General features: G+C 41.6%; 1 protein-coding gene across 1 annotated transcript; it reads left to right on the top strand.

Annotated features, from left to right (window-relative positions):
- Positions 1 to 31,834: 31,834 nt before the first annotated feature.
- LOC310996697 (polypeptide N-acetylgalactosaminyltransferase 10-like) lies at positions 31,835 to 133,235 on the top strand. Its single transcript, XM_083986149.1, has 12 exons — positions 31,835 to 32,064; positions 66,437 to 66,539; positions 67,761 to 67,899; positions 79,068 to 79,234; positions 107,584 to 107,769; positions 107,865 to 108,048; positions 114,289 to 114,406; positions 119,064 to 119,171; positions 125,253 to 125,474; positions 126,018 to 126,134; positions 130,155 to 130,304; positions 131,780 to 133,235. The coding sequence occupies exons 1-12, from the start codon at positions 31,894 to 31,896 to the stop codon at positions 131,942 to 131,944; spliced, it is 1,830 nt and encodes a 609-aa protein (XP_083842275.1). The 5' UTR covers positions 31,835 to 31,893; the 3' UTR covers positions 131,945 to 133,235.
- The last annotated feature ends 10,944 nt before the right edge of the window (positions 133,236 to 144,179 follow it).

The following is a 144,179-nucleotide window of genomic DNA, read 5'->3' as shown; positions in this document are numbered from 1 at the left end:
CACGTCACCTGTTCTCATCCCGACACCTGAGTCGGAGTCACAGAGCCATGGTTATGAAACACTGAGGGGTCTCACGTTTAAAATGCTGCACTTCAATTTAGGTGGAAAGAGGCTGCTCAAGACTCAACAGCTCAGCTCAACAGAGGATTGCATCTTTGAAAATGTTACTACTTTGTGACTAAAGCATCCTACTTTGAAAATCACTTCAATACCCCTGCCTCAGCGAGTTCCATTTTCATGCCAACAATCATTTTGTTGGAACAGGCGTCCCATTTTCAAACGGTGAATATCTCGCTGTGAAATGACGCTTTTCAGAGGGAAGAATTTGCTATTTGCTGTGATTACACTTGAATGTCAAACAGTTGCAGCCGCTACTGTATGATTACTGCCTCCCGAAGCACAGGCTGGAGACGCAGCCTCCCCCTCAGTTCCTCACACCTGGGTACCAAAAGAAAGAAGAAAAAAGAAAAAAGAAAAAACGCCCCCTTCGTGAACTCATCTTATGTATGTGGAACTCTCTCTGATAGCGTGTTTGTCTGTTTAGTGCATATTTCTATGCAAATAAGAGTCATAAGTGAAGATGTGAAAGTGTAAACACAGAACAACTTGGTTAGTATTCAAGAAAGTTAGAAATACAACTTTAAGTCATCTGTTTCCTGCTTTAGAGGAAACAGCAGAGAGACTTTTATCAGGCATCACTTCCACCACTGTGGAAGTACCAAAATTACTTTTTTCTATCTTTCTTATCTTATCTTATTTCTCTCACTTCTTGGGTAGGTAATGAGTAATGGGTAAAAGCCGTTTATTCACATAAGAGAGAAAATCACATAACTTGAAGAAACAGAACATGAAAGAGAAAAGTCAGACAGAAATCCACGTGAGCACATTCTCAGGATTTCTTTGATTTATGTGGACGGAGCTACAGCCACAATCTCACATCACTGCAACACTCTGCTCTCTCTCCATCTCTGTCTACTACCTTGCTCCTTGTACAGAAACATGAGTCATGAGTCAGTGTAGAGAGTGATTTAGGCTACTCAGTCATCTGCAGTCAAACTGTAAAAGTGAGAGGAACAACATGTCAACAGCATGTCTATTTACACAGATATTCACAGATGTACAGCTTTCCTGGAAGTTTCGCTGCTGCTGCACATGGATTATTAGGGTCAGAGCAGCTAAACTGCCAGGACACTATTGTATTCATATTCGTCTTTCTTTCTACTTCTTCAGAGGAAATTATACTTCCCACAGGTGAAAACTCACCAAACTTTGCACAAAAGTCCAGTCCCATGCCAGATTACCTCAGCTATCAACTCAAGCCAATAGTCCGGATGGTGGCGCTACAGCAAGCATCTAAAGTTCAAAACTTTGAAAATTCATAACAAATCAACCATACGTGCTACAGCTTCACAACTTTCATCAAAATTTTGCCTCAATATTGAAGAAACATTTGTACATTTAAACCTTCAAAGACTGTAAAACGTCTTAAACGGACATTGTGTAACTTCTCCTGTTATCTATTCACAAAAATCGGCTACAATTTGTGAAGCCACTGTTAAGTTTCCACTTGACAATTAGCTCAGCGTGATAGACGATTGTCTTTGGTTCCCAACGTTGCGCGTTCGAACCTAAGCTGGTGCAGTGATGTGAACATCTTAATCATCTTTCTCTCCTTCAGCTTATTGCTTAAAATTGCCTGAGCGTGATTGTCAGTGCAGCATCTACAAGTCTTCTTTCTGCAAGAAAATCTGCCTTCATGAAAATAAACCTAACTTTGCACAAATGTCCAGTGTCAATACTTCAGTGTGAAACAATCTGTGGGTTCTCACTTTGCACAAAGCTCAACTACCGTAGTTCAGAAGACTTAGTTGATGTAGAGTGGCCATGCTAATAGGTTATAGTGTGTTGTTATTGAACTTTTTTGTTTGAATAACATGGAATTTGCAGCTTCCAACTGCCGCTGATTATTATTGCTCCATGCAGCTCTGCTTTATATTCATGTTCCCCATCACTGAATTTGTGTTTCCTGCAAAGTTTTTTATTCCCACATGGATGCCTCAATGTTGTCTTAAAAAGACTGAGACGCAGGAATAAAATTCTGCTGGTAAAATGAACCTTTTCATTTTTAGTTTGTTTGTGATATTTAGTCCAAAGAAACTTCATCAATCTGAAAATGTGCACCAAAGTAAAATAATCAAAAATTCAGTTCCCAGTTAAGTCCTGTGAGCCCTGAGGATGTTTTTCAAGCTTTTTAAAAAGTCAGTGAAGCCAGATATACCAAATTATACTGTAGAGTAAATATGAGTCAATATTCAATTAAGCAATAAATACCCCTTTTGTTATACCCACGCCTGTCTTGGAGTCATGCATTTGAGTCCACCAGTTTTGAAGGTCATTACAGTAATGGAAACTATGCAGGTTATGTTTACAGTACCATTTACAGGCACACAATTTGATGCAAATGGGTGCTACAAATGTCTATCAAATGCATCTGTACGTAGCTCAGCCAATCGTATCAATCATACCCGTTGATGTATGCAGAGCGACAGATATCCGATGAGGAAAACAACGCTAAACTTTGCTCTTTCTTCAAAATAAACTTGTGGTCTAAACTACTTAAAACACTTTCTTCTGCTGCATCAAAAGTTAAAGCGTCTGCCGCCATGTTGGATCAACAAGCTACAGTATCAACAAAGTCACTTTGGTGTGTCGTCATCTTCTTGCTGCCCCCTCCCCCGTTCTGTGATTGGCTCCTTCGTTGAGGGTAAAAATTGGGTCCATGGTTTCCAGGCTGACTTGCAGAGTGTATAAATTTGCGCGCAAGGCAGCATGGGTATACCCAGGCTAAGGAAATCCTATGCACGAAAAATCACGAAACTTTGCACAAAGGTCCAGTCCCATGCCATATTTCATCAGCTGCAAACACAAGCCAATAGTCATCATGGTGGAGGTCTCTACAGTATATGTTCATTTTGGTAGGGGCAATGCAATTTAGGGTTGCATGGTGGTGTGGTAGTTAATACTCTTGCCTATCTGGGTTTAATTATTTGATATAGAACATTGTTTCATAACTAATGTGTTGCATAAAGAAGTATTGCTCATGGTTAACTCCAGTCACTAGTCGGGCTTTTAGAAAATAAAACTATGAAAAAAAATGTAAAGATGACAAATTGATAGCACTCACTCGATTAAATAAAAATACAAGAAAAGACAATCCACAGAGCAAACACAGACATACAGGCTACAACAATGATCAGTAGATGCAAAAGCCTAAAATGGTTACAGGTCTGGTTCTGCTTTTAGCCAGCCGGTGTGGTTTTATTTGTTTATTTGAATTTATGACTTCAAAATTTTTATTCTAAAGTCAGAAATTTACCCACCTCTCCTCCAACTTGTTTGTTTCAGCCTACAATGGCCCTAATTCAGTCAAACCATGATACGCACAGAGTAGATGTAATATTTTTTATCATGTGTTCTGAAATAAATTAATCTGATTTGCTCTAAAATATAATTTTACACAAAGAAATAAATAAAATAAAAAATCACCGGACAGATTTATCATGCAAATTTGCAGTAAGAGTGAACAGCTGTTTAGACTTTGCCACTCTTTGTACCCTGCAAACACACAGACAGATGAGTAGATGATGAATAATCGTTCAAAACCAAGTATGTACTACTGTGAGTCACAGCTATTTAGTGAAAATGCATCAAAACCACTCATCCAGCTGCACTTTGACATTACCATAATTACTGAGGGCGTCTTCAGCTCTTCATTTACTAATAAGCCTGCTTCCTGTGTGGACAATTTACACCAGGACTCTTAAATTCTGTTAAATTTAGCATCTTAACTTGTTCTACCTTCCTTTGATGAATAAAAGATGGAGCCGCACTATTTAACTTTGAAATATTTCCAGCAGTTTTCAGAGGAGTAGGTGCAGCAGCTGAGAGGATGAGGACGTGTTCAAGTCTTACTCTTCATCTGCTCTCAAACACTTTTCTCCGTGTCGCAGTAAACTCTCCACACTCTCCATCTCTCTGTTCCGCTTATTTTCTCATCACGTCTTTCAGTCTGTGTCTCTGCAGCAGGCATAATTAATCGCCCACAGACTGCTGTTTACACAGTCTGATGGTTTGAACAGAAGGAAGTGTCTCTGAGGCAAAAATCGAACTCCCTGTCTCAGCAGAAACAGAAAAGACTGATAAGAGGAGATGAGAGGGAAGAGTTGGGCTCCTGGTGAGGCCTGAGGGGAAACTTTAGTCACACGACATTTGATGCACATTATTTTTCATGAAATCCATCTGATTCATTAGTCTAGGGTTCATGATGTTGTTGTTTTGTTTTTGTTTTTTTTTATTTTTGAGTTCATTCCAAAATATGCATTTGAGTGAAGGCCTTTTGAATATTTATGGAAGGACATATGCTTAACTTCTCTGGTTTTACCACATTTTTATTTCACTAAAGCGCTGACAGTGTAGAGGAGAGAAGGAAAAGAAGAAGGGCAATAACATGGAATTTAGCTTCCAACTGTCGCTGATTATTATTGCTCCATGCAGCTCTTCTTTATATTCATGTTCCCCATCACTGGATTTGTGTTTCCTGCAAAGTTTTCTATTCCCACATGGATGCCTCAATGTTGTTTTAAAAAGCCTGAGACGCAGGAAAAAAAATCTGCTGGTAAAATGAACCTTTTCATTTTTATTTTGTTTGTGATATTTAGTCCAAAGAAACTGCATCAATCTGAAAATGTGCACCAAAGTAAAATAATCAAATATTCAGTTCCCAGTAAAGTCCTGAGAGCCCTGAGGATGTTTTTCAAGCTTTTTAAAAAGTCAGTGAAGCCAGATACACCAAATTATACTGTAGAGTAAATATGAGTCAATATTCAATTACAGTAAGCATTTGAAATCTAAAAAAAGATATTTTCATCATTACAAATATAAATGCATATTAAATTATATGAAGACATTAAAACAACAATTGAAACCTTTAATCTGCAGTGCAGTGCTGAGAAGATTCATACTGCTACTTTCTTTAATGCATTTTCTCTTTTATTCAATGCCGACCATGTCATTAATATGCTAAGTATTTATATGTTTGTGCACTTTCGCTGGCTTCGCCTTGAAATCTCGCTGCATGAGAGGGAATTATTAATCAGACGCCGGTTTCTCCGACTGCTTCCCACTGTTACACATTAAGTGTTGCATTAGCCCATGAGAAGAGTTTGCAACGAGAAGAGGATGCCGTCTCCTCTGTGTAGCTACTGCTCTGAAAAAACATCTTCAAAAAAATCACTGTCCACACCCTCCAAAGGTCATGACCTGTATTCAGACTTATATATATATTTGTAATTTCCTTTTTGCAACACTTTTCTAATTGTTTACTAGCTATGAACAGCTTGTATAGTAGTTTATAGTAGTAGTAGTAGTTTATAAACACAAATGAATAACTTTTAAAAAATGACTAAAGGTATGTGTCGATCGCCAGTGAAGCCACAAGAGGAAGAAATATAACAATGAAATATGACCACAATGGCTCAGACGTATCTGAGACTCAGTTTAAATTGTCAATTTATTGACAGGGTGATGATAATGACCATGAGGCAGACTCTGAGGGCTTTAATGGTTTGATTATTGCATATGCAGTCTGCTATCAGGCCTTTTCTCCCTGCCTCAGCAGCTTTGTGGCATCTGACAAAGCCCTGGCTTTAAAGTCTGGAGTTGGACATTGTTTCCATCGACATAAAACTCATCGATTCCACATCGGAGCGGCCTTGCTCCCGTGGATCTGCTCGTCTTATTCTCCGGTGGGTTGCTGTTGCAGTTCACATCTTCCTGCCCATCCTGCACTGACTTCAGTAGTGAAGTCAGATCCTCTCATGGACAGCACGCACACAGAGACAATCACACGCACACCTGTTATAAACCCTGCAGTGAGCACAGCAAATCTTTCATAAGCCTCCCTTTGTGACCAAATCAGGCAGAAATTTGCTCATTAAATAAAGAGATTAGAATAGTACAAGATCAAATATGGCTCTTTCATAACACTTTATTTTAGCACATACACTCCAAACTATAATGACTCAATATCTTCACAATCTAATTTCTTCAAAGAAATTACACTTTTTTTTTTTTGTAAAAATATTATAAATAGCAAGTTAGCTGAAAAAGTTGAAATTACTGTATACCAGACAATGTGTGTTACTGTACAGTGAGTGGTTAACGACCTAAAGCTACTAGGCTACTGTAGAGCTGTTTAATCAGCATTCTTTGCATGCTTCAGTCAAGACAAACCATCCAAATGCAGAAAGCTAGCTGGTCGTTTACTTCAGTAGCCTTAATAAAACACATCATGGAGATCTTGGCTTTACTTTCCACCTTCAACCTGATGTTGAACTTACAATATTTCTTCAAGACTTGTGAGTAAACGTCAGACCTACAGTAACACTGGCTATGTAGCAATAGCAAAACATATATATATATATATATAATCTAGCTCTTCTGAATGTCGTTCTAAAAGTTGTAAGCACGCTCTGTCATTGAGGACAGAGCATTTCTAGTGGAAGTAAAACCCTCAAAATCATTATTATCAGGCAACTTTTGTTTACATAGCACATTTCCGAAAAACATTAGTTGGAGACACAGAAAAAGGAAGACTGGTTGACTCCAACATAAAGAGCATCAAGCCTGGATCTTATGAAGTGTGAATTGCACTTTCAAACTTGTTAGGAAGGGCTCAACCTTTAAGCCAAAAGACAGAGCTGAAAAAAGCTTTGACAACAGCACAGTCTGTTTGTTGCTGTCTTCATGCGCACAATGTCCCAAACATGTCTGACCACCCTTCATGGTGAACACACTCTGTCCATCCAGACACAGACACTCACTACGTCTGCACTCCCACCTCGTCCTGCAGTCCTGCCCTGTCTTTACAAATAACCAGCGAAATGATGAATGTTGTTGTCACGTCTCCACAGCGCTGCAGTTCTGGCAGGTGGGGAATCAATCTGAAGCCCCCAGAGACCCATCCAGCGCTTTATATCGCTGCCACAGCACACACACACAATGACCAGTGCATGAGAATGCCAGCGACACCTCATTCATCATTTGGTCTTTCTATGTAAAGACTTTAAAAGACGCTGAGAGGAAAGTTTTTTGTTTTCTTTTTTTCACATTGATTTACATGGAGTGAGTCAGAGTTGAGCTGCCTTCAACCAAATACAGTAGGCTATATCTGGGACATATTTGTCTGCCCATACAAATGTGTATGCATCTATGGTAATAGTGTAGACATGCAAATATGTATTCCATATTATTTTTAATTTAATTAAAATATATATATACACACAGATTTACTACTTGGGCACAGCATGTTATATTAAAAATACTTATTGTTATTTTCATTTATGCATATAGAAATTTTACTTATCTCAAACTTATGATAAATGTTTATATTCACATACCCAGATGATTTATGTGATAATAATAGTTGAATGAGTGACATCCGTGGCTCTTGATTTAAAGACATACGTATATACGTATGTATTACATTTCTATGTGAGCTGTTCCTGTGTTTTGTGTGTCTGGGTGCTTGGGAGATTGAAATACCATCTTAATGGTTATCACATTCATAATTCAATTCATATGCTGATGAATCAAAGTTCTTCTGCCCAGACCGTTCCTAAGACCTGCAGCAAAGCTTCACATTCCCCACACAGATCTCATCTAACTTAATGATTGTTCCACAAGAACATTTCCCAAAATGTCAATTTCTCTCTTTACAGGCTCTGCTACACTACTGGTTAATTATACTTGTGCTCTCTCTGATTAAAGCTGGACACAGCCATGCTTGGAATTATTCAAGGTCACTCAGTGAACTATATTCTCTCTTTGTGCAACAAGGCAAGGAGTGTGAGGGAGGTGTCAATCAAACATTGGGTGTGCGTACGCACACACTCACAAACACAGTTCTGAGCAGAGGTCTGAGAGTTTTACTTAAAACAATGTGGATGGACGGTGCCTTTGGGCTTTACAGATCCTACTATGAGTTTAATGTTATTGTTATGTTATTGAATCTTTTCAATATCTTTTTTTTTTTGCATCATGTCCATAAGAGGGAAACTCAATACAATGAGAGACACACGTTTTAAGATGTGATTAAAAAACAAGGAGTCAAAGCTGGGGCTAGATCATACAAGGCTGTAAAATTAAATTTACACCCGACAGACCCCTTGTGCTACATTTCTAAGTTCTAAAGAGTTGTCTGAATGTGTCCTATAGTCTGGACACAGCTTTGAAGTGTTTGACTAAATCCTTACGGCCTGTGACTGTGGATGGGGTGGACATTGAGAGGGTTCAGTCATACAAGTACCTTGGAGTACACCTTGATGACAGGCTGGACTGGTCCGTACACACAAATTATGTGTACAAAAGGACACAAAGCAGGCTCTTCTTTTTAAGAAGACTCAGGTCTTTTGATGTATGTAATGTAATGCTGCGTATGTTTTATCAGTCTGTCATTGCAAGTGTTACATTCTTTGCTATTGTCTGCTGGGGTAACAACATCAAGGTCAGGGACAGGAACAGATTAGACAGGCTCATCAAAAAATGTAGCTCTGTGATGGGGGAGGGAGCGGAGCTGGTAGAGGCTGTGGTTAAGTGGAGGATGGGGTGTAAGTTGAAGACCATCCTGGGTGACCCCCAACACCCTCTACACAAAACCCTCTCAGGTCAGAGGAGCAGCCGAAGCAAAAGGCTCATCTCCCTGACCTGCAGAACAGAAAGATTTAAGAGATCATTTGTTCCTGCTGCAATCGTTTTATATAACACTTGTTAAAATGTATTTTTGTGTTCATCTTTTTTGTCATTGTTGTATGAGCTACTGGACTAACGTGAATTTCCCTGCTAGGGATGAATAAAGTATTCTCTATCTCTATCTCTATCTATCTATCTAAATGCAGAACTTTGCTCTTTGTCTAATTTGAAGCACTCTTGTTGTTCATATCTTCATACTTCTCCTATATTCCTCCCCTCATGTCGTTTCATAACAGAGCGGAGATGGTAAAGGGAGCAGACCACTGACTTCTCTGATGAATAGAGAAAAATAATGGTCCAAGGCTGACAGCACCCTGAGCTTATACTGTAGTGGCAGACAGGAATCAGTGAACATAAGGGAACAGATTTATGTCATATCTGAACTGTTATAGTATGTCCTATAATGTGAAATCTGCAGTTTTTATTACCCACCTCTGTTCTCATTAAAATATACTTGTGCTTTGATGGTGCTGTTTTCATTTTCCCACACTGAAAGCAAGGTGTGGTCTGGAATTTATTGACATCTGGCTCTTCAGCCTATTTGTTTTATAATCAGGGTGAGTAGGCGGTCTGTTCTGTCTCTGACTCAACTTGTATCATCCCTCACTGACCAAAGACTGAGAAAACAAGACTCAGAATGGCAGCCGAGTCACCTGGCCACTACCCACCCCACCCCTCAACCCCCACACACACACACACACAAATACAAAACACACTCCAGCAAAGGGCTCCTTGTTAAACTGACTCCACATATTTGCCCATCCAAAAGGCACGGAGGAGATTTTCCTGGAAGATCTGAAACCTCAATGCCCACAAATCCTGCAGTGTCTCATCAGTAAACTGCACAGAACACACTCATGTTTACCTACCCTGCACCGGTGCCTTTTTGCTGAAGAGACGAGGAAGAGAAAAAGATCTAGGCTACTAAAAAAAAAAAAAAAAAAGATCTGAGCTGTTGTGATGAAAGATGTTTTGTGCAGTGGGGGAGCTCGCTGGCTGCTGATTGTCAGGCAGTTTAGATTTTGCTGCTGTCATTGGGCAGAAAAGTGTTGGAAACAAACTCCACAGTCACTACAGATTTTAAATGTTGTGTTTGGGAGGTTGAATACATGGTGCTGAAGTTGTTAGCAGTCAGGGAAGTACACACCTGGCAGAGTCACAGTTTGGGCTCAGAAAAGTTCTAATGATTATTATCAATTGTTTAGTGTTCAGTGTTTTTATTAATTAATTGACAAATTATATAATTGCAAACTAATTGTGAAAGTGTTCATTAATTGGCAGATAAACTATTGCGCTACCAGACAAAAAATGTCTCTCAGATTTCCAGGAAAACTACCAACACAATCTGTGACAATATTGAAACAAAAGGAATCGTTTGCACGGCTCAGCAAAGCGCACGGTTCATTGACAAGACCATCTGGAAGTCTAGGCAGTAGCTTCAATATCAGGACCAAGATTACACTTTATAACAGCAATGTCAAATCTGTCTAGGGAGACATATGGATAAGATCAATGCTTTCTACAACGCGTGCCTCAGGAAAATCTGCCACATCTTCTGGCAGAACAAAGTATCCAATGAGGAGCTCTACCAAAAAAATAGCTGCAACAGTGTGATCCATGAAATTAAAGCAGCGGCGGCTAAAGGCCCCCACACTCCACCCCGACGCAAGTCAATGGCCGACGACCTTTATTCGACGACTACGTCAGGAGAAAGGAAGCAGTGAAACACACTACCTCTGTACTGTTATGCAAAAGATTTTCTGTCACTCTGCGATCATCTTTAGGTCCACTTTATTGACTCACCGTAAAACACAACACAGGGATGACTGACTGCTGTTTTCGTGGGCTGGTGTTACTGGTGTTACCACCTAAAAGGTCCGGCTCTGGACTACCACTATCTGGTTCCTACGCCCTGCGTTACACGATATAACACCATTACAACACAGCCTCCACTACTGCCGACTACACAGCAGCCTGTACGTTCTGCGCTTGCGCGAGATGCAAAGTCTCCCTAACAGCGGGCGGCGCTAGTCTCGGGCCAGTAATCCCAAACATGAAAACAGGAAATGCCGTAATGGAGAAACCATAGAAGAAACCATGGAGATTAAAAACAAAGTGCACACAACATTAGCCTGTTATTAGTTTTGAGAAGCCGTTTTGGACATTTTGGAAAACAAAGCTTGGCAGCAAAATGATCGCTCCGGCTGAGCTGATGGTCGCGTTGTCTGCTTCCGGGCTCATAATTAACCGAAGACATGGCAGGAGCCAATCAGAATACCCAACGAGTCTAATCCCCTGACTGCCGACACTCCCCGACTGTGCATGTCGGATCGGGCCCACCGGGACCCGACAGCTTCCGCGCATTCCCGACGGAGCTGAACACGCCAAACAGACGCATACCCGACATCGTGAAAACCTGGACAGCCAAAGAACCCCTGGCACAGAGGAGCTGAAAGAAAGGAAACTTTCAGAAGATAACAAAAGACAGAGATGAATGTTGCCGGATTGTCGAAGCCTTATTTCCCAAAAGGGAAGAAGAGGACTAAGTAACATATAGTAGCCATCTAACCTAATATAATGTTCATGGCTAACTGGACCAGGAATGTTCCACAGTTAAAGGTCTAGACACGTTTATTGTTCCTAGTAACCAAAGTTCCGGTTCCAGTTCTGTTCCGTCTGGTGCTGGTTCACGTTATTGAGGACTTGTTGCCAAAATTACAAACATAACGTATATGGACGAGTGGTTTAAAGAGTGTGAAGCTCTTATTAGATAGATTAGTATTTCACTTGGAAATCAGACCTGGATGCAACAGGAAATGAATTGTATTAATGAGATTACTATTTCAATGTGATTCCCTTGAATACATAAGATTTCAAGAATAAGCCCTTAGTTCTTTTATTGCCAGGTTTAGGAGTTTAGAAGAGAAATATCTTTGCAGTTTATATCCTGGAGGACACATGCTCCAGAATGATCTTGAATATGACAGTCCCTTAATATATACATGGTCTTTCTCCCGCTTTCAGATGTGGTGTGACAAGTTGAGCATTACATGACATCCCATGAGTCCCAGGGAAATGGGCCACGCTGCAAAAGCAATATCACTCCGAGCACATGCACACCACCGAGGGAAATGATGATGGTATTAACATTTAGGGAAAGTGTGTTTTAGTGACATCAGTGTGGGAGACGATTAAAGTAATACAAAATCTACAACAAGGAGTGGCAAGGGAGGGAAATTAGGAAGCTGTGGGCAGCAAACAGTCCCAGAGAACTTATTTAAAGACAACAACCGTGTGGACAGCAGGGGGAGAGGAGAAGACTGCAGTAAAGGAAGACAAGCTAAAATTTCACATTAGCCATGTTGTTGGAGATCTGGAGAAATGTCATTTATGATAATGTGATAACAATAAGACCAAACAGCGTCTTTTCACGAAAGTCTCAGAAATACCGATTTACAGATTTACTGGAGGTTTAGCAAGGGAAACAACCAAGAAATCAACATAATAAACAAACGAAAAATCTGAAACGAAAGAAGTGAAAAAATCAAGTCCAAAAGCTGATTCACCTTCTGTAAGCTGCACGGGCATCGTTTCCTTTTGCGCAGACATTGAACTCGTCAAACTAAATGTCACAGCTCATGCATTACTGTAACACACCGGACTCATATTGTATAGCTTTCTCACTCATGTGTGAAACATCATGCTGCTGCATCGTGTGATTGGACTTTACAGGCAAAACCACTCACTGAACTTATTGTGAAAATATTAAACAATAACGTACACTAATATATAAATAAATGGACAGGTTATACAGTAAATGTAGTCAGATAAAGCGGAAGTGCTCAATTATGGTTAATGCAATCACTACTGTGGTTCGAATTATGTAAGAAATTAATAATTTATTTAGAAGTGTGTTGTTCAGGTTGGACATTAGCTCTATTATCTGACCCTAACCCTCCAGATGGCTCTGGTGTTAAATAATTAATCACTGTCAATCATTATGTGCGATCACCATTAAAGTAAATATCACATTTGTCAAGTGAAGTCACTCATTTCATGACAGATGTTGTCTCATAATCACATGTGACTCTGCCCTGGGATCATTGACCTGCAGAGGGAAAATTATCCCAGAGCATTTGAGAAGAACATTTAATTTTTTTCAATGAAATCTGGCAACCATATTTATTTTTCTAATTTATCAGCGGGACTAAAATCCATAATTCATAATCCACCAAAGCAGAAGTGGCATAATAAATGCAATAAGTTCCAAACGTGTACTATTAGTTTTCTACAGGAGGAAACTCCCACAGGTTTGTAAGATGAAGATTCCAACCTGACAGCCAGAGTGGCAGCCATATTGTTTTCAGGTTGTTTGTCCGTTTCATTCCTGTGGACACGATGGGCTCTATTTTCGTGAACTACAGTAGGTGCAGGCGGAGCGGATCAGGCCTGCGCCTCGCCTTCGCTTCGCCAACGGGGAGTGGCCAGGAGCAGATTGCGATTTTGCTTCGAGACGCAGCGGAGCGCATCCCGCCTACTTCCCTCCCACCGGCGCAAATGGCATAGAGGGAGGAGAGAAGGCGTGGAGTGGGTTTGACACAGCCGAGTCAGATCTTCACCAATCAAATGAGCTCCTCTCCTCGCCTTTAAATCCGCCGCGCGCGCAAGGCGGACGTTTGATTTCACCGTGGAAGAGAAGATTTGAATCAGCAGATTACAGCATAGACATTCAGCACATCTACAGTATATCGATTGTCCCGTCACACTGATGACAGATCAAAGGCTGCACAGATGAAAGATGAGGATGGATTACTGCTGTGTTGACACTACACGATTATCTGCTATATTTATGTATTTACTTATTGATTTATTGAGCCGCATCGTCACGCGACCATAACAAATAAAACTGAAAACAAATAAAGTATCATATCTCACAGCAAACCACAATCAGCCTGGCATAGTGCTCATAGTGAGCAGATATTAACATCTCCCCTCTCAGGTAAATTCTAAAGAAAAAAGAAAAAGAGAGACGCTCCGCGATGCATCCATTACGCACAGCTGTTTGTGCACACGTGTTTAAATATAGGTTACTAAATATGTCTTTATTAATGGAAAAGGGGTGTGAGTCCAAGCTGGCAGTGTCCGGTCACGCGAACAGACCTCACGGGCTGATGGTGCAAAAGTAGTCTGGGAGGGAGGAGGTTATGATGTTTGCTCTGACAGATTGAGAGCTGTTGCCCAGTAAAAAAAAACAAAAAACAAAACACACACACCCCTTTTCCATTAATAAAGACACTCATATTTAGTAACCTATATTTAAACACGTGTGCACAGATCACAACATAACAAACAGCTGTGCGTAACGAGGCATCGCGGAGCGTCTCTCTTTTTCTTTTTTCTTTAGAATTTACCTGAGATGGGAGATGTTAATATCTGCTCACTATGGTGCCGAGGCTGATTGTGGTTTGCTGTGAGAGATGATAGTTTATTTGTTTTCAGTTGTATTTGTTATGGTCGCGTGACGATGCGGCGCTGGCCCCTAATAAATCAATAAGTAAATAAATAAATAAATAGCTGATCATCTGCAACGGCACAGTGTGTAGTGTCAACACCTGCTCTTGGGACATCCACGGCTGTCTCAGTCCCTCCCTGGTTTCATCTGTGTTAATTCAGTCAGGCTGAGTTTCCATTACGCAAGCCTTTGATGGTCATCAGTGTGACGGGACAATCTATATAGATATAGGTGTATGTGCTGATTCAGATACAATAAATAGGGGTTATTGTGATGATGATGATTATTATTATTATTATTATTAATTGCATTTAAATGTGCCTGGAAGTGTGGAAATCTGCCTGTGAGGTCTTGGTGACGTGTCTGCACTGCGCGCTGGGCAGTCAAATTGCCACTGCGCTGGCTGCGCTTCGCCTTGCGCTGACATTAGACCAGGTTGGAGCTGGCGAGCTTTCGGCGCACTCTCCGCGCGGTCTATCGGCAACAAATTGTCACTGCGCCACGGCGAATCTGTCGACACCTCCCCCTGCTGCGCCACCACTCCCATCTCAGCGCACAGCAGTCTGCCAATTTACCGAATCCGCTGCGCACCTTGTTGCACTGGAGGAAAATGCCACTGCGCCAGCTGCGTCAGGGCTCGCTTCGCTGCGCCCCCGTGAGTTGCGCCAAGAAATTAGGGCCCGATATCTCAGTGATGGAGCTTCTTCAAGTTTGACACATCAGTTTAATTTGCCCCAGTGATGATTAGAATTCAGGGCTGCAGGATAAAGGTCACATGTGTGGCCATCTCAACAAAAAAAATGCAGTTTTAGCCCTATGATCTCTCTTTTTGTCTGCCGAGGAGAAACTGGTCAGAGGTCAAAGTTTAAGGGTCAAGATCATGGTGGCCTCATAAAGAATAATTTTGGCCTTGTGATGCTGTAATCTCCTCATCTGTTATCACGCACACACGCTTATGTTATTTTCTATTATAACTGCCTCGCTCTCTCTCGCACGCTCTCTTTTTCGAGGTTTCAGACAGTACTAAGATAAAAACACACCAGGCTACCTGTGAATCTGAAGTCTGATCTTCAGTAAGAAAGAAAAAGGAAAGAGCACGCCGCTAATTGACTCTCAGAGGTCGTGACCCCGGCAGGATTCTATCGATCACCATGACAACTTCACTGACGAGAAGATAAGGAGCTGCCACTCCAGCGCCTCAGCCTCGCAGCTTCACTCTCCCCGCCAACACACCCGCCGTGCGTCCTTGATGTGTTTGTACCATCAAACACACACACACACACACACACTGCAGTTCAACTCCAGAGTCTGTCCAGCTGTAAACATCAAATATGAATCAAGGTTGGACCGCAGCACACTGCACGACTGAATTTCATTATATTCCTGAAAATAATTCCAGTCATACCTGAAGCTGAAAAAGGTTACAAAACCGAATAAAACTGAAATAAAAAGATAACGCTGAAAAAACATGATTCATCTCAATACAGGTTGTGTCTTCATGATACAAGGGGAGTTTATAAGGAAGATCCAGAGTAGGTAAGGTAGGTTACAAGTTGTTCACAATAAAAGAAAAGCAGACAACAAAATATGAATTAAACAGTAAAAATATGTATAGGATAATTAAATATAATGATTAATACAGAAAAGCTTTCATATATAATAAAGTTTAAATAATTGAAATCTGAAAAACTCAAATTTAGGGATCTTTTTTTGTTAGAGATAGCACTGTAGTCATCATTACAACTGCAAAGAAAACACAGGTTGGAGGTACCAAACCCCCACGTTAGCTAAAATGAAGATCTGTGCCCTCACTGCCAGCTCCACATGGTCACTCAAGCAGAGACACTGGCTCTGCATTGATTCATGCTCATGCTGCTCAAAGTGATGTGCATTAAAATCTCAACTCGGGGAGCCAAAGTGCAGCCATCGCACGTGGGTGTTAAATCAGAGGGAAACAGCAAATGACTGTGTTTGCATTTCACGTAAGATCAATTTGTATATCAGTGTTTGTTTAAGTGTTTGCTCATCCTACTTCCACATAGTCTCTGATGATCTAATGTTTCTCGGTCTGGCTCCAGGGCAATCATTTTCTGTTTTGAATCATCACCACTTGGTTTCTCTTTCCATTAGAAAAGACAGCTGGGGAGACTGAAAACCAATGTTGTTGATAATGTGTGTTGATAATGACAGGCAATGTAGCACAACCCCTTCCCTTCCTGTGGAGACCCATTTAGATTCAGCTTCTATTCAGAGCGGCTGTTTTTAACTGATTACTTAAAGTTCCACCAATTGAAGATTTTTATATATAAATATTTATGTGAAAAGGGTCACTTCCCAACATCCACCAGATGAAAGCTGCCCGATGTAAAAATAATAATAATAATAATAATTAATTGGCATTAGGTCCAATTTCTGAGCCACTGCCTTTTCCTGCACAGTCTGCATTTCTGAGTACTGTGTAGGGTTCAATGGCTATTGGCACAACTCTTATAACCAAGCCCCTGTTAAAACCTTTTAACGGGACAACTGTTATAAATAAGCACATCAAACAGTGTTTCTGCAAACAAAGTTATGTGTTGTCAAAGTTGTGAGGTGACAGTACGCAACCTTAAACACCTTAACAGATGGTAACAGGAAGCCATTTGGTTCAGCCACACATTTGCGGATAGAAGTAGTGCCTAAATGGGGCACAACTAAGTTGACTAACAGTGTTCGTTTGATGTGAAATTAAGCAAATGTTTGCAATAGCTACTCTTAAGGTAGTATTACCTTCAGAGCTGTGTTTCTGCCAAGTTATTCTACCATCTAGTGGTCTAAAGTCAACTTCAAATATTCCTGTTATAAACATATTAAAATATACAGTTGGTTGAAATTCCACAGCAAATACATGGATATGGTCATGGTCATAATACATGGTCTTGATGATTATTTCAAAGTCAATTTTGTTACTTTTCCCATTCTTATTTTTCATCTTATTGATCCTTTTTAAATTTAGTGGTGAGGAAAAATAGAATGTAAACAAAATATGAAGCTCCCAATAACATGTAAACTTTCACTTCAGCACACATTTGTTTTTGTTTTTTGTCATTTATTATTATAATTTATGCTTCCCAGCAACAGATGATTAAATCATTATCACTTAATCTGCACCTACATTTGATGTGCAAAGTTTTATATTATACTTTGTCATCATCTGCCAGATTGCTTTAAAATGAGAAATTCCTGACTGATGAAAATTCTGCCTCCTGTTTCAATAAATCATCAAAACATAGCATGATGAAATATGGATGGATTCATTTTTATAGATTAGCCAAACCCTTAGTTGGCTATCTGCAAACCCCTACACTGATTCCAATGAATCAAGCCATCAAATAACAGGTAGCCCAGATGCCACCAGTAAATCTGAATTGCCACCTTGAGTGGTGACTGCTGTGTAACACGCCAAGTCGGCAATATGGAGCAGATGTTCCAATCTAATCAGGCGCTTCTACAGTGACCTTTTTATTGCATCAATATCTAGCAGATTATATGGGCTTAATTGACAGGTGGCCAAACGGGAGAGCATGTGGGAGGTCTAAATCGCCCAAGTGAAGGCTGCAGGCATCATTTGCAACAGTGATGGAGCAACTTATGTTAACAACTTTTCTATGTTGAATTTATTCTGTTTCACTGATGGTTTCACAATTTCTGACATGTCCATATCCACAAATCATGAAGGATACACTTCCTGTCGGTGTCATCAGATTTACTTTTTTTCTGGGCTGTTCATTGAACATGGCTCATCTCAGTTCATCGTGGAATCCAAGGTGCAGGAAAAGGAGTCGTGTAATTATTCTAACATGCTCTGGGACAATTTACGGCAAAACTTTTGTAGCAGTTGACTTTTTCAATGTTCATTTTCCCACAGTTTTGTAAAAAAAAAAAAACCTTAGGAATTACTTCAACATCATGATCCAAATCTGTGTACTTCATCAAGTATTTTAGCTGCCTAAATTTAACCCTTCCTCCACTATGATTTATTTGTCAAAACCCTGATCTTTTCCCGAGTATAGCTCCAAAGGCATGAATCCCCACCACATACTCTACCTCTTGTTTGGATTTAGGGGTGGAGTCAAGCACTGCCAAGATGGCAATGGTGGAGAAGCTCACACTGAACTTCAGAAACATATGGGTGCCATTATGGAGTCTACATCCATCTTCATTTACAGTCTAGCTAGCCTATGCCCTGAATTGCACCTTAGTTCCGATGCCATGAATGAAATCCATGAGATCCACCATTTAGTAATCCTTCACTGTTAGCCTTTGCTGTAAAACCTACAGTTAATTACTTTAAAATGTCCAGTAAAATAACTTAAAAACATTGAACAGTATAAAACTGTAACATGCATTGCACCATGGGAGTTTTATTATAAACTAGAGTAGGCTATATTACCTATAATTTCATAAATGCAGTAGTATACTGTTGTAGCATGGGTCCACAAAACAAAAACAATTATTTACTAGATTACTTACAGTAAACAACACTTTTGTATTTTCTAGTAAGGTAGTTTGGATTAGGCGGGAATGCATCTAAAAGCCATTTACCAGTTGCCATTTACGTTAAACAAAAGAAGAGGACGAAGAAGACGGTGGACAAGTAAAGTTAATTCATCAACCTTGGTGGAGAGAGGCTACTCCGTTGCGGTAAGTTTAAATGTAGAAATTAAACGTCTTGATTAAACCTGACCTGATTTAACCTTTGCTTAGCATAATGCTAACATTACTCTGAATGATGTTATTAGCCTGAGATGTTGAGACAGTCACAAACACATACTACCCCGCCCTTACCGACCAAGGTTAGCTAACATTATGTAACTGTTAAAGTCATGTAGAAGATTAATATCTAGCATGTGTGAGTGCATGCGTGCGTGCCTGTGTTTCATGGCAGGAGGAAACGTTAAGTAGCCTAGTAAGTTAGGCTATTTGCTCTCTGGTGATAAATGCTGTATGCTAACACATAAGCCCTCCTGTGTGAGTCCTGCAGACTTGAGTCCGTTAAAATATTTTTTTTATTTCTGTCCTAGCTTTAGTAGCATGCTAGGATAGCCTTAGCCTGCTTGCTATTGTCGTCCCTCGCGCTCAGTCTGTTCAGAGAGGAGCCAAGGCAGCCAGCCCAGTCACGTTTCTTGTCGAGAATATTATGATTTATAATCTTGTGTGTGCGTCTGTAATATTAATTTGATTCAATACCATTGTGAAAGCCTTGACTAAGTTATATGTCAACTAAAATGTCCAGTAAAAATCTTAGAAACATTGAAAATAGTACAAAACTGTATAATTTAAAAAATACGGTATGATACTGGTCTCTTATACAATGCACCATGGGCCCACAAAGCAAAAATGGTTACTTAGGCCTACTGGATTATTTACAGTTAACTACACTAATACATTTTTCATGTAAGGTACCGTTGTTGATAACAGTTGTTATAGATAATTTACAGTAAACAACAGTTTGTGTATTTTCTGTATACCGTAGTTTGGATTAGGTGGGACAAAGCACCTAAAAGCTAAAAGATCACTACAATCCCAGGGTTCCCTTAGGTCTTTGAAATTCTTGAAAGTTTGACAGAATTTGTGGCAAAAGTTAGCCTAGAAATCTAGACGCACCATAGCGGCAGCAAATATATTTGCTCCAAAGTATTGAACTTTTTTTTGTTTGTTTGTTTTTTGAAAAAATATAAAGATATGGGAAAGTGATCAAATTTTTGTATGGTAGTTTGTGAATATAAATTAAGTGGTGCAGCTGAATCTATACGTTGCATCTGTTTAATTGGTTGTTTGTAGCAATAGGAAGCGACATTCCAAGGAAGGGGGTGTGTACCAGGCTCCAAGAGAGTCCAGGCAAGAGAGAGGAACCTTGAGGCTGGCCATGCAACTCCAGTGCTGGGCTGTCTAACCAGAGATTTGTAAGTTTTTATGTAAGGAAAAATATAAATTGGAAATGCTATTGATCATTTTAGTGGCACAGCCAATTGTAGCCTATATGTGCTTAACTCTTTCACTGCCAAAGACGAGTTATCTCGTCTTAGCGAATCCAAGCGTAGTCTGCCAAAGACGAGATAACTCGTCTTAGCGTTTTTTTAATGGCAACGCCATGTTGAATGTCTTGCCCTACTCCTCTGTGAAGATCAGACTTGTATCATCAAAATAAAGTGCATAAAAACACATTTGGATTGACATATAAAAAATATATATGTATTTCTCCCCCCTCGCGGAGCGGAGCGGGTGTCTGACTGCAGCGGCGCCGCTCCGTGACACTCTGGCCGCCGGTGAGAGCTTCGGGGGCGGCGGCGGGGCTCATGGCGGCTCGGCAGCTCGTTGAAGCTCCGTGCAGCTCCGTGATACAAAGCACAAACGTTAGTAACAACAACCCCGTTGATCGCTCGTCGTTAGTCGTCAAGAGCGTTTGGAAAGTCGCCAGATTTTGCGAGAAATCACTCGGATAGCAGCTTGAAAATCCCACGATCTAGTGTGGATGAGGAGCGGACGGCGACGTGACGACGAGAGGTAAAGATGGTGGGAGTGTCTTGTGAGCGTCAGCGTACTGTCTGTGGCTGAGTTCAGGGGGCGTCAGCCAGAGCTGTAGGCTGTGTGTAGATGTGTGTGTGTAGATCATAGATGTGTGTGTGAGACAGAGAGAGTGAGTGAGACCGCTGCCTGCTGACCAGAGGAAGCTGGATCTGATCTAAAGTGCCGTGTTTCGGCTACAAAAACCTATCGAACTGATCCGCGCACGCACACACACAGTCACACGCGCGCACACACACACACACACACACACACACACACACACACACACACACACACACACACACACGCACACGTACATGCACACGCACACGTCACGTACGCACACACACTAAAAAAAGGAAAGAAAAAGTTGTAATTCAAAGAAAAGAAAGAAAAGAGGCTGGACTAGTGTGTGTCAGTAGCTAAATGTTTTGTCTTTTGTCATCAAAAGTCATTTGTCAGTGTTGATTTAGTTGTTGTTTACAAGAGAACAACTGTACAGATAATATAAAGGAGCCAATTGTACTGGTTCACCTAAAAATGACACCCGACACAAAAACCTCTTTTTCTCAAGATTTTGGTGCCAAAATGGCATTTTGGGCTAAAGTAACCTATATTCAACCGCCAATTTCACAAGACTGGAACAAGATAGAAACAAACAGGTTTTTTAGCTGGAAAGTAGAGACCCTCATCTTTCCTTTGATGGGTTGAATGTGTATGTAGTAACAGTACATAATATATGGTGGGTCTACAGAAATCTGTCAAAAAGCTGGAAAATGCCTGGCAAGCTGGAGGAAGCTGCTGTGAGAATGGCTGGCAGTCAAAGAGTTAATGTGTGTGTCTGTTTGTTTGTGTTGGTTGTAGCATCAGGAGGCAGGAAGTGACCTTCCAGAGAAGCAGGTGAATACCAGGCTCCAGAAAAATCCATACAGGATAGAGGAACCTTTCGACTGGCCAGGGGCCTCTGGCACTGGGCTGTCTAACCAGAGCGTCAGATTCTGGTAAGTTGTATTGTACAAATTAAACATCTTGATTAAATTTGACCTGAATTAACATTTGCTTAGCATGACGTTACTCTGAATGATGTTTCTGTAGTTAGCCTGAGATGTTCAGACAGTCACACACATGCACACACACTTGAATTCCAGCTATAGATTTCGCAGGTAGGAAAGCTTTCAACCATCTCACACATTCTGAAATTTGTGGTTGTAAAGAACAAATTTCATCTATACAGTGATGTGGCCTTGTTAACAGAGGAAAGATGTCTGTCTAAATCAAACCAGATAAAGTCTTACACAAATTAAGGTCTGGATATGTGGCATTTGTGTGTTTAGTGTAGTGTTGTTTACCAGCCCTTGACAGGTGATCTTTAAACACATCTTCTCCATCTAACTATCTCCTTCATTTACTTCAGAAAGATACTCTCCACTGAAGTCCTTCCAACATCCCGCTGATCGACACCCCCATCACCAAATGAAGCTCTGTGGTCTGTGGCCTCCCCTGCCCCCTTGCCCCATCGTTAGAGATACAGTATTGTTCAACCTTTCCTGGAAATTATTATTATTATTTTTTTTTAAAGGGACAACGAGGAGTTTGTATTTGGTTACAAAAAAGTCTTATATTAATGTGGATGAATCTACGTTACCACTTGTTAATGGGTCCATTTTCAATAAATATGTTGTATTGTCTTTATAGTAATTTTGATATTATTTAGTGGTCGGCTTGCCCAGCATTTCCTAGTTTCGGTTTCGCAAACACTGCCCGGCGGGTCATGGGAATAACGCTGGCGAATCGCCGTTTATGGTCGAAACTACGACGGTATCTGATCGTCTTTGAACCTCCGACTTTTATTCTTGATCAATGAAAACATTCTTAGCAAATGTTTTTGCTTTTTTCCATCTTGCGCCGGTCCAAGAATTTCACAGTGCGCGCGGAAGCTCATGGGAAATGTAGTCTGAAAACACTTTGCTTTCCAAAACTTTATGGTTGTAAATTTAGTACATGGCATAAAATTTGATTCAGTCTTTAACTCTTTGAAAAGTGTTTATATTTCAAACATTTGTAAGCACTTTGTACTTTCATATTGTATGAATTTTATTGTTGTACTGAATTAATTGTACTGAAATACTACAACTGTTGTTAGTGAAACTATGAATTTCATACTTGAATTTGATACTGTTTTGATTTTTTTTTTAAGTTTATGTATTGCAAAATGTGTACTGTTTTTGTGTGTATATTTTTAAATAAAGAATTTGAATTTACTGCATATCACTGTAAATATTTTTTTATTTTACAGTAATCTACAGGCCACTGCAGTTCAATAATATACATCAATATTTTCAGTAATACATTTCTTACTGTAAAACGGTACAACAGTAAGGATAAGGATAATTTACTGGCAGCACCGTTGCCTGCTTAATATTGTATTAGCCATTTACAGTAACTACTGTAACAGTCGTTTAAAATATTAAGCAGGCAACGGTGCTGCCAGTATGTTATTGTAGACAGCAGGAAAAAGGCTAACAGTGTTGGGTTGAAGGTGCTGATCATATTTAACTAAGTTATTTCACAAAATAATGTGAAGTCACATTCAATTTGATTTTGAAATTTAACATCAGCAAAAAACATAAGTAGAAGTCTATGTGTTTTACCAATATTGACTTTATGTTTCAAGGAGCTGATGGTTGATATGTTGTATTTTGCCATTTTTCACCAGTCGGTGTTTGTAAAGTTGTTCAAACATTTCCATTACAGTTTAAACATTCAGCCGTGGTGGTTGTGGCCGTACACCTGCAAACATACTTGACATGCTCCGTCCGTAACACACTTTACATTTTACAGCAGTGCAGCTGTCGATCATGGAGCTATCATTGATTGGTTTTGTGGTAGGAGAAACCAGGAGTCATTGCCTCCTCACTGGAGATAAAAATGAAACATGTAGCACATGTTCAGTCAGCTCACACCAAGCAGAGTATCTATTAGTGAGACTGACGTTTCACCTGCACCAGTGTTTATAGGCTCATATGGTCTTGATAGGAAGGTGAACACTGGGAGTGCCTCTGGGAATTTGGGTAATGAGGGTTCTCACACCACATACACACACACACACACACACACACACAAACTGTACCCAGTAGCAGAGGTAACAGGCAAATATAACATTTATATTTTGTGTTGATTTGTGCTTTCACCGAGGACCATTGTGCCAGTATAAACAAACTTTTTGTCTCTGGTCACTCAACAACCTCTGTAACTCAAAATGAACTAATACAATACATTTCAAATTTAATACCAATGCATGTTTGTTCACTGAATACTGCAAAGGTGTTTTGTCAGCATGTATTACCTTCTTTTCTTGGGCCAAAAAAGTCTAAGATAGAGAGACAATATTTAACTCAGCCTTAGGTTTCTGAAAAAGGCTATTAATGTAAAGTGGGCCTTCAGCAGAAAGGGCTGAAGGGTGATCAAGCATAACATTATGGCCACTGACAGGTGAAGTGAATGACACTGAGTAACGTTTTATCATGGCACCTGTTAGTGGGTGGGATATATTAGGCAGCAAGTGAACATTTTGTGTTCAAAGTTGATGTGTTAGAAGGAGGAAAAATGGGCAAGCGTAAGGATTTGAGCGAGTTTGACAAGGGCTGAGTTGTGGTTCCTAGATGACTGGGTCAGACAGACCATCTCAGAGACTGCAGTTCTTGTGGGGTGTTCCTGGTCTGCATTGGTCAGTATATATCAAAAGTGTTCTAAAGAAGGATTAGTGGTGAACCAGCGACAGGGTCATTATATGGCGGCCAAGGCTCACTAATACATGTGAATTTGTGAAGGCTGGCCCGTATGGTCAAATCCAACAGATGAACTACTTATGCTCAAACGGCTGAAGAAGTTAATGCTGGTTCTGATAGAAAGGTGTCAGAATATGTATACAGCATGTATTCTACAAAAACATATAGGCCTACTCATTCATGTTAAATTCTGCATAGTCGTTTCATTCAGATTGATTTGATGTCCATAGTAGGCTTTAGTTTTGACTTTGTAAAATTATAAAAATTAGATTTTGACATCCTTGGTTGTTTTTGTGGGGCATGCTTGAGAATGTAGTTGCCGACTTCAAAGAAATGTACATATCAAGAGCTTGGGACATTTGGAGAAAGCTGAACTGCTTTTGCAGAATGTCACCTGTGATAGCGCTGATTCAGTGTTGCTCCGACGCACAACAGAAACACACTGCTGTATATTCTACAACAGTAGATATGTTATTTTGATTCTTACACAGATTTTGCCCGCATTACATTTGTTCGTAAAAAAGCAAGAGGAAACATTATTGTATTGTTTTAGACCGATAACCTACGCTCGTGTCCTTTTTTGTTTGTTTGTTTGTTTTTTAGCTGCACTGTCCTTACATACAGATGTCCGTTTGTCATTTTACCTTCCTTTACAGGGAAAAACACCTTTCCTCAGTGTGTACGGATCATGTTCAGCGTATTTAGTATTTTAGATAATACCTGCTGTTGTGCACGTCATCGGAATCTCATGACTGCAAACCAAGACCAAGATGTAACGTCTCAAGTTTACTCAGTTGACTCCAGACCGTCATATGTACCGTAAATTCTCAAATAAAAGCTGAGTCTTAAACAGTTGCCCCAGCCAGGTCTGTTTCTATTTTCTTTTCTTCTTTTTTTAAAGTATATTTTATTGGCTTTTCATGCCTTTTTTTATTGATAGGACAGGAAATGGGGAGGAAGAGAGAGGGGGAATGTACCAAAACCTATGAAAGCTCACGATCGCCTGTTTGAGCAGTTTCTAGGCTGCTTCAGTCCTGCTACAGTTCTCAAAGACCCGACCTGGTAAGATCCACAGGTGTTGAAGCCTAGACACGATGCGACCTCGGACTCACGAGCATTAATTATTGGCCGGACCTCGGGAAAAAAAAAGAAAGGAAAAAGAAGCCTGTGGTCCTTCGTGAAACGAGCTATTAATGTTTTCAAACTGAACCCGGTACGTCCGGTCGTGTTTTTTGGTCCACTATACAGTCTGTGGGCCAATTTTAAGACTGGACAAGTACCTCATGGAAGGCTACATGATGTTGGCAGGAAGAATTTTCAGAAAAAGATGGAAAGACAAGTACATGGAGGGCCATCCAAAGGGCACCTAGCATAAGAGTCCTGTTTGTGGGCATGTATGGAAGGTTAAGATATTCTAGAAGGATGTGTGAAAGATTTTGATTCAAGAAGCTGCTCAATACTGTATGTAACATCCTGTACTTAGTCCGAAATATATGTGATGAGAGTGTTTCCAATTAGTAGTTTGAGCAGCATAAGAGTTTCAGCCATGGGGGTTGGTGGCGGGTTGACTGGCTCTTCTAGATATGCTAGCAGGGAAGATTTTCTTATCAGGGTGAGACCAGTGCATGGAGAGCCTTCCATGAGGCACTTGGCCAGCAGAAGAGTCTTGATCACGGGTTGACTGGCTCTTCTGATCATGCTGGCATGATTTGTGAGGGGAAAATAATTGAAATCATTTTATAGGATAGTCTTCGTTGGATATACCTGTCTGCGAATTTGTAATTTAGTTGGGGTTACATGAAGAACATAGCAATGATGAGAGGATTTTGGACTTAACAGGAAACATACATGATGGAAGGATTTTCCATCAGGCCTAGATCTCAGGCAGGGTGGAGTACCGTCCATGAGACACTTGGCCAGCAGAAGTGTCCTGGTCACAGGCAAGGTTGGAGGGTTTCTAGATATGCCAACAGGAGGAGGCACTAATAACATAAAGATAACATACTGAATGAAAGTAACACAATGATAAAACAGTTGCGTGGTAGTGTAACACTTTAGAGTAGTTACAACTCAGCATGAACTGAATGTCATTCAGACCTGTACACATAAATTCAATTCCTGTTTCCAATTAAAGGGAGACCTTCCATTATTTTTCCTTGGGTGAAAGTGCTAACCATTGCACCACATTCCATTGATAAATGTATTTTTTCTTTATTCATTATATTTTAATCGACTCACTTCCCAATCTATGTATCATAAACCAGATGGTTGCAGCTCATGGCCTACCATAATACCGTCCACATGCAGACACATAACAGGTTGATGTGGGCAAAGATTGGTCACATTAACAGAGTGGACTGTGTTGGAATTTCTCTTGGTGCTAATCCTGATCTTTCTATTCCTGCTGAGGATGCTTGGATAAAGAGAGAGAAAGAGAGAGAGAGAGCAGCTCATTCCTCCCTCGTTCTCCTCGTCTGTTGTGACAATTCAATCTGTTCGGCTTCGTCTTCCAACATGAATTATGGATGAACCCCGCAACCTCTGAATGTGGTGGGGATTTATGTTGATCGAGCAGCCCTTCGCTTTATAACTTGTCCTGCTCATGTCGCCGGCTCAGTGTGGATTTTAAAGAGGTCGGTTCAAAAAAAAAGAAAAAAAAAAGAATTAAGGTAATTTGCAGAACATCAAAGCAAAGCATCCAGTTAGCATGCCTTTATTCCCCTGGTGGCAGACCCAATGATTGACTGCTGCATGCTGAAACCCATTAGTTGCATTTATCCTTTCTGATTAACAATTACTAAGCATCAGTCCACTCCAGCAGACAATGCACTGAAGGTGCAGCCAGGGTCATGTAAATAAAGCAATAAAGCCATCGATTTGTGGAAAGATGTTTTTATCTACAGTGTATAATCTAGTTGAGTGCAACACCAACACATTTCCAGGCGGACACAGCAGTTACAGCATCACTAAATGGGATAAAAACAGGACAAAATATAATGTTGTATCCCTCAGGTTGTTGTCATTGCCAGATCTGAGCTTTTTTTTTTTAACCATATGTAATCACGCTCAGCTGCACCACTGTGAGGGAATTTTATTTTATTTTCTATGGTGGCCCTCACAGCTCAGCACACTGCAACTTAAGAAAACACATGCAAAGACATAAATACTCAAATTCAGAAAACCGCTTCATTAAATTGAAGTCTTTCCGGGGACGCTAAAAAACTGAAGGACCTGGCTGGGACATTCTTTTATTCAAGACTTCTTGACTTCAGAAGTTCTGAATATGGCTACTTTGTTGTTGTTTTCACATGATTCACATATTATGGCAAATATGTACTATTTGCTTACCCTTAGTCATTTGGAGGGTCAGGCACGTTTTTGTGTCCCCAGAAAAACTTCCATAGTGTTGTGAGTTTTTGCAGTGCACTTGTTGTCAAATTTGTTATCAGGCATTTTCTGAATTTCTAGCACATTAGTGTTTTTGCATGCATTTTGTTATGTTGCAGCGCACTGATCTCTCACCATAAATTATCTTCACAGGATCGTCATATACTGGTCAGACATCATCAATCGTGGCTTGTTAGCAAAGAGGCTAACTCAAAAAGTGCTGTATTATAAATGTTTCAGCATGGTGAAGCGCTGCATTGCCCAGTTTGCACTACGTGAATCTGATTCAGATTTTGTGATAAGATTTGTTTTCCTCCACCGTCTCTGGCTTTGTCGTGTTCTAAAAATGTCTGAGATTTTTTTTCCTTCCATATTTTCATTTCTGCTCAGTGCATTTGAAGCCTGCTGTTGTGTCAGCCACACTCCTCCTGTGTCTCGACTCGCATTGATTTTTGTCAAGCACTCTTTAAATCCATAACTCTGCAGGCTGCATGCAGGGACATTCTATAGAGGCAGCGGTGGCGTGGCGCTCACAGGCAGCAGGTATAATACTGATACAACAGAGGCGGGAAAAAAGAAAGTCATCAGGCCTATGCTGGGGCATCAAAATACAAAAAAAACAAAAAAAACTGAAAGACCTTAACCTTCTTCTCATTGTGTGCTGTTTTTCTACTGTAAAACAACAATATTTCCTACATATCAACAAAAGGATTTAAAAGGTTCTATAGTTGAGATATTGTTATGGTTTTCAGAACCGATACCATCTCATAGTAGTTTTACATTGCTTTGTCTGGAGCTCTGGTAACAACAGTTTGGTGTCAGCCAATCAGAGCAGAGGAAGCTCTGAACCTCTCCCCTGACTGGCTGACTGTGTGATCATCATCAAATAGGAATGGAACAGATTTCAGGTACTCCAAATCCTGTGAATTTAGGATGGTGGGACCAGGTGGGCTCGGCTTGGTGACTGTTTTGTTGTGACATCATAAAGTCACAGAAGTCCTGATGGCTGTTTTAAAGGATCAGTTTCTGAATAGGCCGTGTGCATTCCTCTGTAAACAGATGATCTAATACGTTCTTGGTATTAATATAGAACCAGACCTACTTTATAATCACACCACATATCCACTTTATTACTGTATGGAACTTTAATATAAACATCTACTTTATACTGTTTGTAACCTTTAAGAATACTGTATGGAGCTTTATTTCTTTGGATTTCTTTTTAGTGTTTTTTCAGTGTCATTATTACTGTATGCTAATTATGCACCCGGGCATCCACTTGTTCCTCTATCCTTTCACTCCAGTGAGAAGAATAAAATAGTTTTTTCCACACAGTACATCACACACAACAAATAGGATGGAGGAATTTAGATTAATCTAAATCAAGGGCCACAGAACAGGGTGTAAAATCTCACAAATTTAGCATCAAGAGAGTTTATGAACCAGACAACATAAGTTTCATTTTTATTGTATGGCCAACTAATCAATGTTAATTAGCTGCAGCTTAGTAAATTTTCAGTAAATGGTTGTCATCCAAGAGTTTCGCCTTGCTCAGTTTCTGTTCCCTTTGTAAATTATAATTACACTGTTACAAATTGTGCACCAATACATCCATACAGCCAGTCTACAGAACACACTGGTTTTGTTGTGTGCTTACAAGGTAGGCGTGGTGGTTGCTTGGATTTTCAGGATTTCCATCTGAGAAATCTTCATTTCCTCCACCGCCGGCTCTGCCTCAGCTGTGCTGAAAGAGCAGCAGCAGAAACCTGATGAAACAAATCACTGTTTTGTTGGAGAACACTTCCTCTGTGTGTCAGACATAAACTTTCTTTTGCACTGAGATTTTATTTTGAAAGCGAAATATCTCAGTAGTTATCTGTCACTACAAAGTTCAGTCCATTAAAATGTTTATTTAACAAGGTAACTTTCAATCAACTATACAATGTCTTGCACAGCATAAAGCAGAACATATACATCTCTTTTTAACGACCTTATAATAAAAAAATTGAATACTATAAATAAATACAATAACACAATACATAGTATTTATGATGTTGCATATAGGCTATACAATCTTTTTACACCAGTTATTCATGCCAACATGTGCAACCTGTAACATTTGTAAATGTACTTTTATTGGAATATTTATGAACTGTGTAATTAAGAATTTATTTTTTATTAACTTATCTAATGTGAACATTTTGTCATGCCTTCATTATAAACTTTTGGGATTGGTTGCACTCCTTTTGAGTTGGCTCCTCATTGTTGAAAACTTGATTTGCCTGATGAAGGTCTGTCTGGTCCAAATGAATTGCTTATTGCAGGTCAGACTGTGGGTGACAAAAGCATTAATTTCAGCTCCACAGCCCCAGCGCTGCTCTGTTTAATAGATTCTGAATGGTACATCCAAATGGAGAGTTTTCCACGTGACATAGCTAAATGCAAAAGTCACCACGGTTACTCCCCGCTGAGTGGCAAACACAAAGCAGCCAGCATCTGCCATTGTGCATCGAGTGCTGCTAAAATGGTGAAGAGCCATTGTGCAGTTGACTGCACAGAACTGATTCAGAAAGGATTCGGGCAGCAAAATACTGAAGAGAGGAGAATACACACCAAGTGACAATTTTCAAAGGAGGTGAATAACATTTAAAAAAATGTTTCTCTTTTCTGAACAAAACTTATAATAAAATCCACAACGAAGCTTACTCCAACCATAGGATGATACAGATATAATAGTAATTTCACTTCAGTTGAGGAGATGCTGGTTTATTGGCTAGTCCTCAGACTGAGCGCAGGGTGGTGAACAAGGGGTGCCCAGGGTGTGTGGGGTCTTATACCATTCATTTGTGAAGACGGCTTGGTCTCAGCTGCAGGTGCTTCCTGTGGTGCAAATGACAAATCAGACTTGGCTTTCTTGGTTGAGGATCCACATAGGTCCTGTGATAGGTGGACTTAAAACTGGCCATGCTGTCAGATCCACGTGTCAGATTTTTGAAGTCACTTAGATTTGGATGGGTTTACTTTTACAGAAACTAAATGGAAAGTGTGATACATTGACAGATTTCATGCAGTGACAAAGGACTTCATCCATTGAGATATGACAGCAAGGGTTGATGTTGAATTATTAAAATAAAGTGTTTTTATTCACTGTGGGCTTAAACCTAAAGGTAGGCTATTTGTGACTAATCCAAATTTACAAGGTAGCCTAGGCTATAAGGTAATTGAGTATTAGGCCTAGGACCATTTTGAAGGGAAAAAAAAACATTTTGTAAAAAGACTGTAAAAAATAATGTTCTTCCTCTTTTTCTTTTATTTATTTATTCATTTATTTTATAAATGATAACTTCATTCTCGTTCTCTTATGACTTTTTTCTGAGGGTGGCCCGACCTACTCCATCTCTCTGTAAACAGGTGGTTGTGAGCGCAGAGAACTGGATGTTTCCGAGTTGCACTTGAAGGCAGCATGAGTAGTCAAGTCTCGATTCAGTCGCAACTATCCCCCCTTTATAGTCTAATTTGTATGCTGCTTATTACCACCCAGAAGACACTCAATAGCAATATCCCATTCAAAAACACCCTGTAAACAAATAAATAAAAATAAAAGTCACTCTCCACAGCACCACCTCCCTCCCCTCCCCTCCCCCGCTCCAGCCGAGGAGGCGCAGCGGTTCGCTCCCCCTAGCGGCGGACCTTGCAGCCGTGGTGGAGCGTCACAGCTCCGGTGTCTGTGCCCCCAGTCACAGTGAAAGTTGTCTCCGCTCAGAGAAGCGGGGGGTCCAGGGCTCGTCAGTCTCCAGCGCCGCTGCTTCACACGCTGCCGTCCGTCCTCCCGGAGACGGAGAGAGAGAGATGAGGCGGAAAGAGAAGAGGCTACTGCAGTTCGCCGGGCTGCTCATAGCCGCTCTCCTGTTCCTCCCCAACGTCGGGCTGTGGTCTTTGTACAGGGACCGAGTCTTCGACAACTCGCCCGACGCGGTGGACGGTCCGGGCGGCGGCGGCGGCGGCATTCTCCCGCTACAGGTAAGCGAAGCTCGGCCGCCGCTGGCTCGGTGTGGCGAGACCTTAAAAATGACACACTTCAAATCTTAGTTTGGTCGCTGCTTGCAGTGTGGAGGCAGAAAGGCTGCGCACTTCCCGGTGTTTGTGTTTGAGTGTGTGTGTGTGTGTCTGTGTGAATGCTCGCCGTCTCAACGCATTACCTCAATACATCAACCTTGACAGCCACGTCTTGCGTGTCTGTGCGTGAGAGAGAGAGAGAGCGAGAGAGTGTGTGAGTGTGATGTGATTTACAAGATGGACCCTCTTCCTGGCACCGTGTCGGCATGGCAGGTCATTAGTTACGGCGGCCAGGCTGAGCGGGAGCCACGTAGTAGCTAAAGCCGGAGCAAAGCGTCGCAGCAAAGTTACGATAACCGGGACTTCCTGAACTCTCGGGTACCGCAGCCGGGAGTTCAGGAAGTTGTCAGACGTGATGAAGGCGCTGCTGCGTTCACAGGTCTCCCTCCACCGCAGGGTCAGGCCTCGGTGCTGTGTATCCATCCACTGTGTGGTCTCCCATTGCGACCCCCCTCCCCATAGAGCCCTCCTCTTGACTGACACATGAAAGTTTGTGTACAGAGTTGGTCCACACGGGGCTCCAACTGATGACTGTTTTCATAGTCATTTCATCCTGCTTTGTATTTTTATGGCTAATGAGCCTATCGACTTTCTAAAATGTCAGCAAGTGTGAGCTGCTCATTTTCAGCTCCCATAGCTGTTTATTCTTACACCATTTCCACTGATTCAACACAAAACTCATTATCTTTCAAATTACAGCAATTCAAAACGTGAAAATGACAGCAAATTCTCACACTGGAGGAGTCAGTGTGTAATGACTTGTGTTATTTGTTAGGTAATCAAACCTTGTGTAACTTCCTGTCTTCAAAACTATTGCTCGATCACAGATTCATGACTTCATGTAACTTCATGTAGGCTAGTGTAGTCTGTTTGTCAAAAAAGTTTTTTTTTTGGACAATCCAAGTGCAAATCGGCTAAATCCAAGTCAAGAATTGTAGCCTACTATTCTCTAAATTTATGAAATCCAAAAGTAGAATTCTTAGTTGGCCGCTCACCTGTTGGGCTGATGTTCTGGTCAGAAACAATACAATGCCAATGCTCCTTACGACCAGCACCACCTATTTGTGTAGTTTAACCTCTTCATTTGTGTATCTGGACAAGCCTCCTAATTCCCTGCTGACCCACATGACACAGAAATGAGCCACGAGGAGAGTACAGCTGACCTTCCTGTGTAGGTTATTGTTTTAGAGCAGCGAGTATGAATTGACTTTTTTTTAATGAAACTATAAAGTTAATGGAAATATTACATAGAGTCGGTCCAGGGCAGAGACTTGCATGTTGTTGATACCTGGCCCAGTATTTTTGCTAGCACCTGAGGCGTTTATGATGCTGGTATCAGGTGACAAATTTGTACTTCTGTTCTTCAACCCAACCAAGATTTATTTCTTTGCTCATTCACTGGCCCAAGGATAAATGTTATTTTCTCCTTTTATACCATAATCTCATGATGCATTCTTGGTTTTTCTTGTCCAGTCCTGGTAACAGTCGTTAGTCAGGTTGAAGGAATTAAGTTGCATCTTGAACAGCCTTTAACATCTGTTTATTAACTGCTGAAGAATATATTTTACTCCTGCAGGTCATAAGACATTTTAAGGATTTTGGAAAAAACAACAACAACATCATACGCAACTTCAAGGTCTGTTTATTTGTTGAGGAAAACAGGAGTCGGTTTATGTGGCATGAATTGAATCATCTGTGCAGAAGCTAAAACCATCTGTCTGTGAATCATCATGTGGCTAAAAAAAAAAAGATGAGATGCACATGCTGTTATGTTGATTCACATAAAACATCCCCCTGCAAAAAAAAGAAAAAAGTCTCACCAAACGGAGCCAGTGTAGCAGACAATAGTAGCCCCTCTTATTCAAATGAGATGGATCTGCTGAATGGAGGCTTTCAGGGCTGCGATGTGTGTTAGTGTGCTCTTTGGCGGCTGGTGCCAGTGCTGGTGTTTTTAACCTGCTTGACTTGACTGGTGAAGAAGGTCGGAGTGACGAATGAAGTCATGTGTCACGTGAATCTTCATGCGGAATTAAGCTCGAACAATGTATCCAGTGGCTCTGGAAACAATTAATTTCACGATATCCTCATTGTTCAGTCCATAAACGCAGATAAATCCACATCAAAAGTCCACAGTGTTGTCTGCCTTGTCTTGTCATTATCAGCAGCCGAAGCTAATTTGCAAGCTGGATCGTGGGCACTGATAAAGCGAGCCTTGTTCGGCACAGATCTCCTCCAAGGATTTCTCTCTCTCTCTCTCTCTGTGTGCTCAAGTTTAGATTTGATATTTTCAAATGACAAGAAATGTTACGAATGGGATTAAGGGACATTGACAAGACCGGGGAAAATCCTGTTACTATTTAGCAAACTGTGTGATAACAGCTGTCAACCAACCCAGAGCGGTTTGATCACAGACAGGCTGATTTGGGGGAAAAAAATGATGCCAACTTTCTCCTAATAATGGAGAAGCCTTTAAAGGCAACAAGCAAAGAAACATTTATAAGCCATTTACAAGCCTCAGATCCTCCTGCCAAACAAAGTGGGGAAGTTTTAAACAGATGAACCTCACAAGTAGAAACAGTGATTCAACAACAGGAATAGACTGACTCATTGGAACGTGCTGCAAATTACTATTATTAACTTTAGTTGTTATCACCTGAGCTGAGTGACAAATTCTGACATGATTATAGTCACATGAAGGCAAATCAGTCTTCAGAAGTGTGTTTCTTTATGGCCATATGCCCCACTGAATGAACTGGCTAAAAAGTTTGTATGTTATGATTCAAAGTCTGTAGAGATCTTGGTCTGAAAACATAACTGAATCAACAAAAGAAGCCATGGTTGTTTCCAAATTTCATTTTTTTAGGCAGTAAAGAAGTGTGTGTCATTGTAAACATGGTAGCAATTAAACAGCAATCATTATTAGAAGCATTCTTGTTTCCCTTTTTTGTGCAAGGTCTTTATTTAGATATTTTGCAGGACAGTGAAGATAACAAGAAAGTCAGGGAGAGAGAGAGGTGCGGTCGGACTCGAACCTGGGCAACTGTGCACTAAGCCGTCTGATGATTGGTTTTCCCCCTCTGATGGACGCATTTTTAAAAATGATTAAAAAAATAATGAGCCTGGCTAAAAGCTCAGCTTTAAAGTAAAAGCACTTTGCTGCTTCTAATGCTGCTAATACCCAATACAAGCATCTTCTTCTGAGGTGTTGACCTCTGCATTGTGTGAACACGCGTGTGCCAGCGTCAGCAGCAACAGGTGGCATGAGCCGTAAAAATCCCACGCCTGGGGTTGCACACACACAGCAGCACCTGGATGAGTGTGTCACTACACCTCTGGCAAAGGCGCAGCTTCAGAGCCTCTCCACCGTGACAGTGACAGAAAGGTAATTTGCACATTTCCCCATCTCTTATTAAGGATGCCTGTTGAAGCAGGGGGTGGCTCAGCTTTCTGCTCTCTGCTCCAGCAGCTCAGGTTAAGTGGAGATTAGAGGAGATGATAGCGACATATAGTAAGAAAGGTAAAATAAAATAATATTTTAAAAAAAGAATGCAGAGTTTGGAGCTGCTGACTGTCTGTACTGACTGAGACAAACACATGGCAGAACAACTAAGCACTAGTGAATCTGTAAATGATCTTTATTGTCTTTAAACACGCCCCCACTGTGATGGATTTGTTGAGGGTGCTGAAGATTTGCTGATGAATATAGAACATAGTTTGTCACCAGGGTTCCGTAATTTAGGTTTAATCTTCAATTTTGATGTTTAAAAAAAGGTAATGTGCTGCTGACACCCACTGTGGGAACTGAGACCTAGACTGGATTCTGTTAAAACGTAAATTGATTTTACCGTGGCAGACTCGTATCACATGCTGTGCCTGTGCTGCTGCTTATGACTTTAAACTTTTAATTGTGTGGTTTAAACGTCATTGGGTTCTGCTGAAGTTGCCTCCAGTGACTGTAGCTCAGGATTTCCTGTCACTGCTTCTTGCTTTGGGTGTGAAGCTGTTTCAGATGGAGTCACATGAGATACGTGGCAGTAATTTACTTCTCAAGTTGTGCATCTGAGATGGGACGTGCTACCATTAAAGAAAATTAGAGAGAAGATTAGATCAATTATTAACTAATAATCCAAAGGTTAATTACTAAGAGCTCTACAAGTAATTGAACCTCACCCAACCTGAACACTTCAAGGTAGATTAGAGTCAGACTACATGCTCCATACTACTTGTATTCCCTGGACAGATTCCATTTTTGAGGCGACCTACATGTGGACTTTCCTCCTGCTAACTGGTGCTAATCAGCGGTGGTGTAAGTCCAGCAGATAAGGTGTCCTCTTAAAGGGAGAGCAGGTCGACGTTCCTGGCCTTGTCACAGAGAAATGAGAATCATACCGGCCTCTGTACGCTGGAGGCCGCGTTTATGAGCCGCTCACTGCCGGCTGTATTACTGTTCATTCATCATCGCGGGTCCTTGGGCATTTCACCTCTGACACATGCACACGCACAGCACACACACTTCTATATACTGTTTCCAGAGCCAAGAGAAGGTCAGTTGGCGACGATCCTTTCTTATTAATGAGCACAGCTCAAAGTAAACAAGGACGAATATGTAGAACATCTCAGGACAAGGAGACGTCGCGGCTGAAAAACATTGTCAAAACTTCTTTAATCACTCCTCTTCTGCTACAGGGGCAGCCGGTTGTACAAACCATTAAATCCGACTCTAGAACAAACTGGTTTTCTGAATAAATATCCCCAGTGCTGGAATCTAATTTTGGATTCCTTTCCTGTCTCCTTGTGATGTGTCTCTAGCCCACAGTCACAATGCAAATCAGATATTTGTTTGACCCCTCTGTCCTCCAGGCCTCCCTTGGGGGCTCAAAAACATTGAAAGTCTCGTCCTTCTTTTGAGGAAAGATAAACAAACACTTGATGCTTTATTCATTTTCTTCTTTCCTACTGGAAACCTTTTTGAAGGGCACATTTTGGTTTTAATTAGGTGGTGAGTGTGCAGAAGCAAGATTGGACCCAATGCAATCATTTAATGGACTAATTTGGTTTGTGGCTTTGTACAAAAGCTAATATTTTCATAGCAGTATTTTATGAGAGAAAAAACTAAAATTCCCTCTGCTCACATCAACATAATGATTTTTATTATGCGTCCACTTAAGGCTCTGCATGTTTTATTTGAAGTCATTGTTCCATAAGAATGTGTATTTGTGGATTCATGCTGCGTTTCCACTAGGGATGGGGCCGATCTGATCCAGTATCGGTATCGGGTTCTGAGACCAACATAATTCACGGATTGGAAATTTGCGATCCAACCTGCGGATATTTCCGATCCATGAGCAATGGCGATCGGACTGCTGTCATGCATGAGCACTTCTCTGTGTGTGAATGCCAATAAGAAACAGCGCTATGCAGAGATGAATGAACGGAAGACATAGGGCGGTGGTGTGCGGCCCGCCACTCCTAAATGAATGAGAGGAAACACTGTATATTTAGGGTCCGGGCAGCTAAGCTGCCGGGAACCTATTGTATTCCTAGGAATTCTTCTTCTTCTTCTTTCTTTCTTCTTCTTCCAAGGAAGTCATACTTCCCATGGGCGAAAACTCACCAAACTTCACAGAAACATCCGACCCCATGCCAGATTCACTCAACTCCAAGGACATGTGCCCCCCCCCTCCTAGGGGGGGCACAATAAGCGTTTAAATTTAAAAACTTTAAAAATTCCTACCAAACCAACGGTAGATGCTACAGTGTTGAAACTTCACCACAATGTAGCCTCAATACTGCTGAAACTTTTGTCCACTTAAACTTATTACAAATTATGAAGTCCATCACTCTGTTTTTTTCAATAACTGTAAAACTTTTAAAATGTATCTCCTCCCACAATTTTTGCTCAATTGACACCAAACTTGCTACAGAGCATCTCCAGACCGTCCTCCACAAAACTTGTTTCTCGGATTTTTGATTAAGCAAAAATTGAGCCTACAGTGCATGAAAACGTTTGACTGTAAACACTACTGTAAACATATACCATCAAATTCTTGCTAAATACATTTTCAAATTTCCTGAAAAAAATTGAGAATATTCTGGAGTCATGGTTGATGAAGTCTGGCAAATATCAGAATTTTATCTCAAAAACTGAATTTTCTAGAACATTTTGAATTCTGCTCTCATGGGAACAACTGCAGTCAATGTGAGAGTGGAATTTATAAACATCCTATTTTCTCTTATGAAGCAAAACACTTATCATTCAAAACAAATCACCAACATTTCCATGCTGTCAAGATGCAATTTATGTTTTATCAGATTTTTGTTTAGATGACTGAATTATTGACATTTTGACCATTTCATCACAACAGCTGCCCGGGCACTGACTCACCTGAGTGGATAAATGAAGCTACACAGCAGGTCTCACTATCAGCCAATAAGCTCAGCGAGTTAGGAGCTGGTTCTTGGTGTCAGAGATTGTGAGTTCGAGACCCAGCAAGGGTGATGATGATGATGACCGATCAAAATGTCAGATGTCCTGTGACATCCAAATAGCTTGGACTGGACCATGTGCGAAGGCTCCTAACATCTTAGACTCATAGTAGATGTTTGACTAATACATATCATTATTTTACCTCAAAAACTGATTTTTCTTTTTACTGTGGTTTCAAATCTGCCTACACGACAGTGAATGGCTTACTCAATTTGTGAAGCCACTATTGAACTGCCACTTGTCAATTAGCTCAGTGCGATAGACAACAGTCTTTGGTTCCCGAGGTTGCGGGTTCAATCCTCAACTGATGCAAATTGAACATTATAAGGTCAACCGTCCTGTCTTCCTGTTCTCCTGTTTGTTGCTCAGAATTTGCCAAAATTAGCCCGGACCCGACCCATTGCTGCGCAGCAGCTATAATTACTTATTATACTTCTCACTCCGTGGTTGAGCCGCTCCGTCACTCCTTGATAAAAACTTAGAGGAAACACTGTTTGACCTTGATATGATTTAATCCTATAATTTCTAAAACATTCAACTCAGGACTTTTGTAACTTTGTTATTTAACAACAATGTAGTCACCAAGCCCCGCCCACCTGGACACACCATCCAACCCTGCAGGGCTTTGGTTTGAGTGTGAAAACAGTCAGCTAATCAGAGCAGAGGCTCAGAGCCTCCTCTCTTCTGATTGACTGATACCAACCACAGAGGAGACTGAAAGAAGAGATGTGTCAAAAAACACACAAAATAAAACAAATAAAAAGAGGAAAGAGTCTTTAGGTATCAAAAATGATCGGCCTTTAGTGTTTGACTGTTGAAGATTTCAGGTGACTGCTTTTTTTGCAACATCACAAAGTCACAGAAATCCTAACGGCTGGTTTTAAGGCTGAATACAGACTGCCTGCATTTCTCTGTGGACTGAGGCTTTGATACTTTCACAGTACAAGTGTAGAACCTAGCCCTGCCTTATAATCACACTTATTATGGACATCTACTGCTATAATGTATGGAGCTTTAATATAAACATCTGCCTTTATGCAATATCCAATAAATAGTTTGCTTTCAGCAGCTTTGCCAGCAAACAAATGTGTAGAAAAGGTTGAAAAACAAAATTCTAGAAAGTGGACCAAACTATATGTAGTTAAGTCGTTGTGCTGCTGTCCCACTTTCTGATGCCTGGGTACAGTTGTCTGTGACACCCGGTCGCGCTTCTCCACGGCACTTCAGCGAACTGTTTGACCTGCAGCTGCCTGTCTGTTTCCTCTCTGTTGCTATTCTGATAAATATTAAAGTTGAATAAGAGTTTAGCCCGTGGTTCTGTGAAAAATCTCTCCTTTCTGCTCTATTGACATCATGTGGGAGAGAGGGAGTGATGTTTCATGCCAATAGCAGGCGAGAGATTTTCAGAGCGCTCGGGAAACCTGGAGGCTGCACCTACAGGACGCGTGAATCCAAAAGTGCACAGAAACAAAATTGAGATTGAACGGCGTCTCGGCTACCCTCTGCTCATGCAGCACATACAGGCGTCTGAAGACAAACGGAGCCTCCTTTAAGGCTTATTATGGAATTGGGAGTAATTTCAGGCTGCACTGAATTTCCTCATATGACTGTGAACAAGGGTGGGGAAATGGAGGCCCTCTTGCAATTAAGGAAATCGCATCAGCTCTATGAATCCTGTGAGGTTAAGAGCAATTAGAGAAGCTGTGAGAGCAGGATTAAGACAGTTTAACATAGTTTATGGAAACAGTTGAGAGAGTTCATTAGAGTTTATTTTACTGCAAACTGCTGTATGTTCAGTTTTGTGTAAAAGACCTTCGTTTTTGTTTGCAGAAGTTTTAAGCCTCAGAGAAGGTATAGATCTCTGTGAGAGGACACAGTAGCTGTGTCTCAATTCAGCGGCTGCAGCCTTCGGAGGCAGCATTTGAAGGCTGATTACGTCACAGCGTCGCGACTAGGCCTGTCTCGATTCGATTTAATTCGAAGGCTCCTCTAAATGCGGCGGACAAATGTAGCCCTCCTTTGCCTGTTATAGGAGGATGCACCGCACCTATCCTTCGTTATTAGCAACCTAGCATGCTATCGAACGTTAGTGGCTCTGCGGCCGGCTTGGAGGCGTGGTTGCCCGCTGAGCCAGGCTCTGCTGGCCGCACAGGTGAGGAGCGGCGGAACGGAAGAGCCGTTGCAAGCGCCACTTTCAAATGTTTAACGTTAGGACGTTGTTTACATTCAGGCGCATTTGCAATAGCAAATGCACCGAAGGCTAGACTGTCTCATTTACCGACGGTTGACGCTCCTCCGAAGCTGTTTCCTCCGCAGACCGCGTAGGCTGGGTCCTCCGAAGGCTGCAGCTGCTGAATTGAGACTGTAGCTGTTTATTCTGTAGTCATGGTGAGAAGGACTGTTGTGATGCTGATGTCAAAATATTTTATTGAAACCAAACACAACAAGCTACCAGAATGTTTTTTTTCTCCATGATAATTCTGGTTTAGTAGGCTGCATCTCATCTCATATTCTTTGGGTTTGTCATAATTTGTTTGGTAGTGATATGCTGTCAGAGTACTGTAAAACTCATTGCATGCAACATTGTCTCAGAAAATTGACCAAACAGGCAAATGAAAGACAAAGACTGAGCTGTGATTTCACTTGGATTTACTTCTGAACATAGACAGAAAGTTGGGAGAAGCAGACTGTCTTGTCTTTAAGGCTTTTGCCTTCATTTGAGTCGCAATGAGAGACAGACTGAAAAATTGGAGAGCGAAAGAAGGTGCCACAGGCTGGATTCCAACCTGAGCTGCCACTGCAGAGTCAGACGATAATTCTTCTTTTGTTTCCCACACAGCTCACACCTTCCTTCTGGGATCCACAGTAGTTTAACAGTGTTTCCAACAGGATTTTTTGAGGCTGTGGTGTGCGCGCGCGGGGATTTGCGGTAATTTTAACATTGTACATTTACCCCAAATTACCGCGATTTAGCGCCTTTAGCAGCCCAGCGCGACATGTCCATGCGTCCGTGTTGGTGTGTATACCTGCGTGTGTGCGCGCGCATGCGAGAGAGAGAGAGAGAGATGGTGAAATATTGTTGTGAGACACTATGGAGGGCCACCATAGTCTCGTTAATTTATGGGAAACACTGCTAACCTTTGGTAAACTCCAGACTGTCGCCGACCGTCTTCTCTGTGCCAGTGCCAGTGCCAAATGCCAAATGATCCACTGCATCAGGTTTTCCTTTGATAGGTGCGTGCAGAGGAGGAGTAGGCCAATCAGCTGTCAGTGTGTGTGCATGCACCAGTGATGTGCTGGTTGATAAGTTTCGTTTTTACCGCGCACTAATGGCATGCATGCTTGTCTGTGAGCGTGCACTAGAATGACAGAGAAAGAGCGCTATGCGGAGATGAATGAATGGAACGATATTGCGTTGAGAGAAAAAAAAGCGAAATCAATTTGTGACGCTGTGCCACACATTGGTCTGTATGGGAAACGCTGTTTAATCTTTATCCATTTGAACTCCAAACTGTAGCAAATCTTTGTCTGGCTCTCTGTCCGATATGTAGTATTGGTCATACTTGTTAAAGTGAAGCCTTGTTACCGACAACTATCGCTCCCTCTTTCTCTCTGCTCAGTGTGTCTCATGTTCAGTTCTTCCTCTGCCTCCTTTAGTAACAGTGACACATGCAGTGAAAGGGGTTCACACTGTGCCCGACCCCCATTGTATTGGAAGTGCTCCTCCGCTTCCCTGCAGTTCCCAAGTAGCCGGGGAAACCAGGACGACTCTGCAGAAGGAGGCTTGATACTCATCTGAGTGGAACTGGTGAAAGTAAGGGTGGAATTGACCCTTCGTGTAAGCCCCGCCCCCTTGGTTACTGTTGCTACGCCGGGCAAGCTTTCACTCCCAGCCATGCTCCTGGCAATATTTGGTATCGATTTCAAAGGAAATATCAGCAAATATCTGGATAAACTGTTCTGAGATAATAGAGAGAAGAAGTCACAAAGATCATTCAGAGTTTTCAGTGACGTGACTCGCGCAGGAGGATACAACATCTGTTTAACGACACGACTGGACAATGTACAGAGCAGCAGTAAGGACCGGTAATTTTACCGTCTATCAACCCACGAAGACTTAGGTCATCTCACTGGTTGTCAAACTGCAAGTTTTTGGGCGATTGTGAACCACATACAGCTTTCGCTGCCGTTTTTTTTCTCCCACCGCTGTATCAGTCAGTGAAAGCAGTCCCTGCCTGGAGGATCCCTCGCCTAAAAGCCCAGGTAAAAGCCGTAAAAGTACAGCTGTCATTTCGGAGGTGAACATATGGTTATCCCCATATTTACACTTGCTCAAGTCAAAAAAAAAAGTCCGCTCGTATCTGAACATCTCTATATTGCTGCCGCCGCCGTAGTAGCAGCAGCAGCAGCAGCAGCAACAACATCCTTCTCTACAAACAAATGTTTTTCGTCCTAGTCTCAAAATGTGTCCACAAAAGCAAACGTAATGACTCACTGCCGAAAGCTTGCCAGGTCTATAGTTACGGTTGCTAACGTAGGATTGGACAATAGCCGTTTGTGGGAGGGGTTGGCGAAGGGTCAATTATGGTCATTATGATCTGGATTGAAAACGATGTTCTCAGGCAAACACATTTACCAAAAATAATGCTTATTACAGGTTTGAATATTTAGAGCTGCCCCATATTCGTTCGAATATCTTTTTTAAATTTTTTATATGCAAATTATATTCGAAAAACAAAGTTTGATGTCAAAGCCCTTATGTATAATATATGTTTTTTTGCTTTTTTATAGAATTCAGTATTCACTTATAAGACTCAATTAGAGTGAGATTACTTGGAGACAAATGAATTGCCACGTTCTAGGTTACGAAGAGAGAAGCTGTTGGCGTCACTACCTGATGTAGTCTCACGGAGTTGTGAGGGGGCTAGTTCTGCTTCTGGACTGGGAAATGAGATTGTATCTTTAATGTGTTAAGCCTCTGGAAACGAGGGAGACTGAGGGGTGAAAGTCATTTGCAAAGACAAGTGGAGTTGCTTGCTGCAGACTTAAGTCGATGCACTTTATCACTCAGAGCTGAGAGAGAAAGAAGGAAGGAGGAGGAGGAGGGCGATGAAACACCTCAGGAGAAAAAGGCAGAGCGGTAGATTGGGAAAAAGAGGTGTTTGTTCACAGGCCGACTTTGTTGGAGAGCGTTTCCTCCTTGGGTTTCCTCGCACAAGGCAGACGTTGACTCGCTGCTGGCTGCGACGCAGGCTGAGCGCGTGAAGGAGCTGCTCTATATGCCTGTCAGGGATCTCCTGCCCCAGATCAGTGCGAGGAGCCAAATGAGGGACAGGTGCAGCAGACAGCCTGTGGATACGGAGCGAGGAGTCAGGCTTTTAATTACAACCACGTGGGTTATGGAGCTGCTTTTTTTCCAATCTTCAAATGATTAAGCTAATCCCATGATGCTAATTTAAGGCCAGCTCTTTGCTTTAGAGTTTTACAAAGAATTAGATGCTCTCTCATGTTGTTATGATGAGCAGGCTAGTCTTTGTTCCCACTGACCTGGGGTCAGATATGAACATTTACAGGCTCTAGGCTAAACCAGTGTGTCCATGACCTGAGACGTGTAGCTTTCGTACTGGTTTATTAAAGCCCAGTTTATGCATTATTCAGTGTTGTATACTTCAGGCCTAATAGAGCAGGGACATATTGTTATTATTACAAAGCATGAAGCACAGTGTAATGATTATAAATAAATGTGTTGTAGACATCAGCTAGGGACACACCATTGGATTCACACATTGTATGTTTAACAGAAAGCTTCTGTTAGAGTTGTTCACTTGTAATTGTTGGACACAGTGTTTTTTGGAGGTGAAGACAAATTTATTGATATTTACAGTCTAGCTTAACTGATAAAATGTATCCTTTTTTTAAAAAAAAAACCCTGATATTTCGGTTCTTGTTCCGTTGGTCCAGAGAGGTTTCTCATCTTAAAAGTCCCATTTGGATAAAGTGAGATTTTCACATATAGTTATACTGTGAGAGTAACAATTAAGGTTCACGGTGCCTTATTTGTAACATTCACAGAATTACAAGTAAAACAGCCATCACAATGGCAAGGATGCTTCAATAGTAAGTTTTGTTTTTTTCAGAGCTGTCTGGACTTCTTTCACTTTGGGGCATGAGCAGTGACTGTCACATCACAAACTTGCAGGATTTGGTTTTTACTACTGTTATGAGTGACAAGTGGGCGAGTGTATGATTGGGGTCCCACCTCTTTGCCTATTTTTTTAATAACCAGGAGTAAGGGAGTGGAGTCAGCCACTGCAAAGATGTGAGATGTGTTGTCTTGACGCTATCATCTTATTATTTTAGTCTATGGACTGGACTGCTGACTTTCTGATTAGTGGCCTCCTGAGCTACCAAACCACCATGGTACATAAAATGTAAACATCAGGGCGGTCAACGTTAACATAATAACATGTTAATGCAAAGTCTTTTTGATGTTACTTTTTTTGGACCGAGACATATTCTGAGAAAGTTAGAGAAAATTAATCAGCTTGCAAGCTTAACTGTCTTTGCTAACTTTGTTAATCCAATATTTTCCCTGTTAAGGGTTTTCTTGGGAGTTATTCCCAAGTCTATGTGAGTGTATAGCCCATGATGTAATGATGCTATATGTAAAGCCCTTTTAGACACACTGCAAAAATGGGCCTGCCAGATTGGTCTGTCAACAAAACCAAGGCTATTTGCAGTTACTGCCAACGTGAAATTAATTAGCACTGGACTGTTACTTTTATTAAACACTTAAAACATTGAATGTTATAAATAAAAGAGTCCAATTAATTTGGTATTTATTTAGGTTAACTATTGACACCGATGTGATAATACAATATTTAATCTATTGCCATTCTGATGAAAATAAGAATGCAATAGTCTGTGAAGGTTTATGGTGAAAAATGTTTCCTGGGCCCTGGAGAGTTTTTACAGTATGTTGCATTACAACATCTGGATGCTGGGGCAGATTGGCAGCAATGTGAACTGGCCACAGCTGTTCCTGCAACTGTTAAAACCTAAACCTCTGCTGGTGGTAGCCCTGTTGAATACTAAGAGTAGTGTGTCCTGGTCGGCTGTCTGTCCCCCCCCCCCCCAACAATGACCTCTGACCCTTGCACATTGTGTTATTGGCTGCCGGTAATATCAATGCCGCAGAAATTATGTTGTTATCATTGCTGTTACTTATTAGCTGGTTCCATGAGCTGACATTAGCTCAAGGAAACAAAATAAAATGCTGCTGCGTTCATTTAAAGCAGAAGTAAGTGGTCCGGTCGTTTTCGCTAATGCTGCGTTCCAGGCAGGCTTTTGGAATCGTAAATTACAGCTTCAAGTCACAACTTACGACTTTGTAGCGTTCCAGGCAACCCACTCGTGTTTTTCCGACCTGTTTTACCGGTGAAAGTCACTATAACGGCCACTCGTAACTTCCGACCTGTGAACTCGTACCAGATCGAACTGGTACGACTTCACGGTCGGAAAAATACAAGTTTCCTTGAACGCACCATAACAGTCCTCGTCCCTACGTCGCCACATTCACGGCGTCCCTTGGCTGCACACACAGCCCTTAATGCTGTTCTCTCTCCTCATTGGATAAAAACTGTAGGATACGATAAATGTTTTCTCCTCGGCTCAGAGCAGAGCAGAGGGACTGAGAGACCCGTGTTTCAGACCAAACACTCTATGTAAGTGATTGCTGTCGGAAGATAGAACTATTTAAGACTTATATTAACACAAATATATCACTTACTTCTGCTTTAAGTCTTTTGTTGGAGTGGCCTAAAACACACAAGAACATACACTCTATTTTATACAGGCAAATATTACACAGATATTGTATTTAGCAAGCATATAGGCTACATCACAATTATTGATTGTTCATTTGCAAACACGTCCTTTTGATATAGCAATCTAATAAGGCAAAACACCGTATAAGATTACTCAATGAAAATAATAGATAACAAACGTTTCCTCTTTTTTGTAGCTGTGAAAACAGTTTGTGCTTGACCACAACACCTGACCTGTGATGAGTTTATATCTATTAAAGGAAATGCAGCACTGTGAGATAATTTTTTTCTTCCTCCAACAGAGATGCTTTGATGCCTGGAGTGTGTTTCTTTTTCGTAGCTGGTTCTCTGCGAGTCAGTGGCATTTAAAGGCAGTCCACCTTGGGCTTTGTGCATATGAGATAAAAGCTATGTGTGTGTGTGTGCATGTGTGTGTTCAGAAGACAAAGCTGTTTTTTTTCCCACCATGCTGTCTGCCTGGCTGCATAGCACTAAAGATTATTGTGATAAGGCAAACTGCAGTCACTTCACAGACGTGGCAGTTAAATCAGCTGGGCATCATGGGAAAAGGAGGGATGCTTTCGAGCACATGAACCAGTCAACCTGAGGGCTGCTGTATGCTCATCGCACTCAGCTGTGAACTCTGAACAACTGAGCAGCACCTGCCAGAGCTGTGGTGCGTTCACATGCTCCTCAGTAACGTGGCGACTCAGGAATATAGGTGTGAACAGGGACACCAGCTCTCAGCTGGAAAAACATCATTACCTCCATCCTATAAACCTTTTTAATGGGCCTATTATGACAATAAGACAATATATTATATTACTGTTTCTTGTAGTCTGCACGAAGCGAGGAAGCACAGTTGTGGCAGCAGCACTGCAAAACTCACTCATTCTGTCAGCCATTGAAGAGCTAATCTAAAACAATAACTAATCCATATTTCAGTTGTCTTCCGTTGATACCTTTAAAAAAAAATAATTTAGTGAAAAAAAATCACTGATGTGCTGCATACAGTAACTTAAAAAAAGATGTTGCAAGCATGGTTTTATTCTGTCAGCTCTGTGTGTGTGACACAGAGAGGGAAGTCAGAGAGGGAGGAAGTAGATGCAGCAACGAGTCATGGGTCTTGTGGTATGTTCCCCACCATTGAACATCTTTGTTTTATTTATTTTTTTACAGTGTGTCAGACCAAGACAAAGCTTTTGAATCGAGGACTTGTGACTGTCATCACGTCATTATCAGGGAGGTTTTTGATTGTCAGCAGGCTTTGGGCAGACCAGACCGACCAGAGTTACTGGAGTTATGGGGTGTGGACCTGTTACAAACCTACAGAACATTTTCAGATGTCATAAAATCATAAGTATTTATAGTGTTGATTAATGACTTTGTTGAATAATGTGCAGGCCCAGATGATGATGTGGCACTGACGGGTATGTGAGATTGTTCTGCCTTGGTGGAGATTTGAATAATAACATAGCCTAAATATTGATACATAAATAATCAACTAACAGCAGTGGTTTTAATGTTGACTTCTATTCCAGTTATGGTGAACTTTGCCTTGAAGAACATGATTATTGGGTTTGAAGTAGTTTGTATCATATTTTGTCCAAAATCAATCAGTGTTTTTATACCAACAGTTACCAACAACACTAAAATGTAAAGGGACGACATGGCCATCATAAAGACGATGGGGCTAGAAATATCTCAGGAACACCTTGAGGGAACTTCTTCAAATCTGGCTGAAACATTCACATGGAGTCAAGGCTGAACTGATAAAACTTTGGTGGACAAAGGTCACACAATTTTTGGTATCTAGTGGGATACAAATGATTAAGTATTGACATTTTAAAATCCAAATGGTCAAAGCTTGTTTTTACTCTGACAACACATTTCCTGCAACTTGACTGGCTGGCGGAGCTATAGCTGAGGTGGTGGTTCGATTCCCCTCACGATACAGAAGCACGCAGGTGTTTTGTACATCAACTCAACTATTAAGTAAAAAGAAATGGAGTGTCACGGTCAATAATTTTCCAATCTTTTGCTATATTATTTTAATGAGCTGCCAGAGCTGCTGTTGACTGAAAACAATGATGCATGGAAATGGGCTGCTGAGGAAAAATGAACTCAATCCTCTGTAAAGAAGGTGAAGCTTTGCCAGGACCCCATCCAGGATAACCAATAAAGAAAATTAGTTAATTTGCTGAAACAGGGGAGCAGCTTGTTTTAGACCTCTCAGGGTGGTCCGTATGAACACGTTACAATTATTGAATGAATTTTAGGTTGAGATTAATTGGTAGCAATAAAAGAATTAATTAAGAAGCGTTATAAACATTGATTTTTTCCATCTGCTGAAAGAACCAAAAGAGACTTTAAGTGGAATGTGAGGAAAATGCTCCTCTTCTGTCTGTGTGGATGTAGATGTAGCGATGCAGGGGTCGGATTCAAACCACCAACTCTCACCATTAGCCCGCTGACGCCCTCCTCCCTTTTTTTTTTGTCATTCAAATTTTTATTTGTTTTAACATAACTTTACAGACATTTCAAATGTTACAGATATCGCACAAATCAATAGTCTGTTCAAGAAAGCAAAAAAGGAGAAACTGATTGATAGGACGAGGAGAAAAACAGACAAAAAGAGAAAATAAAAAACATCTGAAAAAAATAAAAACAAAATACAACATTGATGAAAACAGAACACTCATCCCACAACTCAAAGGCAGCCCCCACCCCTGGCACCCCTCATGCTTAATACATATTCAAAGCATAAATAAATACAATTACATGCAATGTAATGTAACTATCCTTCCAACCATGCCTTACACCCCTCTATGGCACATCCCTTATGTAGTTCACAAAGACTTCCCATATCTGACTAATTTCATTTGGAACATTATTAACCCTAGCAACCATCTTTTCAAAGGCAGCAGTCTCTGTCATGAGTTTTAACCACTCCATAAGCTCTGGTTTATGTGGGCTCTTCCACTTGCGTAGTATGAGCCGAGCCGCAACAACAAGACCAGTTATTGTCACCCGGACCTCTGCTTTGGTAAGGCCTGGTGGCATTAGAGCCCTATCCATTAACAGGCATAATTGTGGGGATTCTGGTAAAGGTTGTTTAAGCCATCCTTCAAGGTTTTTCAGCACCACCTTCCAGAAGGGCAGTACCATAGGACAGTCCCATATAGCATGAAGGAATGTCCCCTCCTCCCTTTTGAAAGTGCGGTGGCTTCATTCCGTTCTGACAGGTCGTGGGACACTAGACGTTTCCCGTAGTTCAGAGACGGCTTCAGAGGAGCCGAGGCAGCGGGTCCTGTTTTTCCGGTCTCGAAGCTCTTTTCAACAATCGCACTGCAGCTCCTCTGAACAGCTGTTTGAAGATTGACGTGCTGTCTCTGGAAGAAATTGCTGCATTTTTTGCTCTGCTAGACCGTGGCATTTTTCACCGAGTTCCTCGCAGCAACAGCAGGTGATGTCACTGTTAGCATTTATGATGCTTTGATCGTTACAAACAAACACACACACACACATGCCATCCCCTTCCCCACACACAACCTGTCTTCATCTTGGATCAAAGTCAGTGGAAATTTCCTTTCTTTTTCTCCCCTGCGTCTTGTAAAATATTTCTATTGGTGCTGATTAGAGATGTAAAACGATCGGGGGATACCGGCTGTGTGGGTGAGGAGAAGGTGAATGAAATGAGACAGAAATGCAGGGAGTATTTTCCAAACTGGGGAAATAGCTGAGGTGTCAGCTGATGCAAGTTTAGTACCTGTCCAGCTTAATGCCATCATTACCACTGCTGTCACTCAAACTGCTGCACAGCTGCACAGCCACAGTCCTATTACCACTTGCTATTATTGTGATAATTCAACATCTGTTTAGGCCTTACATTAAGAAAAGTATTACTCCTCAGCAACAAGCTGGGTACCGCTGGAGTTGCTTTGGTATTTTTAGGATCTAAAGAAACCATAATTAACTTTACAAAGATAATTGTGTGATATTTGTGTCTGAACGTTTATTATAATGTTTGCGGAAGATGTTCAAAGGATTATGAACAGCTGTTCACTTGACTACTGGCCTTGGAGAAACATTGCAACACGTGCATTGTGTACATAGCTGCTCAGGTAATATGTGTGCTTAAAGTGTGGTAGTATAAAAACATAGTGGTGTTGACGTAGCCTGTCGCGCTACAACTTATGGCACCTGTATGTGGTGCAGGAAGCAACTGCCTGGTATCTGTCAGAAACTCCCTGAATTAATCAATTAACTAAACACTGTATGTTAATTGTTCTTGAAAGGGGAAACTGGTGACTCACCTCCTCAGGTGTTACAGAATTCAACCACGCTGCCACTGAGGATGCTCTGTATGTCGGAGGAGATTATTTCAATGGAATGAAGGAAGCCCCTTTAGACCAAGTTCTTTCCCCAGGAGGAGGAGGGGTCAAATGGGGTTGTGCAGTGTTTTCAGACCTTTGCACTGAGTGTGGGTCTGGTGAATGTTTGAGGAGATGGAGAGGAACTTTCAGTGAATTTTGAGGCTGTGCACACACTTTTATCAACAGCTTTTTTAAAATTTATTTTGGAGCGGTCTGTTCTCAAGAGGATGAGCACTCACTCTGTTCAGTAAAACTCTGTCTTGCCCTTCGTGGACAAATGGAGTGTGTCGGAGTCGATGGCACAGGATCATTTAAAAATGTTAAAGTTCCCCTGCAGACACGTTCTCAAGTTCGTAAAGCTATTCTGTTATGATTATTAATTAGATTAACATAGATTCCCCATAGAAAAAGTAAAAACATCAAATCTGCAAAGGGGCTTGAAGTATGTCTACGATTACTCTCTCACTAAGGGATTCAAATAAGGCCTTGTGCCCCGCCCACCATCGTAAAATCAGAGACTTGGCCACATGTTTGAGCCTCAATCAGACTCAGATTCAGATGGGGAGTCTGTTGAGACTACAGAACAGTGGTTAGCATAGCATCTTTTGTTTGTTTTTTGACGAGTTGATTGTGTTAAAACAAACAGGATTGCTTCCTTAGACTTGTGACATATAAAACACTCAGTCATGGTGCTGATTTTTTTCATAGATAAAAAAAAAGAAAAAAGATCCCAACATGCTAACAAGGTTAAAAACGTTTGGACTTTTTGGTTTTAGAGACTAAGACATGCTGTAATAGGCGTAGAAACTGATTGCAAATTGCTGAAGCTTTTAAAAACCTGGTAAGACATGGCAAACATAAATTGTAAAGAAATCCAACATATTCTCAAATTTTTCCTTTCAAGTTTATGTTCCCGAGTTGAGACATAGCCTCTGAAACCTCAGACAATGAAGGTCAATGAGATTTGTGCAGCTCAAAACAACATCATTTATAAATGTGATGTTGTGATGTCAATAGTAAATCACCAGAGTGGCTGTGTCGTTTCAAATAGAAACTGTCCACAGTAGATGCGTTTCCATAAATGGTTTAATGCACAATTCGAAATTGTGAAATTTCGAATCGTGCATGGAAAATGAAATTTTGAAAAAGCCCACGTCGAGGCACCTGCTGTGTCAGGTTGGATTAATTAATGAGTTTATACTATTTCTATTTGAGTTTATGCTATATTGATTTGATTATCAACACCCCAGTGTAACATACTCTTTGTTAATTTGCCTGGAGAGTTTAATACAATCAACTGCAGGCCTTTTCTTTTTCCTAGGTTATTTTTTTGTCCTTCTTTCTTCTTCCCTCCATTATCTTTGGAAAGCAGAAGAAACCACTCAGATGTGGGATCTGTAAACCTGAGTCAATAAAACAGGGCTAGATACCAGGGGAGGTGATGGAGGAAATATGAATGGAGCTTTTAATAGACGTGTCCTCTTTTTGTATCTTAATCTTGAATCTGACGAGTCATTTCTGCTTCTATTGTGGACTCTTTTTACTGCCGAGGTGAACTGGTGCGCATCAGTGCATTAGTCTCTGTGCCTAGCATTGATATGAAGCAGCGGCCTGAGACAAGTTGATAGATTTACAACATGTTATTCCATTATGAAGCTGCCACTGAATAGGGGTCCGTCTCGCAGTTCTCAAGCGTCGCCTCTGCCCACTTTGTTTCACATTATGCTCCCATATTGGCCTGATTGTCCCCTCGCTGACAAATGTTGATAATTGCCTTCCAGTGGAGCTGTAAAAGCTGTCCCCGCTGAGCCCATTGATTCGCTCGCCCCTTACCAGTGGTGGGAAGTAGCGACGTGCCTTGGGCTTCTCTGGCTTGGCATGGCACAGCAAAGCCTGGCACAGCAGGACGAGCCAGCCATAGGGAGATGTACGGATGGAAGCTAGCGGGATTAGGGCCGCTGAGATAACTGATTTGCAGATCATTATGTAAGCCACATCTGTCCTCTGTCCCCTCCGTGGCACCCGGCCTCCCACGCTGAGTGCAGCCAAACCCGGCAGCAACGCGGAGAGATGAAGCTCCAAGTCGTGCTCACAGAGAGGGAGCCAGGGGGGAAGGGGTGAGGGAGGGTGAGGTAAACGCACATGGCAGGCAGCTATACTCGCTAAAATGCCGAGCAAATGATGGGCCATGTCTGGGAAAATAGTGCTCGCATAATGACAGAAAGATTGACCAGCCAAATGCTTTCAATCCTACAGAGAGATCTCACATAGAGATATTTCCCTTGGACCTGGAGCTGCAAGAAAAATCATTTCCTGCATTGATCAAGTCTATTTATTTTCTCTTTTGATAAACTACTTTGCCTGTGAAGTGTCAGCAATTGAAAATGCCCGCTAAAATAGAAAAACTTCTATTTTAATGGCCGCCATAACGTTAAGATATAATAATTTTGACAATCAACAGATGAATAGTTTGTCATGAGGTGATATGCTGTCGCTTGATTAACTGGGAATTAATATCAGCAGATATCATGTGTCACAACAGCTCTTGGTGTTATTTTATTGCTCCTTCCCACATTAATCTTTTTGTCTTGAAATACAGGCGGCTCAATACTGTGCAGTATTTTTCTTTCATTGCTGTCATATTTATTTTAAGGCTCTCTGGAGTTTTGTTCTGTTCAATACTCTCACAACTTCATCTCAACTATAATTAGATCTTCTCTTTGTTGAAACTTTTGTGCTCCGAAAAAAAACAAAAAACTTTTTTTCTTTTTAGCGATATAATATATGTGTTTGATTGTCTCTAGATATTTTTGGACCTTATTATTCTCTGTTCTTATAAATTGCATGTTGCATGTGATTAAAAAGATTTTTTTAAGTCTTAAAGGTCACACAGTGTCAAGTAGATGTTTATATTAAAAGCTTCATACAGTGTAGGTAGATGTACATGTTCATGTGTGATTTTAAAGCAGGTCTGTGTTCTATATTAATACTGTGACAGTAGGCCTGCACGGTATCAGCAAAATGTCCGATGTGCAATGACACTGTTCAGTATTGCGATGACGATATGACTTGCGATAAATAAGCAAATATTCAGGTGTGCATATTAATATTCCTGTGTATTTCTGAAGATGACTCAATATGCTGTAGTACATATGCCAGGCCTGTAGTGGCACTGTAACACTGCCACACAAATACACCAAAGACGGAGAAGAAAAGTGGTAAGCCTGCGTGCTGTCGTGTTGTCGTACTGCCCGACTGGTGGGGGTGGGGGTGGGGTCGCACTATCACGCCCGTGTTTCGGATCGTAAGAGGTTCCCTTTTACCGCGCACTACCGTCATGCGAAGATGAATGAACGGAACGATATTTCGTTGGTCAAGCCAAAAGCTGAAAAATCTATTTGTGGCGGACATAATTTATTTGTGGTGGGCTGCCACAAATAAATGAATTAATGGGAAACACTGCTATTTGCACCAAGTGAATATTCAGCCAATCACGAGAGGGGGTCAGAAATATATCACAAATAGAACTCCTTCAAAACTTGGTAGGACCATAAACATGAATTTGGAAGCTCATGTTGGAGTAATTTGTCTCTCGACCTCTCAACAACTTGTAGTGATACAAAACAATGTCCCAGGAAGAATTAATAGCCTCCACTCAAGGCTGCTACAGCAGGGCAGATTGTTTCTAATGTTGTACCCTGACCCTGCACAAGTAGTCCTGAAGGACACTTCCCCATCCTGCATTTAATCCAAGGACCATGGGACAACAGGATAGGCTGGCTTGGTTGGGACAGGAGGCTGCTCCTTGAGAAGGCAGCATTACCGCTCAGCATTTAATAGCCACTGTGCAGTATTTCCCTACTTCCTCTCCCTCAGACATGATAAGGAGCTTATTTGAACAGCACTTTGCTCAGATGGGTTTGGATGGGAGCCAGCAGAGGCTGTGATCATGGCAGAGGCAACACAGCTGTAAATTACCACTAAAGCCCCTTACACATCCATCACACAGTGTCTCCAGTTAAAATTCAATTTTTAACTTAAATGGCATGGAGTAATCTCTTTTGCATAATGTTGGCTGAGTTGCCTCCAGCAGGTTAACATATGCTCCATCACACACATCTGTCCCAGTTGCAGTTTTGGGGCAGTTGTGCTATTTTACCAAAACTAAAATACTGAAATCTCTGAAGGATGTTGAAGATCGGTGTTCCTCCTCTTTTTACCAACACACAGCTTTTTCCCAGTTGCTTGTTTGATGCTCCAAGAATCTGTGTGATGACGAATTAGGTAAAGATAAATGTCAACGGTGCTAAACAAAGTCTCACAAGTCCCTGCAGCAACATTTAATAGAAAGCTCTCGCCTTTTGTTTGGCGGCAGATCGGTGTCGGTTTGGCAACAGCTTGTTGTTGGCGCTGATGGTGGTTGATATAAACACTGACTCACTGTTTTTCTACAGAACAAACATCCTGCGAGGGTGAAACTGTTCACACAACATGATAGTCTGAAAATTGTCTGTACGGTCTGTGTGCATCCAAGAATCAAGCGCCTCGGAAGCCAGAGAAGCGGCCATCTGTCATGGCCTTTGTCCAGTCCTCTGGCTGGTATCTCTGGTCGCAGCAGAGCTGTGGATAATGACTCCTGTTGGGAGATTAGAGGCTGTGTGGCCGGCCCTGCTGGGCTCCCTGTTCCAGGGAGGTCTCAGGGCCTCAGTCTCCACATGGAAGATCCTCAACTTCAGCAGCAAAGAGGGAGCTGGCGCCCAGGGAGGCAGAGATCTGGGAGAAATCCAAAGTCCCAACTTCCTTTTTCTCTAACTCAGTATTTCTCCAAGGATTAAGAGAGACACAAGAGCTAACACAACAGAATGGGTTCAACAATGCAGCTGGTGCTCGTAGCTGTTTTCTTAGTGTGTAAAAGGAAGTTTTTTGTTTCTTTTGCCCCTTTGTCCGAGATTTTGCAGCTCGTATTGTTTTTCTGTGTATTCCCCATGGATCTCCGCCGCCTCACAGGAATCATCTCACCTTCAGGAGGATATTTATGTGAAAGCAAATGATGACAAATCCGGAGGAGAGTTAAAACTTTTGCGAATTATACAGTACAGCAGCACTGCTGTGAAGCAGCAACACAATTTGCAAGAAAACCACTTTGCAAGAGATGAATTGATTCACCCTCGACTATGTTTTTTTTTAAAAAACTCATCGCTTTCGCCTCCCCTCCTTAGGACTGCAGCATATTCATGTACAGAAAACAGAGACTTTGGGAAAAGCTGTTCTTATCTTCTTATTTTGAAAACTGTGGGGTTGTGTTGTAGCCTGGAATCAATGACATAGACACCATTGCTTCGTAATTGGGTCATACCAATCTCAACTACCAGTGGTAAATACAACACAGATGAAGGCAATACTGATCTTTTCGTGTATTTGCTCTAGCTGTTTTGATTTAAATTCTACATTTTAACACATAAGCTCTTTGCTTTTGATACTATGTTTTGTAACAAAATTGAGAAGACGACCTGCTTCCTGTTTACATCAGGTCACACAGTGTAAGTGATTCCTCAGGTCGTGTTTCCAGCTGTTAGCTTTTAACATTTAGTTTTGTTCTAAAATGAAAACAGTGTTTGGATCAGCAGCATGTTGGATGGAGCTCTAACTGGTGGAGGTGAAGGTCGGCAGTGGGTACAGTGGGACAGTGTGCGCTATTTATAGACGGTGAGCACTGGTAGCTGTGTTTGTGTGTGATGAGCCGGGACAGTCGGGTCAAACTGACTCGTCGATGAAGTGGCTGAGGAGAGGAAGAGAGGTGGAGGAGGAGGAGCAGAAGGTGAAGTAGAACAGGAAAGGTAATTGTGTCTTTGGGGGTTGAGGTAGATCTGCCTGCAATCTGACAGAGCACGAAGGCAAAGAAAACACACAAAAAAAGGATTCCTCTCCTCTCACTGAACTCCTGTCGACTCTCAGCAGGAGGAGAGGAAACAGAAAAGAGAAGTATTGACCCAGGGTGGTCTGATCCCTCCTCCGCCTCCTCCTCCTCAGAGAGTGAATGAGACACTCTGTTCTTATTGGACCTACTCCTCGACTAGTAACACCAACTCCTCCTCTACTTCAGCGCAGTGCTCAAGCATGTGTGAAGTGGGCGTTTTTCCAAAACAGAAGCTTCTTCACAAACCACTTTGTTTTTCCCTTTTACAACTTGCCTTACATCTGCAGGGGCTTGTACTTTTGGATCGTGGGCTGTAGTGACATTTTAAGCATCAAATATCACTAACTGGTCAAATTCAAACCTCAACGCTGTATTTCAATGCAAGTATCAGCTGTCGCAGCAGAAGTAAAGATCGGAAAAAAACATCAATCATAAGCATTTCCGCACAGCCTCATAAAACATCAAGGTTGTGCAGTCGTAAATGTGATGTAATGTAATTTATCTTGTCTGATAAGTTTTCAAATCTTTGTGCACAAGCATAAATGCAGACTTTAACCAAAGCTAGTATGAGGATTCTGATTTATAATAAACCAAGTATCTGCCAAATGTATTATTTCTCAGTACAAACTTCAATCTTTGTCTCACTATCCATCCATATCAACCCAAATACTGCTTGAGGAAACAAGAGGAATGGTTATGTTCTAATGTAACTAAGACCTGATAAATTTGATGAACTCCACGGCGGTCAAGCTGCATATTGACAGATAAACTTTGTCAAATGCTGTATTTTGTCACAGAACAGAGAACAGATTGTGAATAAAGATGGCCGTAGCTTCTGTGACGTAAGAGGCCGCACCCTCTATTCTCCATACCTTAGTGGTCAAAGAAGTGTAAGCAAGACTGTCTTTGTACCATGCTGTAAACATTTTTATTTCTGGTGTAAAGTTGGATTGACTCACTGTTGGAGATGTACTCTAGTGGTGAGTTGGGGAACTGCAGCTTTTGTCACTGGTGACAAGTAACAAGACCTTGTGATCTAGGATTAAGGATCAGACTTGTCTAATTTGCTACTAATGTGCTACTCTTCATCCACAACCTACACTGGATGTCTTTGGACCAAACTCAGGGCTTTAGCGAAACTGAAACCCTCACAGGTTCTGTGGGTCAACTACAGGTTTTCAACAGACTGAGTTGAAAATAATTAAGAAAAGCTGTATGTACAGTATGCTTTGTGGTCCCACCACAGAACAATCAGTGAAACACAGAAAACGACTCTTGCCATACAGGCATCCACGGCTCCTCCACACTTTCATTTAAAGCCTTAATGCTGAAGGTGTCGGGCCACAGCCAAGAAAATGAAATAAGAAATGAAAGGAGGAAAAAAAAATCTCTCTTGTGCTTGGCTCCAGAGTGCTGATTTTTCTCCATTCTTTCACTGGCACCTTGTAATGATCATTCATGTGTGACAATATTACCTGGGCCTGCGAAAATGAAAGACCATTCAGAAAACTTCTGGCTGGTATTTGCTGCTGACGTTTGCGATAGATGGCTCAGCGATCCCAGCCCAGCGGCCTTAATACAGCTGGAGTGAAGACAAGGACTTTTGTTTGCGTCGAAGCCACACAAGCCAAATACTGATAATGATAATTAAGAAAAGAATCTGTTTTTTTGTGACAAGGCTCCCATGAATTAAAAAAAATCAGTAGAAAAAAGAGAAATCATATAGCAAAGTGACAATAGAGACCGATAAAGAGGTTTGAGACTCAAGAGAATCAGTGAAAGTCTCCCTTGGTAGAGAAAGCGACTTCCTCCGTCTCCCTCTGGCATGTTGGTGCTGCATTATGTCCCACAACAGCTGCTCAGAGCCTAAACCCACAGCAGCAGCACCAATCCCACGCTATCTGACCGAATAGCAAACATAATCTGCTGTTGGGCAGATTAGCAGAAGACCACAGCAGCATGGAAATGAGGCTAGGCAGCCGGCGTTTCAGAGGAGCTCGCCATAATCCGCAAAATCCCCTCATCGAGGTCACCAGGAGGAAAAGTGACAGACCAACAAGCGTCTGTGGTTTTCACTGCCTTCCATAACCAGTTCAGTTCAGGTGTCGGTGGTATGAGGAGGCTGAACGTGTCAGAATGATTTGGCAGCAGGATCAGGCGATATCCTCATGTGGTTGCTTAAAAATGTTGATTCCTTTTGCCTAAATGCAGAGGAAGGATTTGGTATGTGTTCTGAAGCCACATGTTCACCCTTCAATTACCAGATGTTTACATCTGGATCATCATCTGTCACTGGTCAATTAAATGACATCCACCGTAGCCGGGCATGGTGCTTATAAATTGTACCAAGCACCAGTAGCAACAATACTACTAGCCCACTGCTGCAGTGCACCACAACCTGAACCTGAGTCCACTGTTTAAGGCTTCAGATGTTCACAGTGATTAAACTAGTAGCAGTTCCTGTTTCAGATTTTCTCCACAGTCAGTGGATGACTCCAACAATATTCAACTTGCTTTTTTTATACAGTGTATGTATATGAAAAGACCCACCCTCTACTTACTTTTTTTTGATAATTTTCACGAATATTGCAATGTCTGCCATATGCAGCATTTCTTGCGGATTTGTTATTATATAATTTTGTATATTTTTTCAGTTTTGCCCAGCTTTCATTTTGCTGCTTTGCTTGCTTCCTGTACAGTGCACCAGTGACAAGTAATCTTTAATCTCCCATTTAGTGGCAGCCTCATTTCTACCTTGTGCATTATTAGTGACATATTACGTATTATTAAAAAAACAAATGAAAACTGAACTGAAAAGCCCCCTACTTCTCAGGAGAAAATTGTTTACATTGATATTTGGGTTGAACTGTAAAATATGAAATATTACATATTGGATCGTGGTCCAAGCCTTAGTCACCGTGCACATGGCTGTTGCACCTTAAAATGAAAACCATCCAGTTGCTTTGGTTGTCAGTTGAAATTTGACGCCTTGTACTTCTGCAGACTTCATTCCAGGTATTTACAGCTTTGTTGGCTATCTCAGAGCAGCTCCCTGGAAAAGTAAATCTGGCAGTATTAGATTTCCCGAGTTGAAGGGGTGAGGCTGTGTAAAGCAAAGTGTGGGAACTCACAGCAAAGCTTTGCTGAATGCTCTGTAGAATTATGATAGTGGGAGGGGGTGCAGGTTGAACGGTAGTCGCCCGCAGCGAAGTGAAGCCTCCAACTTTGTGGGCTGTTTCGTTTTTCCTTTTCCTTTTCTTTTGCAGGAGGCAGCTCTTGAATTTGGACACAGCTAATGTCTCATTTTACGTAGCTGTGTCTATGTCCGATGCAAATCGACATTTGTTAACTGATGCTCTCAGTCTGTCTTTTGTGAATCCGTGTGCAAACACTGAGTGACATGTGGCCTTTTGTCATCAGTTAAATAGACCACTAAAGGGCCACATTAAATTTAATGAGGGATCAAGCTGCCAGGTGACACCAGTTCCATCCCTGTCCTCCCGGCTGTCATCACGTTGTTCCCTCTGCGTTGCACAGATTTAGAGACGTATTTCTTTCTGTTTCGTGGTTGTCGCTAATAAGACATTTTGGGTTCTGTCAGGTAATTGGAACATGTAGGATGGAGACAAATTCAAGCCTATGTGGATTGTGGTACCAGTCCTCCAATGTCCTATCACTATGTTTGTGCCATTTCCTGAATATTAACTCATTGAGTGCCAACCACGTAATTTCTCGTTTTTCGTTCCCATGCGTTGAGTGCCGAAAACGAGATTTTTCGTTTTTTGCTTTTTTTTAATATTATGAAAATAGACACTTTAATACACATTATATGTAAATTTGGGGACTCTACGACGAGGAGAACTGAAATAGATGACGATCAAAGTCACATGACAGCTCATGATCTGGAAGTTTTTATCATAACTCGGCTTCTGCAAACGGAGTTCTGCATGCAGATGCAGCGCAGCTGCTCCGCAGCTGCTCTGCTCTCACCCGCGCTGCTGCAGCAGCTCGGAGCAGAACCAGGAAGCTCTCAACCGACAGTCCCGCCCGGTCTTCACCTCGAGCAACACCGTGTCCTCCCCAAAGTCCCCCCGCGGTAAAATCTGATGGTCTCTGGGCCAAAGCAGACCGGCATCACCGACCCGTACCACAGAAGGACCGCGACCACCGGCGGGACCGGTCTTCCCGAGCCGCGGTGGCCGACTGACCCTCACGCTCCGCGGCGAGAAGCTGTGACACGGCACGGTGCGTCTGTGTTATTGTTGTTTAGTGGCGCCCCCCCCCGCCCCCGCTGGTGGTTTTGTGAATAGAACAACCATTGTTGTGTATATTTATCTTATACGAGCCCTTTGATCCAGAAATGCGAGTGTCAGAAGAGCGACAGACACAAACAGCGCACCTTTCATAAAAGACGCTCTATCTCCTTTTCTAGAAAAAAAGGAGGGATTTTGGTGAAACCCAGCCATGTTTAGCTTGAGTTTTCTCAGGAACGGAGGCACGTAGAAACAAACGGTTTGTGGCCACTTGAAGCATTAAGGTAAACCTTTCAATTGAGCTACAGTATGTGTTGGTGGCAATAATATAGAATACACCATGGCTCTACATAAAAAGTCAAAAATGGTCTAAATTGCCGGTACACTTGACTAAAACTTTGGAAAGGAGCGCGGCACTCAATGAGTTAATAGAGCGGAAAAGTGCCCAGAGTGGAATGAGTTTGTGGCTGTGTGTGTGGAGCTGGAGCTTTGTGACGATGGTGATTAGCAGAGGGGTGGAAGGCAGCGCTCTGCTGTGTTGTAGAGAAGAGAAACGGATGACTGTGTTTGCTGCCGCCTTATTTTCTGCTCTGTTTTAATGCTTTGTGTGTGTGTGTGTGTTTTTATATTTACCACATTGTTATTAAAGAATTGTAAGGAGGACACCCTATTACGTCTTACTGTTGATAGGGTTAGGGTCTTTTTTACCTTCAGTGTATCTCAGAAGAGCTGTTGTATGTATCCTTAATAGAAATGACTCCAAACACAATATCTTACAATGACCTCTCAACACCCCATTCTGCATCTTTTGAATTTAATTGAAAGGTTGCATACCTTTCCTCTTCTTATGTGCTTCTTTCTAAGTGTTGATCCATAAGAAGATATATTTGATTTTAGAGAACAAAAAAATATATCTCGGTTTAGTTTGACTTGTCTCTCCAGTGAGCCAAAGGAGAGAAGGCTCTGAGCCTCAATATATCTATCTCAAAACAATGCTGAATGAGCAAATGAAGCGCAGGTCATTCCTGTCCCTACACCACTAACAGCTTTGATGATGGCAGTGGTTCCTCCATTGCTTTGGGCTGAATACTATCAGATTGATTTCCTAAGAGCTGGGGGAAGTCTGGTTTTTAAGGTACTGTATATCAGAATATTTTCAAACGAACAAACAAACACACATCCGACAAGACATTACCATAAATTATTTTATATTAAGAGAACAATGTATTTCTTTGAAAATTAACACCTATTGGTCCATATTCAGCCATGGATGACCATGGAATTTGGCTGGTATGCAGGGTCTTCAGGGGATGAATTCCTAATGTCTTTGCTGATCTCTTGACCTTCCATCTTTGTTAAATTTGAGACTATTAAGTGGAATATCTCCACATTGGATTAATTGGTCCAGATATTCTTAACAATATATCTTGAATGACTTCCATGACTCTCCATGGTTTCCATGAAGAAATTTTGCTGAGGCTTTTCATCAGTTGCTGCCCACATTTATGCCTAGTTGAGTAGATTTCTGAGCTTTTCATCTCCTAGCCTGAGAAAATCCAGAAATCAGTCAAGTCAAGTGGTCATTAAGGGAAAATGTGTTGTGAATTAAAGGCTTTCTGCTGCAGAGTCTTCTTACCCCACTTTGAGTGCGCTCACGTGATCGAATCCTCCATCTGTTCCTCAAGATTGTTCCATCTTTCTCGTTCTCATCCACTTTTACTGTCTGTCTCAATTACCTTCTCTGGTTTCAGAGCCCGCCCACGCTCTGCTTCCACAAAACTGAACATGTGCACACATTAGCTGAAAAGTTTTCCTCTCTCCTTGTCTTGTTTTTCAAGGTCTCGTTGAGCAGGAAGGAAAAGCCCCAGAGGAATATCATGGCGACGTGCGCTGAAAATTTAATCAGGGGGAAATGGGGCGGCACAATCTTGTTTCTTTTTTAGTATAAATTTGCACAGATGGACTCTCGCTGCTTGTCAGGTCCTTGTGTGACACACTGAGGGCATCTGCATGTGACGGAGAGAGGAAAAGAGAGAGTGGTATAGAGGGGGTGAAAGAGAGAGGTGAGGACAGAGAAGGGGAGGACAAAGGAGAAGAAGAAGAAGAAGAAAAGATGAGTGAGCTGAAGAGGGTTTCAATATTGTACTCTTCGGTGTGTCTCGGCAAAGACAATCAGACGATGGAATAAAAAGGTTCCACATTCATCACACAAACAGGCTGAAAAACTCACAGTTTTCTGTTTGTCAGAAGACAATGGGGAACTATAGAGGATTTATAGAGGCGCATAGAAAAAACTATTGGTTCAAGAGAGAGAATTTCAAGTAAAATTCACCTCTGAACATGTCCTGCACACAGCAGGACAGAAGATTATTTAAAGACCCTTCCCATGAAAATCTAGTTTTAACCATTGTTAACATGTCCAAGTTATGTTGTTATATTACAAGACATGAGGGAAATGAGTTGGGCCCCTCTGATATGGGAATTTTTGAGGCCAATGCTGATAATAGGGAGTAAAACATTTCAACAACTGATTAGTCAGGTAGTACTTATAACAAACACTTTTTGCAATCATCCCTTAAATGTGGTTCAACATGAATAACTTTTATTGTTCAAAATGGCCTTGGTGCAGTTCTGCAGTAAACTCTTGGGATATAAAATAAGTAAAAATATCAATAAAAAGGTCAAAAGGTTACCATGAATAATGACACCATCTTTTCACAAGCCCCCGTCTGTCCTACAGCATTGTGTGGAGAAAACCTATGGAAATAAAATAAGCACAAACTGAACATTGAGGGATCAACCAATGCAAGGACATTATTTATGAATTACACTGACAGTTTGCAGAGTTCACATAAGTTCATATTCACCAAAGCACATACTTGTATGTCCGAGAAAGAATCGTATTGGATGATTAGATTGGATTATTTTTCGCCTGTCCACCTGGAGAAAGCAGGTGATGGGCGGGGCTTAAGTCCTCACCCAAGATTTCTCAAAGATGAAGTGAGAGTAGAGCAGCTTCCAGCCTGTTTTTCTTACTTTCAGGTTGAACTAAAATAGTTCAGTCCTCTTTTGCAAAGTTTAAAACATTTCTAGAGAGCAGCTTTAATATAATTACAAGTTTGATTGATACATTATGACCATGTTATTAAGTCGTTAGTTTGAATTTATAATCAAATCAGATTGCTTTTAAAATATTTAAACCATTTCATTGTCCATGCCGTCAGTTATATATACGTGTTGCAAATTATCCACAGCCTGTGGTGTGGAGGTGTGCACTTAAAAAATGTAAAAAAACAAATAAAAAAAAAACAAATCAGGCAGTTACTCAGCTTGGTTCAATGTCACATAACTGCATCTCATACATTTTTAGGCAAAGCCCTGATATTCTTTCTTTTCTTTTTGTCCCACTAGTGATGTTTATAATTCTGATCCAAAGAGTTAAACCAATGCTTAACAATAAATGTTCTCCTTGTGGGGATATTTTGTTCACTCACAACTCGCCACAATGTTGTTGTAAACAGATGTGTCCCCAGAGTGTGACGTTAGGTAATGCACAGCTTAACCTGACATGAACCTAAACCTTAATCAGCAGTTTGAAGTAAAAAGGACAGGATAGTTTCCAAAAAGACTTACACACACACACACACACACACACCTACCTCAAGTCCTCAAACCCAATCTCTGTGTGTACATATACTGTACAGTAGTTTGTTATTCAGTGTCATGTTCCTCTAAGCCAGTGGTCTGATTAATAATTCACAGTATTTTATGCAGTCAGTGGTGCCGTTTGTATTTAAAGTGTTTCGCTAATTGCTTCCTCCCATCAAGCTAATTATTTCTCCATTGTGCTGTGATCCTATAATTCACGACGCCGAGTCACTGGAAGTCACTCGCTGCGCGGAATTACTAAGCAGAAGAAACAGGCTTCTGCCTTTTGTATGCTGAGCCGCAGCAGCGTCTCCGGCTGCATTTGTGTGGTTGTGTGTGGAGGGCCTCGGAGGGGGCTGCGCGTCACGGCATTGATATTCTCCTCACAGGGTCGTCAAGCATGAAATAGAAGAGTACACTTTGTGTGGATAGACTCTCACCAGAGCACTGCTGGGTAGTGATAGGCTGATGCTCCAGAGATGATGCTGATACTGGCAGAGAAGTGATGTGTGTGTCATACAACGGAGCGTGCACACCAACGATTGTGCATGTTTTAGCTCGAGAACAACAAATGTTACAGGCTGTCTTTTAGTTGCACTTCCAGACAGATTTCTTAGTGCAATAAATGAGAATACTGATTAATGATTAATAACAAAATACATGCATGGGGATCTTGGAAATGTGGGGAACACTGATGTTTTCAGGCACTTGTACTTTTACCCATGATAATAAAATGGGAAGCAGAAACTTGACATTCATAATCAGCTGCTAAAAAAGAACCTACTCAATTCAAGAGATGACCTAAATCAAATGATCTACAACAACAAGTGTCCATGTCTACTTATGGCTTTATTACAGGACATAGCTCATACCTTGCCTATTTTACTCTTTAATCTCAAATTTCTGGGTGCCCCTGAATAATGGGCCCTACTTGTGCAGCCTAACCATTAACATATTTTAAAGCATAACTAAGAAGATAAAGGTTTTGAGTTTGTCGCTGTCATGTGAGTGTTACGTTTCTGAAACTTTTATGTACAACTTTTTTTTTTAAATAAATCAGTCAAAAAACTCAATTGTGATCTTATAAAGGTCTCATACAGATAGATGTGCATGTGTAGTGTAATTATAAAGCAGGTCTGGGTTCTATAACAATATTTTGAAAGCCGCACAGAGAAATGCAAACAGCCTGTATTCAGAAACTGAGCCTTTAAGTCAGGACTTCCTGTAATTTTGTGATGTTACAACAAAGCAACGCCCACCTGGATCCACCATCCATCACTTGCAGGATTTGGTTTCCCTGACTGTTTTACCGGATATACAGTATGCTCTATATTTATTGGATCACATATCTTCTAATGGTTAAATATTTACTTTAAATAAAACACCAGGAAATAATAAAATATGCAGCCAAATATGCTTTTAAGGGAAACATTGAGTCTAAGATCTTTCAGATTTTTAAATTATAACCGTTATAAAAACAGACAGTTTTTCATCATGTTGAAAATCATTTCACACAGCAGAGTTATTTTGATGCATGGGCTCTTTAATTAAAAATTCACACTCTGTGGCTGTGTACTGACTTGATTCCTTAAGGGTTTTCAGAAGGTCAGTATTGTTATTTTAACTGGTTTTTGGTTCTAAAAAAAATACACAAATATATTTTCTGCAGCATCAAAAATGAACAGAAAATGCTATAAAAGTGCAAGTTATGGAACCACGCTCCGTGTGTATGACAGCATTCATGACCGTATCCCTTTATGTGTCTGCAGGTGGTGAACAGGGTGGGTAAGGACGCTCAGGTGGGACATGACGGCGTACGGAGGAAAGACTGGCACGACTACGATGCAATCAAAAGAGATGCCTCTCGATCCGGTGGGTCCAAACCTCCTCATGAATACTCTTTCACTGCAGGACACATTCATCATGCACACAGTGTTTGCTGCTGTAGGAAAAAAATCATATACAGAAGAAAGATTCTCACATTTATATGCACATTTCTAGAGTAACCCACACAGCATCATGTTTCCTCTCTGGGTGTTATTGCTGTGCAGCAGTGGTGTAAATCTGTGCTTTAAATGCAGCTCTGCTGTCATAAATACAGTTTATATCTGCTACAATCATCACCAGCCCTGCTTTATTTTCTGTTCAGGGAAATCAGCCTGATATAAACAGTGTAAATTATTTATAATGGTTTGATCCCTGAAGTAAGTTGGTTACTTTCAGGGTGGAGAGTGGGAAAAACTATTTTCTGCTTAATGAAACATGCATGTCTGTAAATTATGATGTGTATGCACAGGTCCCTGTTTCTCCTCTTTAATAAATGATAATAATAATAATCATAATCTGCATAATATGAATCTGTTCAAACTATGAAACTGAATTGGGGAGTTGAGCCCTGAGATATCGTCTGTGTTTCATCATGTTTCATCAGCTGGTTTTATTTTTACAGCCCGAGGTTGAAGACAAGTTATTTTCAACCCACAACTGGATGCGTTGTTGTGTTGTTTTTCTCTTTTGTTTCACACTATTTTTAGTCTTTTATTGTGAAAGTTCTGTCAAAGATTTTTTTTGGCGCTTTTGTTGTCAAATTCATCTAAAGTTTACATCCAGGAAGTTTTCAACTTGAATCCAAAGGTGTGAAAAAGTTGGGAAACCTCTATTTTCCATGGGCAAAAAAAAAAAAAAAAAAAAAAGTCCTGTCACTGTGATCCCTTCTCTGTTTAAAGACTCAAATGGTCTTTTGTCAGGGATGAAATTGGCCCTTTTTTCTACTCATATTGGCTATGAAAGTAATTTAAACATGTCGTCCGTCTTGAAATAATCAGTCAGGGTAAAAGCTTTAGTAGGTTCATGATAAGTTTTGCACATGATGGGATTTTTATTTAGTCTGTGATCTGGTAGTCTCTTGATCTGGCTCTGGTCGGTGGACTCCCCTAACCCTGAGGCTCACCAAGTTGGAAGTTGTTTTTCTCCCTTTTTGTCCTCAAGCATTGACATTCTAAAGGCTGTGTTGACTTCTGATGACCGCTGTACAGCATGTGTGTGTAGTATAGTGTAGTAGAACACTGATGGTTTGTGTGTGTGTGTGTGTAGGCAACGGTGAACAGGGGAAGCCGTTCCCCCTGACAGCTGCTGACCGGGTGGACCAGGCCTACAGGGAGAACGGATTCAATATTTACGTCAGCGACCGGATCTCTCTCAACCGCTCCCTCCCTGACATCCGCCACCCGAAGTGAGTCCTGTCTATCAGTGTTTGTCCAAGGAGTGTGAGCGAGAGTCAAGAATGTCAAATGTGTCAAATTTCAGAAATGTCCCCACCTGTTTTCTCCAGACATGTCCACCTTCACCAGAAACAGTTTGCAGATCACATAATTAATGTTGTCGGCTTTCGTTTCTGGGTTTGATTCTAAAAGGATTCCGATTTGGCTTTGGTACTTTTTGCATTGACACCACATCTTGTCCTGTTGGTCAAATCTCCTCTCTCCTCTGTGGGTATAATTATTAATAAGTAGTATTTTGCAAATATGCTTGTAATTGATAAACATGGACACTACAACTGAGGCATGAAAATGCACCAACGGAGGCTGGTAGGCAAGTTATCTAACTGCTGTGTGCTTGAACGCTGCGTCAAATGGGCATCACAGACTACCAGTGCCATCCCTTTTTATGGCCGGTAAAAGTATCAAAGCCTCAGTCCACAGAGAAATAAACATAGCCCATATTCAGAAACTGAGCTTTAAAACCAGCTCTGAAGACTTTTGTAACTTTGTGATGTCATAACAAAGCAGCCCCAAACCCCAACCACCTGGACCCACCTTCCAACATTTGCAGGATTTGGTTTCTTTGAGTGTTTTACCTGAAGTCTGCTCTGTTTTTAATTGGATCACTCAGAAAACAGCACACGGACACCAACCTGTTAAAGAGAAGCCTGAGAGAAGAGATGGAAAATACATAGAGATGGCTTTTATATCTTTTTATGGCCCAGCACTTCAAATACAGTACAGGAACCTTTTAGAACTAGTGCACAGACATTTTGGACATGCTCATGTTTACAGAGTAATAAATTGTACCATCAGAGTCATAGCTGCACCCATTTATTGTATAGTACAATTATTACCATTGTTAACTTAAATTGTTAATGCCATATACAATGCTTTTAGCTACATATTTAATATCATTGCTCTTCACATATTAACTGTATTATGCTATGTTTTTGTTTGTTTGTGCAAAACATGACTGTTTGGGGGATTTTTATCTCATTTCAATCTGCAACATTAGTCATTTTTATGGACTGTGCAGCGCTTACCTGCACAAACACACTTTGTTTAAAGATTCCCAGTAAGGCGCCCACTGACCTCAGGCTACACCACCATTTTTCTTCAAAAAATAATAAATCTTCTAGGTCAGTATGACCATTTTCATTTGAATAGGGGCAGGTTTCTGCAGGAGTCTGCAGGATTTCATCCCAACCAAAGAGAGCAGCAGGTTATTTCCGAGACTGGCACTCCATCAACCAGAGAGGAGGAATGAGTCACCTGGTGCAGCCTTTTGGTTGGACTGAAAACCTGCAGACTCTCTGTCCTTCGTGGCAGATGGTTGCTGCTCCCCAAAAACAAAAAAAAGGTTGACTAGAGGACAACAGAGTGGCAGCAGGTCTGATCTGGAAAATGTCTAAGAGAAGATACAGTATGTCATTATATTTCTACAGAGTTCAATTATGGTTTTTAAGAGTAGGTTTTTGATTTTCTTTTAACTTGGATTTCAGTACACTGTGGGTAAGTGCTAGCTCTGGGCCTCCCCTTTGTCTGGCTGACTACTTTTTTAGTGATCCAATAAAGATATAGCAGATTTCAGGGGAACAAACTTCATACAAAAAGAGATCCCCCGCCCCACTGAACCCACCTTTCCATATGCGTGGATGACAGTAGCCAGTAAGACAATCCTGTCCAAACACCAAACCTTATTTTGGGGCGTTGCTTGCACCTTTATTTTCCTGTGCTGGATCTGTCCCAACTCATTACAACATGCAGTGTTTGGAACAAATGTTCCAGTTATCAACCTGCCCACTCTATTCACAGGAGAGATGTAGCTTTACACAGACAGAAGCTGATTTCACACCACACAGCACCTATGTATTTATAAACCATGTTCTTGACAGCAATTATCAGTGTCATTGATGACCCACGCCCCACATCTCCATCCCTGTCTGTGCACAAGGTGTAAAAAAACTGATGATAGATGTGTTCTGTATTGAGCTGGAGCAGCTTTTATTCTGACTGCTGTGGCACCAGGGTTGTTTTTAAAGTGTAGGATTTACTCATAAGAGGATAATAGAAAGAGGAAGTGGAAAGTGTTATTTTACCACATGGGTCACAGTTGGACAAAGTAGGAAATCTTTGTATTGACTTCCACAGTGGAGGAAACATCCTGTGGGTTCATCATCTTGTGAACATGATTGTCAACAGCGGGATGCAGATCTACTGTATCAGCAATCTGCCTCTTGGATTATAAGATATCTTGTGTTGATACTGCCTGAATCTTACAGTGTCCAAAATGAAAATGATTTATCCTCTTGTGAGCATGAATTTGCTCAGGAAATCTCACAGGAAACTGCCTGTTGAATTTAGAAGTGCACATTTTTTCTAAGACATAAGCATCAACCTGAATGTGAGAGCTGTGACCATGATTCAGGACCAGCTCATTGAGATATGTAGTTGCTTATTGTTGATACACTTAACTCTGATCAAGATGGTCCACAGAGGTTATTTTCATTCGAGGTATAGCCACTAATGGGTATGATCTTTTGCTCTTATGATGATCAGTCAACCCAGCATTTTGGTCTGTAATTGGACAGGTTACATTTGAATTTGTATCATTCATGATCCTCTGAGGATATATTCTTTGGTGGTACGTCCACCAATTGTTGGTGTATCTTGTCACCTTCTGATGAACCTCTGTCAGTCAGTCCAACAATTTGGTTCAGAGTTGCAAAAGTTGCCTTTGAATTTGTTTCACACATTCATGATCTTTACATGATATAGGCTATCCCTTAAAAATCCATTGACTGTTTATGTGGCACCATAATTGTCACTTTGCCAACACTTCATCACCTCTAAATGAGCTCTTTTTAGTTAAAGCTGTAGTCATCAGTGGCAATTTAGTTGTAGTGAAGAAGAAGTTGAGCTAGAGGGCAAAACACTCAATTTACCAGCTGATTTAAGTTTCAACCTTCGACCATTGTCATGAGCTCTAGTTGGAAACTAGTATAATTATGAAGCAGATACAGGTGGTTGAAATTCTTTCTTTCTTTGTATTTTACAGCCTCAGGCTCTGCTCTGACTTGTTTTGAGGAGTCAAATGACGTGGTTCAGAAATATAACCAGGATCCCTCCTGGATGTCTTCCTGTGGAGGTTTCTTTCTTTCTTTCTTTTTTTTTGCAGACACATCCAAAGGGAGAAGGCCCCTTGGTGGAAACCCCTGGGAGCTAAAGCTGAGGGCATTACGTATCCCAACAGGCTGGGTAACACCTTGGGAATGCCAATGAGAAGGCTGCAGGGAGTGAAAGAGGGGAAGGATGTCTGGGCTCTTTATTTAGCATTGCTGCTGTGACCTGGACTTGTATTTCTAGCAGAAAATAAATGGATTGAAGTGGTGGTACATGCGGGATCTTGAGATGTTGTCAAATGTTCACTGTAAATGTAGTGGAAGTTTCAAAAGGTGGAAAAAAGAAAGCGCTGTGAACCGATTCATCTCTGTGTGGTGCCATCTGAAGATGTGGTGGAGGTGAAAGTGTTGAGGCTGTGGAGGCATGATGAGCCATGCAGACCTGTAGCTACAGTACAGATTGTTTTTTTTTTTGTTGTTGTTTTTTGTTCCAGCTCTGCTCTGACTCATTAAAGAACAAAACACTGAAAATAAACACACAGCAGAAACACTATAAATACCGTCTGCTGAACAGCTTGGGACCTGCTGACCCGTTTAGTCACAGATCAGCCTTCAGCGCTTTTCCTCTACCTGACAAGAGCTTTTTCCTGACCCTTTCATGTTGGAAGCGGTTCTAACTGTGCTTTCTTGCTAAGGTCTCTTTGGGACATGATTTGTTGTCTGTCTCATTGTTCCCTTCATATTTTATAAATCTCCTGAATCTTCTGAGCTTATGAAGCAATAGCCATTGAGCATAGCTATTCCATCCATAAATCTAACCACTCTCCACCAGTGTCGCAAGAAACACATACTGTGGAGCATATTCTGTCAAATTAATACTTGACAGGAAATTCTGTATATGTTCAATGGTAACTGAGTTAAGAGTTGTGAACTCTGAGGTGGAGGAACAGGAATGAAGCTGTGAAGCCAGTGGGGAATAAGATGTGAGACTCTATGATCTTGATGCCCTCTGGTATTCTCTCTCGAAGACTTTTTATTTATTTAATTATATTTTCACATTTTATCATTGGAGCTGTTTTTTTTTTATCACTGAAGTAAAGTTAACTGAGACATTTTCACTGATGTTTCAAAAAAGCCATGGTTGCTAATAACAATTAAAGGGATAGTTCACCCAAAATTCAAATTTCACTCATTATCTACTCACCCTCATGTCGACTAAGGGCTGGGAGAAGTTTCAGAGTCCTCCGTGCCTTCTCGGAGTTACAGCGGGGCTCCGTGCAGCACTGCATGTCCATATGACGGTTGTGAACGGAGCTCACTTTTCTTCGTCCAAAAAGACACACCAAAAAGACATCCAAATACCTCCATAGTGCTCGTCTGTAATGTCCCTCTAGTATTGAAGCCCCAACATGAGAAACTGTTCCGAAAAAAATTAAATAAGTATATGTTTTAAGTTTGTTTGTAGCGGAAGCTCCCAGCACTGCTCTCCATAGCCCGTCCAAATCTCGCGCGATTTGCATTGACACCCAGTTCACGGCTCTACAAACCGTGCGAGATTCCGGCAGAGCAACACTGGGAGCTTCCCATTTAAATTTTGGGTGAACTATCCCTTTAATTACAGTAGCATTAATTAGTGCAGGACTCATTGTATAGTTTACATAACTAGAATTTTGATTACATCTTTATCATTAAGAATTCAATGTACATTTTATTTTAGAGGTAAAAATAGCATGCCAGCATATAAATGTCATTTTATTAGAACATCTGAAACTTAAATTGAATACAGGTGCCCATCAATGACGTGTGGTAAACGGTCGACTTGACTAAAGGGTCTCTGAGCAGAAACGCAGAAGTGACTTGTTTGGGCCACCATCATGAGCGTGCTGTACGTACGGGCAGACTGGGGTGGGGGGTGGGGTAGATGGGATGGGGGAGAGCAGGTGTATCTGTTTGGTTGGCTGGAGTGACAGCAGAGTGGCAGGTGTCACAGCAGCCAGGTGCCACATCACTCCTCAGCAGAGGTGTATAGGAGTATAGTTACTTTAGAATAATGGTAGTCTCAAACATTTACTTGAGTAAGAGTAAGAAAGTACTTGGTGAAAAAGCGACTCAAGTACTGAGTAACTGCTGAGTATACCTCTGATTTGTTTTTGTAATGATCAGCACATGAATGTAGGCCTAATTGAATACACAAAAATGTAAAATAGCAATGAACAAATTCAGATATTGCTAAAGAACAACATTTAGACAAATTCAGCCGCAATAACTTACATAGGCCTATACTTGCATGAGGTCTATGAACTGAGATCGATAAGAAGTAGCGAGTAGCGACTGGAATGTAGCTCAAAGTAACGAAGTAAAAGTACCACTTCTACTTCACATACTCAAGTAAAAGTAACAAGTATGCTGCATTGAAACTACTCTTAGAAGTACAATTTATCCAAAAAGTTACTCAAGTTAATGTAACGGAGTAAATGTAGCACGTTATACTACCCACCTCTGCTCCTCAGTGGACCCACACCTCTAAACAGCATCCACTCCTCTCCTTTCACTCACACTCAGTGACTGGATGACGTGATGGAGAGAGAGAGAGAGAGATGGGGAGGGGGTGGAAGGTGAGACGGAGGGAGGGAGGGAGGGAGCTTCAGGCTGCCAGACAGGCCTGAAAGACTCAGAGATAATTACTGTCTCTGCAGATTCCCCCCTGACTTCTCAGGGAGAGGAAGAGAGAGGGATGGCAGGGCGAGCCAGCAGGGTGTATGCTTCATTACATTACGATTAAAAGAGCAACACAGTGTTCAGGTTGGACTGCTGGAGAGCAGAGCGCTGCAGCTCAGCACAGGAGAAAGGCAGCAGCTTCTCTCCACAATGTCAGTGATGGTTCTCAGGCTCAGCTATCCAGGTCATCATATTCGTCAAGTGCTGAAGTTGAAGGCAACTGGATCTTTTGATTCTTGAAGACCTTCTTCAGTTCTAAAGACCCATGTGGGCAATCCAGGTATATTACCCAAGGTGGGGACAACACCTTGGAGGTGGTCCTGAGAGTCGTTGTGAGTCATTAGGGTCAAGGTTTGACTCAACAGAGAGTGGATGCACCCCACTGGCATCATGTGACTCGTTAAAGTCATTATGGATATGGCTCGAGGTGTTTGGATAGGTGTTAAACTTTTTGGGGAGGGCCCCACACTGTAACAAATTGCTGTAAAAATTACAGTAAAATTTTACAGTATCTTGTTGTTTTGTCATTTTACAATTTTTAACTGTATACCGCAATGCATCATGGGTCAAAACTAATTACAGTAACCTGCTGCATAACTCTGCAGTTACATATTGTAAAATTTACAGCAAGTGTGTTCTGGCCTGTAGATTATGTGAATTACAGGTAAATACTGTTAATATTCGAATTTCGGCAGTTAGAGCCTTCCGAGAGGAGAAGAGAGGAGAGGAGCAATGGAGGAGCCTGTCACCAGAGCAAGGCTAAGAAGTCAGCGGATTGGTGAGTAATGTTTGTTTCAGTGACGGTAATTTCCAATTTTATTTAACTATAGCTAAAACAGATTTAGCATTTAATACGAGGACAGTCTGCATCGTCTTCACATCGCATTTTTTTCTCCGATAAACAGGCTAACAGAAGCCAGTGAAGGTAGCATTACAGCTAATGTTGATGTCAGCAGAGAAAGTTGTATTCGGTTAACTTTCAGTAACGTTACTTCAAGTTTTATCAGAGTCTTTTTTACACAAGTACCTGTACTTTGACGTGAGTAGAAAGTAAGAGAGTACTTTTGCCACCTCTGGACACTGAGCCAGAGGAGCTAACTAGCTGCTAAGTTAACTAGCAGCTAAGCTAAATAAATTTATTTTAGACAATGTAGACAAATGATTATTTTCTGTATGAACAGAAGTTCTTATTATTGCTAAGTGGTAAGAAAAGTGTAATAGTAATGTGCATGTTCTTTATTGCAGTGCAACAATTTGTAAATAAAATCCAGACATTTTTTTCTGGAAATATTCAAAACATTTCTTTAGCTTTGAAAACCAAGGTTAGAACGGAACCATGAGACGAACTGTAGATTAGGTTAACGTTACACCCTTAATTATAATTGAAATTATCTAACCTTATTGGTAAGAATGGTTGCTAATAATCTACCATGTCTTGTGTTTTGCAGTTTGTGCATCATATTGTTACAAAGCTGGATGGATCCACACACAGTGAGCACCACCACTGAAGCCCACAGTGACCAAACACTATTGAAGGGGATTTTGAGGTAAAAACATTTCCTACAATTTACAGTTTTTGTGACAAAGCAACATGAAAACACACAATGCATAAGGTTTCTTTTCTTTGGATGCAAGTTACAATGTGTTTCATGTACTGCCACATAACGTTTGTCCCCCTGGGTTTGTTACAGCCAGTAATCTCATTTAGAAAATAAATAAAAACGCTAAATTGACCTTTGTCTACCAGTCACTCATTTGTTTTACCAGACAGTTTATGGCAGTGTACTCTAACTTCATGTGAAAAAAGGTGACACTAGATCTACAATATCCAAGCAGTATGCTATGTCATTTCACAGGGTAAATATTTTAAGTCTTCGAGAAAATAGTGACATTCTCTGTCAGTCAGACACACACAGACAGTGCAAAATGAACTTTTTTGTCCACCTGTAAATGGCTAGTGAATGCTCAGATTTTACCAGCCACTGGTAGGTGATAATTTACAATGCTGACATAGTGTACACTCTGACTCATGAAGTCCATTAAAGCAGGTGACAATGGAGCAAGAAAACCTATGCCAATGTGTGAATGACTGTGAGGCTAATTCAGCATTTGTGTTTTGCAACTTGTGCATCTTTTTGCTACAGGTGAAGGGATGCCAAGGGAAGCCACATGCAGTGAGTGCCACCACTGAAGACCTGAAGTAAAACACAGAGGTGAAGGGGATTTTCAGGTGAAAATATTTTTTTAATTTGACTATGCAGTCTGTTGCAGTGAAAGTTTATTTGGGATTCAGTTTGTATCCAAGTTACCTCAAGTAAACTCAATTTTGATGATGTTCTTTTATTGTTTAGGGATAGTTCAATATTTTGGCAAATTGGCCCATTGCCATAATCCCAATAGTTATAGCAGTAGGTTAATTGCCTTTATTTGTCGGTACAAAGTGTTTTGAGATCGGAGGAGCAGAGACGTGAGCTGCTCAGAGCTACGCTATGGAGGCTCATGGGATTTCTTGGTTTCCCTCATCAAACTCATCAAATACACAATCCAACAACTTCAAAATGCTCTGTTGGACAAGTTGTGACCTGCACATTCACCACGCTATGAGATAATAATGTGAAGTTATGAGACAGAGTTGTTTTTGAGGCAAAGAGAGCGACTGCTGGCTGAAAAACTGCTCCTGAAAACAACTGTCTCGTAACATCACAGGTCACAACTTGTCCACCAGAGCGTTTTGGAGTTGTTGAATTGTGTATTTGATGAGTTTGATGAGGGAAACCAAGAAATTCCATTACTCCATAACGGTAGATGAGCAGCTCATGTCTCTGCTCCACTGATCTATAAACAGCTTTTACTGAAGAATAAAGGCAATTAACCTACTGCTATAACTATACGGATTATGGCAATGGGCCAATTTGACAAAATGTTGAACTATCCCTTTCATTGTTCTTCATGTTACTGTACATGTATCTTTTGCACATCTGTTAAATAAAAATGCTGTAAGTTTTAATAAAAGTATTTTGTAGCAGCTCTGACACTTGTGTTATTATTTGTTTCATTCACAATCTGCATACCGTAATTTGCAAAGCAGCTAATGTAAAAACCAATATTAACTGTAAAAACATTTTACAACAACATATTGTATTATTTATTTACAGGTATTTACTGGCAACTTTAGTTGCCAGGTAATTACTGTAATTTATTAGAATACAAGAAAAAGTTGTAAACTAGATTACATTGAATTGCTGTTTTCAAAAAAAGAAAACAGTAAGTTACTGTAATTTATATACAGCAAAAACCTGTAAAAGATTTACAGTAATATGTTGTAATATATTTTTACAGTAATAAACTGCGATTTTACAAGAATTAGCTGGCAACTTTTTTGCCAGGTGTTTACTGTAAATTCTACAGTCAATTCTTTACAGTGCACAGACAGCATTGAAACCACCACCTCTGTTCAAGGAAGGTATTTCCAAGTGGACATAGATGGCTTCCTTCACTCCTCTCTCAGACCATCTGTCCACTCTGTCCAGAATGTGGACATCGAGAGTGAGATGTAGGTGAACCACTGAGGGCTGGCTCTTCTGTGTTGTGCCATGGGTCGGTGGAGGGGCTGCATAGTCTCACCTACAGAGGTCTGAGCGATCCTCACTGCACTGGACCACATACACAGCATTGCTTAGTTTGTCTCTGGGATGGACCAGTCTTTGGACAGGTTAGAAATCTTGTGTCTGAGACTTTTCTTTATTTAATTATATTTTCACATTTTATCATTTGAGCTTTTTAGCACTGAAGTTAACTGAGACATTTTCACTGATAAAGTTTCAAAAAAGCGAATAACATACTGTAGTGAAGATCTGAAATTTAATATTTGAATATATTCGAACGAATTACGGGTCATTCAATATTCGTTCGAACCTCAACTGACAGCCCTACTGCAGCATTTATGCGGGTTGTATTTTGACTTGTGAGTCCTCAAGGGAGTTCCCTCAGATTTGCCACTTGGACTCAATTGGAAGTGGTAGGACTATAGTCAAAGGTCAAAAGTCAAGTTTGAAGTCACATCACAAATATGGACTGCAATATCTCTGTGACCCTTTGAGTAAATTTCTTAATATTTGCTGCAAAAGTCCGCTCGGACTGAGGGAGGAACGGATCAGATTTTGTCGGTCTGTGATCATAGGTCAAGATCAGCATGACCTCACAAAATACTTATTAACCAAACTCAACCCACTACTACATTAAAAAATATATATATAAATAAATAATAAATTTAAAAAAAAAGATGCACAGTGACAGCTGCCTACGCAACTCCACTTGGACAAAATTCATTAGGGCACTGCCTGATTTTCTTACAAGCGGAAGTCTGCAGCATGTTTACATCCAGAGGAAAATTCTGATCAACCCTTAAAGTTGATCATTCACCGGATCAACCGACAACAACCTGGCTTTACTCCGACAGTTTTCAGTTTCGCTGCCACAGCCCGCTTCCCCAACCGACCCACGTATTCACACCGTGATAAACACCAGTCACCGCGGGGGGACAGACTGGACCCTCCGCTCACACACCCACACACACACACACACACACACAGCAGCGATCTGATGTAAACATCGGTATTAGCCTAATTGTAATAGCACCCATCACTATAAAATAAGACGGGTAAATGATCATCAAATCTCCAATCTGAGTCCTCCACACACCAGCTCTGAGCAGAGGAACAGCTGATCAAACCTCTAAGAAATGTTTCTTACCTTTACTCCAGGTGTCCAAATCAGTCAGCAGCAGCAGTCATCAAACTCCAACAGTTTAATAATCCACCGATATTCCCGTTTGCATCGCGTTCCTCGCAGCCAGCGTGTTTCATTCATCTGCATTGTGTGGAAAAAACAGAAATAAGAATTTAAACAGAAATAATAGTGAATTATTGGAGCTGGATGACTGCTGCTGCTGACTGTTTTGGACACCTGTAAAGATAAGAAATATTTCCTTTTTTCCCCTGGCTCTGGGCCAAGTTAATCGCTACCCAACAAATCGATTTTATCGATTAGTTGTTGCAGCCCTAGTGACGTATCCTGGCATTATGCGTAATTAATCACAATCTGTTGTGTAGCAGTGCTAAATGAAAACATGTTTGAGTTGGGATGATAAAGTTCGGGATTAACAGGTCCCCTTCCCAGAGCCACAGAGCAAACAGAGCTAAAATATATTGTTATTATTTAGCGGAAATGATGGCACGGCCTTCTCTGCCTCTCTTTCTCATGTTTTGATATGTTTGTGTGTGTTTGTGTGTGGGCAGCTGTAAACAGAAGTTGTACGGGGAGAAGCTGCCAAACACCAGCATCATCATCCCGTTCCACAACGAGGGCTGGTCGTCGCTGCTCAGAACCGTTCACAGCATCCTCAACCGCTCTCCGCCACAGCTCATCGCAGAGATCATCCTGGTCGACGACTTCAGTGACAAAGGTACTGATCACAAAACACACACACACACACATACACACAGACTTAGACACACACAAATATTCATCGCTGACTTGAAAACACACCTGCGCCTCGAGCACAGCTGCAGTCGGTGCAGCTCGCTTTTTATAATCAAGACTCTAAGTGGTCTGTGGCATTTTCTTCCTCGTTCACTCGTGCACACAAATGGCTTACACACACACACCCACACGCACAAACATACACACACAAACCTCTGACTCATCTGTTTGCCAGTGTTGGTTGCTGTTGAACAAATAATGAGCCGTTCAGGAACAGAAGCATTAGCTTCTGCAGGGGCCCAAATGTGATCTCCAGGCATTCTTGCTTTTGTATATTATATGCAAACCGAGGGAACACACGCACACACACACACACACACACACACACACACACACACACACACACACACCCACACCCACACACACTGGTGAGTCAGTATTTGAGAAATGCATCTCACCTGCTAGCCCAGTTTTTTGTTTATTAGCAAAACCACACAGCAGCTAACTCTGGAGAGTTTGTGTGAAAGTGTAGAAGACTATAAGACATTTCTTCGCATCTAATTTATAATATAATGAGGTGGTCTATTAACATGCTAATTGTTAGCTTGTCTTTGCACTCCTGCACCATAGGGATTAGATAAGTTCATATATAAATCATATCTCATAATATATCATATAGTATATATATATATATATAGACAATTGCATTTATTCACATTAGAACTGCAGATATGCAGATAGAGTTGCTGTAATTTGATTCCTGTCGAGTCCCAATCCTGTGAGTAATAGTTAAATGGACTCTCATTCTCAGTATTCCTGAAAAACTGTCAGCTTCTACTTTGAACGACAGCTATTACCCTTGTATTTCAACCAAACTGTCACTGCTCATGCACTCGTATGCAACGCGTTAAGATTAATTTTGGATTTAGCCTGAGCTTGTGCAAAGTACACGTGGGCGATGTAATGAATATACTTGATGTATGGCAGCGTGTTGCACGGGGGATGTACTGTAGTAAATGGTAATTGAAGACGTAGGCGAACAAACTGAAAGAAGCACTTCTGGTTTTTCTCTGGGATTCGTGTTCCCCTCATACTGATGAAGATCTTTACTTTGACCTTTTCCAATCTGTCGTGCAGGTGTTCAGAGAGCATCACCTTCTCTGTTGGCTGCCAGACCTTTCTCCTTCTGGAAAAACACAACAAAACAAATGAAGCTAACAGTTCTTGTTAAGCTTTTTAACTGCTCCTGATTTTTAACCTATGCATGCAACCAAACATGTCGGTGTGTGTCGCTGACTATTGCTACAATAACTGTAACAATTGAGAGTGATTTTGAGTTTATCTTTGTGATAAATGTCTGGTCACCTTGCTTCGTTGGACATTCCTATTGGCTGTAAACCTGCACTAGATAGAGACACTGGTGTTTAATTGTGAACTTCGAGTGATCATCATTTTTTGGGGGATTTATGAGATATAAACTCCTATTGTACTGCACTGGAGTTTGGTGTGGAGAGTGGACTTTTTTTGTTGACATAAATTACATTTGCTGAGGTTGTGCAGCACTTGGTGGAAATCTAAACAGTGATAAGTTTATCAGGAAAAACAAACTTGTACAAATATGTGCGCCCGAGCTTTAATTTGCTTATGTTTATATAACAGAGCTGAAACCAGTGGACTTGTGTAAAGCCTGGAGCCTCCTCCCGGAATCCATGTGAAATCCTGTTATGAGTGTTTGGAGTGAGCGACGGCAGCATCATTAACAGATGGCGGCGGTGTCCAGGGCGTTCCTTGCCCCCACCCCAAGTGTTAGCGAGGTTAGCTAACCAGTTTTTGCTGTGGACTCATCAGTGTGAACTGTGGAGCGTTTGCACACGGCTTTGAACCTTTACATAATAAAATCACAAGAAAGGGACAAGTGCAAATATTAACACCGGGGTCTGAGTGGAGGTGAGAACAGAGATATTCATCATGAAGTCGCTGCTTGACACATCATTTCCTGTCCACCTTTCCATTTCCTCACACATTTGATAAAATGCACTAAAAATATATGTAGAGAAGAAAGGAAGAGATGTATTCGCTCTCCCTGCTGCTGATTAACAGTCTCTCTGAGCTCCACAGTCACACAGACGCCCGGCTGCATTAATTGATGCTGTTTTGTTTTGGTGCCGTTCAGCCGACATGCGGAAGATAAACAATTGATGTGGTGTTTTTCAGATGGCTGGTATATTTTCTGAGGTGCTAATTAGTACCTGCTTTCTACGTTGTGTAATTATAGCCTGGTTGCTAACTGCGTTTCAGGAACAACTTCGCCCTCTCTTCTTTTTTTTAGTTTTACTCTTCATATTTGACTCTAAGGACACCTGAGGATTTCTGTTTGTTGAAGCTCTTGTGTGTGTTTTTTTAACTTATCGAGAAAATGTGCTCTTTCTTCGTGTTCTTCTCCTTCTCCTTGTGTGGTGTTTTGATTTCTTTTGCTCTGATGACGTCGGCTGGAGGTCGTTGTGCATATTTCATACATCTCTGTTTATTCCCCTCTGTGCCCTGTTCTCCTGCTGTTTGACTCCACACAGACGCTGCATGTCTGAACACTTCTTCCGCAGCACTGACGACTGAAGTCCGTGTGTTTCCTGCAGCCAGAAGCTGATTAGATCAGTGTTACGTCCTCTTTCAGGAACAACAATTAAAGAAGAGTCAGTCGAGGAGTGGCGAACCAAAACTGTACATTTATTGAAGAAAGGCCGTGGAGGTTGTGCCAAAGAAATGAAATAAATAGAACAAAATGGGGCCTGACTACGACCATCTGTGAGAAAAGGAACAAAATAAAGAGGCCCGACTAACTTATCTTAAAAAAGGCCTTTTTTTTAGCTTTACAGTACCTCGGCCAACCTTTCCCCAATGACAAACCTCTCAACATGAAACAATGTGCAAACTAGGACCATGCAGGTCGAAAGACTGATCTCAAGACAAGAATGGGCACAGCAGGGAGAGAGAGACCCTCATGCCTTTCCAAGGCAGGCTATTTAAAGGCGACCCTGGCTCCTGATTGGAAGGCCACTGGTGTGGGTGGTGGAACCGGAGCGGCAGGTGGCCACAGGTGTACTCGTTGCCACCAAGACACCGGGAGGGAGAGAGAGAGACACACACACACACAGGCCAAGCCGACACTACCCCTTCTAACTGGAGGAGTGGAACCTAACGTCAGTTTTTATTCAGTTACTCTCATCAATCAGGAACTGACTGCTCATCAATTTGTCCTCTCCTTCATCCCCTGACTATACCCCTCACCGTCTCTTTCTTTTCACTCCTCCTGTTTCTTCTCCCTCTCCTCCTTCAAGTGATACGCCGACATTTTTTTTTCGTGTCTTGCCTCACTCCCGAGTCCATGACAAGCAGATAGACACCATCCTTTCGACTGTGCGTGCAGTAACAAGGGAGATAGAGCCATATCGCCCATAATTAGCTTAGCTCCATATCGCCCATAATTAGCTTAGCTCAAACGCTGGAAGTGCATAGGTAGTGTTAGCTTGACTCCTACCCCAGCTGAAATCAGCAATCAGAAGATTGAATTTTAGCTCTAAACTCTGTAAATATATCACTTTATCAACATTTCAAACATTTTTAGGCGAGAAAGTAGCCGTTTCGATCAGCAGTGTGTCGTTAATTTGTCTAAATACCAGCTGTTTACAATTTTGTTCGGACGAATTTGGCGCTACTCAAGCTAGCCGCTGTGACCAACGCACTTCCAATTACTTTCGGTTACTTTCACAAAATAAAACACCTGTTGCCCTTTACATATAGAAAACCATGACGATAGAATTTGTGCTTTTACTTTGAAATAGGAAGCGAACCTACCCTCGATGTAGCTAGCTTCAACCAAAATAAACCGTCTTTGCTTGAACCTTTCGTTTTGACCGATCTCGTCCCGTAACCGGCATTTGACCGCTCAAGATGCCTTACCGGAGAGTTTTGTCAGCTCTGAGACGAAGATCGGTCTGTTTAGAGCATGGTTTAGAGTTGCTGATGAGTCTCTGATGGCTTTAGGTGGAGGCAGGCTAACACTACCCAGGGGTGTAGCACCAAATTCTGGGCCCTGTACACTCTCAATGTCAGTGGGCCCCTATCCATGCCCGCGAGGCGCGTGAGAGGAAAAAAAAGGGGGGGGGGGGGTGTATTTATACAATCTACTACAATCAACTACAATCAGATCAGATTATATTGATAAGTGGTTCTGAATTGATGCATTTGGCCTACTTGTGCTCAAATACCTAAAACATTAGGCTACATCTGGTTTGTGTACTAACATTTTGATCCGTAACATCATGAATGTATTGAACATTGACAATAGCTTTTAAGCACAGCAATGCACCGCAATGCTAAGGCTTTTTACCAGACAAAAATAATAAATTGCGTTATTGCTCAATTAATATATTACTAGTGTGCACTTGAGCCTACAGTGATATTGGTATGTTATTTACATGTTGATATATGCAGTAGCAATATTGCTAGATGGATCATTCATTAAATCTCAGCACGGAGTTTCACTTTCAGCTCTGCTGTGTTAGTAGACAAAATGCTATAGCACACACACTGAACCAAAAGGCTAACTTACTTTAAACTTCAGGTAAACAACTCATATTTAGACAGCAATTCTACCAGTCAGCACCACTCTCTCTCTTTCTCTCTCTCCACCTCGCGAACCAATATACCAACGTAAGGGGGGGTTGGAGGGGGGAGCTCGCCTTTGAATACTTGAACAACGATCTCACCTTGTCTTTGCTCATCTCTAATCTCATCTTCAGAAGAGCTGCCAGGACTGACCACTGCTGCTTCTGCTGCTCCAGCTGCTGCGGCTGCGCCACTCTCTGTTTCTGAAACTGGTTAATATTGACAACTAACGTTAGCTGGCCTGTAATTGTCTTTATACTTACAGCCGCAAGCAGCCTGTTTGGCAGCTAGCTAAGCTAAAGACTTCACGTGAGCATACAAATATAAGCAGCAGCTGTCTGGAGTGGACTATGTTAACTTTAATTGGACTTTGCATGACAAGCTAACTTGGTTCACCTTTGGGAAAGAAAGCAGTCAGCAGCTGCCTCCCCTCGTTCTGCCGTCTTTCTTTTTGTTTCCTCTCTTTCTTTTTCTGATAGCCCGATTTATGTTTTTTGGGCAGCATGATGTCCTGCACACAGGTCTCTGATCTGGGCGCACTGTCTGACCTTACGCCTAAAATACACTGGATGCGGAACGACTCTGAAACGGCTCCGGTACGGCGGCGGAGCCGATACGCATTAATTATAATCACCGTGGCACTACATTACACTTGTTGCCGGTCGCTGTTGGGCGGACTAAACCATTTTGCATCTCCAAGAGGGGGGCCCCAGAATGTCTAATATGTTGGGAGAACTGTGACATTAAGTTCATTCTCTCATTTGATGTTATCAATATATTTGAAATAAATTATGACACCAATTAATTGGAGGGCCCAATTCATTCGAAATAAAAACATCACAAAAAAAAAAAAAAAAAAAATCAGGATTTTCATGGGCCCCTCTCTCTACTCGGGCCCTGGGTAGTCAGGTCCACTTTTCCCCCCACTACCACGCCCATGACACTACCAATACACTTCCAGCGTTTGAGCTAAGCTAATTACGGGCGATACGGGCTCTCCCTCGTTACTGCACGCACAGTCGAAAGGATGGTGTCTATCTGCTTGTTATGGACTCGGGAGTGAGGCAAGACACGAAAAAAAAAATGTTGGCATATCCCATTAAGTTTCTCCCTCCTCTCCTCCTGTTCTGTTTCTCCGCTCCTTCCCCTTCCTCTTTTCCTCTCCTCTCAAGTTTTTTCTACTCTCCTCTCTTGTAGCCTCCTCTCATCCTCTCCTTGCTTCCTGTCCTCTCCTTTTACCTCTCCTCCTCTGTTTCTTCTTCCTCTACTTCCCTCTCTTCTCTTCGATATACAAGCAGATCCTTCTCACAGTCCTTCTCTGTATCATCTTTACCAGCCAACTTGTTACCACACGACTATACCTCTCTCTCTCTCTCTCTCTCTCTCTCTCTCTCTCCTCCTTCCATGTGTGAGCGTCCACACATCTACTATTTCTCCGTCTAATAAAATCCTGTGTGAGCAGGTAAGAGTGTTCACGAAGGCTTCGGCTGCGGGAAAGAACCCAATTGACCCTTCGCCAACTCCTCCCACAAACGGCTATTGTCCAATCCTACGTTAGCAACCGTAACTATAGGCCTGGCAAGCTTTCCGCAGTGAGTCATTACGTTTGCTTTTGTGGACACATTTTGAGACTAGGACGAAAAACATTTGTTTGTAGAGAAGGATGTTGTTGTTGCTGCTGCTACTACGGCGGCGGCGGCGGCGGCAGCAGCAATATAGAGATGTTCAGATACGAGCGGACTTTTTTTTCGACTTGAGCAAGTGTAAATATGGGGATAACCATATGTTCACCTCCGAAATGACAGCTGTACTTTTAGGGCTTTTACCTGGGCTTTCAGGCGAGGGATCCTCCAGGCAGGGACTGCTTTCACTGACTGATACAGCGGTGGGAGAAAACAAAACAGCAGCGAAAGCTGTATGTGGTTCACAATCGCCCAAAAACTTGCAGTTTGACAACGTTTCATGACCAGTGAGATGACGTAAGTCTTCGTGGGTTGATAGACGGTAAAATTACCGGTCCTTACTGCTGCTCTGTACATTGTCCAGTCGTGTCGTTGAACAGATGTTTTATCCTCCTGCGCGAGTCACACGTCACTGAAAACTATGAATGATCTTTGTGACTTCTTCTCTCTATTATCTCAGAACAGTTTATCCAGAAATTTGCTGATATTTCCTTTGAAATCGATACCAAATACTGCCAGGAGCATGGCTGGGAGTGAAAGCTTGCCCGCCGTAGCAACAGTAACCAAGGGGGCGGGGCTTACGCGAAGGGTCAATTAATGAGTTTCCGTTGTTAGGAAGCGATGATGAATTTAGTGAATTTGTGCGCTCTGTGTCAGAGAGGTTGTCGCCTGTTTCCTTGGACACAGCAGAGCATTTTGTAACACCTCTTGTTGTGCGACACTGCAGATTTCAGCGGTCAAGAAGAGGCGACATCTGGAGCAGATTTGGCCTCGAGTTGGTTCTCAGGGAACAGAAAGTGGATTTTCCCTCATTGCAGCAATTAGAAGAAATGAGCAGTAACGGTCGGAGAGAGCCAGAGCTGCACACATGCAAACAAGAAGCCAGATACTCAGACTGGGTTTAATGCACTGTAGTAACCTGCTAATGTGAAGTCAGCACATCCAGTCAGTGAAGCTGGGAACAGATGATTAGGACCGGACAGGCCTCACTTAGAGCCGCAGCTCTCCACTAAAACCCACTGGAGTGGATTATAGAATAAGAAGCACTCTGTCACTCTCGCTGTTTGTCTTTCCCGGCTCAATGAGGGAAGTCTTCTTTCTTCCAGTCGAACACATCAACCTCAACAGATCACACACTCATAGTAAACAGCAATGACGTGATCAGAAGTCGGCTGAGCAGAAAATGTTCTCATTCAATATAATGCCATGATCATAGCGGTTCTACAGTCATAATTTATGTAATATTCATACTTGTGTATGTTTTTCCAATTCCCAACTTACATCGATGTTTTGTTTTATTACTTATATATTATTATCTGTTTTTATGTTATTGTTTTTTCGCTACCTTTTCATTTAAAAAGATATTGCATTGAAGCTCCTTGATTTGAAAATTGATTTCTATTTCATTTTCTTTCTATCTATCTATCTATCTATCTATCTATCTATCTATCTATCTATCTATCTATCTATCTATCTATCTATCTATCTATCTATCTATCTATCTATCTATCTATCTATCTGTCTATCTGTCTGTCTATCTGTCTATCTGTCTATCCATCTGTCTGTCTGTCTGTCTGTCCCTACATACCTACTAGGGGTGGGTGAAATATAGATTCATCCATGCATTGCAATATATTTTTTCCCAATCCAATATTGCACCGCTTTTTTGTTACTACGGATGCTCGTCAAAGGCCAGATGTCATTCACTTACTTAAGTTTTGAATTGCACAGTGTTTGTGTCTGCCACATTGCGCAGCGTGTTGGCAGGAAACCGCTTTGCACGTTTTTCCAGCACAAGCTGTTCAGCTGGAGGAAACTCTCACCTGTGTTGATGATAATTTCCTGTTCCACCCACAAATGTGCAAAAAGGAAAAAAAGAAAATGAAATTACATCATGCTAATATTTACATCCATATTCATCTGTTTTTTAATACTTGCCATGTGAAATGATCTCGGTCCCACCTCGCTCACTGTGTTCACACGCTGCCTCGCTCTACCTTCCTCGGTGCTGCTGCTCATCTTGCTGACTGTCAGTGCACTGACTCACAGAGAACACGCAAACACTGAAACATGATGTTTCTGTATTTCGTCCCTTCTCTGTCTTCCTCCCTCTTCGTCTCTCCTCCTCTTCCTCTCTTTTCTTTGTCTCGTCCTGTTTCCTTTTTGTCTTCTCTTGACATGTCTCCTCTTTATGTCTTGACACTGACCCTGTTTCATCCTTGATGTCTCTTCTTGTTTGTGCTTCTCTTGTCTCTCTCTAATGTGTGTGTTTGTGCGCGCGTGAGTCTCAATTTGAATTATCTTCTTGATATAGTTGACTTTCTTTTATGTTTCTTTTATCTTTTTGCTGTTGTCTCTTTTCTCTAATTATCTTTCTTGATTACTGTTTCTCCACTTCCTCATGTTCTTCACTCTCTTGTCTCATCTTGACATCTTCATCATCATAAACTTTCCATCTTTCCATTCTTGTTTTCTTTTCATCATCTTTGCCAGTTGTCTTTCCCTTTTCTTCTGTTTAACAACCCCCTCATCATTCTACGATTGTCTACAAATACAATTGAGTGAAAAACACTGGAACAATACCATGATAATGGTATATTATTTATCAATATTTATGATGAAGATATTCATATTCATATTTTAGACACTACCTAAACCTAAATTTGCATTTTTACCATATTTATAATGATTAGGCAAAAATTGTGGAGGAAAAACAAAAAGTTACCTGGTGGACAAACTGTACTATTTTTGTCTCTAATATATATTCTTCTGAGAGGCTCCCCCAACTCACGTTTTGTTCAACAGAATCAAATGTCAATACAACTTCTTGACAGAAGTGCAGAAAACATCAGTGTGATCACACACAGAAACGTAGCAGCAGCAGCTTTACAATTTTAACGTTAAGTCACTGCAGCAAATTCATGGAGCAGAACAGAAAAAGTGTAATTAATGGGCATCAGTTGTGGCCGGCACGGCCAGCAGAGAGTCGGCCAGTTGATTTATGGGCAGTGCTGTGTGGAGCTGCAGTGGCAGAATCAAGCTGAGAGCGTTCACCAACAATGAAGGCAGAGATGTTTGGGTTGATGGCAGCTGGCGCCCCGGTCCCTCTGACACAGGAAATCAGTAGAATAAGCTGCAAATGTGGACATTTTTCTGTCCTAAATCATTAGTTGAAACGTTATTATGACAGCATTGCAGAAAAAAAAAAAAAAACACTGTCCGTTTTTTTTTGTCCTCAGAAAAGTGAAAACAATGTTTAACAGTAAACCTGCTCTTCATGTTTGTCATCAGATAAAATACATAATGGAACAAAACTCTGACACATGAAATAGTGAGTGTTCTTTTGCTGTTGAGAGAAGGCAGCTGGACTTTTCCCTCTGTTTCATTGTCAGCTTCTCTAAATGCAAACATGAGGATTAAATGGTGACAAAGTAAAATGAAATTACAGTGATACTTGTACTTCAGTAAGTGTTTTAACAGTACTGTAGCTTCAGATCAGTGAACTGAGAGGAGCAGCAGGGGCACCAGTAGAGAAACTGAGCAATGAGCTGATGTGGAAGCAGGAACAATACACTTTAGCTACTTTAAAATCCCCAAAGAAAAGGCGAGTATCAGTTATTTACTTTATTTTATTTTTGCCATCAACAAACATTACATTTTGTGAAATGTTGTACTGAGACAGACAGCCAACTGTAGCTGCACCTGTGTGTAGATAAAACCGAAAAATGAACCACAGTAAAATAATATCTGAAGGCAATATAGTGTTGGAAATATTATGAATTGAGTTCACACTACAAATTGGACATTCTGGGCTACAACCCTTTTTTGGAGCCTGTCCACAGAGTTCACTGATCTAAATACAGTGAAGGTAAAACACTGACTATAGATAAGAACCTTACACAACATGCCGTCAAATAACCAGACCTAACACTCTAAGGTCATACAGAGTAAAGACTGTTTGATTAATCCCCCCCTTCAGCCCAGATTTGACTGCACAACATCTGTTTAATGTAATTTAGTTTCATAAATGACCTCGGACAGATTTCTTGGAGCTCCTCCTCTGGAATCTCTGATTTCTGGTCAGCCCAGATCTATTCTGGTAGAAATATATCTGTGTTTAGCTAAAACCGATCTAATTATATTGTATTTACAAGTACATCCCTTCCTTTTCCCCGCCTCTTTCACTTCCTTCCTTCCTGTTGTTTTTTTTTCCCTCTGCTCTGCTCTGGGCCACTCAGGCTTCTATACACGTTATCCATAGGTGTGATATCCACGTCTTTCAGGGATCAGATCAACAAAGCTCCTGAGTCTGACTGCGGTAGATCAGCCAGCCTCGGTGGCTGCTGGGACTGCTGCCTGTCATGTAACTGACCTCACTCCAGCTCTCGCTGCTAATCTCTGTTGCCGTTGACTTGGAAAACTTTGCTCAGTGGAAGATTGTTGGCAACAGTAAATGTCAGGTCTCCATGTCAGTCCCTCAATCAAAGACCGGATGTTGTTTCTCTTTTTTTCCCCTCCACTATTCCCGCTGACATTCAACAATCATAAAGAAAGAAATCCATCACAGAGGAGGCACAGGGACCAATTTTTCTTCCCAGTGTAGCTTCAATAGAAAATAATATGATGCCCCTGCTGGGTGTTGAGTAAGGGCCAAGTCTGAAGGGAAAGTAAAACATCCCCCGCTGCTGCTGTGACTCCTGACGCTTAGATATGAAGCTTCCGGCTCAAAATGAAACTTTTCTTTTCGGGATAAAAGGAAATCTCATCAGGTAAGCTATCATGACATGGCCTCAAAGCTGATAACTGCAGAGTAACTTGCACTCCTGGCTGATGACCTGTCAAAAAAGAAAATTTTAAGCGTAAGGCAAACACAAGGAGGATTGTCCTTAAGTTTATGTCCAAGGTGAAAGTTTTGAAGAATCTTTGAATTCTCTCTTGAAAGCATCAGCGTTTAAGGCCTGAAAACCGTGACTCAACAACACAAAACCGCTTTTTTTTTTTTTTAAAGGATGTATCTCAAAATCTTTGACTAAACATGCCGATGTGAATATGATTGGATCTGTTGGCGATTGATGATATCAGTATATTTTAGGGGTGGGTAAAAGTATTGATTCATCAGTGCATTGCAATATTTTTTTTTTTCCCAATTCAATATCGATTCAAGCAAGCTTTGCCTTCCACGTCCTCCTTCGGGGCCCGCTGTCCATCGCCGGACAGCTCTTGGTACCGGCTTCCAGCAGCTGGATTCGCCTCGCCCACGACCTCGCTCGGTGGAGGTGGGGAGCCAATGTCCGACGCACCGCTCTTTCGGAATCCTTAAAAGAACCAGCGCAGCCCAGCCGTCTCACCCTGGCCGCTGCACCATGCGGGAAATACTACTGAATTGATATCGAGGGAGGCGTCCAGGGGGCATCCGATACAGATGGCCGAGCCACCTCAGCTGGCTGCTCTCGATGTGGAGGAGCAGCGGCTCTACTCTGAGCTCCTCCCGGGTGACAGAGCTCCTCACCCTATCTCTAAGGGAGCGCCCCGCCACCTCGCGGAGGAAGCTCATTTCGGCCGCTTGTATCCGCGATCCCATTCTTTCGGTCATGACCCAGAGTTCATGAGCATAGGTGAGGGTGGGAAAGTATAGATCGACCGGTAAATCGAGAACTTTGCCTTTCGGCTATTGATATATTGAAGCATTTAAATCAATACTGAATCAAATCAATATTGAATCGAATTGTGACCTAAAGTATTGAAATCGAATCGAATCGTGAGGTTCTTTTACCAAGCCCTAGTATTTTTTACTTTTTTGGTTTCTATCCTAGCTCCGCTTCATGCTTGCACTCACCAGCTGTATCACCACACATCTGCAGGGAGCAACATTTTCTATGTTGTTGAGCAACATGTCACATTTGTCAAAGTGCCAACAGTCACATTCCTGCTCAGACTAATTTTGCAGGCGGTTTCCATATCAGGGGAGTTATCAGTTATCGCTCTCATGCTTTTACTGGTCAGGGTGAACAGGCTGGATTGAAAATTTATATCATAGACACATTTTCTGTGTTATTAAAGATTCCTAAAATACCAAGCCACCACTTGGGTGACAAAGATCTTGTCAGTCAAAGGATGGCTTCTTATTTTTCCTTTGATATCTCATCTCTGGCCTGTTATTGGGCCTCGTCATTTTCACAGCAGACTTTCAATAAACCAGGGGGCAACGTGACTCCAGATGTATCCATCATGGTTAACCGTGGACTGTGACAGCAACAATCCCTCTCAGCTGGACCCGGTGAGCCACGCTGCAGCATCACCTCCCACGATGTAAACCTGTCACTGACTCCAGATTGATTGGAAGAAGAAATATTTCATTTTGGAGGAACTGGGTCTCAATATGAGACAAGCATCAGTAGGGAAGAAATGAAGGCTCCAACAAGACACTGACTCTCGTTCTCAACTATTCGTGTCCAATAAATGGATTAAAACTGAAATGAGTTTTAAATAGTTTGCTGTCAATTTGTTGCTTGAAATTTGAAACACTGTGATGTGTTTGTGATGGTGGTGAGCAAAATGACAAAGCATTGCAGTGTGGAGGCAGGTAATGAATGCTGACATGAAAAAAAATTACCCAGTGTGAAAAAAGGACAATTAAGACTCATGACACAATATTCAGAGGGGAATAAAAGACAGGAAGGGTGGATGTTTTAAAGGGGAAATGAGCGGTTTATTAATTTAAGTGGAAGGTCAGCGTCAGCAGATCTGTGGTACATTTGATCCACCCATCCCTTTTCTTCTATCTATCCTGCGTGGGGTCGGAGTGTCAGCAGCAGCAGCTAGGAAGGTTATTCTGGGAGTGCCTCTGCCTCTGAGCAATTTGCTCCTCCTCTACACAGAAAACCTCCATATGAAGCACCTACAGACGACGCCAACTCAGTCTTGTCAGTGCCCATTCTTTCGGGTACTAGCCAGAGCTCATGGCCACAGGTAAGAGATGGAACAAAGATTGACTTGTAAATCAAAAACTTTACCTTCCAGCTCAGCTTCTCTTTACCAAAATGATGTGATACGATGTCTGTATTACTGCTGACTGCACCAACCAGTTTCTCTTAGCTTGAGGGGGAGGTGATGGGACCTCATTTGCAAAAGGCCCGACTTTGTTATGGCGCATTTCCACTAGCACGGTTCGGCTCGGTACGGCACGGCTCGGCGCGCTATTGCGTGTTTCCACTAGCACGCAGTACCTGCAACCGGGTACATTTTTGGTATCACCTCAGCCCTGGTTCCAAGCGAGCCGAAGCGTTACTAAAACGTGACGTCAGCCGACTGCCTTCCACTGATTGGCCGATGAGTGTCGTCACTGGAAGCGACGACCGACAACAGAAATGTTCCTGCTGAAGCCTGAAGCCTGTTTATTACCAGAGAATTTATATTGAGACTGGCTCTGTTATTACGTGACTTTATTAAGTTTTAATATTTTTTCATGCGAGAAAGTAACTGTTTAGATCCCCATGTGCGGTTAGTTTATCCAAACGACGGCTGTTTAGAAGTTTGCCCCGATGTTTTTCGGAGAAGTGAAGCTCCAGGTCCGAGCAGCGACCGCGACATCACAGAGGCAGCAGCCCGGCTCCTGACGTGCTCCGCCGGCCAGCCTACCACCGTCACCCCGAGGAGAAAACGACCGCTAATTAACTTACCCGATGGCTTTTAGAGGTTTACCACCGGCTGGTTAAACTCTTAAATGTTGGTCTCATTGATGAAATCTAACAATTGTGGCTGTAGCAGCAGTTTGTTTGTGGTTAGAAAGAAGAGCAGCACTGCCTTGGGGTCTGAACGCACAGAAAACACCACATTTACATCAATAAATAAATGTTTTACAATGAACTCAGAGCTGGCAAGACTCTCCGGTAAGGCATATTGAACGGTTAAATGCCGTTAACGGGACGAGAGCAGTCAAAACGGCGATTTAAAGCTAGCTACAGCGAGGGTAGGTTCACTTCCTGTTTACAAAGTAAAAGCACCAATTCTATCGTAATGGCTTTCCTTATGATAAAAGGCAACGGGTATTTTATTTTGTGAAAATAACCGGAAGTGCGTTGCTCACTACGGCTAGCTTTAGTAACGCCGACTTCGTTGAAACAAAATTGTAAACAGCTGGTATTTTGTCAGATTTTCAACATGTTGGGGATCTAAACCACTAGTTTCTCGCCTGAAAATGATTCAAATGTTGCTAAAGTTATATATTTACAGAGTTTAGAGCGTTGCTCGGCGCCGTGTAAATGACGTCACGGCGGCACTAGTGATACTCAGTTGTAATGGAAACACAACCAAACCGAGCCGAGCCGTGCCGAGCCGTGCCGTACCGAGCCGAACCGTGCTAGTGGAAATGCGCCATTAGAGAGGTTGAAAAGAGGTTGGTTCCGTAATCAGAGTGTGGAGCCTGAAAGTTAACAATGCATCACTCCCTGGCAAACTAATATATCTGACTCGGTGTTGCAGGCTGAGTTAGCGTAAAGCCGGGCTTGTCAACCTCTTGGCAGCAGGGCAGGTGAAAAATGAAAATGTGGCTAAATTATGACGAAACCAACAGTCCTCTTATTTCTCTTTTTTGAAAAGCTTGAAAACACTCATCAGGGAAATGTCTTGTAAATGCATAAATCTTATTATATAATATATCATTGAATTATTGGTGCTGATATAACGCAATTAATTCATCATGGTTGCTGAATTTCTGTCTTAGAAGGCAGTTGAAGCAAAACTACTTAGTATTAAACACAGCTCTTATGGCTTTGAAGGTCGGCTCTGAAAACCTTGTGGCGAAAAGTCAAACTCACAGATTCACTTCACTTACAAAGCATTTGAACTGTGACCCAGTTTTACCCTTGAAAAACGATCTATCGAAATGTTGAAAATAGACCAAAGAAACTTCTAAACCCACTCTTGCAGCATAATCCACTTCTCTGCTGCACACTTACACACAACACTTATACAAATATACGCTGCCTTTGTTGTTAGTGCACTTGGCTGTTTGTGTTTGTGTTTGTTGTTGCGCTGTTGATGTGAAGGCACCACCAGTCGAGCCTATAGCCAGTGTGTGGTTGATGCTAAAGCACAGGACCAGAAGCTCTTATGCAAATAGTCAAGTCAAAGTATCGCACTTGTGTTGTGTTTCGTCTGTACTTGTAGTGAATGTCTTCTTGCTGCATCTGTTAGGGTGAGCTTGCCATTTGCTTGTATTTTGCCTATATTAGCACTTCATAGTTAAGTTGACCGTTGTCTGGTGGACACCTGGCAAAATTCAAAGGTTCAAAGATTAATTCAAAGAAGCCAACATGGCAGAGTTAGTGTGGAGGTTTCACACATGGTCCCTGCTTGTCCACAAGCCACTAACAAGCTAATTAACACCTACCGATCTAGCACAAAGAGTTCATGTACATGGGCGGCTGTCTCCTTGGGTACTGAACCCCAAATTGCCCCGGATGTATTATTGGTGTGTTTATAGTAGGAAAAACCCCCACATACATATGTCAGGAAAAAGGTGAATGGGTGTGTGAATGGATTAATGTGACCAGTGCTGTAAAGTGGTTTCAGTGGTCATTAAGACCGGAAAAGCACTAAATAAAGGCATATCCATTTAGTGTCAAAATCATTAGACAGTAGAGCTGCACAATTAATAACACTGTAATCGAAATTGAAATGTGGACAAGGTCAATATACAAATTGCAGGAGCTGTAATTTTGTTTGATGAAGGTAAAATGTGTCACAATATTGCTGTGCACTGTCAGCACAATAAATATTGTGTTGCTACAGCAATGCTATGGCTAGTAAATCATATTCTCAAGTCATAAAGGGAGATGTTTGTTAGAAAAATCACATAATAAGTTTGATTTTTTTTAACTGAAAAATATGATGATGTTCATGGCATATCGTGAAGCCCTTTTTGGCGGCCATTAAGTGCTTAAAGTAACATTGCAGAGTTTTTCCGCCTTAAAATAATGTTTCCAGACTCATTGCAATGGTAGAAAAATGGTTAATAGGATGAATGGTGCTGCCGCTGCAGCCTGAGCGGGGTCGCGTCGGCTGAAACTGCACTATGTAACTTCCCTGCACGGGTACGAAACACCGCCCCCCCTCCTCCCCCCTCCCCTCTGCGTCGAGGGAGAGACGTGGTGGGTAAAAGCGAAACTTACGATTCCCCTCCGGTCGCCGTCGCCGCCGTTTGATTGACGGATGACGGATCCAATATCAGTGGCTGATGAATCGTGAGCATGAGTTATTAGATGAGTTATTACACTAATGTTAGGACCCACAGTGGGCTCAAATTCAATTTTCTTTTCTGTACAGCTTTAAGGGCATTTTCTGGTGTGATTGAGTCTTTTCACATTGATACGTAATAATTTGGGTTTTAGGAAAGCTTCTATGGCCTGAACAGTGAAGAAAGGAAAGATATGGAAGTGAAGGAGATTAAGGAGCACGAAAAGATAAATAGGAAGAGAATGCAGGTTAATAATGACAGTGAGACGGATGGTATCAGTGATACCAGAGACCTGCTAACCTGCACAGCTACAGTCCATGATGAGCTTCAGCTGGGTGAGAGGGGATGAGGGAGAGAAGGAGGAGGGGGGAGCATGGTGATGGCGGTGAGAGGAGGTCAGCTCACTCTTCATTAGTCTGTAATTGAATTTCCGCTGCCCATGCAGGGAGGATGTTCAGCTCTCGCTCTCCCTGCAGGGGAGTGTTGGCTCGCTCCTGCTTCCCAACCTCCGCAATACTTTCAAGGTTAGCTCAGCTAATGGACTTCTCTCTCCACGGATTTGTCCGCTCGCCATCTGTCATCTACATGTCTGACCATGTAGGCGTGCAGGTATGCGTTCCGCCACGTGATGCTGCACAAATAGAAAATGGCAGCGCCCTGGAGACCTTGTTCAGTACCACAGAGGACCACCTCTGGCCCTGATGACAGCTGACACGTGGCTCTAGCTCATCAAGGGACCTGCAGTGTCCCGGTGCTAAAGCCGACAGCGCAGAGCTGGAAGGACATTGTTCAACAAGTATCAGAGCTGCAGACCAATTCTACAGAAACACACTTGGCCCTACAGTATATTGCATTGCCAGCATGTGTATTGTGAAATAGGCAGAGACGACATTGGAAGAAGGTCTTTGTTCCTACCCTCATCTATGGTCATGAGCGATGGGTCATGACCAAAAGAACAAGGTCAAGTACGAAATGGGTTTTCTCAGGAGGGTGGTTCGGGTCCCCCTAAGAGATAAGGTGAGAAGTTCTTCTGTGAGAGACTCGGAGTAGAACTGCTGCTCCTTTGCGTGGAAAGGAGCCAGTTGAAGTGGTTTGAACTTCTGGTAAGGATGCCTCCAGGGCACCTCCCAAAAGGAGGTGTTCCTTGCATGTCCAACGGGGAGGAGGCCTTGGGGCAGACAGAGGACTCGGTGGAGAGATTATATCTGCAGCCTTGCCTGGCAACGCCTCGGGTTCCCCCAGTCAGAGCTGGCCAGTGTAGCCGGGGAAAAGGGAAGTCTGGGGCTCTCTGGTGGATCTGCTACCCCAACGACCCGACTCGGGATAAGTGTTTCATGTTGGATGGATGGATGGATGATTTAAAAAGTGTAATTGCATACGTATGTCACAATTTTCTAGAGTCCAAATCTTCAAATGTCGTTTATTCCAGAACCCAAAGACGTTCAGTTTTGTGTCACAGAAAATAATCACGACTGAGATGTTTCAACCAGAACATTACATAAGATTACTCAAAAGATAGTTTTAATCATCAGAATTGTTTGTTGGTTATTTTCCTGTGCTGTGTAGATTAATCAACTAATCATTTCATCTGTAAATTTAACTAATTAAACACCAACAGTGTGTGGTTCAGTGCTTCCAGTTGATGTGGAAAACCTCTACTGCAGAGATGTCCTTTTTAGACTCTGTTAAATAACGTTTAAGGCCATTCTCATGCAAAAGTGAGAGCTGAAAAGGAGTCTGAGAGTGTGCTGAATGAAGCAGGGAGCCTCATTTCATCACTGTTAAACTGCATTAAGGTGATTTCCTCTCTCTTTTCTTTTCTTTTCCTCCTCTTTGATTCGCTCTTCCGCCCCACTCCGACCCATTTTTGTTAGATAATTTTGTTTTCTCAAATAAAGCTGTATTTTCAGGGATAGGGAAGGTGGAAGGGTGGTGCTTTTTCACAAGAGGCAGCACAAAGCAGCAGAGCATGTTATCATGTTGTAGCTAGTGCCCTGCACCTTCATTTTTAATTGGAGTATACTTTGGAGATGAGAGCTGTTCTCTGGGGAGGCTGACTTCATTAGCACCTGCAAGTGTCCAGGCATGTTAGCAGGAAGGAAGAGGTTGAGTTGTCTATAATAAACACATGTCAGAAAATATTTGGGAGTGATACTGAGTCAGCATGTATTTAATGATTTTTCTCTTTGCTGATAAAATATAAGTGGCTCATTAAATGTAGTGCCACAAAGTTGTTATTTTTTCTAACCTGTTTTTAAAGTCGTTTTTTAAAGCATAGAACAAGCATAGAAAAATCTGCTTCACGGACCCAGACATGTTCTTTGTTTTGTCTTGTTTCCATAAAGAGGTTATTGTTATTATTTCTGTTTAATTGAAGTTTAAATTGAGAACTGGAGCTGCTCCCCAAGGACTGTCATTAGCATCTGTAATAGCGGAAATATCTGGCATCCTCCCAGCTTAATGGGGGCAATCTCAGCACTAAAACAATCGTAAACACAATTTAACCATTAACCACATGGCAAAAAAGGAGCAGGGAGAGAGGAAGGAGTGAGCGCTGAGGAATGGCCAATGTTAGAAAGGAAGACATATTATGTTTTGTAAGTGTTGATCCACAAGGAGACATATCTGGATTTAAGTATCCACAACATCTCACTGTAGTTTTACATCTCAGATTTCTGGTAAAACTAAATCCTGCAAGTGTCAGATCATGAGTCCAGATGGGCGGGTCTTAGTCACTGCTTTGTTGTGACATCACAAAGTTACAGGAAGTCATGATGGCTGGTTTTAAGGCTCAGTTTTCTAAATATAAGCTGTGTGCATTTCTGTGTGGACTGAGGCTTTGATATTTTTTACAGAATTAATAGAGAATCTAGACCTGCTTTATTATCACATGGACCTTAACTGTATGAAGCAGTAAGTTTCCTTTAGGAGCAGAGAAGCCATTCTGGCAGCTCAACAGATTGAACAGTTAGGAAATACCATGATGTACTGATGTACTTATTCATGAGGGTGCAAGTTAGCACTATACTACTGTACTTGTCAGGATTATCTATCCATTGCAAAAAAAAATATGTATATATATATAAAATAATATATATATATATATATATATATATATATATATATATATATATATATATATATATATATATATATATATATATATAAAATAATATATATATATATATATATATATATATATATATATATATATATATATATATATATATATATATATATATATATATTATCTATGATGGCCTCCTCTTCTTCTCTGTGCTCATCATTTACCTTGTTTGTGAAGTTTCAATTATCTATAGGCCATAAGCAAAGGCAACAGGACATCATTTACCTTATTTTTCCTTTCCTCTTATCATTATTGATCTCCTGAGGTTAGCTGATCTTATGCTTTTATCTTGGTTTGGATCCTGTATCACTTGTAATCACATTTATATGATAGAACAAGCTTTGTAATATCTACTCTGTGGTTTCTCTTCATTAGAAAATTGTTCTTCTGATAAAAAGATGCCAGAGGGAGGTCTGGCGTCTGCAGGTACCATCCTTCAAAAAATCCTTGTGCATTAGCTGGAAAAAAGATACAGTGGTTAAATGCAACTGCTCATACTAATTATCTCAGAGTTGCATATTTACAAGCCCAAGAGTCATTACAACACAACAGTGATTTAAACTAAATCTATTTCAAGGAAGACAATGACTCTCTCAAGGTCTGAGAATCCCCGGGGGGACGTGTTTACAGCAGCCGACGGCAGCGCTGCCTGACAGGATGAGGTTCGGAGATTTAGAGTGAACACAACATCAGCGCTGCCTTGTTAACAGTGACTAACAGCGACTCCTTCTCTGTAGCTGTTACTGTTCTGTCTCCGTCAGTTTGACCTCCGCATTGCTCCATCATGTCGTTGCCTCCACTTTGTTTTCCATTCTCTTTTCTAATCTAGCCATCGATTATCTTCAGGGAAACTACTGATTCTTGGCACTGCACCATGTGTTGGATGTTTTCTTGCACTATTACACTTCTTTTATACATCACCGTGGAGCGTTTGATGTCCAGAGTTAATCATATTTTTTGCCTTTCCAAATGGTCAGTACCTCAGATTGGTTGAGTCATAAAGTGTGGAGGCTTGGCAGACTACAAGTTTGACCTCCACCAAACACAACGTGATGGTTGTTTGGCAAGAAGCCAGGTACTGACTTTACTGACAGCACCAACAACAAATCTTCATATGTAATGGTTGAATAAATAAGGGCATGAAGCACTGACTGAAATATGTTGACATCAATGGAGAAAGAAGATGACTGGTCTAAAGATTTAAGACTGAAGTTTGACACAGTGCCCAGAGGCAACATCTTCCCTCTAGTTTAAATACACGAGACAGATTTCTACATAAAAAATAATAATATTCATGATGTTTCTGCCACTTAATAACCTATAGTAGCATTGTAAAGCAAATCAATCTATAGAGAAAACTGAAAGAAACCTCTCCAGCCATTATCAACATTTGTCTCTTTCCACAGATAAAACTAATACAGATAAAGAGATGTCTTAAAGGTTGTTTCTGAATGTCCTTAAAGCAGATATCAGCTTCACGGCCGTTTCGGCTAATGCTGCGTTCAAGGCAGGCTTTTGAAACCGTAAGTTACAGCTTCAAGTCACAACTACGACTTGGTAGCGTTCCAGGTAACCCGTAGCTCGTGTTTTTACCATCCTGTTGTCTGTGAAAGTTCCCTATAACGGCCACTCGTAACTTCCGACCCGTGAACTCGTACCAGATCGAACTGGTATGACTTCACAGGAAGGAAAAACACAAAGTACGAGTTTCTTTGAACGCACCATGAGTTAGCAGCCCCCGCCCTTGTCAGGCATCAATTGGTCCTCGTGCTACGTCACCACATTCACGCGCATCCCTTGGCTGCACACACAGCCCTTCATGCCGTTCTCTCTCCTCATTGGATAACACTTGTATCCCACAAGGAAAATTTTCTCCTCGGGTTACAGCAGAGCAGAGTGACGGAGAGACTCGTGTTTAGGCTGAAATACTTCATGTAAGTGATTGCTGACGGAAAATAGGACTATTTAGGACTTATATTAACAAAAACATTCCACTGATATCTGCTTTAAGAGGCTAGAACTTGATAGTTTTTTTTTTTTTTACCTAACTTGAACTCAATATCTAATCCTCTTATTGAAACTGAACCTTTAAAATGAGGCAAATAAAACTGGATTAACAAAATAACTGGGAGAGATTCATTTAACTTGGGCCTTGATTTGTTTTTATGACCTTGCAACAGAATCCAAATGAAACTGTTGTCTTACTAGAGGTCTCCACTAATCCAAACTTTTGGATGTGAAACAGAAACGTGATGGGTGACCTACCCAAATCTGAGAGGTCTTCTTGCACTGAACATTGTCGTCATCTTTTTTTGTCTAATTATCTTTAGACATCAATTTTACCTGGTCACGGTTGCCACGGTACACATCATGCCAACTCACATAGATGCGCAAGTATGTGGAAAAGCAACTCGAATAATGGCATCCCTACTTGACATAAAGTCTCCCAAAGACCCAGACATTCATGTTTATAATTGTGATGCGTACAAATTAAATCTGAAAACTGGGAGACCAAGATTGAAATAAGCAGCAAATTGCAGCCCTGATAGAGATGTCAGTGTTTTGCTGAGCAGCAGTAGCTTGTGTGTGCTGTGATTGTGCAACAGTGCTTGAAGGCAGAGACATGAAATTGTCCGTCCTCTTCCTCTGTGCTTATCAAAATGCTGCTTTCATCATTTTACGACATGACGGCAAAGTGCACATCTGTAATACATCTCTTATCGTTGCCTCAGTAGCTATTTAAGCTGTGTGTGTTTTGTGCAAAGGGGAGAAGGAGGAGGAGGAGGGGGAAGGGGGTGCATTTAAAATCCCCCCAAGACTGGCTTATATCATCACAGACTCTCCCTCAGCATCTTTTTCTTTTCTTTTTTTTTTAAAAGACGGTTACAGAAACGCAGCTTCAAATGTCTCCAGCCTGGCACTCGGCAGAAAAGGGAGGATGTGCGCTGGGGTTCAACATGAGCAGACGAATATTTCGCAGGAATAAATTAGCAGCTTGGCTCTTTGGTGTTGCGCCAGGACTTCTGGGAAGTAATCCAGCACCTTGGAAAGACAAGATTTGGAAGTCATATTGGATTCACCATAATTTGAGGTTAATTGAATTTCAACACCACCAGCAACCGTCTTCTGCTTCACCCCAAGAGAACAGGAGGGGAAACAGTGAGGGGCGAAGAGCAAGGGATATATGTGGCATGTATTGGCTGTTAAATACAGCTGGTTTCCAAACTAAAGGAGCTCTGCTGCCCCCCAGTTCACTGTGTCGTCGTCTTTGCTTAGTTTTAGTGTCTGTGATAGGATTCTAATTAATGCCTCAGAGGAAGATGCAGAGCATTCCTGCAGCACAAACAGATGGAGGGCAGCGAATGTGCGGCTGTTTGGTAAATGGGGTCCGCGGAAGTCACCCAGCTACCGACGATGTCTGAGCCCTCATCATGTCACGGACTTCACATTCTAATAATGACTAATGTGTTTGCCGACATCGGCCTGCTCTCATTAGTGTGATTTATAGTCCCACCAATTTTCAGTAAACCAGAGGAGCTGTATTCCAATTTATTCAGGTCAAATTAACCATTCATAATTAGAGGCAGTAACCTTTCCTGTTCCTCTCTCCTCCCACTGAATGTGCTGTACATGCAATGCAAATGTTCATTGTTTAATCTCACAGGCAGTCATTACGGAGGTTATGTAAGAGTCACCCTATGCAGGGCAAAAGTTTAGCCTGAATCAATCTCCTAATGGTTAATATCTAATGGGCTGATTTATTGCCATGTTGCGAAGGTGAAGGCTTGGCCTTTCCTTTGTGGAGCCCCCCCCTGCCTTTGTTACGGGGTCACCACCCCATGGCATTTATTAATTCCGCCTACAGTAATTATGATGTAGAATAATTAGAAACTAGTCAGAATTATTTTACTTTTGTTTATCAGGAATCATGCATAATAATTTAGGTTAATTTAACAAACATGCAAAATTTAACCAAATACTCAGTCATAAAACACAGTTAACACATTTACTTCAGTAAATGTAAATAAATACTCAATGCTCTATATTAATGCTGTGGAAGTATCAAAGCCTCAGTCCACTGAGACATGCACACAGCCTGTATTCAGCAACTAAGCCTTAAAACCAGCCGTCAAGACTTCTGTAACGTTGTGATGTCACAACAAAGCAGTCCCCCAAGCCCCGACCACCTGATAGTGGCTTCACCACATAAAACCACATAAAATACCACATGAAATCACACAATAACACACATTAAATAAATAACATGTCATTCAATACACAAATAAAGAGTAAAATAATGAAAAAGTAAAAGAGTAAAAAAAATGCTGGATATTTCAGCCTGTTCACATTCATATTGAATGGCTGGGAATGAAATAACTTTCTAAACAAACAGCCCCCATAGTTTTAGGAACATTGAATACAATGCAACAATAATCCTATACACAGAAAACACAAGCCAGGTGATTTTAGGACTAAACACTTGAAAGTCAGTCCCAAGTCGGTCCTAAATTCCTAACACTATGTTACTGTACACTGCTGAAGACAACAGGCTGTTGCAGGAGAAGCTCTGGGTCTCTGATTTAGCCCTGACACCAAATAGATTTGGGCCACATGATGTTGTACATCATGAGAGGATATAAAAACATTCCCCCAGAGATTATTACTGTTATATAATAATATCTTAGCATAGGACTTTCTGGTTACATTTGGTGATTGAAGGCAATGTTGCAAACAGACAAGCCAGATTGTGTGTCATGTGTTTAATTGAATTGATTAACCAAAAGCAAGACATCTTCACGTGATCACAGTAAATAAAATCAATTGAATATACTTTAATAGAGGATTTTATCCACATTGGCCACTCCTGGATATGGATAGAGCTCCATTTATTACAGCATTCATGTGATGTAGATATAAACACCCTTAAATTACAGAGGGAAAGTCAGCACTTTATACCCGCTGTCATTGTTTCATCTCAGATGTTTTACTGTAACACTGTAATGGGATTAATTTCACAAACAACTTTTATTATCACTTTGGGAAATCATCCATCACTCGGCTTTAAAGCAGATCTTTTGGCTGGGGCTTTAGCACATGTAACGGGCTAATGTGAGCCAGACCACTTCAGGCAGGCTGTATCCCTAAAAGAGCCAGCAGGACTGACCAGCGGAGGCCTGAGTGACACTGTGATGGACAGTGTCCCTCGCTCTGGTCTTAATTAGTGCTCCTCTCTGATTTGGTTCGCTCTGCTTTAATACTGTGTGATCAGATCTGGTCCCGTCAAACGCACTGGTTTGAATTTGGCGTGTCGGGGCGTGATGGTGGAGGTTTGATGCTGTTTGACTTGTCATTTACTCAGGCTCATTAAATAAAAATACATTGCAGGAGAGAGAGCGAAAAGATGGATGGATGGTTGAGGAGAGAATAGGAAGAAAGAACTCTGAGGTCCTGCTGTCTCAAGGTTTGTTGGTTTTTCGCTGGTCCTGCTGTTTTCAGTATCTCAGCTGTCTGCGGGGATCAGGAGTGTCTCCCCAAGAGGCAGTCGCTGCCAAACAGAATCAAAACAGAAGGACTGGCTGAATGAAAGAGTAAAGATGAAAAAAGGGAGTAAAGGAGGGACAAAAGGAAATGGGAAGTTAGAATGAAGCAAGAAACAAATAACAGAGTGCAGAGATAATAAAAAAAAAAAAAAAACCTCTGTCACTTTAGCAGCAGAGGTTTATCCAGTGAAGGTTTAAAAGGACCGCTGCCTTTCCTCCATCCTTTATGTGATATTCAGAATCCAATTAGTGGATGTGTTGGAGGGTGGTTCCTCTGTGACAGTGGCCCATTTGCAAGAACTATTATCAATGAGAAACACCGACAGAGGTAATATTTTATTAATGTCTGGCCTGGCTGCCTGTGTTCGCCAAATAATGGCCTCTTTTTTTCCCATCCTTCAGAACTTTTCTTGTGCTGAAGTGTGGAAACAGGTAAAAAAAAAAGACAAAATAGAGTTTTAAGGCAAACTCTCCTAGTCCTAGTGATAGGAGATTAATCATAGAGTTGTAATATAAATCTGATTCATGGGATAGTGCAGCTTCCATTGTATTATAGAGTAAGACCACCGTTACAGTAAATGTATATGTGCAATCTTACACTTTAGTGGAAGGAGAATAATTTAGCAGCATGAGTCAGCGAAATAATAGATGGCCCGAAAGGCATTGAAACACCACTGTGCTGTACAGCGAAGAGGTGTAACATCATCATCAGCACCATGAAATAAATCAAGTATTATACAAAGCTGAAAAATACGAGGAACAGTATGTGATCAAAGAATCTGACTGCAGAAACAAGAGCTGGGACACCGGGTCGGCGGCACTGATCTTGTCATTTAACCATCACTCTTTAATTAAGGTAAAAATGAAGCATAGTTATGCTAAAAAAATGTTTCCTCTTTAACCAAACTGTAATTTCTGAGTCTGCAAAGTCACAGCAGGTATCAGAAGTAACATCCCCAAGTGAACACATTTGTCTGAGCTCCTATTGGTGCTCTCCAGCATAAAGGCTGCATGTGTGTTTAGTGGGTAGCGAGTGTGTACCAGAGCTTGTCTTGTCTACAGCCTCCTACTGTTTTTCTAGAACTGAATGATCAACTGGTTTGTAATACTGTCTTGGAGTGAAGCCTGGAGGCAGAACCTTTGTGTAGATAACAATGAGGGAATGTGTTACCCAGTATAACTGCATAGCTCTATGTCCTTTTAATAGACTGTGGGCATTACCAAGACTGGGGTCTCTCGATTGGAATTGTTGATGATCGAAAAATGAAATTACAGCAGCATTACCCTTTAATTTGTGAGGTAATGATGTAGAAAATAGATTCTAAAAACAAACATCAATGACATTTGGACTCAGTTTTGAGGCTGTTTGTATGAGTGATGGAGCTGGAGTGTGAGCCTCCACACTCACTGTAGGCAACATCTTTGTGTTCCAGGAGGCAGAAGGTTAAAAAAAGACGCACTGCTGAGTCATGTCTGTCTGTTGGAAACGAGAAACAAATAGCATTTTGAGTGTCTTATTTCTCACATGCATCTGTTGGTGTATCATCAAGGTGGAGATCCTTATATCTGAAGCCGTTCTTGGCCACCTGCTTTTTGCCATATGGTGTTTTATCAAGACTCCCTCCAAACAAGAAGGTTTTACATGCAAATGAATTCAAGCAAGATTTTTGGAGGATTGAACAGACGGGGAGGTGATAGATGGTATCAAACAGATGCTTATGTATACTGTATATCTGGATGGATGGGAAGATATATAGATGGAAGGTAAGAGGATGGATGGATAGGTAGGTAGTTAGGTGGAAGGATGGATAAGTGGATAGATAGATGGACATTTAGATAAGAATATGGGCGGATATGAAGATGGATGGATAGGTACAGTTGGTAGGAAGGAAGGAAAAATGTTTTTTTGGCATTAAAGTATTAATCTAAACCCAGAAGTGCTGCTCTGTTTTATTGTGTTTCTGTGTGACGGTTGACGGTGTCTCAGCTTTGGAAACACAGTGGCACTGGACAGACAGCAAATGAAACATGACCTTGAGTCCAGTTCCAATTTTTTTTATTGAGCTGTCAGAACTGAGTTGACATTTTGAGCAGAAAGATTTACAGGCACCATTTAGGGCAGGATTGATTTCTGTCTACGTCAACTCCGGGGAAAGATCGGTGAAGAATGTCTGTCGAGTCCCTTACTTTGATTGATTCATCCTTTATTTCAATTCTAGGTTTGCCCTTTCTTTCAGTTTCTGCGTATAGTTTCACCTTCCAGTATATTCCAGTATATTTGCTCCTCTAGCACATGAAACCGGTAACTTTGCTGACACTTTCCTCTCTTTACAGATTTATTGTGTCACTACAGCTTGAAAAAGACTTGAAACTTCAATTTATGAACCGCCAACAACTCTTTCTGCATGAATTGTTTGTTTAAAACTTTTGCACTGGGCTACTTTATCACCCATAGTAAACGGAGCAGATCATTGGATGAAGCAGTATCTTTAATTCCCTTATAGGGCATTATGAGTTTTGTCTGGTGCAATGCTGGCCGTGATTGCAACTGCTGTTTTTGCCAAAAGGTTTTATGACCACACATTGATGGGGAGGAAAAGGGGGTGTTTTGATTCCTTTTTGTTGAAGTCTTTCTCTTTAGGGTAACATTCTGTTTAATGACTGCAGTAAAGATAAAATATATCTCTGAATTCATAAACGTAAGAGAAAATAGGACGTTTTCTTCCCGGTATGGGTGAGAGCGCGTTATGATGTAGAGTCCTTAAGGGAAACATTTCAGTGTGGAGCATGTGGCACCGGCAGATGTGGTGTTTGATGGTGACGGCTAATGGTTTAGTTTCCTTTTGATCTTTTTTGTAAGAGAGCATGTTAGTGAGGTTTTGCCATTTGCGGACAACTGTCTGAAGCAGTGCTCTTTCATGCTAGTGGAGCCTAATTTACCTGATGGGTGCACACAGTGATCAAGGGGTTTGAACCTGTCACGCTCTTTTGATGGCAGAGATTCCATTTTTTATTTTTTTTTGATGTATTCACCCATCTAAATTCGGCTGCCTCTCTCCCTCGGTCTCTTTGTCTCTGCAGAGCACCTAAAGGGAGCACTGGAGGAGTACATGGTGCGGTTGCAGAAGGTTCGAATCCTGAGGACCAAGAAGAGGGAGGGGCTGATCAGGACTCGCCTGTTGGGAGCCGCCGCCGCTAAGGGAGAAGTCATCACCTTCCTGGACTCGCACTGTGAGGCCAACGTCAACTGGCTGCCTCCACTGCTGGGTGAGGAACACACACCTCAACTCGACCTTTCTACCGGACATAAACCCAGTACTAAGATGTATACCAACCCGTCTTCCTCTCTCTGTGTCTCTCAGACCGAATTGCTCAGAACAGGAAGACCATTGTGTGTCCGCTGATTGATGTCATTGACCATGACAACTTCCACTACGAGACTCAGGCGGGGGACGCTATGCGAGGAGCGTTTGATTGGGAAATGTATTACAAACGGATCCCCATCCCCTCAGAGCTGGTGAAGCAGGACCCCAGTGAACCCTTTGAGTGAGTGCTGTTATTTCCTCTTTTTTTTTTTTTTTTAATATTTGACATTTTGTTGTGTAATTGTATCCTGGTTATCTTATTGTGCCATGAGTGCATACATCTGTGGCACGAGTGGCCCCAGCGTCTACACAACCATTCAGCTGGGTGTGTTAGCGCCACGCTCTCTTGAATGAGCTGCATTGGACCTTGTAGCCCCGATTATTTACTGAGTGTACATGCCTTTGTCACCATTGGCTGCTTCCACATTCAGCTTACTGCTGGGAGGCTAGAGTTTGTTTTTGTTGTTTTTAAAAAAAAAAAATCTCATTACATACTGACTCCAGAGTTCTCACAATATGATATGCCAGTATTGAAAAAACGTATATAAATAAATGTGTACCAGTTTGTATTGTTGCATAATGACAGTAGAAGATGACATGTATTTAAACCAAGATGCAAATCATTTATCATTAACACAAACAGGCACAACAATGTGTGAGTGCAGTGCAGTGCAACAGCAAGTCCCTCAGAGTAATATCCACAGGCTAAAAGGTTAACAACACCACTCTCTGACTGTACTGCATGATCAGATTTGCTGAAAGTCTGGAGCTTTCTACTTGGGTGTCTATGTTGTTCTCTGGCAGACAGGTTGCAGTTCAGAGGTTTAGGAAACGCTAAGGGCTCCATCAGAAGTATGAGTTGAGTATACAGTATGGGTTTGTTGTAACAATGCTGCTTAAAGTTAAGGACGCTACATTTTGTGTGGTTTCATCAATATATAAAGTTAGTATGGTGACACACTCTGTAACGCTGTCTCCTGGTGAAATGTTGAACTAAGTTTGTATTAAACCGACAGAAGTATCAAAGAAAACAAATAGTTTAGTCACTTTTTGCCAGCACTAGTTTGGGTCAGTTTTCTATCGGACTACCTCCACATTAACCTGCTGAGTAACTGGATCCATGAGCTGTTAACATTCAAAAACTTCTCTGAGCAAAGACAACGACGGATAGTTGAAAGCGTCATATCATGATGTTGAATTATATTCTTACCAGAACTGATTTGTAGATTCACAGCAGATTAATATTATGTCTTTGTCATTGTTTGGCATTTGGAGGGCTGCTCTGAGAGACTGACTTTGGATTTGTCACCTTGAGCATTCTGTTTTTTTTTTTTTTTTATGACGTTCTTCAGAGTTGAGAAAAGTGTCTAGTTTCTTGTTCTTGTTCACGTATTTAAAGTCGAATTTAATCAAAACAGAGACATGCCACGGATACAGGGGTAAATTACTAATATGACATTGGATTCCCTGGTTATACCAGGGAATCTCCATGCAAACAGGACTGATAGCTGTTGACCACAGTGATGTTCTTTGACCCTCAGAAGCACAGATAGTAACCTTAAAGTAAGAAGAAGCCAGCATAAATAAACTATTCCCAGAGACAGGCTTCTCTATTAGGGCCAAATAACTCTGCATGTGATGCCAGACACTCCATTTGTGAGGCTCGAGGGATTAGTCCGACGGTATTTCTCTATGTTTGGATGCCAAAGACTATTTTGTGTGTCCTGGGAGATACAGTAGGTAGCATCAAGGCAGGGCGGCTGTGAAGCAGGAAGATAAGAGCCTAAAGAAGAAGGAATGAGCTGCAGAACAATCAGAATCAATCCTCATTTCGTGAATTAGTGTGCTCTTCTAGCCCAATGAAATGACCTTCATCAGTGCAAATCTAATTTGACTCGCAAAGATTTTCATTTTCATTCTGATTGACATTGCTGCAGCGCAAAATGAGGTGCGGTGTGACGGCGAAATCCATCTTGGAGGTGTGTGGGCGTGAATGTGTGTGTGGGAGTATGATTTTATCCCTGTTCACATGCCTCTGTCACTGTCTCTTTTATCAATGCCATCACCTCTCTCTCTCTGTCTCGCTCTCGCCTCCTTTGGGTTTCAATGTTTCATTTAGCATTTAGTTGTGAGCTCGGGCCTTAACCCTGTCTCTGCTCAAGGTCAGTGGGCTGAAATGGAGAACATCAACTTGAGCATTTCTAATTAAATCTAAATTGTGAGTTAAAATATTCACAGACCAATGAGTCAAATCTATTTCTTTTTTCTTACCCTCATGCAAAGTGACACGTGGAAAAGAACAAGAGAGGAAAATTAAACCTGCCCAAGCAACCAAACCTAAACCTAAAAGTGATCATATGAATCAAGCACAAATTATTAAAGCATAAGACAAGAAGAAGGCACATTCAATTAGATATTAAAACTTATAAAGCAAGTTTAGGTTCTATATTATACTGTAAAAGTATCAGTTTATAGATATATGTTTATATCTTCTTATAAAGCAAAACCTAAAATTAGAAAATAGAAGAAGAGGAAAGCTTTAATGATGTGTTTACATTACAGAGCAGGTTAATATCTGGATGGATATACATACTATAATAAAAGTTTGTGTAGGCTACATGTGTTAAACCCAACCACAAGAAGTTCAATACATGCAATAATAAGCATGCATATTATATTATAATAAATCCAATGTTATTATTTATGTTCTCCAGGTAGCATCTGCTGTTATTGTTCTTCCAATAAAACACAGGGAAAGTGCATAAATATGACACCTTTAAGTCTCAGTTTGTCATTTATTTTTTGTCGCCATAGCTACAGAATGATTCTGATCTTTCCTGAAATTGAGAATATTGATTGAACAAAGTATGAAGTCAAAAACGTTCTACTTTCTGACCAAGCATTCATTCTAGTCAGTAATCAAAGGCTATTGAGATTTCAGCCCTAAATCCAGTGTTTTCCTGTTATTATATTTTTTCGTAGATTTCAGAACAACTGAGGTCAATGCAGGCAACGCGAGTCGTCAATATTAATTTGGTGGAGATCCAATACGACATTGTGTTCCAAATATGAGGTCTTTTTTTCCCCGAAAAAATAAAATGTACCTTCAATAGTTGAGAAGATAATTACAGCCATTAAGAGCTGCACAGTCTCTGTCTTCTGCTCTTCAAGAGGGAACAGGAATAAATGTCCCATAAATGCTGCTTGAATTATTTGCCGCTGCTGTCGATCAGGTCAGTTCAGTGGATGTACCTCAGTGTGTGTGTTTGAGCTGGTATGAAAAGCTGTCTGTGCAGAGCTCTGACTCCAGCAGACACAGTTTCTTTCCCAACTGACTGGAAACAAAACAAGTCTCGAGAATCGCATTCATGCTTGGGCACGGTAGTGAAATGTCAAACATGCTCACAAAAATGCCGCGTACATGCAGCAGTTATAATGTTACCCAGACTAAATGAAGGAGGTTAGACCATGTCGGCTGTCATGGTTACAGTTATAAACACACTATTATGCTTGGGAATTAGTCAAATGTAAAAGAAACAGAGTTCTACTGGTTTCACACAGGAAACCAAAGGAAGAGCAGATGTGTAACATATAAACAATTACCTTCATTTACAAAATGTGGATTTATTTTAATCACTCTATGAATGATGAATTTAGACAAATGAATTTTAGATATTGCTAATGCAGCTTGATATAATTACAGTAAAAGATACAACAATTACACAAAGTCATGAAGTGAACATGTTTTCTACACAATAACTTCCTCAATGTCTTTTTCCAGTGAAGTTGATAATTTATCAAATCCCCTATTTACATACACTAGATAAAATGCATCATATATTCAGATTCATTAATCCTAAGAAGGATAATTCCTTTGTACTTTACTCTCTTGACACATATGTATAAAAACAGGGGAACAATGAGCACATACTGTAGATAAAATAACACAAATAAAATGGATAAAACAAAACATTTTGTCACAGTGCAAAATAGTGATTTAGAAATGACTGCTGCGCTCTCAGAGGAGATGCAGGACTTGCAGTGCTGGTCTGTTTCCCTTAGCGACAAACAAACTGCTGTTCTCTGGTTACTGTAACCACATGACATCAACACAAAACCAAATTAGATATTTGTTTTACTATTCACAATTAAATCATCCTGATGAAACAATTAGTGGAATAAGGATCATTATTGTTGAAAAGTAAATTCCAAAACAAATCCACTCATCGGTCAAGGCTGAAACATTCAAAAGGTGTTTTCAGCCTTTTTAGCTGTGAACGCCAAGTAAACAAGAGCCACATTAGGTAATTAGAGTCATTTAGCTGCAGGTCCTTGCTCAGCACCTCATATGAACAAAATCAGCAGCTTTCAAACTGAAATGTTCCCGACATTCTCCCATTTCCCCGCGTGTTTATACGCCCCGTCTCTCCGTCCCCGTCCTAGCCTCTGTCCTCCACCTAAACTTCAGTGTCAGCTCCTGGTGTGACAGTGATTTATGCGCCTGCTCCCACACGGAGCCCCGAGAGGAGAAACTGAATCAAACATGTTTAAAAAGGTTCCTCAAGTCGCGTCAGGCCCCCAAGTCTCATAGTCCAATATTCAGTCATTTACTGTGACGCTGAGGGTGAAGTGGTTTCTGGTAAACAATGATCCTCGTGTCCAAGCAGCGTCATGTCAGAGTGGTTCCTCTGAACGCCAGAACATTTCACTCCACACGGCTCCAGAGAGGAGTGTTTTTGTGCGTGTACATGTGCATGTGTGCTCTCCCTGTGGCCAACAAGAGCTGACAATCTCCGCCCCACAAATCAGTGCCCACACAGTTTCCCCACTGTCTTTGCTAAGCTCACACACTCCACTGACCATACACCAGTTGCCAATCACTAGAATTTGTGCAGTCAAACACACACACACGCACACACACACACACACACACACAACACAAACACGACGCACACTGTTCCTGTGTCCCTTGCAGCCACTGTTGTCTTCTGTTGAACGTCTGTTCGCTATGTTTCATTCCAGCGTCGCTCAGGAGTGTGTGTTTCAGAGAGTGTGTGTGTCTGTGCATGAGTGTTTGTGCTTCCTGCAGCATACAATAGATACCAGTCATGGACCATGAACTGTGTGTGTGTGTGTGTGTGTGTGTGTGGGAGGGGGTTGTCGTGCCTCCTGGGTCTCCACTCAAGCCTGAATCACAGTTCTCTGCACATTTGAAAATTGCTCTTTATTAGAAAGACGAGAAGCACAAACGCACGCGAGGCGGTCAGAGGAAGAGTTGCTGTCGTCCAGAGGGAGACGGGGAGAGAAGGATTTCTCATCTCATCTTTTTTAGCATTCATATAGTTTGAGCTTCAAATAATATTTGAAACATTCATATAGTTTGAGTTTCAAATATGCTTCTTCAGTGAACTTTTTACTTTATCGTCATCATTTCTCTGCCTCTTTATCATATTGGGAATATTGTTTCCATGTTGTCCATCTACAGTATCTGCCCCTCACACCCCCACTCAGATCATTTGGATGAACTGACGATACTTTGGTGGTCAAAGGTGTAGCCGGGCGATCAATCAGTTTTTTGGTTAAAGTAAAAAGTAAAAATTCTAATTTCACTCATTTTCTACTCACCCTCATGTCGACTAAGGTTTGGGAGAAGTTTCAGAGTCCTCTGTGCCTTTTTGGAGTTGCAGGGGGGCTCCGCGCAGCACTGCATTGCCATATGACGGTAGTGAACAGGGCTCACTTTTCTTCATGCAAAAAGACACACCAAAAAACATCCAGATACCTCCATAGTGCTCGTCTGTAATGTCCCTCTTGTATTGCAGCCCCAACATGAGAAATTGTTCCGAAAAAAATTAAATATGTCTATGCTTTAAGCTTTTTTGTAGCGGAAGCTCCCAGTGTCTCAGTTCAGTGTCAGACACTGGCAGAGCCGTGAACTGGGTGTCAGTGCAAAGAGCCCCTCTGTAACTCCAAAAAGGCACGGATGAGTCTGAAACTTTTCCCAAACCTTAGTCGACATGAGGGTGAGTAGAAAATGAGTGAAATTTGAATTTTGGGTGAACTATACTAACTTTGGTAGTTACTCAGCCTCCAGCTCTTCCCTGAGCTTCTGTAGTTAACGTAGTAAAGCAGAGCTCTCTCTCTCTCCGGACACAGGTGAAACATTTACGTGGCAGCGTGAGCTGACAGCAAGGAGATCAGTGTCTCATCAGTCGTCTCCGTGGTTCATCCGATTTCTAGTGTCAGATCTGGATTTAACCACTGTCCACTGCCGAGTCTAACTTACTAAAAGCAGCAGCAGCGCGACTCATTTATTCAGCGTCAAACAGAAGAAGCAGCTGAGAAAAACAATATTTGTTGTTCCTTATTATTCATTCCTGCCTTTGACTGTGTGTAACTGTGTCTCTCCTGTGTCCTGCAGGTCTCCAGTGATGGCGGGTGGACTGTTCGCCGTGGACAGGAAGTGGTTCTGGGAGCTGGGAGGATACGACACGGGTCTGGAGATCTGGGGGGGAGAGCAGTACGAGATTTCCTTCAAGGTAAAATGACAACAGCAACGATATAACGGCACAGAGAGCTGTAGTGTAGGATGTTTAAGATCCTTCACTTAATGAGACACATGGGACAAAATATATTTTCATATCTACGCAGAGAAGGCTCTTCTTTTTTTCTGCACCATAGTCAATTTCTCGATTGGCCCGTCGTTTCCATAAGTGTCACCTGGTTTGGATTCTTTAAGTGTCTGAATCTGTGTTTGTTAAGAACCAGTGAAAACACACACTGCAAAAAACAGCACATTTATTAACAGCAAAATGAACAAACTAACACAAAAGATTGCGTTCCTCCTCAACAGGGAATCGCTGACTCTAAACTCAGAATAGCCTAAAAAATCATGTACAATTGACGTTAACTTGCTTTCAGTGATGCTCCATATGCCTCTTTTAACATTTTGTTTACCCACAGCTCTTTAAGTGAACAGATAAAAGACTTGTTGAGCAAACAAGACATTCCTCATTATGGTTTCGACCGTTGTTTCAGTGATTTAAGCCATACATCCTTTTGTTGCATCAAAGACTTTCCACATTAATCATCCTCCGAGATCCCTATTAGATTATGCTTTTGTCTGGTGGCTCAGCATCAATTATTCTACAGTGAAGCCATAACTGCTTGTGACTTGGCCGGCATGTAAAGCACTGGTCCCTCTCCCCTCGCTCTGCCTCCGTCACTGAGCTCCAGACAGACAGAACGACCCGTCACAATAATTTAATTCTGCTTTGAATGAGTAGGGACTTTTGTCGTCTCACTCAATTAAGCACAAAGGCCCCTGCTGGGAAGTCTGATGTGATTGGACACATGGCTGCAGTGTGATACAGCTGCTATTGTTGCACACGATGAAACCTCCTTCGTTGTTTATGAAGCTCAAACCCCCAAATCAAATCTTCTGTCCAAAATGTTTCGCTTCTTCTTGTGCACAGTCTCTATTTTCAACAGTGAGCAAAGCTAAAATCTTAAATACATATGAACACAAGAGAGAAAGGGTTCAATCTAAATCTATTATAATGTTGAATATATTATATGTTTATTATTGACTGATTAGGGAAGTGCTGTTTCGCTCATTTAACTCTTTCACGACCATTGAGTTTTCTCGTCATTGCATGCACTACTGTCATGCATGCGCGCTTCTGTGTGTGTGTGTGTGAATGACAATAACGGAGAAAGAGCGCTATGCAGAGATGAATGCATGGACAATATTGCATTGGTCGAGCTAAAAGCAGAAAAAATCTATTTGTGGCGGACATAATTTATTTGTGGTAGACATAATTTATTCGTGGCAGGCCGCCACAAATAAATGAATGTATGGGAAACACTGTTAACCAATGCTTAATAGTGTGTACTTATCATTAGGGCTGTCCCGAATATCATATTAGATAATCGATTATTCGCGGACATAAAATCGATCAAAATCGAAGCTTCGATCGAAGCGCGATCGTAGCGGAAATAATGAAAGAAATGGCAAACAAACACTGCATATCTCCAAAATTGGGCAGGTTTCCAGGATGCCAAGTAGCCTACTCCTTTTAATGTATCAAAAAGGAAAAAAAAAAAAAATCGATCACGGACTTCATGATCGATTACCATAGCAACGAACGAAGCTTCGAAGCTTCACATTTTTTGGGTCAGCCCTACTTATCATAAAGTGTTACCAATCAACCTTATGTTCATGTGTGGAAAACCTTCTGATTTTGAGGTGTATAGCTGAGAGTTCAAAATGAGGTGTTTAGGATTAAAACAGTGTATTCTTTCATCTAACTCTGTTACTGCTGAAGCACGACTTTCCTTTGTCCTTTAAATCCAAACACTTCAAAGCTGTTAAGGAAATATTTGCAATTCAAGTTTGTCAGAATAATTCAAAACCTGTGATGTTTTTCATCCACACTTGCTCGTCCTCCTCCCTGCGTTTGTTGATGCGTTAGCTCCATTTTTTTTTTTTTTATGTGTTATCACCACCTGACTGTAGATCACTTGAACGTAGCCTGAAACCATCTGCAGGAAGACATATGTGTGCGTTTAGGAGATGCACACAAAAGCAGGAAACGATCATAAAAAAAGCATTGCTCCGCTGCACAGCGAGTGTTCAAGAGCACCACAGGGGACCTTTAAGTATGCACAACCAGAAATATCCAGGTAACACACACCTGCCTACATATTCAGCAGGATTCTCCTCTCTTACTTTTCTCTTCTTTAAAGTTATATTTGGTCTTTTTATTTCTTTATTTGAAGGGGAAAGTGGAGACTGACTGAGTCAAGCTGAGTAACTTGCTGCTCTGGGGTGACTGTGCCCATATAATATCGGCCCGTTCATCCATTTGGTCGCCCTGGAAACTTGTGTATGCAGTGAAGTCTCTGTCCTCACGGTTGATGGTCGTCTTATGTGTTATAAAACTCTCAACGGCCATGAGAAGTTATTGCTTTTAAAAGGGAATAGTGATGTCACCACGTAGCCCGGTGAAGTGTTGAGGTGCGGAGGTGAGCAGACTGCAGAGGTTGTGTGTTCGAGGTGAGTGATAAGACTTTCAATTTAATCTGACTGCAGGCGAACTCGAGCTCTTGATCCCTCCTGCGGCTCGGCGCCCCTGTTATTAAGCTCAAGTGTTTCAGTGCAGCGGATGAAGAGGATGGAGGGGATCGGCGCAGCAAGTCGCACTTTCCAAACAGCGAGACGTGGAGAGAGGGTGGATTCAGTTGTGTCGTCCCACCGACACCACCACCAGGAAACCAGCGCCCCGCCATACCAGATTCTGTTTTTCCAAGCTCCAGTGGTGGTGTGACAAAACTTGACAAGGGGGTAATTGAATTGAAATAGCAGCCAGCTGATGCCTTTAGGAAAAGGGGGAGTTAGGGGCGAGTGGTGCAGAAAAACAGCAGACTGACTGGAAATGGCCACGTCCAAAAAACAATAGAGAGCAACAGTCTCCTCGTTGTTGAGGGCTGAAGCCGGTCTGCGTCCACCATCATGTCTCCCAAACTCCAGAAGAAGAGGCATCTGAAGTCAGTGAAAAGTCTATCTTGGAAGTCAAAGAAGTTCTTCAGTCACGACAGGAGGAGGAGAGGCAGGTTTAGGAAGATGTGGAGGACGATGAGCCGGGGTGGGAGGAAGAGATCAGAGATCAGATGAATCACAGTTCAACAACTGATTTAAAGTAACACTTACCTTTCTGGAAAGTTTACACTTCTTTGTGTTAAAATGCTATTGATAAGTTGATGGCACACTTGCATAGTAACCTAACCTAATAGAAATTTAGTATAGAATAGAAAGCCTTTATTGTCATTATACAGTACATCAGTACAACAAAATGATGTTGCTACTCCACTGAGTACTCAATATACAATCAATAAATAGTAAAATAGTAAAATAAATAAAACAATGTTTTGACAATAATGTGTGAAATGGCCGGGATACAGCATTTTAAAGAAGGAGGAGAAGAAGAAAGATGAAGGAGAAGGAGGAGAATGACTGAAGATGGAGAAGAGAAGGGAAGAAATGAGAAGAAAGAAGTAAGAAGTGGAAGAAGAAGGAACAAGAGATCCATTGACTGAAGTACATGAAGTAATCCATCAATAATCTAATTGTGACCAACAGTTATCACACTGTTAGAATGAGCTAATTCTATAAAAATGTGCTCATTTCATGGTTTCCTCACATGATAGTTATGGGATAGTGCAGCTTATTAATCAGAACTCACAATACAACTTACCATTAATCAATAAGCACAGTGTGGATTTAACAACCTCAGCAGGTTTCTGGTGTTTGATTTGAAGCTTGTTTTCACACTGTGCAGAAATTAGTGGAAACAATAGAAACGGGAAAAATATGTTGATCGTTGTTGTTGCTGTTGCTGTCGTCATCTAAAAGTTTGAGTAAGAGGCGTCACGAAGGCGACGGCACACGGAAGCGCTAGAAACGCAGCGTCAGAAGATCTTTATCTCGACCTCGTGACCTCAGGCCGAGATTAAACTCAAACATGACTCAGATGTTTGTTTATTTGTTTTTTTTTTCAACATTTCAAATGCTCTCACTCTGTGGACTTGAAAGGTGTCTCTCCTCCCTCCTTCTCCCCCTCCTTCCTCCTCCCTCCTCCTTGAGCAGCATGACAAATCCAATTCCCGTCTTTTATCACTAAGCTCAGTGTGATTGACTCACTTGTTCTCTTTGATGTCATTTGCTCTCTTCAGTCTCGGCTCTGTCGAGGAACGGCAGAACTTTGCAGAGCAGTTCTGTGGAGTTGCCGTCCCCTCCTCTTCCTTCTCTGATGATCTGCATCTCTCAGCGTTTGTCTCCTGATAAAACTCAACATATTTATCTCTTTGAGTTTGTAAACATGAGTTTGACAGAAGTTACTTCCCCCTAAGGACTCTTGACCCAGTCAACACCCCTCACAGCCCAGTACACACAGTAAACACTGCCCCTCATCCTCCCACTCCTTCTCTTTATATCCTGACCTTGTGTCTTCATCGTGTCCTCCCACGCCGTCTCTCTCTCTCTCTCTCTCTCTCTCTCTCTCTCTCACAGTGTGTTTGTTTCATCTCTGATTTGCTGACCTTGTTAGCTCATCTGATATTCACACTTTTCACACAAATACCAATCTCCCCCCCTTTATCACAGCTCAATCTCTCTCTTTCTCTCTGTCTCTGCAGGTGTGGATGTGCGGCGGTCGGATGGAGGACATCCCCTGCTCTAGGGTGGGACACATCTACAGGAAGTACATTCCCTACAAAGTTCCTTTTGGAGTCAGTCTGGCCAGGGTGAGTCTCAGGCCCCTCTGTGTGATTGTGTTGCGGTGGTTAGTGATGCCGATCAGAGATCTGATCAGATCTATAGTCTAATTGATCTGTATTTTGATGGCTTAATCTTTTTTTAACATATGTTTACCTCTGATTTCAGCCATTTATTTAGGGCTGAAACGATTACTAGAGTAACTCGACTAATTCAGTTACAAAAAATTATGCATTTTTTCCTGAATTGAAGCTTCATTTAATTCATTACATTTGCAATATACCGCTAACGCCGCTTGTGTTTGGCCGGAAATCGAAGAAAAGACAGAAAATAAGGAAAGAGAGATGTCAAAGGTTTAGGACCATGTCAGTCAGTTAGACACACACACACACACACACACACACACACACACACACACACACACACACACACACACACACACACTTCCTGGTGATGACATCAATGATCAGGGCTTAAAGTAGTCCGGCCCCGTGCCGGATCTCCGGCGTTTGAAAATTTCAGAAAAAAACAAACAAACACACACACACAATATTTGGCTGCACACAGAGAAGTTCATGGCTGGAGAAGACGGAGGACAAAGACAAAGCTAAATGTATCGTATGCAAGACAACCCTGGCCTGCCCCCCCCCCCCCCCCCCCATAACAGAGGAAACGGGCCCTTGAATGGCTGGTCCAGACCCCTAGATTTAAAATATGAGATTTGTTTTTGCTCCCCACTAGACCAGTTGAGTTCAGTTTCATACACTCCAGCCATGCCTTGTTGCCTTACAATTGTAAGGCAACAAAGCTATAGGACCCTCAGTCAATACTCAATGTGCTTTTTTTTTTTTTTTTTTTTTAAATCTGAAACAAATTTTCCCTTCATGTTCTTCTCAGAGTACACCAGAATGCTTCAATGTGTTAAAATCACATTTAATTTTTTTTCTGGGGGGGAATGACCATTGTTGTGAGGTCAGACACACCAGTTTGTCTGTATGTAATAATGAAGCGGGCTTGAGCTCAGGAAGTAGTGGAAAAAGGATAAATTCGATCTATTTTTTGACATTTCCACTTTTTCTTTTTTTACACATAGTTTTCATACATTTCATGCATATATTGATGTTTTAGAGGTCTTTGGAAACTTGTTGCCAAGTCATGGGAAAGTCATGGAAATTTGTTGGTTAAAATGTGTATGAACCCTGTGTACATCACCAAGCACAATGCCAAAAAGTTGTTTTCTAAATTGCCTATAATGTGTAGGCTATGCGTCGGATCCACTGCACCCCCCGCTCCTTGGAAAAAAGTTCAGGCTCAGGATTTTTTTTTACTTTAAGCCCTGCATCAAATAGACCTACCAGACATCAAACATCAATTAGAGATTGGAGTTTAAAATGCACAAATATTATACAGATATTATATTTAGTAGGCATTTCAATATATCACAGTTGTTGATTGTTCATTTGCAGCCATGTCTTTTTACTATAGCTATTTAATTAGGTGAACAACAATAGATCGAATAATTGATTACAAAAATAATCGATAGCTGTAGCTCTACTGTATATTTATGTACGCTATATTGCCGAGTAATAAATGCTCAAAGGGTCTCAAAGAAGGTTTGATTAAAAAAAATATATCAGTATTTCTGCAGGAAGATATAATCACAGTCACCTGGTTAGAGTGAACAGGTGACAGGTGTCATAAAAAATCATTTCATTTCAAAGATCATGAAATCTGCAAGCAACATTGTACAGTTTCCCAAAAATGAGCTCGAGCTTCACTCGATGCAAACTTCAACACTTAAACACATTTGCGAGAGACGTTTAGAAAATGTTTGTGTGTCCTGCAGCTGAACCTGATTCATTATGCATGACTCACCTGGCTCTGTTTGGCTCTGCTGAATGTGTAATTAAACCTCTTGGCCCCGGTTTTTGTCTCGTCAGTCTGACCGTCAGCCCCTCGTTGAGGAAACGCTGAATGCTAATATCAAACAGGCAGCAGGTTGAACAATAACTGAGATGCTTACTGTACCTCCGGCAGTGATGGATTCTGTTTGCTCCCCCGTGTCCTCCGTTCTCTGCATAATGGTGCTGAAAGAATCACACAGTATATAAACAGGCCCTTCTCTTCCAGCCGGTTTGCTTCATTTTTGTGCTGAAACATTAGAAACAGAAGAAGGAGATGCTTCATTGAAATCTGCAAACACATTAAACCTTATGAAAATCTATTTTGTTGTGAAAGTGTTTTAAAAGATTTTGGCCAAACTCAAAAACACAACAGGCCAGATAATTAATATGTAATAGAAAATCTCATAAATGCATCAGAAAAGAGTTCCCAGAGTCACAGAGCTCCGCAAAGAGGTTTTGTTCAATCACTCAAGACAAGAGGAGGCATATTATATATATATCACATATATTTATGGTGATGAGCTCTATGCGTTTGTGCAATGGCCACTGTCCAATCCCACGTTAGCAACTATAACTATGCACGAGAGGTCTGTCAAATTTTCAGCAGAAAACAATATGCCGAAGCAGTGGGCGTACAAGACTGACACCCGATATCCTAAACGTTTAGAGGGCAGTGATGAATTCTTCCCCTTTCTGAAGACAGACATAACAGTAACAGTAACCCAGTAGAGTGGGGCTTAGTGAAGGGTCAATTACGGCCTGTTATGCAGGACATAAAATTCCCTTACTTTTTTACTTTTTTTTTTAAGTATATTTTTTGGCTTTTTTTGCCTTTATTTGATAGCACTCAGTAGAGATAGACAGGAAGGGGGGAGGCAGAGAGATTTTAGGATAAACACTCAGAGAAACTAAATCCTGTATGTGTGGGATTGTAGGTGCAGGTAGGTGGGGCCATTGCCTGTTGCCAATGCTGTATTGTTATGGAGGTGCTAAATGTGTTAAAGAGCTTTGGGAAGGGTTGACAAAGAGTTTAGTTAGTGTCAGGGTTTAGTAATGGTTCAGTCATGGTCTGAAAACCTTTTTGCCTGAGGTGAGAATTAAACCCAATTCTTAATTTTACTTTGCACCGTTTCTGTCTCGAACAGCTTCTCATTCACACTGTGAGAAAAAGGTGCAAGGGGGAATTTTAGGATCCTATGAATAATTACACGAGAGGAGGCAAGTGACTTCAGCAGGTAGATAGTGAGAACAAAGGCCTTACAGACACATCCACAAACAATACAACTGTGTGTGTGTGTGTGTCACTGCCCCCCAACCCTTCCTTCTCAAGTCCAGTCAACATGGAAGGAGACAGAAGCGCTGAACTCCACTTCACCTAGAGCCTGAGTTTCGCTGCAGGCAATGAGCTGTGTGTGTGTGGGGCTGGAGTTTTTTTTTTTTTTTTTTTTCCTACCTCCACCATATCTGTTCCTCCAAAGGCTGGAGGATTTGTATTTATTCCTTCCTGGGAGGCAATGCTCAACCTGTATTCTCATTCATTTCACCATCCATACCCACAAGGCCGCTGCTATCTGTATTCCCAGACACGCGACCGCTCCTCAGAGGCTCACAGGATCTGTGTTTTTTACTCCTTTACACCTCAAAGACTTCAGCTGGATGGACTTCCCATTGCTCAGGTTTAAATCTTTCATGTTTGCAGTTGTCTTGAGCTTAAAGAACCTGTGTGCTGTGCAGCGGTTGTCGCTCACAGTTTGTATCAGTCCTCTGCTTGCGCAGTTTATTTATCCCACTGAAATTAGATGACTGAAGCAGCACGATGGGAGCATATGGATGCTACTTTCAGTGTGCATTAGCGATGCTATATGCATAATTCAGTGGCCTAAATGCACACTAAATAATTCATTACAGCCAGTGTCCATATTATTTTGTATATTTATTCTTAATTTCACACTGACCTCATTAAGTCTGCAGCAAAAGCATCTTGTACCGAATTATTAATGCACATCGAATTAATACAAGCAGCAGCTACATTTAAAGATGAAATAAGTGACAGAAAAGGTGCATTTCGCTTGATGTGTACAGGCCACACTAAAGGCCTATTTTTGCTTCCCATAAGCAAAACCTAAAAATGGATGTCAGTTAATCTGAGTTTTTAACACAGTTGACACAGTTGTTGGCAGAGTTTAACTTTCCCCAGGACGTGACACTGTCAGAGGCTTCACACCTGCAGGCCAGCAGGTGGAGAGAAATAAACTGTTATTTAATTATCAGCAGCAGCAGAAGCAGCAATGACTCAAATATTCAACAGAGCTGTTAATACTTACAATACTAAAATTTCAATGCTGTAGGGAGAAATAAAGGCCAATATTATCTTATCATTTGTAAAAAAAAAAAAAAAAAAAAAAAAAAAAAAATCCACTGTAACATGATACTAGAATTGCACATTTATTGACTTAAATAAAGTGCTGTTCAATATCAAAAAAGAACCTAAAAACTATAACTCTGTTTTGTGAGGTCACTACACCAGTGACCTTTGACCTATGGCCACCAAAATCTAATCCGGACATTGTTAAGTCCAGGTCAATGTTTGTTCTTCTTTTTGAGATGTTGTGTTTATAAGGCCAAACCCACATTTTATGGGTTACTGTTATGTAACTTTTGACCTTTGATCACCAAATTTAAATTATTTCATCGTTGAGTCCAAGTGCACCTTTGTGCTATATTTGAATAAGTTGTGTCAAGGTGTTGATGAGATACGGTGTCCATGACAATGGGACAAATGACCATGAGCAGATAACCAAGCATCTGCTTTCACGACTGCAGACGAGTTGCTTCTGTGGTTTTTTCTTCCCTTCACCCGCCTCCCGGGGCACAATGACAGGTCGGGTACAACGACTGGTTGCTTCTCTGCTGAGCTGCTTTGATCATTTTGTCATGTCGGATCAATCAGAACATCAAGGGCGGCAGGAAGCACAGATGACGGCTCAGTCTGTTTGAGCGAAGACGCCACGTCCAGAAACAAAGACCCGCTAACGAGCCGGTTTGACTCCGGGACTCGGCTCAGCCCGACGCTCTGATCTGACAGGACACACAACACACTGCTGTTCTGTACGTTCATGTCCAAACCTTTTACTGACGGTGATACAGTAGATAGACTTCTTCTGCTGCCGCTCCTCAAACTGATAAGTCGACTCTGACAAAACAGAACAATCATCATGTTGTTTAAGGAGCTGAAGTTAAACTCTGACTCGCCTCCTCTCGGCTCCTCATCATTATTCAATATTTTGACCAGTGAATCCAACAGGGGGTTTGATGAATGTGGGGATGAACCCACGCAGAATCACCACTTGTTACCATAGCGTTTTAGCATTTAGCTTAGTTCAGTCCTTGTAAAACAGCACAGTAACAAGGAACCACAAAAAGAAATACTTTGAAACGCCATTGGAAATTAAATAAGATTATTAAAAGGATCTGAATACAATAATCATTTTTTACTTTTATTCATTATATTTGTACATGCATGAAGCACCGAACAAAACAATTTCCCTCTGTGGATCAATGAAATTTACCTGAGTAAGGAAAACGAATTGAATGGGTCGTCATCGAGCGGGTGGGATATTCAATGTTTGGGGCGAGGCCGAGCTCGGTGTGTGTGTGTTGTCTCAGACGTTTGATTGACGGATGATGGATCCAATATCAGTGGCTGATGAACTGTGAGCAGGCTGACGTATAATCCGTGCGCCTGCATTATCCAATGCGAAAAAAAAATACTACACTTTCATCCCGGATTTACTCGAAAATAGAATTTTGCACAAAGTTTGGGCTACATCGTCTGATAGATGAGTTATTACACTAATGTTAGGACCCACAGCAGTGGGCTCAAATTCAATTTTCTTTTCTGTACAGCTTTAATGTAAAGATGGAATCAGTCTGACTGATACTAAATGGTTTGGGCTAGGCGTACCAATGATGAAACCCTACAGTTGCTCTTCTTACTTTTTGACAGGCTTACAGCAGAGTCTGATGGTTGCCACATGTTGCTCGGGTTGTGAAATTAGTGGAAATCATGTTAAATAAATTAAATAAAAAGTTACAGGTCTGATCATTGCTCCTATAATCACTGGTTGTAGTTTTGCCGACATTGTCTGAGTTGACATTGTCTGAAGGCGTTGGAATGACCCCCGGACGTTTCCCCTCTCATTTCAGAACCTGAAGCGCGTGGCGGAGGTTTGGATGGACGAGTACGCCGAGTACATCTACCAGCGCCGGCCCGAGTATCGCCACCTTTCGGCAGGAGACTTGACAGTGCAGAAGGAGTTCAGAAACCGGCTCAACTGTAAGAGCTTCAAGTGGTTCATGAACGAGGTGGCCTGGGATCTGCCCAAATACTACCCACCAGTGGAGCCCCCTGCTGCCGCGTGGGGAGAGGTACAGTCCCTTCTTCCTTTGAAATAATCTCATTTTGGTATTTCTGATCTTCAGATCATCACTTCTGATTTGTTGTAAACTTCATTTTGGTTCAGTGATCTTGTTTCAGTTCACAGTAGTGTGAACAAAACATGACTCTGTATATCAAATATATCAAATGTGTAGAATCGCATTTTATAAGACATCAAACTTAAACATTGCAGAAAAAAACACATTTGAGATAAAATCATTCAAAACTTTGTTTTCTAAGACACTTAACATTTACATTGACTTTAAACACTGTTAAACACAGGAACCTTCATTATTCAATGTAATTATAAGTGATAATTTATTCATTAAATCCTTTTAAATTATTTTTTTTTATTATTATCATCAAACCAAAACATCAATATCATACAGTAGTTAACTAATAATAATGACGTGAATCAGAGATTCTTTGACATGTAATTACCTTTAAAAACAAACCAAACTGATGATGATGTCTGTAAAACTTCATCTCTGCTGACAATTGAATGACCTGTTTGTGTGTTTGTGTGTGTGTAGATCCGTAACGTGGGAAGTGGCATGTGTTTGGAGAGTAATCGCCTTGTGTCTGGGAGCCCCATCCGCCTGGAAGGCTGCGTGAAGGGGCGGGTCGAGGTGGCTTGGAGCCATGTACAGGTGAACAGCAACAGCAGCAGCATCTTTATTCCACTAATACATTAGAATTTGTTGTTAATTATTGTGAATACATTTCACAGTCAGTGTTTAGAAGGAACTGAATATGAACAAATGCAGAGACCCTGAACCTGTTTCCATTAGAGTAGAATTTATCTGGACGAGTCAAAGGAGATAATGAAACAAATCAAGCACGAAGAAAAGTGAAGTACACTGAAAATATCTTGTAATTTAATGAATAGAAATAACCTGAGTAAATGTGGTTATTTATCTGGGTTTATTTAGTTTATTTATCTATTTATTTAGTGTTTTGGCTTCTGCATATTCATTTTTAAAGGTAACATTGGTTAACATTATATGTTTTCCACACTGCGTCAGAAATTTGGTTCCCAGCAGCAGAGACCTGAGACCTGAAACCAGAGACCAGACAAGGCTGTTTTAATTATACTGTTCAGACACAAGTCAAAACGCTGAACAGCCACATGAAAGCACATTAAAAACAGAGTATTAAAACTACCATGACACAGCAGGCCCCTTTCATATGTGTTTTTTTTTTTTTTTCAAATGCAACCTCAGTCTGAACAGCAATGTGACCCATATCGGAATTCAATGCAACCTTGAAGTCACTCTTTCGTCGTAATGCGCAGGTGGGAGGGGCAGGCAGCAGCTCCGACTCTGCATCCATACAGACCTTTGTACAGAGGTCGCAGTTGTTACTCAAAAAAACCCCACCGTGCAGTCCTTCCTCCTGCACATGATCATGGTTTGATTCAAGCTTCTTTCATACAGCCGCTGCTCGGTATACAAAGTACGGACCCAGAATGAGGTGGCATCGTCGTTCTGCCTTTAAGCCGGCAGCGGAGGATGTAGTCACAGAGATGAATCAACGTCTGTGTAAAAGGGAGAGCCGGCATCATGGGACAGGGGTTCAGTGTAAACAAGCAAAGCCAGCATAATGAAGGGTCTTCCCTAACGGCGATATAGCAGGATCTCTGTTTAAAACGAGCGGCTGTTCATGTGATGTTTTTCTTTCTCATTACATTTCACCTCTGTGCGACAGTTTGTTTCCTTAGCAACTGTATTTCTTCTTTTAAACACATAAATCTCACTTACACAGACACACAAACAACAACAACGACAACAGACACACAGCTTTGTTATCTTTGCATTATTCTTTCGCCGCCTGTTTGTTCCGGCGTGTCACACTCGGATCTTTAAGCTGAGCTCACAACACGGCCTTAATGGATTGAACGTCGCCTTTTGTTTCCAGCAGCTGAAACGCAGAAGCTTGCAGCTCTGTCACTTTAATTGCTTTAATCTGAAGAAGCATTGTAGTTTAATCTGTGTCATGGGGAGAAATGGATTTGCCGCAAATCACAGGAGGTCCGTCCCTCCGCCGTCCTCATCTGGGTTGTTTCAGATTTTGGCACAAGAGGAGCAGAAAGCGCACAAGAGACAAACAAGTCAAATATTTGTTTTTTATTGTGGGACAACTGAGCAATCCAGAAATTGGATTCATTTTAATAGCTGCAGAAAAGACACAGCTTGTTTTGTTCTCATCCAACAAAAGTATGAAAAAGAAAATTCTATACTTGAGAAATGTAACAGAAGCACAAGAAAATGACTCAGCGAAATTACAGCAAATGGAAAAAATCATGCAAAACCATCAAGTACAAGGATGAAATCCAAACTATTCAACGATGAGTAAGATTTTACTTAAATTGTTGCATCCTGGCAAATTCAAACTTCAGAATCACATCACATCATGCCGTTGGTTTGAGGCGAACAGATAAGGACACTGACAAACAATTAGATAAGTGGATGACCATTCAGGCCGTCATCAATCACAGTGTGATGAAGGTCTCTGTGAGTGGAGTGAGTCATCGTGACCCTAGTGCGGATAAAAAAGATGATGAGAAAATCGAGCTTCAGTCTGTGAAAATGACTGAAGATTTCACAGAACAATAACGGCTCAAGGCACAGGGAGAATATTTATTATAAAACATTTTATATCACAGTAATTCATTATTGTACATGTGGTATGGCACTTCTCATAGAAGAGGATAACGTTTTGGAACATTCACTCATTCAGTGTTCGATTTGTTATGAAAACACTTAAATTAAAGGTCCTAAATTGTTTATTTGAAGTGTTGATCCACAAGAAGATGTATAAAAACCATCTCCTCTCTTAGCTTCTCTCGGGAACCCCAGCAACTACAAGTTGCTGTCAGCCAATCAGGAGCGAGGATGAGCCTCACAGTGTTAAAGATAGAACCTAGACCTGCTTTTTTAATCACATGTAGAAATATACCTTTACTGTATGGAGCTTTAATGTAAACATCTTCCTTTAGACTATAGACACATGAATTAGACACACAATTATAGACACAATTTGATTATTCTCTACCTGCCTTTCGATTTCCAAAATCAGACTGATATCACCTGACAACAAAACTGTTTCCAAGATATCAAAGACTGATTGGCTCATAATTTCCTTCAGTTAAATGAGGACAAGACAGAAGTCTTACTCTTTGGCTTCCTACATTATACCATTGCTATTTCCCTGGACCTCAATCACCTCTCTGCCGACATCCGAGACCACTTGCAAAGAACCCAGGTGTTTTATTTGACAGTGATCTCAGTTTTAATGGGCATGTAATTTCAGTTGTCAGGTCCAGCTTCTTTCAGCTCATAACCATTTCAAAGAGTATGCATTTTCTATCACCCCTTGACCTAGAAAGGGTTAAATATACAGTCGTATCATCCAGGCATCTCTCAGGCTACCATATCCCGTCTCCAACTAGTCCAAAACGGTTGTTAATAAGATCAAAGAAGCGAGACCACATCACCTCTGTCCTTGTTACACTGGCTCCCTGTTCACTTCAGGATACATTTCAAAATCCTTCTGATTGTTTATAAATCCCTCCACAGTCTCGCCCAACCATATATCTCAGAACTTCCCACCCCTCACAGCCCCACCAGACCCCTCAGACCGTAGCGTGTTGGCTGTGCCACGCTCTTGGAAGAAAAAGGCGGAGGACAGTAGCAGCCCTTAGGCTCTGGAATAGTCTGCAAGAAGCCAGTAGGGAGGCTGACTCTGTTGACGCTTTTAAGAAGAAGCACCTTTAGACCCATTTTTACCCTGTGGGTATTAATTGTGTTTGATATTTTTCCATTTTTTATGCTTGTATGTACATACATTATACCATACTGTGGTGCAAAACCTCTTTAAGGTTTTGTTTGTGAAGCACTTTGTTGCAAAGACTTTTTGCTTTTAAGGTGCTATATAAATGAAATAAACTTGAAACTTGAAACGAATGTTTTCAGCTTTAACACAGGTCAAATGTTGGAAACCTCAGGAATCACCTTCTCTCAAGTTTTCAGAGAAAATGAAAAATAACGTATTATCCACAGACTCCTCCAGGTAAACAACCAACAACCATTTTCATAAGCAGCACAACCGAGTGAATAAGACTGTGACACTTGTAAACAGTTTTCCAAGTCAGACGAGCCTTGATGTTTCTGAACTCTTTCTCAACCACCTCAGAAAAATGACTCTTCCTCCTTAAGGAAGCCAGAACTGATAAGATTTTAAAGTCAAAAGTCAGGATTGTTGTGACCAAAAAACAAAAACACATTTTTGGCCATGTGGTATCTCAGAAACACCTTCAGGGAAACTCTTCACATTTAAAAAATAAATAATCTTTTAAAAAAGTACACTCAATCTCTGGTTGGCTAAATGTGGAAGGCCAAAGGTCAAGTAATAGTGAGCGCAAACGGATCCAATGATGATGTTGTTTGATTATGGTGGTCAAATGTCAAAGTCGTGGCAACAAAACCCAGTTAAGCTCTTCTGAGCTCAATAGTGGGACACTGTTAAGCAGTTTCTTCATATTTGGTGAAAATCTCCACCTGCACTGAACAAACTAGTGAGATTTTGGCGATATTACCCATTGCTGTAAGACTTTGACGCCAATGGTTGAAATTCTATATTTAATTCAGTTTTTCTGTGTGATCCTGCAGGTGTTTACATTCGGCTGGAGGGAGGACATCCGGGTGGGTGACCCCTTGCACACTAAAAAAGTCTGTTTCGATGCCGTCTCCCACAACAGCCCCATCACCCTGTACGACTGTCACGGCATGAAGGGCAACCAGCTGTGGCGCTACAGGAAGGTACGGGGGAGGAAGTTATATTCTGTTTTCTGTAACGGAATTAACGTGACAAGAATGAAAGTCAGGATGCAATTAGAGTCAGAATCAATAGATGTGGCTCAATTTCAAGCTCCTTCATGTTGCCTCTAGAAGCAGAATACACACTTATTAAATACCGTAGATGTATACACTACAATCCTAATGGAAGCATCGACTGAGGACATTTAAACATGTATTAATAGTTGGGATGTTGACTAGTTTTTTTGAGATATACAACATTTCAATTAACACAATGACAGATAACTGTGAACATAGACTTTTTATTCTTTGTGCATAAAAGCAGCACAGTCAATCTTTAATAGAGTTTTAGTATATTTGCAGTGTTTTCTGTAGGATTTCTTTAAGCAGCGGCAGCAGGACCCACAACACCCCCCCCCCACCACCACCACAGAGAGAGAGAGAGAGAGCTAGTGAGTGTGTGAGGGAGAGAGAGAGGGACTGTGAGCAAGAGAAAGACGTTGGATTATTTGACTTGCAACGTCGGTTGCAGCATCATCACCGTGTGTGTTTATCAATGTGAGCGGGGAGAGGAGGAGATTATACACATAATAGGACATGTGGTGTTAAACTTTTGGGCTATAATAACCTCATCGGCGTTGTTTTTTGGTAAGCAGTGTCGGCCAGCGGATTGAGACACTAAACAAAGTTTGTTATTTAGTGCACAAAGTAATGGTAACCGGTTGTGCGTCTGCCCGACCTGATTCTGAAGCGGCGGTAATAATTAAGGAGCGGCGGAAACCCTGGTATTTGTATAAAGGAACGAAAGAAACTCTTGAGAATTGGCGGCTGGTATCGCCTTTATGAGTACCAAATACTTTGAAATAAGGCTGGTATCGGCCCGATACCTGGTATTGATACTTGCCCATTCCTAATTAATAGTATTTGTAAGATAAATTATGGATTTGTGAAGTAAAACTGCCTTTTTTCGTGAGTGAGAATAATGAATAAGTTCAAACCTAATCAGCCAATTTATAAATGTTAGGAAAAACATATTTCATATCTAGTTACAAAGACATTTTAAGGTCTATTATTTAATTTTATTCTAATGGAACTGTTAGTCAGTCATTTTTTGTTCCAGATTATATTGATAAATTGAAATGTTCATCCTGTTTATTAAGGCTAAACTGTGGAGATTCAGAGTGAGGTGCTGTCCTGAGGGGGTGTTAATAGCTCTGAGCAGCAGGTCCTTAGTTTGACTCATCCACTCTGTTTCCTCTGTCTGCGCTGCTGCTGTCAAATAAAAGCTAAATAGTCAGAATGTCATTGTATTGTATTGAATGCAACAGGACAATTCTGTTTTTGGAATTAAAACTGATGGAACTCTGATTTTTTTATGTTTTAGAAAATGGTGTTAAACCACCTGTACTTTGATTCTGTGGCCTCTCAACAATCAAAAAGTCTGTTGTTCACCGTCCTTCCTGTTTCTCCTCCTCCAGGATAAGAGTCTGTATCACCCACTCAGCAACAGCTGCATCGACAGCAGCCCGAGCGAGCGGCGGATCTTCATGAACGCGTGCAACCCGTCCTCCCCCAGCCAGCAGTGGCTGTTTGAGAGAACCAACGCCACGGTGCTGGAGCACTTCAACGGGGGCGCCAACTGAAGCCCCGCCGCGTCCAAGACAGAGAACGAGGACTCGTGACGCTTGCAGACCTGGATCTGCTGCTGCTGCTGCTGCTGTGAAATGTTGGTTTTTTTTACGTTTACCTGACACTGAAGTGACAGCTATTTGTCCTCCTGGCGCTCAGAAAGAGGCAGTATGGGATAGCATCGAGAGACGGGGGAGGGGTGGTTTGGTTAAACACATCCGCTAGAGGAGAGAGTCTGAGTTGACTCTGATTGATGGGTTTGTGTTTAGAAGTGACTTTGTGAGAGACGTATTTCTATTTGTTGTGTTGCAACGGCTCTGTCTACTTCCTGACTTTGCGGTTGATTGTTTATCTGACATTCCTCTATCTTCTTTTGTCTATTTCAAATTTTCTCTGCCTTTATCTGTTGCCTTTCATTGTTGGTCACTCCACCCCCACCCTCCACCCTCCTTTCTTTCACCTCTGTCCGTCCACCTTTATCCTCTGTTTCCATCTCTCCCCCCTCCTGTCTCTCCCCGTCTGCCTCCGCCTGCACGTCCATCTCTATCTGCCCGCATGACTGCACCTTTGCCCACCTTCCCCATTTTCCTTCTCAAATCCCCTTATGTGTCTCTGGCTCTGACAACCTCTCTCGGGGTGGTGGGGGTACAGAGGGGGGGGACCCGTGGTGAGCCAAAGTCATCCTGACACCTGGGTGAAGCCAGGCAGAACCACTCTGAGAATCACCTGGTGAATTGATTCTCCTTTACAACCCTTATCCACCCGCTGTTCCCTCCCTCATCCTTCCCTCGTGTCTCTCTCACCTTCCCCCCGACATCCACCCACCCACCCACCCACCCACCTTTGGCCTGTAGTATCTCTCCTCACAAAGACAGAGAGAGAGAGAGGGGGGGGATGAGACTGCAGCCTGTTGCAACCCCCCAACCCCCTCGCCCCTTGCTGCTTATTTTTTCCTCGCTGTATTTATCGATGAGTCGTTCTCTGGTCTGTCACTGTGCCACGTTTTTTTATCCCTCAGAGGCCAGCGCTGCCGTCTAACGCCAGGGTTCGTCAAGCCGACTCTTACTGGCTAAGGGCTTGTTCGCTGTCATGGTGGTAGCTACGGGTGGTGATGGGGCAAGAGCCTCTGTCACACCTCCTAAAGGCCCGACTTGCTGTGCACCCCCTTTTGCTGCTCCCTGATCAGCTGCCAGAGCGACCTCGTCACAGACGGCCGGGCGCGGGGGGAGGGGGGGGAGGGGTCAAGTCACGGCTTAGCTACGTGACTGGCAGGACTTATCGCAATACAGCAGCGGGGGGGGGGGGGGGGGGACGGTTGGCCGAGCTGACGCATCAGTTGAGCGGAGCGGCTCGTTGACCGTAGCTCTGCGACTGAAATGAATGTGGGGGTTCGATGCATAAAGCACTTGTTGTAATGATAAACTTGAATGAAATCTTAGTGCCTTGTTGGAAGGGGACTAGATGCTGGTGTGTGTGTGTGTTTTCGCAGGAGGTGTGTGCATGTGTGTGCCAGAGCGATGTAGGGAACAACCGACTCAATTCAGGAAGTGACTTTTTGATCAAAAGCTTGAATTGAGGAGGACTCTGTTGCAGGACCTTGAAGGCACCACAGGCTTTGGATTTTGTGGCTTTCTTAATGAAGACACCTGTGAACTGCTGGCTGTGAATAGAGCTGAAGAGACTTCTGTTTTCCATATTTTGTCCTGCCTTGGAAACTTAACTACAGTCCTAAGATTTTTGTTATATTTTACTCACAACGCGTCGGTGCGTGTCGTTTTGTTTTTCCCACCTGTTCGATCCAAAGTCTTTTTTATGGGAAAAGGGGATTGCTGTTGTTGTTGCTGTTGTCGTTGTTGTTATTGTTGATGTTTACCACTTTCTGAACTCCCATTTTGTTTTTTGTTTTTTGTTAAAATCAAATGTTCTTTCATGTTTTTTCTTTTGATCCCACCCGCACACACTCCTCAGTCTGATTGTGTGAGGCAGAACTATGTACAGTGTGTTTTGATCATCGGTCCAAGTGTCGTACTGTGGTAGATTTAAAAACAGAAAACTAAGTCACAGGTTGTAACTCCTGACTTGGAGGTGTTTGTCTAGTCGCCAGAGAGAGCTCGTTTCCACACAGTCATCACATTGAGTACGTTTGTTGTCCAGATGTTCTGGATTTTAACGTTATCAATTCAAACCAGGCTTTGGCTGATATTCACTAGTATCAAATTTTGCACAAATTCCTGCCATATGTGACATTTGGCATTGATTAATTTTTGCAGTTGTCCTAATGTTGTGTATTATATACATAATTATATTATGTATCTATGATTATGTGATCATGATATGTATCATCTTAAATACATATAAACACACATATGTATGGGTGTGTATACTTGTGTGTGCATATACATACATGCAGAAATATAGCCAAAGCCTGTTTCAATCATCCATTACTATCAATAAGTGATGACTTTGTGTGTATCTCCTTGTAGCTCAGAATCTGCAGTGAGATTATTCAGCACCAACAGTGGAAAATGGCTAAAGTGACATTAATTTATCATCATATAGATCATCATAGAAATGTGTTATTACAAAGATAATCTCTGCTGCTTATGCTTGAAGAAAATCCTCCTTCACTAAAGCAAGATTGAGTCGACACCGGCTGAGTGGATTTATAGCTGGTACTTAAACACACCACAACAGTAAAGATGCTTTAACTCATTTAACTCCAGGGGCGGCCACGCTAAATGAAGTTATAGGGACTTGTGACAGTAAGATGACTCCATTAGATTAAAAGCTGAAAAAGTCTCTGATGAACTTGAGAAAGCGGTTCAGTCATTTCTACATTATCTGAGTGTTAGGTCATGATATGTGTCAATCAAGTGTCTGCTTGACTTTCGCCTTTTCATCGAGCCATAAAGACACTTACCAGTATGTGCAAAACGTATTTTTTTCCAGTGTTTGATACGTTATTTTAAATGAGGCGGCCCTTGCATATGAACTCTTGGTTTGACCAATGAAGGACCAGCTCATACCTTGTTTAGTTTGTTTGAAAATCCCTGTTTTGTTCATCATGGTCCTCATCTGAAGTATAATCCTGACTCCTGCACTGTAGTCAGCTCTGTCCAGAGTTTCCTGTGAGTCTCCTCCGCCCTGACCTTCAAGCTTCACGCCTGGACAGCTTGTTCATTCTCACGTTGTTAAGCGGCGGCGACTGGGAATTGCTGCCTCAGACCACTGAGTCACTGCTGTAGCCAGGTTTCTAGTACAGGACCGAACAGGAACCACTCGTCTGACCTTTACGCGCCCTGATTCAGTTATACTTCCTACATTTCTGCTTTCCCTCGACATGTAGTCAAGGTAACAGTGTTTTAAAACCAACCCCTGTTTGGATCAGTGGTGTGTTCTCGGGCCTTTTGATCATGTAACTTTGTTGTGAAGGACGAACAGAGATTGAACTTGTGGACACAGCTGTGTAGAGAGGTTTAACCCTCAAAGCAACTTTTTAGGTTGAAGTGAGACACTGATTCAGCTATGAAGAGTTTTGAAAGACAGATAAAAGAGAGATAAAAGTCTCTCCTCTTGTTTTTATGTCCAACATATCTTTGATAAAATCTGCTTTGCCCCGAGTCTATAATTTGATTTTAGCTTCAGCCTTCAGCATCTGAATCAAACTTATCATCGGCCACAGAGGAGTCAATTCAAGGGCTAATGTGATGAAAGACAACTGACTGATTTATCTTTATGTCAACTATTAATCTAATACACTTCATATTAATTGAAAATGGGTCGTCACAGTGAAAAACCCATAGACAATCAATCATCACACCACAGAGTGTATGTAAAGATGGGCGAAGAGTCGTGTCTGAAGCTCAGAGTGAGCTGCTCTGGTGCCGCCATCTTGGCAGGGCCTGACTCCACCCAGTAACCCCCAGCTAATCCAGGAATAGGCAAAGACGTGAAGCTGGGCCATATCTTGGTACAGTATTTTGTGCACAACTCTGATGCACTATCAACACATCTCTCTTTCATGACGCAGCAGGTTGGTTGAGTCAGTACAACTCCTTTTATTTGAGCCCCATCAAAAAACAGCATCTCAGATTAAATCAACAAGAGCAGATGAAGATGATAATAAACAGTTCTGTGAGGCTGGTCCAGGGGGATTGAGAGCAAACTAAATAATGCGATGTAGAAGTGTTTAGGAACCTGTGTCCCATTACGCACAATCCATCGTCTAAACAACTATTTACAGGAGCGTTCATCCGAGCTTCACAACGGAGAAAATCAATCAGCAAAAACCACTTAAACAACGTCTCCAGGGAAATTACCCATGAGCGTCGCCCAACATGTTGCTTACTGAATCCTCTCAAGTTAAATCTGAGTCAAACTTTAAAGGTTTGGTAAAGTATTGTATGTTTTTCATTCCTCATTAGAGCACATTGTACCTTTGTGAGTGTTTTATGACATTAAAGTGTAACATGGGGCGAGTTAACAGTTTACACTTCCTTTATCCCAATTTTTTTCACTGTTAAAGTATAAATCACATAACTATGTCCTCTTAATGAAAAGCTAACAGTATAATCAATGGGATAAGACAACTGTAAACATGTTGCACTTTATTGTGATATGAGAATACATTTTCTTTTTTTTTTTAACATGGTGATTTTTTTTACCTCCCAATTAAAGCTACATAAAGAAGTCTTATTTTATAAGAGTAAAATATTTTTAATGTCCACGCCTGGCGTCAACCCATCACACAATGTTATGTACGTGTGTGAGTTTTGATGTGTAGGGAAGTGTACATTTTGTATCTCATACAAAACAGAAAAAGAAAAATATCCAATATTTTTTTCTACTGACATTGCAACTGTAAAAGTGTATTTAGATATTTAACAAACTGTACAATTAAACTGGAATTGTATGATATTTTTGCTGAGAATTGTAAAATAAAAAAGGTTTCTATATTTGGATGAAACATGTTGAAGAGTTTTTTTTTTGGTGACTGCTTTGTTGTGACATCATAAAGTCACAGAAGTCCTGACAGCGGGTTTTAAGGCTTTAATACAGGCTGTGTGCATTCCTCTGGACTGAGGTGCGATACTTGAACATAAATAATATAGTGCCTGGACCCTTTCTGTTATCGTACTACACATTGATAGCTACCTTTATGCTGTACAGAGCCTGAATATAAACATCTACCTTGATCATTCTTTATTAATATTTTACTTTTCAAGACTTGTAATGCAGTTTCAACCTACAGTTTGTGAGCTGAAACTTCAGACTGTGAATATGAAAACTGGAAAAATGTTTGTCTAACATTTCAGTCACTTCTTAAAATTTCTTAAATTTAAATTTAAGTGTTAATTTGAGGAAACAGTTTAGTTTCACTTTAAAAGCTTTGTGAATCTCATTAGTATTGACCAGAGGTGGTTGGACATTAGCTACTGTCAACATTTTGCAGCTCTTCTTCTCCCTTGGAGGCAGTGGCCTGTCCCAGAAGAGGCGACAGGGCACCAGGTGGACAAAGATGCTGCCAATTCCAGGCACAATTGTCTTCTCTAAATAACTTCAGCTTTCTAATTTCCCCCTGTTGTCACTTCTTGTTGTAGGTTTTGTTGTTATTTAATTGCCTCTGTGACTGATGCCACAAAAAACACACCAGTCCCACCACCACCACCCTCCCACCCACCTCAGACGTTAATCCCATAATCATTCCCTCCCGGCAAACTGCTAACTCCGATAGCTTTCAGGTTTCTGTGATTAATTTGTGGCCATAGTGATATTGCTTTAGTGGGCCGCCTCATTTCTCTGAGTTTCCTGCTCTGACGTTTCAGTTTGGTGAATTATTCTCCTCTGAAACACTTTACAGCCCGTGTGATACTGAAGCTTTCACATAATTACCTAATCACAGGAAACAGTTAGGCAATAAAATGATAATGAAATGGTATTTTTTAGTTTTTAGTTCCTTTATTTATTGTATTCTTATTGAAATGTGACATTTTATTGTGCTCAAACCAAACTGATGTTATCTCTGGATAATACTTTTTTTCTGCTTACAGTAATAGTTTCCCCCATTCATATTTATTTCCAGTTAATTAGCAAATAATCACCATTCCCTCAGACTCTGGGACAGAGATCAGGCTATTACATTAGCACAGTGTTCCACTGGTGATATCCATTAAGTTTCTTTATTGGGCTCAGAGCCATTATATAAAGAAAGAAAAAAGCAATCCAATTGTCTCCCATAATTCACTAATACCCTGCCTCTGTTTCTCGCTGCCTCTCTCTCAGCCCACAGCTTCCTCCAGTGATGCAGCAAAATGTGAAGATGGTTCAATGACAGAGTGTCAAGGCTTTGGTTGGACAGTTTTTCCAAAATGGCAGGGAGTGGGTGACAGATTCAACAGGAGTTGTTTGTGGAAACTGCTGTCGAGGGAGAACTCATTAGTTAAAAAGCATAGAAAGTGTCCATATGAGCACAAGCTGAATTGAATGAATCCACGTCTGGATTTGGCCACAAATTTACCATGTAAAGGCAAAACCTGCAGACAGTAGCCTATATCCCCAAAACATGACAGATCAGCATCTAACTATCCCCCATCCCTCCAACTAGTTTGGTACAAATCTGTTCATCACAAACACAGGTGAAATCAGCAAATTAAGCAGGAGCTGCATGAACATAAATTCTTACTAATGGGAAAATAATTTGCAGCCTGAAACAGCCCAAAAATATGGTGGCCCTGAAGTGCAAATCATAACACCAAATCAAAAAACGCAACACCAAGTCATAAAACACAACAACAAATAAAAATGAATGTTCCTATTTTGAACAATAATGATTATTTCTACAGCTTCATGATCTGATAATTTTGTTTTCCTGTTTTCTACGTTGTGTGTAATGACTCGTTAGTGGTGTTTTTTCATTTTGATTGACTCTGATCTGACAATAATGTTTGGTTTTGAGCACTGTTTGAACTGTTTTGAGGCAATAGTTTAGTTTTGCAGGAAGAGTCAGATGTTTTGTGAATGTAGTTTGAAAATTGGGTTTTGTGTTTACAGTTTAGAGAAAAGGATGGAAGGTTTCAATGTGTCTTCACTGCATCACTACAACCGTAGCTACATCCTGACAGCTGAATGCTCTCCAGGCAGGTAAAGTTAAGCAGTGGTTAGAAAAACCACACGGATGTGTAGCCTCCGCCGCGCCGTGGGTCGATGTCTGGTCCAAGTGCTTTATATGTGAGCCACTTCTCCTTCACAAGTGTCTCTGCGACGGCAGTGGGACTGTCGTCTCCACCCGGCTAGCCTCTCCGCTGGGCGCGCCCCTCCACTTGTATCCGGCACCGTCATCTCTGCCTCCGCGGTGGCGAAACTCCCGTTGGTGACGGCTCGGTATATGGGGCCCAAGGTTCCAGCCCTTCACTCGAACTAGTTCATTTTCTTTGCTGGTAATGATGTATTTTTATCTGCAGCACCGAGGCTACCTAACTTTTCCATTTTGGTTAATGTTGTTGTTGTTTCTCTTTTGCCATTGTGTTTTCCCTTTTGTTGATGTGTTTTCTCTTTTATCACTGTGTTTTGTGTTTTGTTGTGGTGTTTTCTGATTTGCCGTTGTGTTTTCTCTTTTGTTGTTGTGTTTTTTGATTTGTTGTGTTGATTTGCCATTGTGATTTGCACTCCAGGGCCACCGTACAGAAACAAGCTGTTCTATAAAGCTGTTTCATTCTCATGAAAATTAAAATAACATTTACATAGACCCTCGACAATAAACAGTGCTGAGAAAATAATCTATGCTAGGACCTAAATGCAGACCACTGCTGTGTGGTCATGGTGAAGGCGAAAGGCAAACGCTTAACATCATTGCAGCTCTGAAATTAAACTGTTTTCTTTCTTTCTTTCTTTCTTTCTTTCTTTCTTTCTTTCTTTTCAAAGTAATTGTAATAGATTGAAGTGATTTACAATGTAGGTTATCACATTGTGGGTTATTACTGCAAAGGCAGTTGCTGTGTTATGTTTTGGTTGGCCAACACTTTTGAGGTGTTTACTGAGCCCAAGCGGCACCTGTAGTGTGTGAGTCTGTTGCCCGGAAGTCTAGAAGTAAAGACGTGTTATGAAGCCATGCCCGGCCTGATTCTTGCCTCCTGCACAAAAACACTACAAATGGCGACGAGGATTTTAAACGAAACCACTGCGTGAATGAACTGTGGAAGTCACCGTACACTGGTCGTAGTCGAGGAAACAGAGTTTTTTTTCTCTTTTCTTTTTTCTCTCGTGGAGGAACCAGGCACGAGTCGGACTAGCAGTTAGCATCGGAAAAATCTGCCATGGATTTTGAGTCATATCTGGAACGGTTGGAGCAGTGGATGTTGGCAAATGAGATCAAGGATGAAAAGAAGGTGTGTGTGTTTCTCTCGGTGATTGGAGCTGATGCTTATAAGCTGCTGAAGAATCTGGTGTCGCCGACAGTACCGAGTACTATGGGGTATGCTGACCTGGTGAAAGTACTGAGCACGCATTACAAGCCGGCACCGATTGTGATCGCGGAGCGCTTTCGTTTCCAGAAGCGTAACCAAAAAGAGGATGAAACTGTTTCTGAGTATGTGGTTGCTTTGAGACAGCTAGCAGCTACCTGTGATTTTGGACAGTACTTGGATGATGCGCTGAGAGATCGCTTTGTGAGTGGACTACGCTCGGATGCCTTGCAGCGCAGGTTGCTGTCTGAAAAAGATCTGACTTTTCCGAAGGCTTGTGAGGTTGCAGTAGCAATGGAACTGGCGTCGAAAAAATCAATGGAGTTTTCTGGACACAGTGAGCCTCGTCAGGTAAATGCTCTATCAAGTGCTAATGCTTTTTCTGAAAAGGGGAGGAAAGGACAATTTAGACGAGAGAACAATAATAAAGCACAAAACAAGGGCCAAACAGGAGTAAAAAATTACTTTGGGACACAACAGACATGCTACAGATGTGGGGGAAGACACTTAGCACGTGACTGCAGATTTAAAAATGAAAAGTGTCATACCTGCTCCAAAATTGGACACATAGCCCGTGCATGTAGAAGGGGAAAAGCCACTTCTCAAACTCAGTATGTAGAAGCTGAAGGAAGTACATCCAGAAGAGATGAGGAAACTGAACTTTTTGGAGTGTATGCAGTATACTCCACCTCAAGCTGTGAAAAGGGCTACACAGTTGATGTTGCACTGGGTGATAAGAGCACAACAATGCTACTGGACACAGGCTCAGCTGTGTCAGTGGTATCTGAGGACTATTACCAGAAAAATCTGAACAGTTTTCCTTTAAAACCAGCCCCCAGGTTAAAGCTGAAATCATATTCAGGCCAAAGTATCGCTGTTCGAGGATACATCGTGATACCTGTACAGTACGAGACACAGAAAGTCACTCTACCTCTTGTTTTTGTGAAAGGAAGTAGACCAGCTCTGATTGGTCGGAACTGGCTAAAGGAACTACAACTGAACTGGAAACAGATTTTCACCGTACACCGGGTGCTAACACAGGCAGAGTGTACCCCAAGAGTCAACGAGGTGTTACAGCGCCACCAGGCTGTGTTCTCTGAGAACCAAGGCTGCATAGAGGGTTTTAAAGCCAAAATCCGCATAAAAGCAGGCACCACACCGATCCTCTGCAAAGCTCGTCCAGTTCCTTACGCATTAAAGGAAGCTGTAGAGAAGGAGTTGGACAGGTTGGAGAAAATGAAAGTGATTTCAAAGACTGAGAAAAGTGAGTGGGCCTCTCCAATAGTAACCGTGCCAAAAGCAGATAAAACAATTAGGATTTGTGGCGACTACAAGGTTAGTATAAATCAGTGTATGGAAGAGCAGACATACCCATTACCTAACACAGAAGATTTGTTCGCTACCTTAGCAGGAGGAACATCATTCAGTAAGCTTGACCTCTCTCATGCCTACCAGCAGCTGCTTTTAGATGAAGAGTCAGAGAACTACTTGACGATCAACACTCATAAGGGCCTGTACAAATTTCATCGTCTCAGCTATGGTGTTTCCAGCGCACCTGCAATTTTTCAGTCTGTTATGGACCAGATTTTACAAGGACTGGACCATGTGACATGTTTCTTGGATGATATTCTCATCACTGCTTCATCGGAGGAGAAGCACTTACAAAGACTGGACGAAGTACTCACACGCCTGGAAAAACATGGTATCCGAGTGAAACTGTCTAAATGTCAGTTTTTTCAGAGCAGTGTGGAGTATCTGGGACATCGCATTGACCAGGATGGCCTGCATCCCACTGATGAAAAGGTTGCAGCCATAAACAAAGCGCCTGAGCCAACAAATGTCACCGAGCTGAAGTCCTTCTTAGGTCTTCTTAACTACTACAGCCGTTTCCTGCAAAACTCCTCCACCATCCTTCACCCTCTACACAACCTGTTGAGAAAAGAGGCTAAGTGGGTTTGGACTTCTGAGTGTGCTAAGGCATTTGAAGATGCAAAGCAGCTATTAAAGCAGAATAAGGTGTTAGTGCATTACAACACACGCTTGCCACTCCGGATCGCATGTGATGCGTCACCCTATGGAGTAGGGGCTGTAATATCTCATGTCATGGAAAATGGAGAGGAACGGCCCGTGGCTTTTGCATCGAGGACTTTAACTGAGGCTGAAAGAAAATACGCCCAAATCGAAAAGGAGGCACTTGCCATCATCTTTGGAGTAAAGAAATTCCATAAGTATTTGTATGGGAGGAAATTCACACTCATAACAGATCACAAACCACTGTTAAGTATCCTGGGACCAAAGTCAGCTATTCCAACTTTAGCAGCATTAAGGATGCAACGCTGGGCTCTCATCCTCATGGCGTACAGCTATGATATTGAGTACAAGAGATCAGCTGATCATGCAAACGCTGATGCTTTATCTCGCCTACCCAGAGCCTCAGTCGACAACACAGGAGAAGAAGGAGGTATTTTTTACTTCTCACACTTGGAGGAACTACCAGTGTGTGCTAAAGACATTGAAAGAGACACTTTAAAAGATCCTGTACTGAACAAAGTGTGGAGCTACACAATGAATGGATGGCCCAGTCATGTGCAGGATGAAGCACTGCGGCCTTATTTCATACGCAGGCAGGAGTTGTCGGCGGAACAAGGCTGCGTTCTTTGGGGCCAGCGAGTCATCATACCCCCAGGTTATCGACAACGACTACTGGAAGACCTTCATCATGTGCACACAGGTATCTGCCGCATGAAATCTCTCGCCCGCAGCTACATGTGGTGGCCTGGCTGTGATGGAGACATTGAAGAGCTGGTGAAAGGTTGCTCCATCTGCCAGGCTGTCCAGAAAATGCCAGCAGTCGCACCGCTGCACCACTGGAGATGGCCGGAAAGAGTGTGGCAGAGGATTCACATCGATTTCGCTGAAAAGGATAAGCAATATTTCCTGGTGGTCATCGATAGCCATTCAAAATGGTTAGAAGTTTTTCCCATGACTTCCATCACCTCTCACAACACCATTGAAGTGCTGCGCAGCCTGTTCTCTGGACTGCCGGAAGAGCTAGTATCGGATAATGGTCCGCAGCTGGTGTCGAGAGAGTTTACACAGTTTCTGGAGAGAAACGGTATCAAACACACTGCTGTACCTGCGTACCATCCTGCGTCAAATGGGGCTGCAGAGAGATCAGTGCAAATTCTGAAACGAGCGCTGATGAAGGATGTGTTGGAGGCAGAGGGAAAGGCTCCTTTGCCACTCAGTCACAGACTTGCAAATTTCCTGCTCATGTACCGCAGTACACCCCATACCGTGACTGGACGGACACCGGCTGAGTTATTTCTGAAACGCCAGATCCGAACCCGTTTCAGTTTGCTTAAGCCAGTGCTTGCCAGACGGATTCAAGAGAAGCAAGCCACACAGAAACTTCATCATGACCGTGGTGGCTCATCTCTTCGTTTCTTTCAGGAAGGAGATACTGTCCGTATCCGAAATTTCAGGGGAGGAGTGGAGAAATGGATTCAGGCAAAAGTACTTAAAAGACTGGGAACTGTCACATACCTGATACAAGAGGGTCAGAGGCAGCGCACAGTGCACGTGGACCACATGTTGCCATGGCGAGGAAATGTTGAGACGCTTCCACCGAGCTTGCCCTCACCAGTGGCTGAGAATGTGCCACCAATAACTATGGACTGTGCTTTTCCAGCTGTTTTGCCTAGTGTACCAGTGAAGCTAACACCACCTACTGTTCTCACTGAACCAACTGAACAGGTTGTTGAGGTGTCATCATCACCTGTATCATCAC

The sequence above is a fragment of the Trachurus trachurus genome, assembly GCF_905171665.1.
Source record: "Trachurus trachurus genome assembly, chromosome: 14".
Classification (NCBI taxonomy): domain Eukaryota; kingdom Metazoa; phylum Chordata; class Actinopteri; order Carangiformes; family Carangidae; genus Trachurus; species Trachurus trachurus.
Note: the sequence above shows the minus strand (reverse complement) of the source record. Positions and strands in the feature narration are given on the sequence as shown.

Excerpts from the sequence above, each read along its gene's own strand:
- LOC310996697 (XM_083986149.1), top strand. The coding sequence starts at position 31,894 with ATGAGGCGGAAAGAGAAGAGGCTACTGCAGTTCGCCGGGCTGCTCATA. Across the intron at positions 79,235-107,583 it reads CGACGACTTCAGTGACAAAG|AGCACCTAAAGGGAGCACTG; the intron begins GTACTGATCACA and ends TTGTCTCTGCAG. Across the intron at positions 126,135-130,154 it reads TGGCTTGGAGCCATGTACAG|GTGTTTACATTCGGCTGGAG; the intron begins GTGAACAGCAAC and ends GTGATCCTGCAG.